Raw genomic sequence first — 125,900 nt, 5'->3', positions numbered from 1 at the left:
AAACAACTTACCATACCACAATATTCAACATTTTTGGAAGTCAGTTCTTATAAAGTTGTACTGACAACAAATACTCACATCTCTAGTAGCCTTTAGGGTTTTTTTTCTTAATGAAGTGACTTCATAAGAGGTGAAGCAGAGTTGAGCCAATGCAGTGTTGAATGGTGTTATTTTATTAATCCAAAAGGTCACTCCCTGACTTCTGGATTAACTTGAGATTCTAAGCCAGTTGAGAGTCTGACTGATGACACCATGACGTGCATTGTTAAAAATTGCCAGCTGAACGTTGTGTCCTTACTTGAATCAAAACACTTGTTGGCCAAAATACATAGACAAAGCTCCCAACAGCTGACAGAAAAGTGAGAATCACGGCCAAAAACACAGTCAAATGTTTTCCAGGAAGCAAGATGTTTGTCAGGGATTTAAGCTGCAGTGTTAAAATGAAGTCAGCTGGTATTTTTGCCTGTTGAAGTTGCCCGAAATGTTGCCCTGATTATGAGGCAACACAAGTTATTTTATCCAAAGAAAGAATACAGAGTTTGGATTGTTTTTTTCAGAGCACCCTAGCTGTTAAGAGTGGGGTGTGGATTTCTCATTGTCTGTCCCTAATTAGATTTCCCATATTGTTTTGTGCCTTTCAATCTCCTGGTTGTGCCTTTACACTGTAAAAAATAAACAATTTGAGAAAACTCTAAGGTAACCATCTACCACCGAGATATTTTTTCTTAGACTATTTAACTTAATGCCTTTGAGTTTGTCCAACTTCCGCTTACGTTATAAGCAGCTGCAGTACCACTCATTGTTTCATTGACCAAACTTTGTCAATCTACGGCTCTGGACCCAACCCTCCATATTTGACATTCACTGTAACCATATTTCTAACAAAGTATTGATTCAGGTTATATAGCAAACCAACTAAACTTCTGTCTTTGTATGTCTTTGTTTACGAGTGTGTCACTCTTTGTACACCATTGTAAGTATATGTGTACAGTATGTATGTATATAAAATATATTATTCAAAGTTAATCACCAAAGGGAAAGCATTTTTGTGTTTGTAAATTTAACTGTGTTGTACTCTGTCCAAATGTACTGTAGGATTTTGGTTATGGTTTTTATGTCATGAGTTCTTTTGTATAGTGACTCTAATGACTTTTCTGTAGACACCTTTACAGTTATTAACTCGTTTGTGACCCAGAACTAGATATCTATGTGTGCTGTGCCTTCCAGTCCTCCTCATTAAAGAGTAACTTAACACCAGGCTGAAAGAGAGTTTTTTACTGCCCTCTCTGGTTGAAATCAAACGTATTTCGCCTCTGACCACGGGCCACAGTGATGTCACAGTGTCTGAAGTACACTTGTACATCACTGCAGCAAGGTGAGACGTTAAACCACAGGAGGTCAGCAAAAATTAAAACATTTTCGGGTGGTGTTAAGCTCCTCTCAAAGTTTGTGTGTTGCTAACACCGTTGTTTTGCAATTGCTTTAAAGTAGAACAAAGATGAATGTCTCTGTTGGAGCGATATTTCACTTTAACACTTTTACTAAAATGTTTTCACAAGAGAGCGTGATTTTTTCACAGCCTCAAAAATGTTAAGTACAAACTCTGATACGGATATAAACTCTTGTTCCAAATGAAAATATTTCATCAATATTTCAACTTTTATTTGGGTCAAAATCAGCACCCAACCATCTGATGTGTAATTAGAATTAGATAGATTTAAATGTAATCTATTTTTATTTTGTCATTTTGTTTAACAAGGAGACAAAAAATAATCATTCTTAAGGGCAACACACACTGGCAGCATCTGATGCATGTAAAAACAACAGCACCCACTGTTTTCTATGCAAGTCCAGCAGTATCGACATGCCCATTATTATGCATGACAGTGTCCTTTTTCCTAGCATTAACGTGTCAGCTTTCCTGAAAAGCTAAAGTTTTATCACATTAGCTCCCCATATTAGCACATCTCGGCTATTGTACCCTGACTACTTCTTATTATGACTGAATGGTACATCCAGTGTTTGCTATGGGCTTCAGTTGATGTTACATGTCAAAGCCGGTGTGTGTTGCAATACCAAAAAATCCCAAATACATAGAATGATAATATGTACAGAATTAAGAGCACTAACTGCGATTTGTTCTTCCAAAGTGAAACATTGCTTCTTTTTTTTCAAATTTCAAAATTTTCCAAGCCTCAGATCTAACAAATCGTGTACCAGTGGTTTGTAGAAAGTAATCGTGACACAGACATAAATGTGATTTCCAAACTATCTATACTGTAATGCCAATATCAATGAATGTCCACCCAGAGTCATAGTGTTGATATCCCAGCAACAATAAAAAGATAAGAAAAGTCTGAATCATTGTGTTTTTCTGTTTTTATTTTTAACACCAAATGTGGCTTTTCTAAAATAAAGCAAAAATACTGTTATTTGATTATTGAACTTATGCTAAGAGTCTTACTTTATCTTACATGTTTAGCCTTGTTATTGTGGCTCCTCTCTGTTATCCACCAGTGTTTTTGTTCCTATGACATCCAAAAACACTCAGGGTCACTGACTGATAATGTATGCTTCAGGACTAGCAGATTTTTATGCTAGACCTAATAATGCATAGACCTTGAGACTTCACACATTTTAAACAACCTTGACTGTTATTAGATGACTTGACTGTTTGCTGTGTGTTCGTGCATTTGTTTAGAAGTGACAAAAAGCTTAGTAAAAATGTCTATGTCTATGTTTAGGTGTTATGTCTGGACTCTGATACAGTTGCCTGAGAACATTACAGTAGTTTACATTGAATTGAAACATTTGACTCCAAATTCAGTTTCAACATTGCTCCCTGTCTGCTGAATGTCACAAGTTGTCATTTTCTTACTTGATATGAGTATCCATGAGAACACACTAGAGAAACGAGAGTACAGGAAGAAGAGAGGAGAGAGGACCGCTGTGGTGGACAACAAATGATAACCCTCATCCCTAAAGTATTTTGATTTAGTTAATGTCTGCGTCTGTTTACCTAAATGAACTGAAACCAACACCACAACATGTTCTCAGTCCCAACTTCTCAAATACTGACGTACCACATGAAGTAACTTAAGTAATTACTTACGCAATGTACCTGACATAACTTAAGTATGTTAACTTACACTGTTTAATTGTTGACTTTTGGTTTTACATCGGACACAAACAGTGGCCTGTTGAGTCCTGTGTTTGTTTGACACATCCATCCAACCCACCACCTCCATATGCGGATTTTCTCGCTCTTTATTTATTACTGCGTCATCTGACTTCAGTGGCAGGCGTGTCCAGAAATGATACTAAAACTGTACCTACAGCATCCTATTTTAAAGCAGATGGCCTCTGACCAAGTGGTAGTAATTGATTACTTGGGACTAAGACCGGGTTGAACGCCGAGCTCAGTGCATGATTGACAACCCAGGAAGCACAGTTGAGTGTGAGACACTCAGGGAACAAGTGGAGCAGTGGCAGAGCCCACCTGGGTTTCAGGTAAGGCCTGCATTATTTTCTTGTTCACTGGCAACCAAGGCTTTTAGCATATGTGATGGCCTGGTAGTAGATGGTACAGCCATAAGTCTACAACAGTAGAGAAACATCCATCTCCCTACATTTATAATGATTTCACAATATTTTGTGAGGTTAGGCTACTTTATTATATCTTTATATAATGAACAGATGACCAGACCTACTACAGGTATGTGAGTATGTGAGATGTTTTTTGTGATAGAATATCACACTTTTCTGTCATTACAAAAAACAAACACAACAAGAAACAAAAGCTGACTCAATAATAAAACTGAAAGTCTGAAAGTATTCACTTTACATCGCAGAATGTGGACTGTGACATAAAGCAGACACTAAATGAAGTACTGCACTATACATGTGTGGGACCTTTAATGCTACCTAAGAATGGTCAGGGCCACTATGTGTTGTGTGTGACATGAATTAAGTACCGGTCCTGGCAGCAGTGGCCAAATGTTTTTATAGGAAAGAATGTTGTGTGTGTGTGTGTGTGTGTCTGCTATGTTTATTGTTCCACAGCTTTAGAGTCCTAGCCTCTGGTTGACTGATATATGTCTCCCTACTTCCTGTTGCTCCCTGAATGAGCCAATCAGAGCCAGTGAGGCCACACAGGAAGTTCCTCTGTGCTGTTGCTGAGTGAGGGGGATGTCACAGCTTCGTCACAATGTCAATATAGACACTTTCTGTGTTTCCCAGCATGGTTTGCTGACTGACAAATATGCCCCTCCGGTCAAATGTCCTACCGCATGTGCGGCAGATAAGTTGATTTGAATGGACAGAATCAGCATTCCTGTTGCCAGAAAACTCTATGATGCTTGGAAAAAGCAACGAGACATTTAAGGCTGAGCTGCTAACATGCCGAGACATCCAGGAATCACGGCACTTCTGTTGAAACATTCAGAAATTCCCACGAAACACAGCAAGCTTCCTCTGAAACATTATCAAATTTCTGTGCTGCGAAGACGTACTGAAGCAAAGGAGATTATCATGACAAAACAGGAAGTGATTTTTCATGGAAGAATAAATGTCTGGTCTTCAAACATTGAGAGCTGCTATTGCAAGTTGGCAGGAAGGTTTGAGAGTCGATTCAGACAAAGCTTTTGTTTGGGGAAGGGACACTCGGCTTTTTCACTATGAATAAGCGTTACTTCCCATTGTCTGCTGCTGGCTTTGTGATACATTTTAACTAAGACATTCCAGAAAAAGAGCAAATGGAGACAGGGAGAAGGAAGAGACTGCAGCTACAGATAAGAAAGGAAACAGTGCTGATGGAGAGGGTAGAAAAAAGACTGGAAGTGATTGGAAGGGTGATTGGAAGGGACAAACAGTGAGAGAAGATGGGAGAGGACAAACATGGAAAAACTGACAACTTGTCCATACTTCTGTCTTACACGTATTTGATGGAACGGATGCACTTCTATTTTTAATGAATCCAGCTGTCTAGTCCGGCTGTGCAACAGCTTGCATTTCATTCATGCTTAATGCTTCAAGTCTAGTCTCAAGTTTGTATGAGAGCTCTATCACACCATCGTTTATGAAGTTGAAGTTAATTCACACAGTGCTTTTGTGTAGTTTTTGGACTTTTGCAAGCTTTGACGTGTGTATGCTTGCTGATGACCAGCTGCAAACCAACTGAACATTGCTAATCTTTGAGGGAACAGAGAAACCTTGAGGGTCCAAAATGGGGGAATCTGTCGTGATCACCAAGCTGCTGCCACCACCACCCATGTGGCCAGAATGTGCACTTATTGCTATATACCACTGTGGATTTTATCATACTATTACTGTGGGCGCCAAAATCTGACATTTTCAAATGTTGCACATGGGAGTTTTAAAGGCCGATAGAGTGGCCAACACCCAATGACGGCACCCCTAACAAGAACAACTGCCACAACAAGCATGAGCAACATGGTCTATTTATTGCTTGCACACATCAGTCACTTCATTAGTTCAGAGAACTGAGTAGAATGCAATAATATTTTTGTGTTTTATAACATGCATGTGATGGAGTAAGTACCAGGACACAGCACATAGCAAACAAAAATGCAGAAGACAATGAGGAAAAGAAAGAAAATGAAAGGAAGAAATGAAACAGGAGTCACTATGGTGCAGACAGAGAAATCAGTAGGAGGTGAAAAGTGGAGGAAAAGAACACGTAGGAGTGAGGCAGTCTGAGCCACAGTTTAGATCAAGGAGAAGAGGGATGACCAGTCCAGGCCAAACTCCATGCTGCCTACTTTAAACAGTTTACAGTTTAATTGGCTCTGTAATGCAAAAAGATATTCACCGTAAAAATTACGCACATAGCACTGTATGGCAAAACTGTCCTTCTGCTTCAGCTCACCCCGCTGATCCCTCCTGTGGTGGGTCACAACACTGCAGCAGCCACATGGTAAAGTACTTGGTGCACTTTTTTTTGTGTGGGTGGGGTATAGGGGGCTGTTATGGAATATGTATTAGGGGAGGCTTGTGATTAAATAAACAGAAAGAGAGAGGCATTTAAAGCAGAGAACAGTTCAGGGTCAGAAATTCTTCTTACTTAATGACCAACATTTTCCATATTGAAATCTCCCATCACCTGCAGTGGTTCTTCATGCCTGTCTCTGCTCATGCCTCAGCCCCACTGTTTGTTTAAAAACTGGCCTTCAAATAATACATTGTGGAAGTTTTGGGGCACGTGTCATTTGCTGTGGGTATGTCTGTGGATGTGGGTTTTTTTTACTACTGTTGCACACTCTAACCATAAAGCCACACCGGAAAACAGTAGCTTAGGTGGAGCTGATGCCTCCCATTTATTTTCTATGAGGTGCAACAAATCACTCGTGCTGACACACCGGCCTCTCCATGCATCATTCCAAAACTTTGCACCAGTGAAATGATAAAATCTCAAATGATTTAAATGCACTATGCTTATTGTGTCCGCAGATGATGATTTTTAATGATTGTGAACATGTTGTAGTTGGCTGTAATGACATATTTTCCCAATGTACATAAGAAATATATAGATATCGAATAGAAAGCTTCTTAATGTTTACTGAGCATATTCAGACATGAAAACTTTCCCTGTTGGACACTCCAAGTGCCTTCTGCAGCTCCAGAATAAATGATAATTGGCAGAACATGACAGTATTAACATAACTGAGATTAATTAATTAATCTCAGTATAAAACAAGCCAAAAAGCCAGTTGTAGCTGGCTGGCAATTCCTGCTCCTAAATATGCTCTTTATTGTCAGTGACTAAATCACATTATTTACATCCAGATGTTTGTTTTCACTAGTACAGAAGGGTTTTGGTCAGGTAAGATGATTCAACACATGTTTCCTTGATACTTCCTAAATTTAAAACATCTATTACCAGGATAGGGGATGAATGTACAACATTGTGAAACAAAATACGATGTGGTATTGTCCAGATCTCAAATACAAATGTTTTTAATTATTATGTTTAATTGCAAGTGATACAAAGAAATATCATACTGAAAGGTCCAGAGTGTAGGATTTAGAGGCATCTAGCAGTGTAGTTGTTGCCTATACCCTAGCTTGACCCTCCCATTACAAGTGGGTAAGAGAAACTTTGGTGTTTGCAAAACTCAAGCCAGAGTTCAAGTGCAAAATCTTCATCATTATGTTACGTAACAAATGACAAAAACATAATGTCACACCATATTTAGGAAGAAATAAAACATCTCATTCATCTGAAAGGCGAGTCTCATTTGATATTAACCTCTTAATTAGATCAAACAAAACAAAAACTGCTTTGAGTAATCCACATGACAAAGAAGAGATGATTGTAATACTGTACTGAAATTGTGTAATAATATGACCCTAATTCAATTTAACACAGTTGAAATGAGACCAGAGCAAAGTTTGATCTGTAAGAGAGAGATCTTTGTCAGAACCAGTTAAACATCGACTCTTTCAGAATGAGGATATTTTTCAACATTGGGTACATTTTGTCCATTCTTCACTTGCTAAATAGTCTATTTAAGGTACGGGAATGAATTTAGTTAATGAATTTCTGCAAAATGATCATTTGAGAGAGTTGTAATAAATAATAAAGTGAGAGATTTATGGGCGATGACGCAAGTTGGAAAACCAATTTTTACCAATGCTGCTTTATTTTACTCATATCAAACTGTGTGTCAAACACTGTCAAAAAGTAAAATTAGCACACAAAAAAACAACAAAAATCAACAACATGATGAAAAAGAGAAAAAGTTAAACGAGAATGCCCAAAAATGGAATAGCAACTTCTATAAAAACAATCGACAGCAGTGGTTTAAAGTGATTGTGTGCCGCTGTGGAATTTGCTAGAGGTGACAATAACAAGACAGGTTTATATGTCAGAATTAGGTTTTAACTGTCATGTCCCATTCTCTTTCTATCACTAATGTTTAGTAGTCAGACCATTTGTAACAGCTTGTGCATCTGTATCTAAAATGGTTAGAGGGTATCTGCAGGGTTTGGGGCTTCAGGTAGGGGGATCAAGTTAAGGTAAGAGTCTGTTCATACATGCATTTAACATTTTTAATAAATAAAGCTGACCGTTCTGATGGATATGTGCTGGTAAATACATCAGGTCTGAAAACTCTATTTTTCCTTCAAAACAATTCCTGAACTGAAAAAAGCAAACTGAGCAAAACTAAAACATTACAGTTGCTTATGATAAAAATGTTTTTTGTATGTATTCTTTGGCTCATTTAAAGTGTGTTTTCAGGCACCAAATCACTAAATAAGTCTGATGTTTTTAATTTGTCAGAGGTTTCCCCCAATTAGCAGTCAGCCTCAGTGTCAGCATTGATGCTTAGTGTGTTCTGATGCATACGCTCCAGTATCCGATGTATACTACTGAAGCTGGGCCTATCTGATGGGTGTGTGCTCCAACAAAGCCTCATCAGATTATACAGCTCCAGAGGACAGTTCTCGGGACAGGAGAGGATGTGGCCATCCCTCACATAGTAAATAACCTCCTCATGACCCATACCGTAGTACGGCTGCATCCCATGGGAGAAAATCTCCCACAGCACTACGCCATAGGCCCACACGTCAGATTCAGTGGTGTAGCGGTTATAGAAAATAGACTCAGGGGGCATCCAGCGAATGGGTATGGCATCATTCTCATTGGCTTTGTAGTAATCAGCTGAGTAGATGTTTCTGGAGAGGCCGAAATCGGCAATCTTCACAACCATTTCCTCCCCGACCAGGCAGTTCCGGGTTGCAAGGTCACGATGGACGAACTTGCGCTCTGAGAGGTAGGCCATTCCTGCAGCGATCTGCTTGGAAATTGACAACTGCTCAGCACAGGAGAGAAGTCCCGCCTCCAGCTCAGAGGAAAAACTGCGACCCGACAGGCTGGCGCGGCTGAGGGTGCGCACCGATTGGGTTGGAGAACGGCGACGCAGGAACTCATTGAGGTCACCGTGGGCCATGTACTCGAACATCAGACACATGGGTTTACCCACTGCACACACACCTGGGGAAGAAAGCATACAGGCGATTTTATTTCATAATCTATGGCATACAGAATTTACAGTAGGCTTGTGGGTTGTGCATTTTCCCACCACAGAGGTTTGAGAGTACCAACACAAATACTCAACCACATTAAACACATTGGTGACATCATTAAACCGCACTAAATCAAGTGTATTTTTCCTTCTAGTGTACATCCTTCAATGAGTTCATTCACTGTAAAAGGTAAATAATATATAAATAGTCAGCCTAGACATAAACACAGACGAAACCATCTGTGATGTGTACATGCACACAAATAAACTCTCACGCATACTGGATGTACAGTCTTACATTAGTAGCCCTGTGATGTAAACATAGTATGTTTCTAAATTATCTGTGCTGTGGGGGAAATACGGGCAATTGGAGAGAATTTCTAAATCTGGCAGTGGTGTGATTGTGGCTGTCAATCTCAGATGTGATTAAAATAACTTAATTTAGCTTCCTGGAAACTCAAGATGTTGATGTGTGTATTTGGCAGCGAGGGCCTTCACTGCCTCTACAACCAAACTTGATCAACATCCTTGCTGTGGAAAAAAGTGTTTTGATATATTATCTAAAAAAATATTTCTTCCATAAAACATGGTGGAAAAACAACCTTTCTTAGCTTCAACTTGAACTGAGAAATCACAAAGGGATGTTTGCATGGTCAAGAAATCAATTTTCTTAGAATTTCAAGAACAGGAAGGACGTTTTTGGGTGTTAGCAGAATATTTTTGCGTGGGCAGAGGTTTGCGCCCTTCCCAATTAATTCTACTTTATTTACTACGTATTTACTTTACCTCTATAAAAGAGTGGCTGTCTGCTTGTTTGTCTATGCATTCCTACACATGCTTTTTGCAATGTGCACTGCTTAGAGGAATTAGAGCACACACTGTTAAGACTGTGCAGAGCCCCAACAGCCCTGCAGAAGTTGTAGATGTGCCATTCATGTAACCTGGCATCCACACAACCAGATTTTGAGTACTTTATGGCTCTGTGGAAAAAATCACGACAAATCACTAGGTTTGCCAACAAGAAAAGAAATACCCCCGCTGGAACCAGACCCTGGTTTCAGTTTCTCTTTCTACAGTCAATTTTAGTTTGAGGCCTTGCAGATCTTGCCTGTGTTCTTTCCAATTCAGACCAATATTGCTGCACTTTATGTGGTTAGTGCACTGAAATGCACTGAGTCATACTGGCCACAATCATAATTTTGATTTAGTGCACTTCACTGCTTCTGTTTCTGTGTGAAATATAAATTGGAACCTCGCTGACCTGCCAGTAGCCCGGTCATTTCAAACTCTCATTTGTTCAAACCCACAGGACAAAATTAAGTTTCCTAAAATACGACATATATACAGGCTGAATTTTGGCAGAAAAGACTGTATAATATGATGCAAAACAGGAGTGTTTGGCTTAAATATTCCACTGTGTAAACATAATAAAGTAAGTTAGCTGATATGCAATATACAGGAAGACATTGTGGAATTCCCAACTTTAAATCTACTTATAGGGTTAAGGAACATTCAGGGTGCCATATTGTAGTACTGGAAACAGGAGGATGCACATCCACTACTTCGGTTCTGGGTGTTTTTTTAAAAGTTTCCCTCCACTCAAAATTCTTATTCCTACAGTTGGAAGTTCAAGCTTCACTGTGCAGAAAATGTATGCGGAGAGTTTGACACTAGAAGGATGTTTTCACATTAATTTGTTGAAAGTGGAAATGTTTCTCTGTGCTCAATGAAAATCTGATTTGTGAAGTCAATCTTTGTATATGCAACTTATACAAGTGTGGTGTAGAGACTTAAAGCCACCAGTGAATTGTGATTGATTTTAATATTCATAGATTCTTGAATTTGTGGGGCAGAAAGAGCCTTTTTAAGGATTTTAATGTGAACTTTATTTATTTACTTAGCATAAAAAACATATCAGACACACATTATTATTTCAGGCAGACTATTTGTATATATGTCTTAATACATATATCCAAAAATATCCTCCACACATGTATTAAGGAACTATTTTGCCATCTAACTGTGACAATGTCCAAGTCAGCACAAGAATGGCTCACACAGAACTTTAGGCGAGAAGAAGAGAGCTTGGAGGTCATGCTCATTTAGTTCATGTCCTGTGGGTCACAGAACGGGACAGCTCCCCAGAGAACAAGCTCCCTGGGGTGTGTGTGTGTATCCGGGGTGTCCAAAAACAGGACTGCAGTTCAACAGTAGCAGCTTCAGCTCAAGGTCAGTAGCTGGATCAAAATGTTTTACTCCATCGCTAAATATACAGAGCACAGAGGCCCCATCCTGCACACGACCATGCAACAACATAATCTCATGCAGTCATATGGCATCTCTAATTTGAACACATGCATGTTATGGATGGTGCATGTATTTTTGCATATGATTTGCGGGGTATTATTAGTCTAGAGGGCAATCAGCGGTTAACTAGATAATTTAATCAACTCAGACTTCAGCATTAGAGTGTCAGCTCTCTACAGGAGACATCTAAAATGAATGTCACTCAAAACTAAACAGAAAACGATACTTTGATACACGTCTGAAAAATCCCAATTTTTTTTCTGCAGTGATGGATGTTGATTTAAAAATATTTCACAACCACTGGAGCCATAAAATGAACCAACCTAATCAAACATTTTCTGCACAGCCAAGGACCAATAGGTCTGTTTACTTACTGACTGTGCCAAGTAGAGTGTGTTGTATCGCTAAATGTCTTCCTGGAATGATATTTGGATGTGAGCTGTTTGTATTAGATTAGATAGGCTGAATTAGTATAGATAAACTTTAATAGAGAACATTTGTTTTACTCAGGCCAACAGAGGCACATTAGTTGTCAGGCAGCATTTGTTTACTGGCAAACAGTCCTATCTGTATCTCCAGCAGTTTATTAGTACTACAATGAAAAAGATCTGAGGAAAATGACTTCATTCAGGAGAATTACAGGATGTGAGGGTCTGAATTTATAAAGAACACTCTTAAAGAAGGAATGTACTAAGAGGGTTGTTGAGTGCAGTTCCCCCTTATTTTCACATGATTAGTTCACTTTGTTTTGTATGTACCACTGAGATAATCAAGTTTTTTACTATTTTCTCTTTGTCCAATTCAAACCTTTGTTAGGTTTGTCTTGGACTGCACTAAAGTATCCCATCACAGTGTGGGCATGTAAAAGGTATAGAAGAGCAGCCATACAGGTGACACAGATGATGGCTTAGTTACTGAATGATACACTAATCCAAAAGGATGGCTTGAAGTAGACTGAAAATTTATAAAACTGGTTTCTAAGCCAGTACTTCTGTTTGGCCCCTGATAAAGAAGAAAGCCAAAATATTGGGCTTTGATTCAGCAAAATGCTGTCTGAGTAAAAAGTCTGTGTGTGGTCCTTTTTCGAAATCACATTTCCCCCCCTAAGTTCTCCCTTAGTTGCCTAACCTTCACCAAAACCATCATGCTGTAGTTGCCAAGGCTGAATATTTTAGGGAAACGAAATAAAGATTTGACAGTGGAAATCTGTGATGAACTGCTCAATTTGCAAAAGTCAAGAAGGAAACCACTCCTCCAACACAGAGCACATAGTTAAAAGAGCATTGTCCTGACCACTGAACTCCTGTAACACTGCCGGACTCACGATAGACAAAAAATCTAAATCAAAAGCTGATGCAGCAGAACCAGAGATACTGTCTTTTGTAGTCCATGCATTCTTCTTCCTTTACAAAACCTGCCCTTACATTACCCACAGTGCCACTCATATATTAACCTTTGGGTCAGAGGTTCAGGTGTGTTAGACTAGTAGCGGAAGAAATCTGAGATACATATTGCAGTGGGTATTTATGGGGTATGACAAAGTGAAAAGAGCAAAAATAGTTGAATTTTTGGTATAATTGATCAAAAATAGAGAATAAAATCACACAGTTTGGAGGGTAAATGTGAGATGTTCATGTTGGACAAAAAAGAAGGAAGTGAGTTTGATGATGTATAGTCAGCGTTTTGCACGGGTAATAATAATAAATAAAATGATTGCAAGGTCATGCAGAATTCACAAGGATTGGTTGAATTTGCGTTAACTGTTTGCAACTTCCCAGAGGGACTGGCTGATGTGGCCTATAGCCTCAAGCAGAAATGAGGAGCAGGCTACAGATGTCTGGTAAGCTCACTTCTTTCTGATTCCGCACCCCCAGACCTTTTCATCTTTTAATTTAGACTCTTCAGTCCCACTTGAGGCAGTTCAGCTCATGTTTGTAGACATGTTTATCTCCTTTTCGGTCTTGTTCCTCCTGTTCTATGCCTGTTGTATAGTTTCTCTTGTTTCTTTCTTTCTGCGATTGCACTTTCCTTATCGCTAAAGCGAATACACCAATCCAGCAATGTAATGTAAGATATGTGAAATCAGCTGTGAGTGGCAGCCTCTTTGGAAATCTGGTTTTGGCCATCTCACTGACACACGCAAACGTACAAACACACTAACCTAGGAGTCGTACGATGTTTGGATGGTCAAACTGAGCCATTAGTGCTGCCTCTCTCTGGAAGTCATTCTGCATGTCAGCAGAGGCTTCCTCCTTCAGCATCTTCACAGCCACCATCGTGAACGACTCCATTGGCAGCAGGCCTGGCGCTCTGCAACAAACAGACATGCATAGAAATATTCAAGAACTTTAAAAGGAGCAGAGATCATTTAAGGATTGCTGATTAAAAGAGATTGCTTCTTCAGTAGCCGCCTTTTTTGTGCATGAAAGCATTCAAAAATATATGATTCACTATATAAATACACAATATTATGAATTTCCGTGTTGTGTTTTTACTTTGTAACTTTGTAATGCATTTACCAGATTTTTGTAACCAGGTGTTTTGAATGTGTCTTTTGAGTCTACTAACAAGAAGCTTAGCAAAACAGTGCATCTGTATTAGTGTAGTGCACTATAAATGTCAGTCACTTGGGGGAAACATGCATTAAACACACAGACATGCACTTCCTGTTTTGGCTCACCAGAGGGGCAAACAAAAGTCACATGTTGTTTCTCAGTGTAGATTTATATATAGCCTGCACACAAAACTACATGCACACACATGTATGGAAACAGTCACCAACACACGTACATTCACACACACGTTGGGAAACTACAGATTGAAGCCCATCTGTGAGGGAAGAAGAAATGTACTCCTGGGGTCTATTTAGGTCTCTGTGCGTGTGTATTTGTGCATGTCTGTCTGTGTTCATATACGCATGAAAATGCGCTACTATGCATGTATATATATATATATGTCATTGCTTATCTGTACTCTTGAGTGCATGAACGTACAGGAAAATGTCAACATTTGCACATGTTGCCTGTTTCTGGTCATACATTGTGTGAATGTGTGTGTGTGTGTGTGTGTGTGTGTGTGTGTGTGCCATTGTACTTCCATTTTACTCAGTAACCCTTCTTACAGGAGGCATTAAATTAGGGTTTTAGGTTGAGGTTTGGCATCTAGTTGTAATAGTCAAGATTATAGATTGACTAAAAACGTACACCAATGGCATTATATGCATAGTCATACAAATGTGTGTGTATAACTGTGTGTGTGTTATGTTCTCAGGGGTGTCCATATACTGCACCATTCCAGTTTTAATTAATGGTAATCCCACCAGATAGCCTGAAGGACATCTCTCAGATCTGAGTGGCTACAAGCAGGTGCTACTGTGAAAATGCCATCAACTACTATAATAAAGTGCTGACTGTACTATTGTGTGTTCTGTACCCTGATTTATCTGTGCTGTGCTCCACAAATTGGAATTAAAACTCTCTGTGCTGTCTGTGCAATATCATGAGCAGAAGGTCAAATTTCTTAATTGCAGTCTACGGCATGACGGACGGACCATAAATGAGTGTGTGTTGTTAGCAGCAGTCTAGTAGCAGCACACTATAGAGCCGAAAGCTGTAGGCCTAAACCCTCTTCACTCCACTTCTGACTGTGGCCATTTAGAAAAACTATAAACACGTTTGGTTTGATTGATGAATGTAGTTCTGTTTGACGCTTACTGTTTAACCTCCTATGTGTGAAAATGTGCAGTTTATTGTTTGTGTCAATTAAAGGCTGCCTACCAGTCGGGGACAACGCAGGGGGTGAGAGGGCTGTGGGACTTGCGTAGGAGGAGATAAAGTCTAATCATACCAAGTCTCATAAGGTTAGAAAAACTTTAATCTCTCCATTTTATCACTTCAGCTGCCCTGCATTCCTGTGTGAAACATTTTGATTAGCTGCAGTTGATTTCAGCCGTGGATGTTTAGGCTGTCAGTGACAGGTAGAAATCCTGTGACTGGAGATCACGTCACCACAAACCATTAGATTTGGAAACGACTCGTGTTTGATGTTAAACACACTTTGGGTAGATTTTGGTGTTGACAAAATTGCTGTTGACTGTATTTTATAATTAAATTCTCATATTGATTATTTGTATAAATGCATCTACTGTATGACCCAGGTCTGGTATTTAGTCTGATCACAGGGATTAGTCTGAGAAATTTGCGTCTTGCTGTGAATGGGGTCAGCGTGGAGGGAAAGTGACACCTGTAGCAGCTCTCCTTGTGACTTTGTGAATGACGCAGCAGTTCTCAGAATGGCCAGTGGCCTTGTTTAGCCACTCTACACCCCCCCTCTCTCTCTGTGAGTCCTGTCTGACCCCTTTCTCTTCCTCTGCCTGAGAAATATCCAGATCATCATGTTAGCCCCTGGCAGGGATTATGATGATAACATGGCCATATTAAATATTAGTCTGAGTAATATAATATTGCAAACAGATATCCCTCTACAGTCTCTCTCGCATTTGGGGTCCAAGGCTGCTTGACCTCTTCTTCTCTCTCTTTATCATCTTCTAACTCTATTCCTTCTTCTCTCCTTTCATTGCCTGATTGGATAGATATACAGTATAGTTTTTTATATAATTTCCCCTTTCCCCTTCATCTCCCCCTCTCACCTGGCTTGGAAAACCCGTCCAAAGGCTCCCTCTCCAATATCTCTAACATATTGGATATTATTTCGGGGATATTCGAGGGCCAGCAGCTTTGAGTTCAGCAGCAGGGGAACCCGCTGGTACATGGGGTTTGGGTGGAGTCGATCCAGCAGGAGCTCCGACGGCAGAGCACTGAGCGTCGGGGTCTCCATCGCTCTGCAGGGAGAGAAACAGGGGTTGAGGGATTGAAAGGTGAAACACACAGTCAAACAAAGACAGTCTTGTCTGTATCTTACCTCTTCCGGTTTCTCCACTGCTTCCTCCGTCTGCGGCAGGCAAGGATGATGATGGTGAGGAAGACTGTGGCTGCGAGAGCTGTCAGGATGATGACGATGACGGACATGGAGTAAGCTGGAGACGATACTGTGGTCGTGGGAGGGAGACGAGGAGTCTGACGAGGGCCTGGTGACTCTGGCTTCATCCCTAACAGACAGTTCAAATCAAGGTGCTGTGCTGCACTAGAACCAAGCATTTATTTCATTTTATTTATTTTTATATTAATACAGTGCGGAGCCCAGCAGGTACCATGGGAAAAACCAAAACCAACTGATTGAAAAATGTATTAGTAATTTGGGGCCTTGAACTACTTAATTTTATTAGGTGTCAGAGTTGCAAAGTCTGACCACAACCCAATTATGTTAGATTGACCATGACTTTCACATTTGATTCTGCGCTGTATTATGCTAAATGCACACAGCAAGAAAAGGTGGTTTAGCTAAAACAACATCCAATACTGCATTACGGCAACATGAAAAACTGATGATGGGACAATGTCCAGAGTAGATGTCAGGACTTGGAAACCACTGAAAATAGAACAAGGGACAGAAGATAGAGGGCAGTACCTGATACCATGCTAGTCTCCCCACACTGCAGCACAGCGCAGTACTCCCAGCGTATGTTGTGATTTGAGGTGTAACACCAGGGCTTTTCGCTGATTCCTCCTGGGTTCCTACAGTAGTTATCTGAATTCTTCAACTCTGGAATCACATCCACAGAGAGGCGGTGCTGGTGGGGAACCTACAGGGCAAGGAGGTGAAAGGAGGAGAAAAACAACGAGGAAAACCATTAATAAGCAGTGTATAACCAGCTGTGAGAGGCACAGGAGAAGTTGAGTGCTCTTAAGAATTGTAGCATTTTGGACAGGAGCTCTTTACTTCATGTCCTGTCAGAAGTTTGAGTAAATGTGGGATCCAGTCTGTGCCTCCAGAAGTGTTTTTGAGTTAAACATTATCTGTTGCTGACCCTATGCTCTGGAGAGGGATGAAGAGGAAACAGACTTGTCTTGAGGGATCAGTAAAGTTTAATCATTTGGATGGACAGAGGTTTTACTTTTCCAAGAAATCTCTGACGAAAAGAAAAAACTAAGACATTATTTTTTTTTTAATTTAATAAATTTCTCAAGTTGTTTACGGACCACGGTAAGGTTACACTTTAATAGCTGCAGAGGGTGTAAAATGTACTATAGTGAGGGACATTAGGGGTTGTACGGTTGGTTCTGCAATAAAGAGTGCCAACTCAAACACTAAACATCTGGTGTCTTCATGTGTCATGAGCTTTAGTCATCAAAAGAGCAATGGTCCAAACTATCCCGAGAGATGTGAAGTTATGAGCTGAAATGGCTGGGTCCAACACATGAGCTGCTGTAGCTGAATGCGTGAGGCAAACTGCTCACACGGTGGATTTCCCACTGGTGCCAAAACAGTGCCAAAACAACAAGTGCTCAGACCAAAACGACAACATGGGTAATTTGTCATTGCCTTCCAAAATAATCCTCTGAGCATTTCCTGATCCAGCACACCTGTCTGCAGGATGACATAATTTTTCGATGTTGCCGCAGTGGTTCACAATTCAAAAACTACTTGGTTAACTAAAACCACTTTAAGTTAAGAAAAGACTGTGGTCGTAGTCAAAAGAAAAGAAAAAAAAACATTGTCACACCACTCGCTTACGAGGCGAGCTGTCATTACTCTAATGACCACAAGAGGTCACTTCACAGTAGCGTTGTGTATTGGCAAGAATCTGCTATACAATGTGCATCACAATACAACATAATGGGTTATATTATGGTTACTGTGAGACAGTATATTGCGATATTTTTTTGTCTAGTTTTAGGAAAACTCTCATAGTATAAAAACACACCACATGAATAATAATGAGTTGTTGTTTTCTAAAAAAGTGTAGTTTAGAATAGTGGGATCTGCATTTTTATTTATCACAGTCCCTGTAACATCTAATAGCATACTACTGTTTACATTTACAACACTGCTATCTAGTGGTTGGGGATTTAAACACAAAAATGGATACAGTGTTTTTGACAATTGAAAACAGAATTTGGCGATACAGTATGTTTCGATATTTCCCTACTTCTCAGGGAAAACAAAAATGACAGATGATTTTCTTTCTACGAACACTTCATAGCCCTTTTTATGACAAAAACAGAAGTTTTTAGTTTTTTTACTGAAATTAAAAAAATATAAGACTAAAAAATAATTAAAAAAGGACAAATTGATGTAATAACCTGCTTGACATTAACCAATATATATCATAGTAGGTGTGATAATAAATTAATAATAAATAATATCTTAACAGTGACTCAAATGGCATATGTTGCAAATATAACATTTCACGTTGACTAATAACTGGTGGTCACTTCTTTTATTATATTTTATGGACTTATTATGACATACAGCAGCTTTCCTACTGACTAATCAGACATATGTTTAATTCATTAATTATTATTCTTAACAGTCTCGGTGCATAAAGGCTGAATCAGAATTTGGCTGTAGTATCTCTCCATGACTCAGCACAAAATATGACACTACTCACACTGTGCACACAACATGTACAGTACATGTACATGTAACTCTACGGCATACATATGTGTTGAGTATGTGCTGGACATAAATGTGATTTTACTATGGAGAGTGACATGTGGGACATTAGAGTTGTGTGCTTTTTTCCTACAGGACTCATGCATGCAGAATGTTTTATATGCACTATAAAATACATTTGCTTAAAAACATCTGCTCTATAATGCAGAGGAGGTAAATGATGACTTTGGACCGAGCCATCGCTGAATGTTCTTGTGTTATAGATTTCAGAAAAACGACACTGACTGTGCAAAATATTAGGAACTACTGCGATTCTAATGGGCCAGGTAGGCAAGTGAAAGCTACACTCCACTTTCAATGTTAAACCTTCCATCAGTAATTATACAGAGTTTTCTCAGTCAGGAATGATTGATGTAAGAGAGAGCTCTTCAATTGAGCAGCTTTAAGTTGGTGGGATTCATTTCAAAGTTGTTCCTTCAGTTTCTTGGTACATTTCCAAACACAGGTTGCAGACACAGAGATTCACACACGTTTATGTTTTCTCTACCTTCAGCTTCATTTTGCACAAATAGATTATGTCTCATATTTTCAGACAAACATGCTCAGTCACAGATTAGTGGATGTTAACTCTTTTAACAATACCTCCAAACCCTAATTTGAAATAAATTAAGATATAACATGTAGCAAGTAGAATATTAATTTATCAAGTTTTTTATAATATGCTGACTAGTGCAAGTGAACAAAGTGGGAATTTGACATTTGGGAATTATTATAAGGCTTCTTTAAAATGTTGCTATGTTGAACTTTTAACTATTAATCAGTATTCGTGAAACACATATTCCCCAAATAGAAGGTTGATTTTAACCATCTAAATGAGGTCTACCTCATTTAGCTGAGTTCAGAATGAAAATGATGCAATCAGCTTCTCATTGCCCTCTAAGAAAACTGTTCCAGCAGATTACTTACAAAAGGAAATGAAAGCTTAGATGCTGGCCAGGAACTTAAGAATCATCAAAATAATCCCACAGCATTTAGCAGCCCTTTAACTTGTGTTTGGCGAGGACATCATATCACAAAATTACAGTCTCTCCCTGGAAGCAGCACATGCTACATTTTCCCTACCTGTAACTTCAGTGTAGGCCAGTGCCTCGCAGATTTCTTTTTTACAAAAGAAAGGAAATGGCACCCTGAGCCACCCAACCTATAGGGCTACTAATATCAAGTTAAATAACATAGGGCCATTCTCAATATAATATATAATGTGTTTGTGTGTGTGTGTGTGTGTGTGTGTGTGTGTGTGTGTGTGTGTGTGTGTGTGTGTGTGTGTGTGTGTGTGTTAGTGATGGAGTCTGTGCAGCATATGCGTGTGAAAGCTAATTGCTTCCAGAGGCAGGATGTGACATGATGAGCCCCTCCCTCTCTGCTGACCTGGCACACACACACACACACACACACACACACACACACACACACACACACACACACACACACACATACACACACACACACTGCTCAGGGGAGTAGTAACAGTTCACCCTAGCAGACCCTCTCACTGAGCAAAGCCATAAAAACATAAAGACGCTTTTGGGTCACAGGGAACGTGTGTTAGTGTGAGCCTGTGTGTGTGTGTTCTTGTGTTTGCACTTGTTAGCACTTTTGTGTATTTTTCTGTTTCTGGTTAGAGGTCAGGAACATTTGATATTAAACTGAACATCCACACACAATAATATCAGTTACACTTCGGTCATTTACTGGTGTAAATCTGCAGGAAACTTAGACACTTGGGTTTATGAATACAGGAATTAGTTGTGCTGGACCTAGAAATGTTGTCAACACTGTTCAGCCCTATATTCTTTTTCATACCTTTTTTTTTGGTGACTGGGACTCACAAGTCAGTATAAAGCCATTAACATGCAAAATTTCTCAAAAGACATATTTTGTTCCACTGCATGAGGACGTTCCCATAAGGAGATACTGCAATTATTAAACAAACCCTATTAACATGTAGTTATTTTGTATCTGCACTCCATATTTTAATTGTATTTATATTGTCCAGTGATGTGACATTGTGTGAACACACACACACATACACACAATCCACAATACCTGCTGACTCCATGACTGACACGGTATCCCAGACCTCGTCACATTTATGCTGCCTTGGTAGAAACGGCCTCTGTCATTGTAACATATTGCTGTTGATACCAAATAGAGTGTGAGATTAGATGACTGGACACAAATAGATTTATGCTGCATTTAAATGCTTTCACACTTACTTGTAATTTGATCTCTCTTTATGTCTGAAATGTAGAAAAGAACTGATTAAAATATGCTTAAATAGTCAGAGGAAGTACAGCTATTAAGTAATCTGAATACAAATATATGTCATGGAGAAAACAATATAGCACTGGAAGTCTATTCAGTATAGTTATGATGATATTACACAGCAAACATACACCTATGACTAGAGACTTCCGTCCAGCAAACACATGATTCACACACCTGCAGCTGTATATGTTGGCTCAGCTAGTTAGACCATCTTAATGACCTCATCAGTATCAGTATCATAATAATTTTTCATATGTAGGATCACTACATCAAGGCAATCATAGTTTTGTCGCTAACTAATATATCTGCATATATTTCAGGATGTTGTGCATCCCTTCAAACAAACAGAATGAGTGTAAACATAACTGTTCCGATAATATAGCTTGTCCAAAAAAAAGGTCTCGTGGCTCAATTTGCCCCGTGTATGGGGTAAGTTGAGCATAGGAGCGGGGTAAGTTGAGCCGCTTAACATTAACAGCTGTGTTTTTGGAATATACATTGTTTTTGGATACACTTATTGAGTGTATTTTGGCTGTAGCCACCGGCTCAACTTACCCCTGGCCAAATGGCTCAACTTACCCCAGAGCTACCATTCTGACTTTATTAGTCCCCACAGCTAAAATGGTGCACTTTTATGCTAAGTTTATGACCTCATGTTGTAGCTCATAGATACCACAATTGATGTAGCCTATAAAACAAAATTATCTATTTTGGTCTAAACACAATTCGCATGAAACTTATGATAGACTAAATTCACTTTCAAGAGTGAAAAATGATTTTTTGGAAATAAATATCAAACCACTTTACCCATGTGGTTCTTACATTCACAGACTCCATGAAATGATGCCTTCCTCCTAAATGTATGGTCACATGATCAATGTTTTTTTACCATTTCCTAGCAACAAGGGGTGGCTCAACGTACCCCACTCTCCCCTATGCTTGCTTATCATAGGAAGTAATAAGAAATGACTCTTTACATTAAGGTAGTAGCCTAGTGAGAACATGGTGTTGGGGGAATCACTTTTTTTTCTCTTTTTCATCAAACCGCAGTTTTTGCAAGTTCCCGCAAATTTTTGCAAGTTCATCGCATAAAATTGCATAAATAGCCTGCATATTCCATCGCATTTTTTAAGAAAACGTGCCACATAATCAAGGATTTTTGCCCGCAACAATCACAAAAAAACTCCTTTCTGCAGTATTGAATTAACTAATCGTAGATTTAACAGATACCAGAAAGATTCATTTGTTGGTTGCAACACTGTATACTGTAAGAAGCAGTGGCGGACTGGCCCGCTCCGTGTTTGCCGATGGTCGGGACCAAAGGCTCGGTTCGGGTCGCGCTTGATTTTAATAATTTTAATAAACAATCCGCCGTGCGGCTCATTGGGGTATCTGCAACGTTGGGCACGAACACACCCCCTCCTCTCTTTTTCTGAGGTGTTGGTCTGTCAGCACTGCAGGCACACACACAAGGTGCGCCCCCTCCTCCCTCACCTGTAGTTCTACATGCTTGAAAAATGGAGTGAAATCGACAGCCCAAGAGGAAAGGTGGAGCAGAGAGGGAGAGGCTTAAAAAGCTAAAAGCACTGGCCACAGATTCAGCGAAGTGTTATAAAATAACTGACATGTTTGTCAGTAAGGGAGCAGGTGAGACATTAAACACTAGTGGTGACAACAATCGCACAACCATAGCCTATCCAGCACCACTAGCTTAATGAGGAGGTTAGTTCCACTTTGTGGAAGCTGATGGGGCTAAAAATGACTTAATAAAACAAATGTTTTTAAGTTGTAACAAAGGATATTGCAAATTTCTTTCTGTGAGTGTAAGTTTCCTTGTTTACTGTAACAGAGAATAAACCTACACATCTGCAGTGCGCCACTTGTCTCACAGTGGTCAAATTTAGAACTAGTCTGGTACCTGTTACATTAAAAATAGGATTGGTCTCAAGTTTAGGTGGATGATGGTGTAACCTATTTTATTTCATCTACTACTACACTTTTAATGTGCAGCCTGCACATTTAAAGTGTAGTAGTTAATGAAATAGAATAGAAATTATGTGATTTGAGTACAGGTTATTGCAGCACACAACAGAAACATTTATTCTGTAGGGAAAAGAAACAGAAAAAGCTGTGTGTGGGCGCATGTTATTTTACACTCTTAAATCCGTAGGCGCCCAACCTAACTCACTCTTGGTGTTTTGTATTAATCGGGTGGTGGTGGCCTGGGATGGTATCAAATTCCCACCTGAATTATTGTCCCAGTCTGTCCCTGGTAAGAAGTATACAAACTCACGCATATAAACCATTTGCCAACTAACTCCTAGGAGGAGTCCATGAAAGTTTGACAAACCAGCATGAAAATAGCAGGACCTGTGCGTGGGAGATAGAAGAAACTTTACATTTTGTGGTATAGTCTGCTTGTTTTATGAAACACCACTCAAAACTGTCTCAATTAGGGATATCCTACCTACAAAAGGGACATGTGTGCAAGCATCAGGGTCTGTGCGAAGACTTGGTAAGGCCTGACAGTTGGGCAGCAGTGAAGTGGGAGTGTGGGACCCAGTGACAGAGCTGAAGAGGCCAGGCTGGACTAAACTGCTGCCCTCTAGTACCAACCACTCCTTATGGCAGTACAGCTCCTTCACTGCCAGGCAGTGTTCCCTGTTTTGTAAAGGAAAGAAATAGATGATGATGCTCACATTCATTCATATACATTACGAAGTGAAAAAGTGAAACAAAGAGACACATTTAGTTACCTGCAGACAGGTTTGGGTGCCGGTCCTAACCCTGATGGGTTGCAGGCAGGGAAGGAGGAGTGGCACAGCAATGAGCGGACTGCGGGGCTACACAGCATACTGAGTCCTTCCAGCTCCGTCCACCAACTCTGAACCAGGTACTCCTGCATGTCCTCTGGGTCCGAGAGGGAGGAGTTAAAGAAAACCAGCAAATCGTCTTGCAGGATGGAGCGGCACACGTCTCCACGATATGCACTGCAGTAGCCTGCAATGCCCTTGTAAAGCCTGTGGAAAGAAGACACGCATATGCATCCATACACATACAACTATAAGATTTGAATGCCTGAAAGGGAGTTCAAAATGTGCATGTATCTTTAATTCTTTACATTTTGTATTAGTTTCTGCTATATATTGTCAGGCTACAGCAGTAGCTTTATGAAGTGTCCCATATGGCTTATATTGGGGTTGATGGCTGTTTTCTGAGGTGTTGAAGGTGTGAAGACATTTAGTAAGGAAAAACACTACTAGTCTTGTCTGGCAATACTTTTTCTTATTTATCTGTGTGGAGAATAAGCAGGTATGACAGTCTTTTTATAAGTGACACAGGTTCTTCCATCCATTACCTAAAACCCCTTATCCATTGCAGTTACAATGTATCTAAACTAGATCTGATATAATATAAATATATTCCACTTACTATGTGTAGACCTCACGGGCAAGGAAATATGAGTGGGTTATGACTTTATTAACTAGACCAGTTATTGCCTATATAATTACATAGGTGTATTTGAAATGGCGACTTTTAGCAATGGACAGGTACCCCTCAACACACAGGGAAGAAAGTTAGCCAAGGCACTGCCCTTCATCTGTAATAATATTGGCTGTACCTATTTGCAATTTCAGTGGTTGTGTATTTTACATAAAAGAAAGAAAAACTGTGAGAAATAGATGCTTATTATAGGTCCCCAGAGCAATCGGTCTTTTACAGCTTTGTGTGGTGTGTGCACTAAAAAAAGTCTACTGAAATATCCTCTTTAAAATGATCCAGATGTGAATCATGAGACAGGTTGTAGAAGATTCATATGAGATTAAACTCTGTCTGCCTGCCTGTTGGACCTCCATGCTGCCTCTAGATTGAACATAATCCTGCCTATCTGTTTCCCACTCCGTCCTCCCTCTTGTTTTCCAGCTCTCGCGTCTGTTCGTCTTCCAGCATGGACACGCTCCACATTTCATTCTGTCTGCCTCACATCCATGGTCTTTCTGCCTGCCTGTCTGTCTGACAGCCTTCACTCCACGTCTCGCTCTTTCTGCTGTATACTGCAACACTTACAAAATCCAGATGTCGCCTCTTAGGGAGGTTGGTTGCTTCAGCAGAGTTCAAGTCAAACCACCAAACTTAAATCTGACCTGTAAATCTATCAACCCCCATCATCCAGCTTCTCTTTACTTTCTCTCTATGACTCTCTCTCTGCTTCAGGCCCAGATGTTTGAATTTAATGTATGATTGAACCATTAAGCCTGATCCTGTTTTCTGTCTACAACATGTTTCTTTCTTCATATTTACCTCAGAAATTCTGGAATCCCAAGGCCAACGTTTTCTCTTTCTCTTATACCTTTCTCTCCCTCTCACTATCTCTCTGTCCTTCTGCAGTTACGTGGTCCAGATGTGGTGACTGGGGTTGTGTTGTGGTTCAGCAAAGTTCAAATTCAACTCACACCATATGGGTGACTAAGAGACTGGCTCCCTCTTGGTTTTGCAGGTTTACTGACAGAGCCAAAATGCATAATTGTCTTCAGCAGACCCAAAGGAAGCAATAGCACTTAGTCACTTCAAATACATATGGTTATGGTGCGAATATAAAATTTAGTGACATGCAAAAGGGGGTTCTACAGTGCTAAACACTAAGGCACAGAGTATTTCTCTTACCTCCACTCTATGGGGAAGTGGCAATATCCAGAAGACGTTGGTTGAAGAAGCACAAGAAGGAGAAAAGGGGACAAAAGAGGAGGAAATAAGACAAAAATCAGTCTCAGTAGGAAGAGAAAAGCAACCATGGTGCTTCTCTCACCAACTCATAGATAGCTGTGAGGGACAACCAGGTGGAGGGACAGTGTGTGTGGTCAGGGAGGAGGGGATGTGTGTGTTTTTTTAGGTGACTATGGTCATGGGGTGTGAGGGGCGGTGTGGTTGAGGTGTCAACCAAATGGGGGGTACAACAAACAGCTGAAGCCACACAAAACACTACTTATATAACTGACAGCTACCTCGAGACAATGTGACTCCCTAACACACACAGTCGTAAGCACTATCAGCGATTTTGTAATGTGTGATATCTTAGCGTTGAATGGAAATGAAAATGTGTCACTACCTGCGACAGTGACTCTAGCAGTTGCCTTGACAGTGTTGGCTCCGGCACTGTGTCTGTTGGAGGCCAGACATGTATACAGAGCCGGCTTGTTCACTGTCACTTTAAGAACGGACAGGATCACCTCTCCCACCAAAGTGTCTTCGACCGATGCACCTGAGATCTGGAGAAAAATAAATGACACTTAAAAATATATTATATATATATTATAAGATGAAAAATATGCCCCCTTTCAATAAAGATAGATTTGTTTTTGTCCACTGGGAGGCAGCAGAACCACCTAAAAACACAACACTGACACACTGTATTATATTATAAAGTTGTCATGGCAAATGTGTTAACAATTTAAACATCCAAGAGACGCAAAGCAACATCAGCATTCATTTGGAGTTGTATTTCCATTCTTATAGCTCTGGATTGGACCAACTTCTGAGGGAAATATCTGGCTCTTTAGCCAATAGCTCTGTTATGTTCACCAGCTAGCTGCTGACTTTCATCGTTTGGTGCTGGGTGGGCAGTGTATAGTGGGTTTTCAGAGAGACTGCTATGACTGAATCCAAACATTGGAGCGTAAAACCAAATGCTCCATAGAGCTGAGTGGTGCTGCAGAAATGACTCTGTCCTCTGGCAAAAGGTAGCATGTATGTCCCAGGATGATTATGTGTTGGGCAGATGATGGCAATAACGCAAAATTGAGTTTAGTACTTTAAGATATCGTGGTTGTGTGAAAGCATTTGGTAGCAGAATGAGTAGAACAGATGATGAAAAAAAGGACAATTTGTCCTACCTCATGAAATTAAATCATGTTCTCCGTCTCTGTCCCAAGATTTAATATGTAAAGTGTTAATACACTGTTTATAATATAGTCTCATGGGTGTTGAGTTGATAAAACTAAGCTCCCGGCAATAATATAACCACTTGTAATATATAAGAAGTTTTAAAAATGCCCTGGTATTCACACGGGGCAGAAGTAGCCCGATAAAATGTGTTTGTTGTTTTAGGTTCCTGTATTCACACTAACATATATATATAAATGATATATGTGAGGGTCTCTGGGTGTGTGTGTGTGTGTGTGTGTGTGTGTCAAGGTGCTGATGTGAGACATGTCTATATTTGAAGTTGTGTCTGACACCGCCTGTTTTTAGGACGAGCTTGATCCAGTCGCGCTGAAATTAATGACCTCAACAAGCTGCCAGAAAAGCAGCTCACACAGTCATTTTAATCAGCATAACACACACACACACACACACACACACACACACACACACACAGACATACTATTTACAAGCATTATGGGCCTGTAATCACTTTGTAGCTAGCACCCAAGACCATTAAATAGCCAGACATTATGTGGTGTATGTCTGCCCGCAGTGGCACGCAGAAAAAAATGTCTGCTGCCTGGTTGAAACATAGTCCTGTTTAACATTGTATTAGGTACTAGTTGGTATAATTTTTAACAGGTTTCAAGCAGGATCGAAGGCACATACATTACAGAGTGGGTGGTCTTAATTATGACACAAATCAAAAACAACAGCAGTGATCTTTAAAGAAAAGACCATACAAGTGCATGACAAAATGTACTTCTAAGATTTTAATTTTACCTCACCAGCTAAAATCTAAATAGATCATTGTTCCTTTTAGGTTTGATATGTTAACTTCTCTCCTGAGTCTACAGGACGTGGAAAACTCCTGGTGTTTTACATACTTGGGCTTTTGCAAAGAAAAAGAAAATTATGCATTTGGTACAAGGTGGATAATGTCTTCTCCTGCTGTCCTAAAAAAGAAAAACATTGCATGTTACAACTACAAAGGTGATTAAAACCAAACTGTCACAATGACTCCTATGTCAGAGCATAAGAATAAGATTATTAGACTTATCGTAGCAGTTGGAGACTTGACATTCTTGGTCACAAAGTGTATCTCAGTTATGTTAAAATATTCACCAGTGTGTACCTTTTTTATGTAACAGAATATTTCCCTTGCATGGCTGGGCTGTTGGAACATCTAGTCAGAGTCTTTAGATCACAAATCAGCAGTTAACAAAAACCATTCAGCACTGTAAGACTTTAAGAACCTTTGTGCTCACTCCCTTAAAAAAAATCCAATCCAATTAAAGCTGATAACACTGTGTATCATTGGCTAAATGGAAGGCAATCTCTTAGACCTGTTTAATATATGAGTTTTAGTTTGTGTGTTGTGTGTGTGTGTGTGTGTGTGTGTGTGTGTGTGTGTGTGTGTGTGTGTGTGTGTGTGTGTGTGTGTGTGTGTGAGGGAGAGAGAGAGACAGAAAGACAGAAAAGGAAAGAAGAAAAAAAAGAAAAAAAAGTGGGTTGTTTCTGTTTTTGTGTGGGTCTGTGTTCGTAGTGTCCTGGTTTCCTTATGTACCCTTGCTCATTAATTGTTTTATCGCTCGAGCCACGTGGACAGCAGATAGACAACATATCAATAACACCACTGTTGTCATGCAGTGCCGTATACAGTGACAGGTGTTTTGAAAGAGAAGAACATAATTGAAACCACTTAAGACACGTGTTGCTTACATAGACCAAAGCAAATGAGACACTATTACTATCGGGGATGTGCAGCTTTGTCAGCAATGCAGATACTGTATGTCTGCCACCAAATAAGAGACTTATGGAAGACCACTGCTGATCAAGTAATTTATTGCTTCCAAGTATTGTACATCACTGCAGTTAACTTTTGTATAATTAGCCCTTTGTCTGTCCTTTGGATTTGCCAGTTTCCCACCAATTTAAGTAGACAATGCTAATGTGCAGGTTGCAGGCATTAGCATTAGTCTACTAACTTTATTAGTTAGTACAATTGTATTCTTTAGAGAACTTCAGTATAGTTTACCCTAGTACCTCAGAGCTATGCTACAGTATGTGAAGTAGTATTATAGTATTATTACTATTATTATTATTATTATTGTTATTATTATTATTATTATTATTATTATTATTATTATTATTATTATTATATATTACAACTATTATTATTATTATTATATACCAATATGATATTATCTATTGTATGTATATCTTCTTGTATAGTCATGTATCTATTATACATATGCTATATATCATATCATATCTTGTGTATATATATATGTGTACATATTAGATATATTGTGTATTTATATTACATTATGTATGTATGCACACCTTGCACAGGCTGAATATATGACACATGGTTACATTATATCAATATTAATGTATAATATCTATGTGTATACATGTAACATCTGTTCAGTCATCATATTATATATACATATTGTTATTATATTATTATAAATATTATTAATATTATCGTTATATACTGTTATTATTATATATTATTAACAATAACACTACCATCATGTCATCAGTACTATTACCACCATCTTGCAACTACAACTCTTAGCACCTTACCTACCTATTTATCTTTTTTTTTAAATATTTTTTTATCTTTTCTATCTAAGTATTTTATTCTATTGTTGTATTTTATTCTATTGTATTTTATTGTATTTTAATGTACCTGGCTGCTATGACGACCCAATTTCCCTCCGGGGATTAATAAAGTCTACCTATCTATCTATCTATCTATCTATCTATGTTGGCTTTCATGGATATCTGCTCTGTTATTGTCACAGCTTTCCCATTATGTAAGGCTCCACGACTGACAATGTGTCACAATGTCAGCTACGTGATAATATTTCTCTAATGCTGGCTGTGTTGAGTGACATTTGAGCCAAACTCAACTACTGCAAAGGAGACAAAAATATTCCTGGAGAGATCACAAGAATTTATGAGAGACCTGGGGGACCGGCATGGATATGGATAGATAGATGGATGGATGGATGGATGGATGGATGGATAGATAGATAGATGGATGGATAGAGCACGGAGCTACAGCCATAAACAACACACCATAAACTTTGGATGCAAAGATAAAGTGGAGACCAGGATCATTTAGAAACCCATATTGGTCAAATTCTTTCACACACACACTGAAACCTGAGCACTCACGGTATTGCCATTTTCCAGCCAGGTGATGGTAGGGATTGGATTTCCCGTGGCGTTACACTCCAGGGAAATCTGGCTGCCATACGCTACCCTCTTCTCCTTAGGAACCCGCAGGATTCGTGCTGGTGCTGAACACACATACACAGACAGCGTAGACACATAAACTCACATTTACTGCAACCAAACAATTATATTCCACTTAAACCTTTTAAGAGAATATGTACAAGCCAAGCATGGGTTGAAGTGAAACCACATTTAAATACATACCTTGTACCTCTATGGTGACAGGCTTTGAAAAGGCCAAACCAAAGCTATTCCTGGCCACACAGCGATACTGGCCTGCATCCTCTTTCTGTATGTTATGGATCTTGAGTGCACCATAGTCGAGAATGGTAACACGGTCAGTGATCTGGGAGAGATGAGATGATTTGTTTCTCCCCTTTTAAAGACTGAATGTTTAAACATTATTACGACATTGTTTTTATCTAATACTGTGGGACACTTGAAACGAGAAAAATTTACAGTCTGGATACCTTTCCCATTTGCACCATTGCTCTACTGATTAGACCAATGCTGCATTAGTCTCAGTAAATGATTATCTTACTCAGTTTAAAAAAAATGAACATGTAAATCGTCTAACAACTTCCTGTTTTTTGTATGTGTAAAAAAATAAAAATTAAAAGCATACTTTGATAAGCTCATCGTCTTTGAGCCAGGTGACATCTGGTTTGGGGTTGCCGAGGGTAACACAGGGCAACACTGCTTTGGATTCTACCAGGAGGGTTACATTGGTAGGATGACGTTTGATCTGTGGCTCTGATTGAGGGACAGACAAGACGGGAGAGAGATAATCTATCTCAATACTACTGTGAGTGTGTTGTTCTTAATGGAAATGTACCATGTACAAATTCTTAAAAAGAAATGGGTTAGAGTTAGATCAAGATCAAGATTGACTAGACTCCAGCCCTACATCCTTGAAAGGAAGCAGACATACTCATCTTTAGCTGTAGTGCTCCACAGCTCTTGGCCGGCTCTCCGATGCCGTTACTGGCGATGCAGCAGTACTCGCCGTTGTCTGACTCTCTTACATGAGGGATGATTAGCATCTGTCCCTGTTCCCTGGTAATGTACCGGGGGTCATAATACCTGATTGGACAAAAGGGAGGGTGCAAAGCAAGAGTTACATTGTGAGCAGAAGGGACAAATTGACTTTTTAAAAATGATATTTAACTTTTCAATTGTCTTGAGCTTTAGAAATATTCTCTTTCTACTAACATTTTACCAATTTTAATGTTAGCCTTGCAATTTGCTACTGTTGCCAATAGTAGCTAATGTTGACGTCACTAATATTCAAAATTGCTTTATTGTTAGCCTTTTGATTGCCAAAATAAGCAGCATATTTCACCAACTTGTAATTGCCTAAGCTAGAAGCTAAGATAAACTAATGGTACATACAGATCTTACATAGTTTTTTTGCCATTGTTATGGCCATAATATTGCTAACAATGTATCATATCATTTTAATGTTTTCCTTGTAATTACAGATATTTAATCTTTTTTTCCCCCTTTTTTAGCCAATAGTAGTTAACGGTGATGTTACTAACATTTCTTTTAAATGCCTGAATGTTAACCTTTAACCTTTCGATATTCAAAATAAGCAGCTTATGTCAGTGGTTAGCCCTGTGACGTCATACAGTACTTAACAACTATTGTTACTGACTTAGGTTTCAGAGGGCAACATTTTAAGGCTATTTTAATGAAAGGATTACCCAAAACAATTTGACTGTTTTTGTATGTATAATATTACCTTATTGGAAAAGAGAATTATTTCAATTATTTCACAGGTTAGCATTTGAAACTTTGTATATATCTTAATGAACCTGCAGTACATCCTATAGATGCTGAATGCTGTAAGAGGTGAAGGTGTTTAACTCACATGATTGGATGGTTATTCTTGGTCCAAGTGATTTCAGCGGGGGGACGGGACTCCACCTCACAGATGAAGGTGGCATTGTGATCTAGCAGTACATCCACTGTCTCTAATAAGGTGATGATTCGAGGCGCTAAGCGATGAAGATAGGAAGAAAACATGAAGACATTCGTCACAAAGCAAAAAAGTCCACTGCAGTATTTGAAAAAAGGGACATGTGGAAAAAGAAATGAACATGCCAGAATGATGATCTTAGACTTTATGAACAGGGAATATCCTGCAAACCTACAAAATGTCATCTCTAATGCACATATTTTTGTAGCATGGGAGATAGGGTTGAAAATGTAGCATCCTGTGTCTTTATAACACATACCAGTCTCACTCAACAGCTGCATCTTTTCAGCCAAATTATTTGACATTCTTGGCATTCCTATTTTAGATAGACTCATCTGTTTCAGTCACTCAGTGACCAGCTATGACCGCTGACTACTGGGACCAGATCAGAGGTTTTGAGGTTGTTGTTTTTTTTACAGCTTTGACCTGAGAAGGATGACCTCCAGGAGAAGAGAAATCTGTTTAAATGTGAAATTATATCTGAAGGAATTTGGGATTTTGCAACGTGATATAAAGTATTGAGAAATAGGAAAGAAGAAAAGTATTAGATGGAAAAGAGGATGACACAGAAGTAAAGACATAGTGTTGAACTCGACTTGAGGTTTGTTAGAGCTTTTTTTTCCTTTTTCTTATTCAAACAGAAGTTGAAGCAAGGACATTTTAATTTAAGGTTCAAGGATACGCTCCATCCCCTGTGCACGCACTGTTCTCTACTATCTTGTTTCAACAGATGGTCTCTGTTAAAATTAAAGTGGGTAAGTTACCAATTCTGTATACACTGAATAACAAATTATTAGAACCACCTGTACTTTTTCATGATATGAATCAGGTGAATCCACAGTGAAGATGTGATCAATATTTATTTCATCTATTTAGCCTGCTTTAATCGTGAAAGGCAGAAAAGGAGAAGAGGGATTACTTTCAGACAAGTGAGACAGGGGAAAAGGAAAAAGCACCTCAGTATTAGTAAGGTAGTCTTATGTTTATTTTTTTACTCTGGGTGAATATGTTGAGGAGGAGAAAATAAGAGGGGGAGTAAAAACAAAGAAAAGACATGTTGAAAGGGAAAAGGAGATGGTAGAAGATAGTTGTAACACTGGGGTGAGGCAGCAACTGTTTATGTGTGGATTCAGATCAGAGACATCAGGGTTGCTTTAAACTTTGTATGAACTAAGGAGAGGAAGAGGCAAAATAGAAAACAGAGGAGAAAAGAAAAGGAAAGAACAGAGGAGGGAGAAAAATAAAGGAGAAGAAAGAAAAGGATTATTATGCTTGTTTTGTCTCTTGAGAAACAAAAATTTCTCAATAACATTGCTGGAAGGACCAGCCCACATCCACAACCCCAACCCCAGGTCACTGCTGCTGTTTGACTCATTAATGGGCGATGGAAAGAGGGCTACTGTAAATCAAACTGAAACCATGACATGAGGTTAAACCTTGGTTTAAAACAGTGGGATGCATTTTCAGCCAAGGTCAAAGAAAGGAAAAATATCTCACCACTACGTGCTTTGTTAAGTTATTTCATGTATGCAGTTTAAAATCGTATTTTTAGCCATGCTGGTGACATGGCTGTATGGTTGACAACATTGATCTGTTTGTTGTTCAGTCAGTCCATCATTTTACCTAAATATCTCAACAACTATTGGATGGATTGCAATGATTTTGTACAGACATTCATTGCCCCCAGAGGAGAAATCCCGGTGACTTTGGTGATCCATTTTTTTTTTTGGTGAAATGTCTGGAGACAAAGTGGATGCATTGCTATGAAGTTTAGAACAGATATCCATGGTCCCCAGAGGATGCATTTACATTTGTGGGTTTTTTCTGTGAAATGTGTCAACAACTATTGGATAAATTCTAATTTATGTTCCCCTCAAGATGAATTTTAATAACCTTGGTGACCCTCTGACTTTTCATGTAGTGGCATCATCATAGCAAAATCTGACACTTTGGTTTATGACCAAATACAATAATGACATCTACATCAGCCTCAAAAGCACCACTGTGCTTATATACAGTCTCACAGAGCCACTAGTATGGCTGTAGAGTCTTTGTGTCGTGTTTAATGAAACATTTTTAAAATGTGGCACAATTCAATATTTGCAGATACTTACTGTACTTACTGAAAGCCAGAAAATTCTTCTCTTTCAAAAAGAAAATTCAATTGTGTTGATTGCAGGACGTTATAGTAGTACCTTGGTTCTTGAGTGGGTTTGTTGCTGAATGTGTGTTTTTTTTCCTCACCATGTAACTGCCAAAATTACGTCTGAACAGATGGACAACATCTGAAGACTAAAGGTTTCTCTGTGGCTGTTGTTTAACCACATGACTCATTATTTAGAGCACACGAGAGCCTCACCAGATTTGACCCTTCGGGAGAGGTGCTTGTTATGAAATGCCGCTTGGACAGCAGAAATGATACAGTGTTGTTAAGGCCTTCAGTGAGGGCCGGTCACATCTGGCCTCTACTGTATGTATTACAAAAACCTACTTGATCCAAACCAAGTGTCTCTCATTATCACGCTTTGTGTGTGTCCACACCAGAGCATAAAATCATAAAGCTGCTAGCGTGCAGGATAGAGCTGAAAAACATCATTTTTGCTAGTTTGCTGCACTTAACCAATGTGTGTAGAGCTAGAAATGTATTTTCTTGTAAAATCCTCAGATATTAAAGCCATTTTGTCAAAGCTATCATTGTGTGGTTACCTATTAGCTCCACCAATTTTGCTCATTCAAATGTCTATTACAACATATGCCATTTATGTCTGTTTTGCTTTCTCTGTAATGACTCAGTTTTTATTCCATCTTATGTTTTATTTCCTTCAGTTTCCATTAGATCTTTGTCAACTCCATTTCTTTCATATAATAGGGACCTTCTTTAGAGCCTGTAACTTATAACATCCGTTGGTTCCTCTGGTGTTTGCTTTGATTTGCAGTTTAGTCCTCTAGGTTTTTTCCGTACTTTGAGTCGAATTGTTAACAGTATACTCTCTCACTCTATCATGCAGACCAGATACATATTTTTTTTAAACTTGATACTTTCATTGTGGTCGAACGAGAACAAACACAAAAATAGTATTGTTCTCGTGGCATGTCATGGGATCAGAAGTCTGCAAGGGAGTCATCCATTGTTTGTAGTGGTTTAGTTCAAACAGGCATGCTGTGCAAGATTTAAAAACACCCTCTTTAATGTATCATGCTGCCTGCGTAAGTGAATGCATAAGTGATCTAGATTCATCCTGCATATTTGACAGTTGAGTAAGTCCAAAAGAAATTGTTCTTTTGAAAAAATGAATGTATTCAACGTCTGCATGAGGTGTTATATTGTTTTGGTTTATGCTGTCACCAGTTAATCGACATCCATCATTTGTTTGCTCACACTAATTTCAAATGAAATCCAGCACAGCTAATGAAAGCAAGCTCAGCTCAGCCCAGCCGAACACATGAAAGTGAATCCTTTTGTGACATCCATCTCAGCTTTGCTCAACTGACCCACGCCTCAAAACCACAACACAGAGGCAATAATAAATACAAATAATAATATAATGCATTTTTACAGCACTTGTCAATCCACAGTTGCTAAACATTTCATTTGCAGCCACAGCTTGTAAAACTGTGCTCAATCAAGTCATGGGCAATTAAAGATAATCTTAAAAAGGCAAACCAAACTCATGTTTGGCCGCTTCATTTAAGTTCAGTCTCACAAATCTTAAAAACCAACTCAGTGCATTTGATGTTGAAATAATAGTTTAACATTATCTCATTCTCACATCTCATCTCTGTGGGGAACAAATAGTACTGTTCTGTCAAAAGTTAAAAACTACTGCTGACAAATGAACACATAACCTGTTTGTATTGCCAATACATTAAAATGAATACAAAAACGTGACCTTGTGGTTTTTTAGGGCAGACTTTCATCCTAAGCACATAGGGACTCAATCTGGATATTAACTGATTCATGGCACTAAGTAAGATTTCCTTCCAGTTTAGTTTAGCAAAGTATCAGGTATTTTCAAGGTCAAAAAGCTCAAGTCCAAATGAAGTCACGAGTCACTGGTGTTAAAGTCCAAGCAAGTCTTTTTTGTCATGTCGAGTCAAAAGTTATGAAATTTGTGACTCTCATCTGTGTAATGTCATTTACGTCCACACCTCTGGCTCTGGTACTGAGGATATTGTGGATGTTCTTCTAGCTTTGACAGTATCTTGAGATAATGAAACATCCTCCGTGTTAAAGAGTTTTTGGTAGAATTTCCATTTACTAATAACATTATAGACAGTTAAATCATTGTTCTTACTCTATCTAAGTTTTAGGTAACAGGATGCCTTTAGTGACTTGGACCAACAAGAAAGATGCCAAGTCTAACCCTACACCTCATCAGCCCAACCTAGCTCACCAGCTACAGTATGTACCCTGGCAGAATGTGACAGCATCTACACCACCTGTCTCTCTGAGCCGATCGGCTGCATGCACTGTATATCTGCGCTTATAAAACATGTATTGTATGTCAATGATCTGCTCTGCAGGCCTGTGCATGTGACCCTAAAAGTGTGCCAGCATTTGATATGGTACCCATCTCACATGTCCTGAAATCCAGAGGCAATGGGTGAACTTGCTTTAGTCAAAAGTCTTTAACTTAATAAGATGTCCATTTTTCATCATTTCTGGACCTGTTTTCTTTTGATTACCAATACTGTCATATGGCAAGTGTAGAATATACGGGAGATTAGCTACAGCCATTGAAGTTGATGAAAGATTCAGATTTATAGAACTCACAGGCTTTAAAAAAAAGTACAGAAATAATTGTCTCTTGGTGCCCACTTTCTGATCATGTAGGCACAGTACGGCAGTGGTGGAGATGAATCATATGGAAATCTGGTGTATTAGATACAGTGCAGGGAATAGCCAGCTCCTTACCACCTTTACAACACCCTGCAGAGAGGATATGCCAGAGTGTAGGAAGGATATAGATTTAGTCACATTTACACTGTGTAGTCCTATAAACACCTTCTCCTTTTCCCTACAGGATGGGATGGAAAACAGGTGATGTCCGTGCAATGTACTGTATGTAGGGAAATATTCTCTTTAGGAAAAGCTTTTACATAAGAAGAAATGATGCTCTCCATTATTTATTTTTTCCTTACATGTACCTATCCATTGTTGACTGTTGATCTTTAGCCCATATATTTACTCATGCACACATTATGTGTAATGCACATTATAAATATAGGGCTATATTGTAAAATTTTCCTTTTTCCTTCTTCTGTTTTTTGTATCTTCTGTTTACATTTTGTGATGATAACTGTTATTATGTAATTAATGAAATTATTTTACACAAGACAGTTTTTACATTTCTATGAATTAAATGAGCTATACAGAATTCACACTGTTTTACTGTACAATACCTGAATGTTGCTCGAGACACTTTTGGCAACCTATACTGAAAAACACACTCTTAAAAGCTCTTTGAGTGCAAGCATATGGAAACGTCACATACCTCTCTGTATCCCGTAACTTGAGGTGACCAGAGCCAGCAGGAAGACTGAAATGGCTTCCACAATCTTCATCCTGGCTTTATGATCCGCCTCGATAAAGCTTTTTGACAGGTTCACTATAAGCTGGCTGTTAGATTCCCATTGCAGGTAAGAAGACGTTCTTGTTGGTTGTCACTTTGGGTGTTCCTTCACTGTGTGCGTCTGCGTGTGTTGTAGCCAGGGACAGCCATGAGCTCTGTGCTCAACAAGGACCAGCTCAGTCACTCTGTGTGTGTGTGTGTGTGTGTGTGTGTGTGTGTGTGTGTGTGTGTGTGTGTGTGTGTGTGTGTGTGTGTGTGTGTGTGTGTTTGGTGACGGACAGTGGCAGCTGCCAGCTGTCCTCATGTATAGTCACTCAGGTTTTGGAGCCACACTGAAAGCTCCAAAGGCTCCAGTGCTGGAGAGTCATCCTCATTCACTGTAATCAACAACAGTGTCAGTCCACTGTTTATTTATCGAACGACACAAGCTGCATCCAAGGTTCTGCTTTGTAGTGCCATGTGAGTTGAAATAAATAATTTGTGTCAGTAAAGCTACAACAGAAACAGAAATCAAAGCATAGAAACAGCAAAAATTGTCACAAGTTGTGACAGATACTATAACATAAAACGTATATATACATAGGACACAAAGAGGACAAACATTAAAGCCACTGAGAAAAGTCACATTACCCATTAAAAGGAGACAAGAGGAGTTACCAGATAAGAGACCTTTCTATTTTCAGAAAGAGCAGAGTGTCAGGACAGCAGGTCACAATATACTGTATCAATATACTGTGTGTCTGTATCTTCTCAACATGCAGTCGTATATGCAGATAAACAACATTAACAATACATGTAAAGCATGTAACACATACTGTAGAATATCCGTACACATTATACGTTTTACTATACAAACAAATGTACACAGGCACATTCCAACTCGCCACATACTGTTACATTTTCACACACACACACACACACACACACACACACACACACACACACACACACACACACACACACAGTCCAGGAGGCAGCCTTTGTGTCCACCTGTTGCCTGCCAGCCTGTATGTCCTGTTTTATTTTAGGAAAGGAATGGCATTTCAGTTTGTTTGCTCCTTATCCATTCTGCTTTGGATGGCGTCAACTATTGTATTCCCCCAGCAGGCACGGTTAGCTGTACACATTGTTGTTGTTGTTTTTTTTAATTAACCGTGGCCTTCACAGAGGTAAAAGCGATGAGGTTGTTAATGCAGTTTTGTGCAACAGTATTAGGCTTCAGTTTCATACGATGGACAATACCGTCACTTGTGATGGTGAGGCTGCCATGAGTGATGCCGTTGTCTTTAGTCTGGTCATGTAACAAAGGTAGAAGGTGTAGTTTATTAACTATTTTAATGTCCCTTTCTCTTTATCACATTTACATTGAGCCCCTCCATCTTCACAACTTAGATAAAACAACACACATCACCACTAGGTGATGCTGTCAATCAGGGTAATTTGTACAGCATGGCAGAATATGGTATCATTGTTTGGTTATGTTGTTTTTTTTAAGTTAAGGTAATACAATACTGATATATCTCAAACACATCCACGGAACCAATACCAGAACAAAAGGAAAAGCATTACATTGTACTTTGCCAAGGACCACCTAATAAGCAGTATAATTCTGGACAGCTCTGGACAACAGTACTGATACTGTGACTCCCTCTGCTGACACAGAAATGAAGTGCATCTGAACTTGAATCACAACAGTAAACAAAACCATGTGTAAACATGATTTATTTATTTATTTGAGGGACTGGAAAGTGAAATAAGTTTTTTTTTGGTTTTTTTTTCAAATACTGGATACAGCCTGTGTTGCTGTCCTGGATTACCATGGATCCAACTGTTGGCACGGAGCTTACAGCAAAATGTAACTGCACCAGGCTTAACCCCAATGTGTTTGCATTACATGAATCCATTTATCCTGTAAGTAAACAGATGTTTTCTTTTGAGAGAGTGTAAACACTTAGGCATGTTTACACTTAAAAGTCCCATGTGACCCTAGTAATCTTAATAACATCAGGACAAGCTTTGGTTAATAACAAATGTTTGTGCAAATAAAAATCTGTTGTTCATCCTGCCTTCTTTCAAAGCTCCTGCTTCAGGGAGGAGGTGTGCAAAAAACGAAATGTACTCTCTGGTTAGATACATATTGGGACACCCGATCAAGAATCTGAAGCCCCATTTGTTTCATTGGAGCTGCTCTGTAACCCACATTTTTGTTCATGTGGGGAAAGAAAGATTATCACAAAAAAATAATAAAATCAACAAATGTATAGAGCAACAAAATACAAATATTTCAAAATATAAATAAAATTAGGAACAATTTAACAGATGAAAATTCTATCAGACGAACTTCAACAAAGGGGAAATTCTTTTTTCACTCTTACTTTACACACAGGCTTGAAAATCAACCATGCAGGTGAAGTGATGGTCTGCCATGTGCTCAAGGGCACCTCACCACTGCACAGGAGGTGGGACTAACCTCCAGTTACACTTACCAAGCTTTGACTAAGTTTGGGCTGCCCAAAGATTTGAGGTAAACACTTGTTCCCATACCGGGAGTTGAACCCGGGCCACCTGGGTGAAAACCAGGAATCCTAACCGCTAGACCATATGGGAATAGATACAACTCAGAACAAGGAACCATAGAGAAATTCTTAATAAAGTCAGTCGGGAGACGGGAAAGGCATCCAGTGTCGTTTTTTGCTCTTCTTTCAATTAAGTATACCCTCCAGTTCTGATATAACTGATGCTACCCCCATCTACACTAACCTAGCCACAATTGTTGTTTAACAAACACTGTCTTCTTCCTACTTTCCTGAAAGGATGCTCATTGTTCTGGTAACACTATATCGGCCACAAACGAATAGATTGAACCCTGGCAAGATCTTGTCATTATGTGATCCTGCGAGTCTAGCTGCCTCACAAGGTTAACTCCATGTCATGGTGATCCTCTCAGATTCATCACCAGTGGCAACAACATAGCCCCTGCCTGGAGATATGATATGAACCAACTGACTGAATGAAACGTTTTATAGATGTCTAACACAAAATTGCAATCCACATATTATTCTTACATTCTCTTCAGCTTGAGGAGCTTTCAATGAGGACAAAGCTTGAAAGTTGGCTAACAGGAAACTGTCACTCCACTGGTTATCTCTCTCTCTCTCCCTCTCTCTAGACACACACACACATACACACACAAAGCAGGAGTCATATCTGGTGTCAGTCAGCCCCTCCCTCTCAACGTTGTCTCAACGTGTTCTGCAATAATTAACCAGCTGCTGCAGTGTGCTACATAAGCTCCCCTCCTACCACATGCAATGTACTCTGGACCTATGAACACACACACACAGATACACACCGACACAAGCACACACACACATGCATACACGTACAAGGTACAAGAACTCAAACATGGAGCTTTAACAGCTTCTCAGCTTTATTTGTTTGGAGGTTGAAAGACTGGCCAGGTAGGAGTGAATTTATTCTTGATTTGATTTATTGTATGCTTCCTGTGAATGTAAAAGAACCAAACAGTGCTACTTTTTTTGAATAGCAGCATTCATTCATACAGAAGTTACCTGAATGCACCCACGGTCTAATATTTAATTAAAACTTATTCTAACTTTGACATACAATTACAATTTAATTCTGCTATGTTTTCATTTGTTAAGACATAACAGATATATTGCCTAAAAATACATGTAAAACATATGTCTATTGCTTTTTATTCAAATTAAACAGAACCAAACACAGGGGGCACTATACCAACACTACATATTTAAGTAAAATCTGTGCATGTAAGTTAGAAAGAACAAGTGTTCGAACCGTAGAAAGGGAGAAAGGAGTGGAGTAAGGGAGACCGTGAGGAAGAGTGAGGGGGAGTGACATACAGGAAGGTAATACAGGGAGAAACTGGGCGTGTCACAGTGTAACTTGGCTTTTTTCCTGCTGGCTATGTTTTTCCGGCTCATAGCTTTTACAATAAAAAAGCTTGCATACGTTGTACCCTCTATTCTGCCCTCCATATCAGTATGGTGTTTTGGCTTTGCCAGAGAAATGTATTATGACAACATTCATAGTTTTACATTGCTAAATTCTTATGTAGTGCCTCTCTGAATGTTGCGTTAATCCTACCGGCTTACAGTAGCCTTTATTTAAAGGTCCAGTGTGTAACATTTAGAAGGATCTATTGGCAGGAATCAAATTTGATATTCATAGGTATGCTTCATTTGTGGATAATCCCCTAAAAATAAGAATAATTTTTTCTGTCATATTGAACCACCATGTTTCTACAGTGTCCAGGAAAGGACCAACAGACAATGGCTCTAGATAGGGCCTTTTCTTTTCTTGTGAGTTACATGACAACCATAGTTTCTCTTATATAGGGATGTAGACTTTTGGTCTTGTTCATCATTACAACCAATTGGGTTGCTTTGATTCATGAATGTATTGACTTCTCCAGCAGCTCGGATTATTACCTTAAACTTGTGGCAATACCTCAATAGAAGTTAAATGGAACTCTCCCCCTACTGAATTAGGGGGAAGTGGCCATGACACATGACTGTAAAACTTCTGAACAAGGTGTTTTGTTTGGCACGGATGACATATTCATTTTCTTCTTTCACTTGTTCTGTGTGCTCCTTTGGCCTACGGGGCTTATGGCCGTTGGCTTCCTTTGAGCCAAGTTTAAAAGACTGCTGCTGCAGTGCCTTTGTTGGATTTATGAATTCTAACACATTATTGACTTTGCAATGCCGACCATTTATCACTAGTTCTCCTTTATTGTTGGCTTTGCTTTGACTTTTGACATGCATGTGAGTCATTAATCACACACACAAACGCACACAGTTTGGATGTATTTGCTTCAGGGAACCTTAAAATCTGCATGTTGAGGCTTGAAGGACACAGAGTGAAGTGCTCGCATTAGTTCAAGTTACAGATTAAAGCGAACTTCATGCACATGATGTACCAAAAAACAGAACAAAAATCCTCTCTATCACTGCTGTCTTCCATGCTTTCCTGTCTGTATTTATTCTGCCATGAGGAGTTTTTTTTTTTAAATCTTTATCTGCCCTTTTCCAGCAATAACCCATGTTATGTCTGTTCACACAAAAACATGCACTGTGTACAAACTTAATTTACAGATGAGCAAGTGAGCATCTCCGAAGCAGTAGATGTTAACTGAGTGTTGTGGTCTAGTCCTGCACCTTGCCAGGTTCCCATGGATCCCTGTTAAGAGCCAATGCAAGAAAGGCAGATTTAAGTATTTCTCAGGCATGCATCATGCACAGATTGGCCCCTCTTTATCAAAATGTTTCTAATTATTACACACAGAATTAAAATATAATGTCAATTGTACAGTAATTGCTGTCTGACACATCCATATAATACACACCCACCATGCGCAGGTAATTATGTGTATGTGTATACATATAAATATGTATTTTAAATGAATTATTATTATTCTTATTATTATTATTATCATTATTATTATTTTTATTTTTATTTTAAAACATCTAACATGTAACTGGCAGTCATGCTAGAAAGAAAATGTTCTCACTTAAACATGTTGTCCATTAAAATAAAAAGCACATATCAATTCATCATATGTAAACACAAGAGATCAGACTGACAATGTGGGATTTCCTGCATTTACCTATAAAAAAATGCATGAAAAGTTGCGTACTGCACCTTTAAATTTTGTTCTTGTTGGTGTAAAATGGTTGTCCCTTTGTACAAGAGTGAGCTGTCAGTCAGAATGAGGAGTGGTGGGGCGGCTGGGAGGACAGCTGCTGAATACCTGAGATATTTTGGCAAACAAGCTGAGACAGAAAGAGCAAAAGAAAGGAACAAAGCTGCTGCCTAAAGACTGCTGTGTTATCCACTGGAATTCAGGAGAATTAGAGACAAAGATAAAGATAGAAATGCAATAAAGTGAGAGAAAAGAAGAGAGAAGCCACGTGGATATTCCAACAATCTCTGTTCACAGGCACAGGCTTCAGTGCCTGAGACCAAAAAATAAACAAATGGCTGGGTCTACACTGTCATCACTGGTTACTGGGTGGAGTACTGTTATTAAATCTCTTGGAAACAAGCGCAAAATAAGAAAGTGAAAGAGTAAAGGCTCGGCTAGAGAGAGAGAAAAAGGGATAAATATAACACAAAAACCTTCAGAGAAAGAGAGAGAGAGAGAGAGAGAAAGGAAAGAGATATTTAAAGCACAGAAAGAAGAACGACAGAGAGACAAAGAAACAGAATCAAGAGGAGAGCTCTGATTTGTCATGTTAGAGAAGGTAAGACTCTAATTATATTGTTTACTTCTGGAAGGAGTGACTCTGTGTCGGTTGTACAAGTGCAGTGTTGTTCATTTTCTGTGCAATCCCTCGCTCAGTGTCAACACAATGCCAGTCAGTCAGGTGTCTTTGTTTAGGAACCTGGACAACACTAAAATGCACGCTGAAGTAGCATTCAAGTCTGAAACCTCTAGTGTTTGTCTCCTGCTTCAAGCTCAACAGCTAGCACAGCTATCACAAAAGCTGTTGCTATTCCTGATTTGTTTTGCTCTCTCTCTGCAGTAGTTGATACAACCAGAGATGAATAAAGCTGCTCGTCTCCAAGGGATCCAGGCAGGGGATGGGAGGACACTGTCCAGGTGGGTGTAAGCGAATGTGATTGTTGTCTTGTATACTGAAGAGATCAAATATAACATTTACAAAAACAGTACAGTTACACAACTTGCTTGGTGCTGCTCCTTGCTGTGCTGTGGTCTGCAGCATCGTGTATTTAGTCATTCACTGCTGTTGTGTTCATTTCCAGAGCAGAGTTTCTCTCACTGCTGAAAACCTACAACTGCTTCCTAAAGGACCAAACTCAACTTCACCTCGCTTACTCACAGGTATGGTATAATGATATTGTTAACATTTTTTGTTTTACGTAATTTTTCTCCCTGTCAGCCTTGTTATTGGCTTTAGACGTTTGTCATTACAGCACATGTGTATCACAGGACTTGCTTCAGGAAAAGTGTACATATAAGTAAAGTGGTATGTTAATTGTAAGTGTGGCTGTAGTTATACATCGTACAGGTGTCTCTGGGTCTGTCTCTGTAACAGGGTGCTGATGGAGAGGTGGTGGTGGAAGGCTTCCTGAATATCTCCTGGGGAGTGCGGAGACCCATCAGGCTGAAAATACAGGACGACAAGCAGATGCTTCCCTTTGCTCCTCTGATCTCACCTGACCCCACCAGTCCAGTCAGCCCGATCGGAAACAAGAGGTTGTTTTCAGCTTTGGTTTAATATTATTAGTATGGTCTATACATACGCTTTGGAGCCTTTGCATTCACAAGCCCAGACTTACCTGGCCAACAGCCTCCAACCTCTTTTAGCCAGGTGTTCTTATGCATTAGCAAAAGAAAGACTCTCATTCTCATTCTTTACCAGACATTATTATTCCAGTTTCCTCTCATAGAGAACCCAAGTATGAGCTTTGGGATTCATGAGATGGATATAGTTGTTGATTAACCACCTGTAAAGTGTAGTGAACAACCCTTGAGAACGAGAAAGTTCTTGCTGTTATAATTTAGTGTATTTGTCCTTCATTCAGTACACAATACATTGAGATTGTAAACAGATCAGTTGAATTTGAATTCAATGTTTTGTGCCAAGATATAGGTATGTTAAATTTAAGTCATATTCATTTCTGCATGCAGGTAATTAGGATAAGTTTGAGGTCTCTGAGATCATTTCCTCTCTTCCCTGCAGGGGTATGACACGATGGGGAGAATATGTTGACCTTCACCAGATAGATGAGATGGCTGAGACACCACAGGACACAGTAGTCACTGCTCCTTTACCAGGTTGTTTTTTTATTTTCACATATATCTCCATGATATTTTCACTACTTATCTTACAAGTCCTCACTTTTGTATAACTGTACATTGCAGCTGTTATTTCAAGGACAGAACATATGATTCAGTTCTTTGTTTCTGCAAACTCTAAAGGTCCAGTTGTTTATGAGACCACCACACTGCGTCCTGTGAGGCAGAAGAACTCAGAGCTGGAGGCGGAGTCCAACCTGTTTCGCTGCATGAGTGACGCCTCATTGGTTAAGAGGAGGAGGGGAAAGGGAAAGTCAGCAGCACAAAGAGAGAAAGAAAGACAACACCGCTTTTCTATCAATGGACACTTTTATAACTATAAGGTAGTGTTAAGCTCAACCCTCTCCTCCCCTTTCCATGTAACACATATGTCTCTCTATTTCTCTCACTCTCGTCTGCACTGTAGCTCATCAATCACCCATTGTCCCCCACAGACCTCTATCTTCACTCCATCCTTCGGTACGCCAACTAAAGTTCGTATCTCCAGCATGATGACCACGAACCAGGTCATTGAACAGTTACTAAACAAGTTCAAGGTGAGCTTTCGCACACTCTCCTCAAAATCATTGCAATGTATAAAAGGGTGCAAACATCATCAATTACAGTGATAAATCAATAGCAATAATCAAAAGTTACCCACTGGTACTGCATTATTTTATATTTAGGTTAAACTGATTACAATGGACTTTCTTATGAGTAGACATTCACAGGGTTGAATGCTGTAGTGTGTGATTATTTATTGATTGAAGGTATTGAGAGCTGATCATTTTTCCACAACAAGTTCTCACAGAGTTATTCAGTCAGGTCAGGTCAGGTCAGCAGTGGTGGAATGTAACTAAGTACATTTACTCAAGTACTGCACTGGAGTACAGATTTTAGTTACTTGTAGTTAACTTGAGTATTTCCATTTTATGCAACTTCATACTTCTACTCCACTACTACAGAATGAGTACTTTTACATTTGAAGTACATTTTGCTGAAAATGCTAACAAACTTTTAAAGGCTTTTCACTTCTAGTGGAGAGCTTTCGCAGGGTATTAGTATTTTACTTATGTAAACGATGTAAATGAAAAAAAAAGGTCATCCAATTGTTTATTCAATCTATTGTAGACTACACAGCTATGTACAAGAAATATGTATGATTTGGGGAAAAAATCTATTATGGAGAAAAAAATGCATGGTCTCACCACTTAATCCTATTATTAATCCTGTGTGTTCATCCTACAGATAGAGAATGATCCCCAGGAGTTTGCTCTTTACTGTATTCACCAGAGTGGAGGTATGCTTTGCTGTTATACTAGTTACACATTGAAGTTATTAGACAGTTATTAGACAATGTAGGACAGTTCAATTCTTCACTGACGTTGTGTGTGTGTGTGTGTGTGTGTGTGTGTGTGTGTGTGTGTGTGTGTGTGTGTGTGTGTGTGTGTGTGTGTGTGTGTGTTGTTCAGAAAAGAGAAAGCTCAACAACAGAGACCAGCCCCTATGGGAGCGCATACTACAGGGACCCTCTGACGACATCATGAGGATCTTTTTGATGGATATGGACGAAGAGGAAGTCAGCAATGATGTGAGTGTTGTAGCTCCGCCTCTAGAGGAATAAGTTAACAAGTTAAAAAAAAAACCACTTAGTGATATTTAGGGAAAATATGAACGTAGTAAAATAGACTGCATGCATGTATTCTTCGAATAGAATATCAATGATAGATCAATATGATCAATAACAGTTTTGTGTTTAAGTGGGAATCACTTCTGAGTATCTGGTCAATAATGACAGGGTACAATAGTAATATTTCTCAGTAACAATGGCAGGAATAACAGGATAGCAGTCTTGATATTGAAATGGAATAATTTGTATTATCATTTATTTTAGAGTTAAGATATATTCTCAAAAAAGTGCTTTGGGAAATTGCAGTGTAAACTTTTACACTAGAGTATTTATTAATATAGTTTGTTTCTAATGATTCTTTTTTACATTATTGTTGTTGCTGGGGAATGACAGAATATAAGCCTCATAGCCTGAGAAGAAGGGTTTGCCTTTATAGCTTTAGTTTTATAGCTTATGTTTATGCTCTTAAATACTAGGCTGTTAAATAATGTTCCATTGTTTTCCCCCTTTTCACTGTAATTGCAGTGTAGTTACAGGGCATGTTAAAGTTTATTTTTGTGTTTTTTGTGTGAGTAAGAGCCACATGTAGGTGAAGTCCTTTTTATGACATAGCTGTGCTGAGAGGACATATAGGATACGCCTGCTGGTGCCCTGTTTGTAATTATTCAGAATGGGTATTTTAGTTCTAGGTCTTCATGAATCTAAATTTGTCGCCCCCTTGTTTCCCACACTTCTTCATGTATAGCCTACCTATAGCTACCCTGTCAGTATTTCCTTACCCTGTATGTACCAAATATTTACACAATGACTTGTGGGCTATAATCTCAGCGTCAGTGAAGAGACTTACACATGCACAAATCTTTTTCAGATGGAGATTTAAATAAAAAAAAAACATATTTACATTTCTTTTATCATGCAAATACCAATGTCCTTCTGGCTCTGGATAAATATAATTATATGTTTATTATTTATGCAGATTTGCAGTCCATAAGACACAATTCAGTGTGAAAGCATAGATGCTAGTGTCCTGTTTGCAATTTTAGTCAAGTTTCTTCTGTTTCTTGTTTGCTAAGACTCTTTTCCACAATCTTAATACTTACCCTAGATTCAATTGATATTCTGTTGCTCCCTCCTCTCCTTTCCTCTCCTCTCCTCTCCTCTCCTGTTCCTTATTTTCTTCTCTTCTCAGGTAGCCCAGTATTTGAACTTGGAGCTTCCTATCCTGGAGCAGGTTCTACTGAAACTCAGAGAGGAGGAGAACAGAGAGATACAGAGGGTCATTGGCAAGTCAGTATAAGTGATCTTTTTGTATTTTTTTGTGTGTGAATAAGTGTTTCAATTTTTTTTTCACTTTTATTTATTTGCTTATTTGCTGCTTATTCATAGTATCTGTATATGTGTATGTTTGTGTGTGTGTGTGTGTGTGTGTGTGTGTGTGTGTGTGTGTGTGTGTGTGTGTGTGTGTGTGTGTGTGTCAGGTACCAACAGCAGCACAGACTCCTATCCCATATGCTGAACTGTAAGACGTCACATCACATTGAGACCAGCGTTTGATGACTGCTGATCTAAGTCACTGACCAATCATTCATCGCAGTACCACCATAAGGATGAACGAGTAACTGTGGATGAAACACTGTACATTTTTTTACAAGGTCTTTAACTTTATAAACAAGGTTAAAGTTGCAAAAAAAAAGTTGCTTAATTTTTTAAACTGTAAAATACGTACAAAATAAATGTGTAAGCTGATGTAAATAACTGTAAATCAGTGTTGTGTGTTCATAAATAAATAAAAGTTGTGGGACCATTATGAACTCTCATGTGTTGTGTGATGAATTAGTTAATCACTGAATTAATCTATACACATACACAAATGAACAAATTGATTAATACAATTTTAATGTAAATAACTTAACAGACTAACAACATGGATACTATCCTTCTAGTTCTCTGGTACCACGAAAAGGAATAAGTTTCCCTTTTGCACAAAGATAGATAAATATATAAATAATCAAAGAAAGAACGAAATGACACAATTGGTACAATTTTGAATAGAAAGAATATGGTTTATGATTCATGTTTCCTGTTTGAGTAGAGTGATTTTATCTCTAGGGTATTTATTGTATTGGTTTGTAGTACTCTGGACTCACACATCTTTACTGAAGGATCATAATGGAAATAAGCCCTGAACTTAACTGAGTCATCCTTGCCATCTGGAAATGTGTTTGATTTGTCAGAGGACAAAACCTCTTATTCCCTCCCTCCAGCCTCAGACATTCTCATTTTCCCCACACTCCTGCATTTTTATGGACCTTTCCAAACCTGCCTTTCCTTCTCTGTCTAGCAGCTGTCCCCAGTGTGTTCTCACCTTCACCACACCGATCTGCTCACCTACCCCTCATTACGTTATTAGTCTCTTATATAATAAGAATGTGATATTTCCAATCTAAAGCTACCTTAGGGGAAATAAAGGTGGTAAACTGGATGTTAAAAGATGTGTGTGTGTGTGTGTGTGTGTGTGTGTGTGTGTGTGTGTGTGTGTGTGTGTGTGTGTGTGTTTGTGACAGGAGACTACTGTGGAAAACACTGTCATAGCAGTTAAATAATGGTGTAGTGTAGAGTGAGCAATGCTGGGCTGTTCAGTGGCAAAGGCTTTATAAATGCTTGCCAGCCCACCAGACAGCCTCATATTACCCTGCAGTGTAATTTTACTCTGACATGATGACTGACCAAAATGAGAATAAATTGTAACTAGTTGTTTTATTGAAGGAGAGAGTTTCCATATGATGACTGCCAAGGAGCCCAATGGTATCCCTTTTTAGAAATGGAAAGAGAGTGTGGCATGGCATGACTTTGTAGCTGTGGCAGAGATCCACAGACATTGGTTTAGTGATCCCCATCTTAAAATCTTAATCTTAAAACTTATAGAAAGGCCCTCCGTAATGCCAGAGGAGCCTATTACTCAGCACTAATAGAAGAAAATAAGAATAACCCTAGGTTCCTCTTCAGCACTGTAGCCAGGCTGACAGAGAGTCACAACTCTATTGAGCCACATATCCCCATAAACTTAAGTAGCAATGACTTAATGAACTTCTTTTATAATAAAATTATTACTATTAGAGAGAAAATGAATCACCAACTGCCATCAACAGTTATCAGTGGCTCTCCAAGTTCAGGGACTTTTACTAATGTAAACTCAGATATATATTTAGACTGTTTTTCTGCCATCGATCTTCATCAGTTAACTTCAATAATTTCTTCATCGAAGCCATCAACCTGTCTATTAGACCCGATCCCAACTAGGCTGCTTAAAGAAGTTGTTCCCTTAATTGGCACTTCTTTACTGGATATGATTAATCTTTCTTTATTATCAGGATATGTACCACAGTCCTTTAAAGTAGCTGTAATTAAACCCCTTCTTAAAAAGCCCACTCTTGACGCAGGGGTTTTAGCCAACTATAGACTGATCTCTAACCTCCCCTTCCTCTCTAAGATTCTGGAGAAAGTAGTCGCCAAAGAGTTGTGTGACTTTCTACATAACAATAGTTTATTTGAGGATTTTCAGTGAGGATTTAGAGTTCATCATAGCACAGAGACAGCTCTGGTTAAAGTTAATAATGACCTTTTGATTGCTTCAGACAATGGACTTGTCTCTGTACTTGTATTATTAGATCTTAGTGCTGCATTTGACACCATTGACCATAATATTCTTTTACAGAGACTTGAGCATCAAATTGGCATTAAATAAACCGCACTAAGCTGGTTTAAGTCATATTTATCAGATTGTTCGCAGTTTGTACATGTTAACGACGAATCTTCAATAAATACTACAGTTAGTCATGGAGTTCCACAAGGTTCTGTACTTGGACCAATACTATTTACTTTATATATGCTCCCTTTAGGCAACATTATTAGGAATCACTCCATTAACTTTCACTGTTATGCAGATGATACGCAGTTATATCTATCAATCAAGCCCGATGAAATTAATCAATTATCTAAATTACAAACATGTCTTAAGGACATAAAATCCTGGATAAGCTGCAATTTTCTGATGTTAAACTCAGAAAAAAACAAAATTCTTGTTCTTGGCCCTAAAAACCTTAGAGACTCACTGTCTAAAGATGTAGTTACTCTAGACGGCATTACCTTGGCCTCTAGCACCACTGTCAGAAATCTTGGAGTTATCTTTGATCAGGATTTGTCTTTTAACTCCCACATAAAGCAGACCTCCAGGACTGCCTTCTTTCATTTACGTAATATTACAAAGATTAGACACATCCCATCACAGACAGATGCAGAAAAACGAATCCATGCATTTGTTACTTCAAGGCTGGATTACTGCAACTCTTTATTATCCAAGTCCATTAAAACGCTCCAATTAATTCAGAATGCTGCAGCACGAGTACTGACAGGAACTAGGAAAAGAGATCACATATCTCCTGTACTAGCTTCTCTGCACTGGCTCCCTGTAAAATGTAGAATAGAATTTAAAATCCTCCTCCTCACCTATAAAGCTCTTCATGGTCAGGCCCCTTCATATCTTAAAGAGCTCATAGTACCCTATTACCCCTCTAGAACACTATGTTCTCTGAATGCTGGGCTACTTGTGGTTACTATAGTCTCTAAAAGTAGAACAGGAGCCAGAGCCTTCAGTTACCAAGCTCCTCTCCTGTGGAACCAGCTTCCAGCTGTGGTTCGGGAGGCAGACACCCTCTCCACATTCAAGAGTAGGCTTAAGACATTCCTCTTTGATAAAGCTTATAGTTAGGGCTGGATCAGGTGAGTCCTGAACCATCCCTTAGTTATGCTGCTATAGGCCTAGACTATCGGGGGATTTCCCATGGTGCACTGAGCTCCTCTCTTCCTCTCTCTTTCTGCACTCTTTCATGTCCCATTAATGCATGTTACTAACTTCACTTCTTCCCCGGAGTTCTTGTGCTTTCTTGTCTCGCAGGTTCTTATCGATCCTGGTGGAGCCTCCTGCCATGGTCCTGCTAGATTGCCATTGCCAATACTGTTGTTGCTGTGCATCTGTCTGTCTGTCTGTCTGTCTGTCTCTCTCTCTCTCTCTCTCTCTCTCTCTCTCTCTCTGTCTCTCTTACCCCAACTGGTCGAGACAGACGACCACCCACCTAGAGCAGAAGGATCTGTCCTAGGTTTCTGCCTTTTAACAGGCAGTTTTTCCTTGCCCTTGTCGCCAAGTGCTTGCTCATGGTGGTACTGTTGGGTCTCTGTAAATAATGTTATAAAGAGTTCGGTCTAGACCTACTCTATTTGAAAAGTGTCCTGAGATAACTTCTGTTATGAATTGGCGCTATACAAATAAAACTGAATTGAATTGCATTGAATTAAAAGACAATTCTGTCTCTTTGCTTGCACATTAATTTTCCCTTTTACTGAAATACTTCAGATATCTCTGTACATTAGATCTCTTTTTGTCAAGTGGGCTTTAAAACTGAGAAAGGAGAATAAATTTTTTTCTGATATGAAAATGTTTTCTTTCCTAATTAACTTGTTAAGATGTGTATTTTGTATGTTCAGTGTAATAAAGGTAATTATTATGGGTAATTTAGAACCTTGGGAAACTGGTACTTTCTCTATACACTGAAAAAAGTTTATAACTTCCAACTTTTGCTTAATTCCCATCAGACAGGAGCTGTGAAAAGCTACATTTTCAATTAAATGACATTTTAAAGCTTTGGGTGTAGTCAGATGCGTGTAGATGAGTGCATTGTGATGTTTTTTGCTTTGTGGGTTCACAGTGGATTAGTTCTTCTTTTTAACTGGGTCAACATGTCAATCAAATGACTTTAGTAAAGAAGAGCAGCTTGTTCTTATAAGTACAATGCATTATCACTGCTCTCTGACAAAGAAATCCATCATATACACATGCTGTATGTATAATTGTATGTTTTCATTTCAGGCCTAGAGCTTTTTATCGTTAATTTGCTAAGTTTTCTCTGACAGCCACCTAAAAAGGTTCAGGGAGTTTCCCATAGGTGGTTATCCTTTCTTTAAAACCATTGTTTACGGGTCAGTGTATTGCCCTTACAGTAAGTCTGTTTACAATTCCATGTATAAAAGCGTTTCCACCCATAGAGTTTTCGATTTCACGTGAGGAAGATGGACCTGAGTCTTTTCTCTGCTGCCCTGGCCCTGGTGCTGGGCCTTTAAGCTCAAAATAATACCCTGGTAAGACATATGCCATGACAATTACATCACTCTATAACTGGTTTACTGGTTTAATTTTTTTAAATGATTGAATTGTATTATTTAAAAGAAAGGCAATAACAAGTGATACAATCTTGAGAAATTGCAGCCTGCTCCAAGCATACAGAGTTGTGAACTCAAGAAAAACAATGATCTCAACTCATTCTCAACTATTTTAAGAAAAACGTCCTAAATGGCCATGTATGGCTTTATGAGCCTGTAGACCCACTTCATTGATTCTAACAACAACAAGTGACTGACAATATGACATCTCTAAAAATATACTTATAGCAAGGTGTGTTATTTAAATGAACACACATCCATTTTAAAATGATATGTTGGCAGGAACGGGAAAAAGACATAAGATATTGGCAAACAAATCTCACAATGAGCAAATGATAAAAGTAACATGATTAATGATATGTGATATTGGGCTATTTAAAAGAACTGACATAATACAACAAATATATGAGGGGATACAAAGAATATATACCAGGGCATTAAATAAACATATAAAAGTAAAAAAATTAACTTGCGTTAATATTTACTGATTATGTCCTTATGTAACCTACTTTGTTTCTCTGTAGGTGCATGGGATCATTCAGCACTTTCATGTACTTTTCAAATATTTATCATTTTTTATCTTTTATATAAAACGCTTGTAGTAAAATAAAAAGTACTTGTATTATCTCTATCATAATGTTGCTGGAGTTTTCTTAGACTATTTCCTTTCTAAATGCACACTGGAAGTAGATGAGGCTGTACCAGAAATTCCTACTGAAAGTGCTGAAAGAGGCTAAAAAGCTCTATACAGCTGAGGGGATCTGTAGTTGGGTGATAATGCTCTGTGGAATAATCACTATAAATGACACCTTTCATGTTGCACTTAATTTATTCCATTGGTTATATACAAATACTGAATAGTGGAGCTTTAATTTTTAATTTCTAGCCATGCATGGGTTTTGCAGCACATTTTCTTTTTGGCATTATAGAGGGAAAAAGGTGTAAAGATCCTGAAGCTAAATTACAATAGTTTAGTAGAATGTTTATGTGCGCATTTTAGAAGTTTTTGGCCTGACACTGAAAAAGTCGAGCACTTTTATGGATGAGGACAATTTTCCATAATATATAAAAAAAATTTTCCCCTTTCTTTTTTTCTCTAGGACTGCCTTCACATCAGTGCATGGAGCAGACATCATTACTCACATTCCAGATTCCTCTGTGCCAGTTGGACAATGGGATGATATGTCTGATTTTTATATCCTCAGGATCAATAGGTTATATGAATGCAGTGAGTACATCCTTCAGACTAAACTTGAGAACAGATTAATTATTTGAAGTCGCAAAGCAGGATAAACAAAGCCTGGGTACTTTGTGGTGACAGATCTTTCTTTTTAGACATTTGAAAGAAAATGAAGCCAACTCTGCTTCACAAGATCCTATGATTCATTAATATCATTCATATTATGGTAACAAAAATCAACATCTGCTCTTGGTCACCTTTCCCAAATTATTTTTATTGAGACCACATTTTGTCATTGTTATAAGTTGTCCATCATATTGTCGATCATGCCACACATCCACCAATTAAAATCAGCTGCAAAACATTTAAAAACTTCAACATTGTATCAAAATGCAATAAGGTAGTCAAAGCTGTAGAGCTAAACTATAAAAAGTTAAGCCTATTAAAAGTTAGACCTTCTTCAGTTTATTGCAGTTGTGTGTCTTCAGCTTGTGTTCGTTGTTGCGGGGGTCAAATGCCACCACAAAATGGCATTTCACATGCTGCGGAGGGGGAAACAACAAATACTATTATATAGAAATTGGGAAATCTCTGAAATCTAACTTACTGTAAAAGGCAATAGGTTATTTTTAGCCTTTTAACTAAATACAAGACAGAAAAGCTTGAATGTAAATGTTGAGTGGAAAAAATGGAGCTAAGGCTGGATGTGTTGCTTTACATTATCTTTAAAACATTGTGAAAAAGAATTGTTGAGTTAAACATACCTTTATAAACACATACAAACACATAAAAAAAAACAGATTTACCTTTTTCTCAAGACTGCAGCTGTTCAAGTCGTGGTTTTCAGACTTGAGACATTTGGTTTTTGCCAGTACTGCATCGATCTTAAAGTTGATCACATTGGTCACCTGATAAGAAGAGCAGACGGAGAGAAGAGCTATTAGATGTTGTGACATTATAATACGATTGCTGGTGACGTGGTGTGTTGTATGTGCGTTGTTTTTGAAAGAGGAATCTAACCTGACTCTGCACGGCAGTAACGGAGACCAGCTTGAACATCTTCTTGGCCTTGGAGTGTGTGTTGAACATGTTCACAGCATATTGGACTGCACTCTGAACGTCAGTTGACTCTGGATTCCTCTCAGACCAGCCACCCAGGAGAGGCACTTTTCCTGTGAGGAAAATTAAAGACAGACACAAGGTAAATTTCACATAATTACATAATGGCTACTGGTGGGACAACAGTGATTGAGTAACACTCCTAGTAATGCTCTCTGTCAAATGTGGCACAGTACAAGACACTAAAATGCATTCATTCATACACATAAAGAAGTTGAGCAGTTAACTACTCATACTTATATCAATGCACAAACCCAGTGTTATGATTGTGTTTATTCTGTTTGGGGTTTTTATGCTCGTTCATCCTGAAAATTTTGTTACAGTCCAGAACATCAATCAAGGACTTGGAAACTGTAAGACCACCAAATATTTTACACTGCCAAACCATCTTCACTACTCTGCCAAACCAAGCCTCAATCCCCAGGCCAAGAATAGAAAGGTTTTCCCAAGGAAAGAGAAGCAGAATTTATAGTTGCGGCTTGTGTACACTGGGTGTCCCAGCCAATCAAAACGATGCAAAAACTAAACAGTTTTTAGCCACACCAATATGGTATCGCACTAATCCGTTCCACCACTTTGGTCCAGACTGAAATATCTCAACAACTATTGAATGGATGCAAAATTAAGACATGGTATTATACCAGCTAAATATAAACATTATAGTAAGTAAGCACTGGTTAAAAATCCTGTTTTTCCTGTATCCTGCATGTTCCATCCCCATGCTATCAAGTACAGACGTTCATTTTGTATTATTGTCCGACAATACATTCAGACAGATGACTGACTGTGGTCAGTACAACAAAGCTTTTCTTCCATATAGGACTTAACATGGAGTTGCTCTTTAAAGACACATTATGTAGAATCCAATGCACTACATCATTATATGTAAAAGAAAGATCAACACAGTCATGAAAAGACAAAAACCAAGCAGACTTTACTTCTTTACTTTCATTTCTGCCTAAATTATGTGATGTTACACTGTGGATTCTACTTTACCTACAGCAACCTGCTCTCTTACATAATTTAATTTAAACCAAAACAAACCCAGTTTTAACCATCAGACAAAGTATGAGACATATGACATATACAAAAACTCCATTGAGAGCAACCTTAGTGAACTTCTTTTGGATAGCAGCTTCTATCAGTTGCACTTTTTGATAAAGCAACAGTAAATATAATTTTTTCTTTGTAAATATACTTTATGTACACTAACCGTGTATACTCTCAATCAAATCTATGAATTGCTACTTTTCTGATTTTACAGTTTACAGTATGCCATGTAGGAATCTGAACCAACCAGAATGTCCCAGTGAAATTTCACTAACAGAAGCCACTGGTGTTGGATAAATTTGGTGAATGGGTACTGAGTGGCCATGATTGATTATTTTTCATTCCAAAACACTCCCAAGCCAAACTCCACTCTGCCAAACTAAATAGCCTGTGACGAATGATGACTTTCTCTGTCTGCTGGTTCAGCCAAAGGTTTCCAGACAGCAGTAGAGTCACTGTCTACAGACTGAGTACATGCATGCACAACTTCTTTTGCCATTGAGTCATACAGGCACAAAATGTAAATGTCCATACAATAAATGTATTTTTAATTATTTAAAATCATTTAAGGTTCAATCACTATATTACTTAACTTGACACTATTAATAGCCAATTAACTACTGCTGCATGTTTTCCAGTATTACATGTACTTGTGTTTTTCCTGTTTGACTGCCTTCTCAGTAATCAGAAGGGAGTATACCAGCTGACTAATAAGCTGACTTCCTTGTCATTACCTCGAGTTGTTGCCTAAATTTGTTATGTTTATATGTCTTTTATTTAATGTGTAGTATTCTATTTCTATTTTTTCTTTTGGGGTTCACCTGTAGTAAAGTGCTGTAAAAACGCATTGATTATTTGTTTCATTTCAACGCACAAAGTTAAACTGGCAGTGATACAAATGTTTTGTTTGTCTGGTTTCTAGATTGTTAGTCATGATTCTGACACGGGTGCCAACGTTGTTGTCATTGTTTCATCTTGCAGGTCCTGTTCTATTTTTATTTCCTCATACAAAAGAGTGTGTACACTGTAGAAAGAAAAACTTAGTTTGACTAGAATTAAATTATGTTTTCTTTTATCCACATCAACTCATCAGAATTCAAAAGATAAATCAGGGAAGGACTTGTTGTCCCCACAATAGATTAAAACTAAGCACAAAATAGTCCACTGGACCGGTAGGAGATTATAAAGTTATGAGCAAGCAGAAAGTGTTAACATTCAAGGGTGTACTTCCCTGTTCCTAACATTTTATGGATGATTCACTTCCTAACATTAATATAGTAGAGTAAATATCAGGATAATGACATCAGGACAGTATTATAAGGAGCTTTAAAGATACATGTCCTTTCAAGCTTTAAATTTGTTTTAATCATCATTTTGTTTATCTGCCCATTAATTGACCAGATATATGACATGTGTGTTTGTCTTGAGTCTGTCTCCTGTTTCAATTTCAATTTCTTGAAAATTATATCAAGCTACAAAGTCTGTTCTCCCAAAGAAAGATAACACAACACAACACTAGTTTATTCTCCGTCTTATGATATTATTTTAAATGTCTCGCCTCTGTAACTCCCCATGTCTTATGTGATATGTTCTTATATCAGCACTTACTTGTTGTGATGACTTCCTCCACAGGCTGATCTCCCATACACAGCTGGACAACAAGGCATATCAGCACTGACAACAGGACCGACATTTTTACTTAATGACCACCACAAAGCAGTGTGTGAAGGATGAATCTCCAGAAAAAGGCTTCAGATGATCAGGACACTTTACTGGAGCTGAACCACTTGCAGCAAACTGATGGTGAAAAAGCAGCAAAAAAAAAAAAAACAGGAGAGACATTAAAAGACTTAAAATAATGCAATAGATAATGACAGAGAAAAGGCTACACAGAGAAACTACATTAAATTACAAATCTTTACCTTTCTGATGTTGAAAAAAACAGGACTTCACCAAGTGAATGGTGGAGCAACAGTGAGAGAAATAATGTGAGTGAGGAAGAGAGAAAGAGGGAGGGCGTTATTAGTGAATGGCAGTGGCTGTTCAGCATTTAAGCTCTGGTATGTTTAACAAGCCAGCGAAGACCACACCCACCCGCTGCCTGGCAATGACGGCATGTAGGGATTTAACAACCATCAGCGGCTTTGGCGCGCGAGTGACAGAGAGTGAGCCATTGTGTGTGTGTGTGTGCGTGCTGGTGTTTCTGTGCTCTTTGTGCGTTTGCAGTCATGTGTGTTATGTGGGTGTGTAGCCTGCCAATGTGACGTGTCAATGTGAATATTGTTGCTTTCTTTAGATGAGTGGACGAGGCACTTTTCTGACTCAATCCCAGCTGGTTTTATCTGTTGTGAGTCAATGTGCAAACTACAGCATGCAGCAGAACCACATTACAGTTCTACTGTAGGTACATCAACATCCTGTCCAGAACATTTGTTATCATGTGATAAACGGTTTGAACTATACTGATAGCATTGAATAACTGCACAAACATCAGCGGGTGGAACTGAGTGGAATAGTGCACTGGATGTCCTCAGCTGTTGACTGACAGACAGGAAGAGTGATAGGATGCCTCTCACTCAACTTTAACAGAGTGATGGTTAACAGCAATGTGTTGATAATGTAATACCCTTATGCATGGTGCTTTCAGGTGTACCAGCCTTATTCAGATTCTAAATGCTGATTGTCTGCAAGAAAATTAGAGAGGTCCACTCCATTAACTTTCACCCAGAAAACACTGGTTCATTGCCTGCTAAAAAAAGTGATTGCTTGGGCCATGAGGGGGCACAACACCTCCACAACAAGCTGACAGACATGCAGCCCTGACTCAAGATTGGTTTGTGAAGTTTTTAAGGCTACCATGTTGGCAAACATTTGCCTATTCTTACATTCAGAGGCAACATTAACATTAATGTGAAGATGTCTTTCTGGCCCCATGACTAATTTAGGTCCAATAGTCACTTTCCTTTTAGCTCTGTTTTAGTCTGTGAAATGTATCTGGCTCTTTATCTTGGTGTTACTCTGTCTTCATCAGTCTGTCTGCTGTTTGATGCTGGACAGATAGTGTACATTTGGTTTATTGGAGCTTTTTCTTTGCTGAAAACAGCTTCCTCCCGATGCTGGAAATGAAGTTCATGAAAGAGGTGAGACTGAACCAAACCAAGACAATGAGCTGAAAGAGGCTGAAAAGCTTTGTCAGAGTTGAGTGAAAATGCTGTGTGGGTTTGTTACTGTGAGCAACTCCTTCACAGTCCTTTACTGAGGTAATTAGGTGTCTTATTAGCCTAATTAAACAGGCTCAAGCTGCATATAAACCTACGTACACTTAAATATAACCATACAGGTACAAAATAATCACATACCTGATAGATAAGGTTAGTGGTAAAATAAGATGTTTTTATGAAGTTTCTGGTGTGCGTGTACTGATAGTATATGCAAACCACTGACTATAGACTCACGGATGCAAACTACCTCTGCTGACAGACTCCTGTAATGAGTCAGAGTGCACAGCAGGGGGAAGCAGCACCATATCACATAATGCAACAGGTGGTTGAAGAGGCTAAATTACTGCATTGTCATTCAAGAGTTGTGTTTGATAACAGAGAAACTTGAATACAATAAGTGCACTTTATGAGCAATTTCAAAGTCTAAAAGCGCAGTAGCCTGGTGAATAGAGATAAGAGAGCCATACACATAAGTTCATTCTCCTCAATACTCACTGCACCTTTCATCAGTATTAGTCCTTAATAAGGTGGTTACTCCTGACTGTTCAGTTGCTGCATGTAATAGACCCTTTTTCACAGTCATTCTGACATGAAATAGGAGACACAGGTGCTACCAGTGATCCTAATTAAGGCTTTGTTCCATTTAGGTCAAACAGAGTGCTGTTATTGTGCATGTTGGTTCACTGGAAAGGCTTTGCTACTCTAACTGGAATGAAACCGTAATTAGTATCATTGGTAGCACCTGCGTTCACCCTACTATTTCATGTCAAAATGGTTGCTGTGGAAAAAGGTCTATTTATCATTGTTCAAGAAATGTCAAAAACTGGAATTTTAAGCAGGGGTACAGTACAAACTTTCGTCAGACAGTAAAACAAGATCATCATACAGTATGTAATTATAAATCCACATTTATTTTACAGTTTCTATCATAAACAGCCATCAAAAAATGTTACAATACAAAATCTTAAAGAGGAAGATGATTTACTGTCTGTTATAAATACAATATGCATAATAAAAAAGGAACCATAAAAAAATCATAGCTGCTAAAATTAAGCCTAGAATGATGCACATGAATATGTACGATAAGAGAGGTGTTAGATAAGTTAGAAAAAAAGGCAACATAAACAGAGATAGCTAAATGATATACAAAAAAACACTGACAGCTCTGACAGAGGAAGTGTAGATAAAGACAGGTGAGACAAAAGATAGGCAGATGGGAACAGACTGACAGGTGCACTGATTCATACAGTACAGCAGATGGACAGGCGGATAAACTCAGAGCCAGATAAAAAGAAAGAAAAGATGGACAAGCTGTCAGGAAACAAGAAGCACCAACAACAACAACACAAACTACAGCCTAAAATGTTAAAAAAGATTTGAATGTACACCATTGTACACCAGCAAAATTCTCTTTAAAGGCCTGGTCCTGGTTCATTGCTCTCCTGTTCCTAATGAGACTGTAAGTCTTCCAACTGACAGGTCAGGGTCAGCATGGGGGTGGCTGGATTTGTTCAAATTGGAATTCCCCATTTTCCTCGGAATAATTGATGTCTGTGTTGTTTGCCTGATGAGTGGACGGGATACCAACTGCCACAGTTTTCATCCAGATTGTTTTTGTCCAGTTTGTCCAGGTCAAAGGTCAAAGTTGATTCACAAATAAACAGCCCAAAATAGAGCATATGGCTTCTACTACTGTGTACTGTTGTAACTGTTAAGAAAAAAAATACATAGATACTGAACCTAAAATGAACAGTAAAATCTTGAATGTGGTCTGTATGAGATGTGTCATAATCATGCAAGACCAAAGACATTACAGTATAGAGTTACCTGTTTATTATGCACCCCTGTACAATGAAATGCAATCTGATATGACACCCCTGCAATGAATCTTATGTTTGTTTAGAATAACCCTTCAGTTTCTGTTGACAGTATCAGAGAGGTGTTGATTCTTCCCTACGGTCATTTCGAGGCTGTGTATGAGACTGCATTACATTGACAGATGTGTTTTCCCACCCCCATTTACATTAACGAGGGAGAACAAAAGGTCAGTACTTCGGATAATGAGATGTTACTATCATCCAATGTATTGCATAGAGCACTGGGACCATTAATGGATTTAATGTGTTTCTGTACTCATCACATAACAGGTAAGCTCATGAAGCAGGTTTTCACAATCTGGCTGGATAACTGTGTAAAATCTGGAAAAGTTTGTTTTTCCTTCCAGGCCCAGGGTTTTACTAAGCATAGATGTATTATTCAAAGATTTGTATTACCGGCCCCATCTCCTGAGTGATGCTACTTGTTGTTGTGTAAATGGGAAACTATTTGACAGCCAATCGTGATCAGTTGATGGTTGAACTGATTTAATGAGCTGGCTGAAAAGAGCATTTGTGGACTATACTGCTATATTCAACGCCTTTGGACACATATGTGTACAATTAGTGGGAGACAACACAGTTTACACAAATGTCCCTCATGTCCTACTTGTTCTTACCACTAATTGAGATAATTCATGTTATTTCAATGTATTTATATTGGCACACATTTTCACCATTTTTCCCACTCGTTTAAACCAGGAGTCTCAAACTGCCAGCCCGGGTGCCATTTCCTGACAAATTTTCTTTTTTGCTAAGTATGATTTTAGTAATGGAAATATTTTCAGAATATTACACTTTCTTACCAGAAGCTTCTCCAAGCTTTGAGTTTGAGACCCCTGACTTAAACCAATGCAAAAGCTCATCATAAAAAAAAATGTTTTTTATAGTTTGATTATTTGAAAATTAACCTCGATCCAAATAAAGATTACATCAATGCATTAAAATAAATACATTATCAATTACATTTAAAAAAATATATTATTAAGTAATATTTTTTTTTATTATCACTGGCTTTTATAGATATATTTATACAAAGCCACTGCATAAATAGTTTGGTTATTTGCATTAATTAAAATTAAAAATGAATACAATTTTAAATACCACCTTACAACGCCTGTTGGATGTGTTTTTCCAATACACATTCCTAAGACCTCCGACCTGGGATCAGTGCTGATATCTCAGCCACCATAATCCCTTTACAGTTAGGATCCGCCCACACAGCCAGGATGATTGACAGCCGACTCCTCCAACCAGGTGGCGGCCGACTTGCCTGGCCTCCTTTCTCCCCTCCTCCTCCTCCTCCTAGTCCGACTTTGTTGCTCTCCTGCCCCGCTAGCCCGTCTCCAGTCTCTCCGGGGAGCCGAAGAACAACTCGAAAAACTCCCAACCATGGAAGAAGACAATATAATAATGCCTGTTTGACTCGGGGGGGACATTTTCCAAGGTAAGTTTGGTGATTTAAAGTGTTCAAACCGGGCGGGTGGGAATTAGCGGCTATGAAGCTGCGCGTGTGGGGGGCGAAAAGTTTATCCGCCTCACTCCACGGGACAGGAGGGAACAGGAGGGAACAGAGGGGAAATTCACTCCAATGTTATTCACAGTGGGGATGTGTCATGTTGCTAGCTTACATGTTGGTCCCTCTTTAGCTTGTATTGCACTCCGAACCCTTGCTATATATAACATGTCTTTTAATTAAATGCCGTATAATTGTGCCTCATACACACATAAATGAATGGCGTTACTCTATCATGTATTGTAACTTTATGTCTGATAATTGTTAGATAAACTGAACACGGGCTTCACTGTTGGTGAAACATGTTGCTGGGGTTCAATTTTAAGTTAGACTTGTTACTGGTGAAAGTTGTAGCAGCACACAGATATCATTGAAGAAATTTGGCTTGATTTAAAATGTAATATACTGTTAAAATTAATGAACTTCAATAGACTCATAGCCTATGTGGTATTTTTGTGGCAAGTGTGGGTTGTAAGCTGTGTCCACTGTATATATTTTATTGGTAAATAATATTTAAAAAACACCGTTTGTGCATTGGCTTTCATTTACTTGTTTTGCTTCTTGCTCTCAAATTCAGCCACAGGAACACTATTGACAGTGTTTTAGATGAAGCGTTGAAATTGTGAGTCATTCAAAAGCACTTGTTGATGTGATAAACAACATTAGTCTTCATCCTGCTCTCTCTCTTTTTTGTATATTTACATGCACAAGTATAGTTCCGGGGCAGCAGTAAAGGTTAATGCACCAAGTCGGCAATTGGAAACAAATACTTTACACGCATGCAGACAGTCAGACAGACAGACAGACAGACAGACAGAGAGAGAAAGGCAAGAGACAGTGGGACGGGGTCTCTGTACAGATGTGCATTCCTCCAGCCAGTGGAGTAATCAAGCCTTTAAATAGAGCTCAACTGGAATGCAAACACACCAAGCAGAAAGATGAAGCCTGGGGGCGTCTCAGGAGTAGGAGAGGGAAAGGTAGATGGCAGAAGAAGGGCAGAGAGATTTGGCTGCCAGCTCTTTTGCTCCAAATTAACTCAATTTGTTGGTCTTTCTCAGATGTCTCCCCATTTTAGGCGACATGTGGGTCAAAGTTCATTGTTCAAAGGGAGACAGCACTCTTCTGCTTGAATCCACTGAGAAAGTCAAACTTGTTTAGGAGGAAGATTAAAATGTTGGATCTGTGTTGTTGCATCGCTATGTAACATTGCACATTGCATATCGGTGGCAGAATTTGAACCTTACCCACAAATCCTGAAACATGACGTCAGTGTACGCTCGTGTTTATCAAGCAGGCCGGTCTGCGATGCTTCAAAGAGATGATGCAGTGAAAATATGTAATGTTGTACAGAGCACATGTTGTGGGCACTGAGGGAGATTTACATTCATGTATTGAAACTATTAGTATTTCAGCGGGGGTCATTGAGTTGGTTTGGTTGTTTTTGGTTGAAGTTTTCTGTTTTTTCAAATCATATAGAAAATCACACATTTGAGATGAATCGGGGAGTCAGGATGTATGAATGTAAATAACAAGCTAGTGATTACCCTGCACTGTGTGTGGCTAGATCCATCCATGTATAACATACAAGTTTTTCATCTTATTTATATTTGTAGAACCTTTTTTCAGAAACTTTTGCCAGGCAATTGTGGCTCTTACACCATTACTCCTTGCTGCTTTAAATGTTGACAAAGGATGGAATTTTGGTTTTCATTAAGGATTTTAGTCTTTTGTAATAAGCTCAGAATTTGTTCAAGGTGTTCAGTACAGAGGAGCCATGCATGATCGGTTGTAGGGTGGTCAGAGTTTGGTGTGTGTTTCCTTCTTTAAGGGCAAAGTTGTCCTCATCACAATTGGCGATATTGACCAATTTAGGACTCTCCCCCTCTTTTGTAGACAAGTGGTTTGTCACTTTTGGTTACTTGAGACATGGAAGGGAAGGCTTTACACTCATAGACTGCAGTTTGTTGGCCGTCTGTTGACCAATTGGAGGCAATTTTCCCCCTGCACTCCCATGTGGCAGTAAAACTGAACGACAGAATCGCTTCAGCCAGTCTTGTTTGCCAGGTTTTCAATGGTTTCCAGTTTGATCACTGCTTATTTCTTTGCTTTAAAACCTATTCAAAACCCTGCAGTATCTCTGTCAGTTACCACAGTGTTTGCTATTAATGGATTTTTTGCTTCACAGACTGGGTGGCCTGATCAAGAAGATGTTCCTCAGTTTTAATTTCACAGTACATTAAAGAAAGCTGGCTTTGATACTGTCTAGCAGAACCTCAGCTCTTCCACTCTTGTGACCACTTCACCACATTGAAACTACTGTAAATGTGCACAGTGTAAGAAAAACTAGACACAAGGCACCTTGCTGTTTACCTCTGGGAAGTTAGCCTGCCCATGGAGTCCCAGGTCTTCTGTCTCTATAAAAGGAAAACTGGAGTGTATTTTTGGTTTACAAACATTGCGACCAAAAGAAATCTGTTAAAAGATTATTCAGAAATACACTCAGTGAGCAAATGGGCTCTTTGGACTCGGGGGGCTACAGGGTTATCCAAAGAAATAAGGGAAATCCAAGGGGCTTGGATATCTGAGAATAGTGTAAAACCTTATTTCAAACATGGCAGACATCTACACATTTTGAAGCCTGTCAGGGCGTAAGAAATAATGTTAATGAAAATCCTAAAAGTTAAGGCAACATACACAATACATTCAGTTTGGTTTGTGAAGGAGGGAAGTGAAAGTAAAAAGTTACTTGCTTTATCAAGAGGAATTACCTCTAATTAGTTAACATTGGGAGTAACTTCTAAGAGTAGCTCTTAATGTATCACGCAATTAATCCCATGGATGCTCAGAGTGGAAGAACCAATCAGAGACAGGGATTTAACCTACACCTGCCCCATTGTTCCAAAATCAAAATCCTTACATAAGTCTAAGATTTCTCTTTTTGCAGTTTACTGACCTACAGAGATCTAACTTAATCTATTTTAGTTCAGTTTTAGTACAGTTCGGTTCACTTAAACTCACTTCCAAACTCCTCATTCTAGTTTGAAAAAGGTACTGTTTTTCAGTTTGCCTTCTGCTTCGCCTGATTCCCTGCAGACAGCTCCCACTGGCAGTCCAATCTCTGCACTAGCCTCGGCCAAAAACCACATACACACACACACACACACACACACACACACACACACACACACACACACACACAAAAACACACACACACACACACACACACACACACGTATGCACAGGCTCCACTTAGAACTTCACACAGACTCATGCATGCACATATACATGCATAGGCACAAATTCAGACTATCCAGTACTTCACATAATCACCAGCACACAGACCTAAACTCGGTCCAAGCCTCCCTACTCTCTTCTCCACACTCATATTTCACTAGTCACACACACAGGGCCCACGGCAATCAACTTTAAATTAGAGAGAAAGCTGCTCCAAGAACTTGAGTGCTGCTTGCCAGGTCTGAGGCCATACTGTTCTTGGTGTGCGCGTGTGTGTGTGTGTGTGTGTGTGTGTGTGTGTGTGTGTGTGTGTGTGTGTGTGTGTGTGTGCGTGTGTGTGTGTATGAGAGACAGAACGAGCCAGTTCTTGATATTAAACCAACTTTGAGGGGCCTAGAATGGGGTATTTCTCCTCCTCTGTGCTGCTGTCCGTGCACTTTATCCCCACTCATACTTACCAGAAGCTCTGCTCAATTGTTTTCTGCATTTGAAGAGTTTGTCTGCGAGAAAGAGTTGTAAGTTGTTTGATCCCAACCTGGCTTGTTCATTTCTTGTTTTACTACGATTGTCTACATTTGCTTCAGTTCCCACAGTTCCAAGCCACAAGGTCAAGCCACTGGATCTTGTGGCTCAGAGTTGTGGTTCTCTTGAGGTCAACTGACCAATAACGAGAGTGATAGTGTGGTGATAGTGAAAGTATATTTGCAGTATGGGTATTTCTTTCTAAGAAACAGTGGTATGCTCCTTGCACAACTCAAGCAGTTGCCTGTTCTACAAAAAACTCCCAGTATGATGGGTGACTGATTGAATACATAATGGCAGCTCTGCAAAGAAACCCTATACTCACTCTTTGGTATATGGTATCTGATGCCAAACATCTGAAGTTTGCTGCATCTGTTTCATATTGAAGAACTTATTTTTGCCAACTGACTCCATTTTTGACTCTGGAATTATTTCAACATCATGTGGCACATCCATCTTCATTTAGCCTGTTATCATAATATAAGAGTATAATGGGTAACTCCTGTATATAAGACTATTAAAGAACAAACAAGATATACAATAAATTGAAGCTAAATTCAACATACGAATGTTTAATTGTGAAGTGTAATTGTGAAAAAGTTATTTCACATTAATATTTAAAACAGTGGCAAAGCATAATAGATCTCTATTGCAAGCATGCAAAAGAATAGAAAACAGCCCAATATGGATTTATGATTATTGTTTCTATGACCAGGGAAGTCACCATCTCCTTTCTATCACTCTTGTAAAAGCTATTTCCCTACCTGTTGGCTGCAGGAATATTGTCTTTGGCAGCACAGTTGACAGCCAAATTAGGGGCATCATATTTGTTACATATTAGCCTAGGTGGAGACTGTATGATTATGGGTATTTTTGTTACCTTTTTTACATGTGTATTTAACTTGACGTGCCATCACAGAAGCTGCAGGAGGTTGAAGTTTCAAGATGCTCTTAGGTAATGGATCAATTTCTAAACAGGATGAGCTCAAAGTGGAAAGAAGCGTATTGTGCCCACTAAAAGCCATCATCTTTTTGTTTAATTAATCTTCATACATAGTAGTAGTATATTCTCTAGTACCGTCTATTTACATTATCTCACCAAGCACACATCTCAATTTTTAAAAACTGTGGAGGGAAGGTGGGTATTAGTTTACACAAGAGTAGACATAAGATACAGTGTTATACAGTAACTAAAGTGTACACAGCAATACCTTTTAAGAGTAGTCTTCAATTATAAAGGGTTCACCAGCAATAGACATTGGCCATTAACCCAAACTGGCACCCTATCATTGTTATTCTTTGTCATTCTTTATCCGGAAATGGTTTTTTAATGGGTTTAAGGGTCAGTTTCCTTCATGAAAGGTACGCTCTTTTTTTAGAGAGGCAACCTTGTGGCTGGATGAAGGTTGCAAGAAAAAACTAATCCTGAAAACTAAATGGTATATGCTTACTGTCAAGACAAAAAAAAAGACATGTAATAAAATAAAAATGACAAGTCAGATTTATTTATATAGCCCAAAATCAAGAATCATAATTTGCCTGAGGGGGTTTTACAATCTGTACAACTGGTTATACCCTTTGTCCCTAGACCCTCAATTTGGGTAAGGAAAAACTCCCCCAAAAAACCTTTTGAAGTACTTTTGAAAAGAATGCAGGCTAGAGGCCGGTCTGTAGTTATTGGGAGACCCTGGATCAAGGAGTGGTTTTAAGTTTTGGTTTAACCACAGCAGTCATAAAGCTAGAATATTCAGCATTGTAACTACTAGAGATGGCCAGAGATCCTTAAAAAGGTTGGCGGGGGTCCAGAAGGACAGGGCAGCAGGCAGGGCACACTTATAGTTCAAAACACTCTCACACCATGCCAGGTTGAAAATGCCAGTTTTGTTCGATAATTTGAAGAAAGAGAAAGGCACTCACACACTTCCACAATGGCCCACAGCAGATGACTGGTTTATGCTGAGAGCTCCACTCTATGCTTATCACTTGTTGGGGTGAATGACAGCGAAGCTTGGCTGTCCTAAAAAACTGCATGCTCAGAAAGTTCCAGGAAAGATAAAAGTTAAAGAATGTGTTTCCTTCCCATGCAAATGTGCTTTATGATCCTCTGGACCTCTACATAACATGTTTATCTATTGGCTGCAGAGAAATATAAACCCAAAATTCACTGCATTTTTTTTTTTTTTTTTTTACCATTTAATTTAAGGAGAAGATATTGTGTTTGGTTTGTATATGTGACGCAGATACCAATATCTCAAGTGTTGTGTATGAAATGAGTATGAAATCTGCTGGGCACTTTTGACATATTGCTGCAGTCTGGCCAGTGAAAGCAACAACTGTTACATTAGCCATATATTCTGTAACTACCATGTCTAGTGCAGTGTTGACTGTGAAAATACAGCTGACTGTGGAGATTATTAGAGCTTGGCAGAAGATTAGCCTGTGCTGGAAAAACACTCTATTGATTGCTCTGGTATAAAATCCTACCTCCAAATCATGAGCGGTTACTTGCCAAACCAGCATGAAGAATACTGTGGATTGATTTACAACCTTCTGTGGCAAAAAAAATGTACCAGCATTCTGGCTGCTTGGTGTTGACTCCCACCCTGCAGGTGTTCATATTTACCGTCACTGCCGCCCTGAAAATGCTCTGTTTGTGAACCTGGTGTCTGACATGAAATTAAAGCAGTTTTTCAGCTGAGCACATAGATCCACCATCTTGTTATTTGAAGAGGTTCATTAATGCAGACTCACTTTGCCGTCTCAGTGGGGTTCATTTTCAGAGCTAAAGCGAAAGAAGAGGAGTGCAGGTCTTATTTTTGCTTTTGTTCAGTGTAAATACTGGTTTCATTCCTGTCTCCATTACAAGCTGCGTAGGTAGAGAGCTCGAAATGGCACGTTGTGTTCACATTTTGTAGGGAAAAACCACAAAGCCACAGTTTAGAGTTTAATAATTATATTTTTGACAGATATAGGGATTTTGGAAAGGGCATATCAGTGGTAATTAGTACCAAAACATCTACTTCCTCAATACTGAAGACACATTGTTTTAGAAACAGCAAACACTAATCCCTAAAGTGTGGCTTGTAGGCAGCTTTTGCCAAGTTTGGACAGACTGAATAACATGTGTTCAGGCTCTCAAGACATTGGCAATGCTGGGTTTGAGCCATTATGGCTACAGCATGGTTAAACCTTAGCCAGTGTGAATCATTCAGAGGTTTTAAGAGATAATGTTAAAAGACGGAGCTAAGGCTTTAAGTTGGCAGGTTCTGATTACACAAACAGTAAGACACTGCTATCAACTGTTGGACCAATCCCAAACTGAGGCATATGTAGTTGAAGTTTGAAAAGAGACATCCCCTGGTGGTATCTGTATCTGTTTGTTCATTTGAAGTGCACTCCTCGACTGTGTGCGCAATCATTTTGCATGAGTAAATAAATCTTACAAAAGCCTTTTGTTAAGAAGGGAAGAATCCTTTTTGAATATTTAGGCCTAGGCAGACCATATTATTTATTTATTTGTATTATTATTTGCATGGGATGGAAATTATTGTTGCTTCTATCCTTTGTAGACAAAAGGGTGTTTCTAGAATAGAGCTAAAACAATTAACTGATTAGTTGATCAATAGAATGAATCAGCAACTATTTTCATAATGATTAATGGTTTCAATAAAGCACATATTGTCACCTGTGGTATGTATTTTTGGACTTTAGACTGTTGGTCGAACATGTATTAACTTTGTAATGGACATTTTTCACTCTCACTATTTATTGAGAAAATAAACAGCAGATTAATCGATAATGAAAATGATTGTTAGTTGCAGCCCTTCTCCAGAAGACTTATCCAGAAGTGATTTATGAATGTTAGTTTATTCATTATTTCTTTTTTTTAAAATACAATGTCAGTGTCTTTTAGAGTTATGGCCTCTCTACTACTGGCTTGAGTGTATATATTTAAAATAACATTGTAAATTTAAAGTCTCTCAAAAATGTGTTTTGCTTGTTGTTGCTTAACCTGGATGAGTTTCACTGTGCAGAATGAGGTATGTGCACAGTTTGTTTTCATGTTCATGTTCTGTGCTTACCTTTAATCTCAGTTTTAATACCTGGAAGTACCAGCAGGACTTTGTGACATCATTAGTATGCAGTTACACACGTGTGATGTGGAAACTTGAATCCCCCAGTGCACGTAGACTGAGTACCTGAAGCGAAAACACACCGAACAATCACTAAAAGAGACACTAGTCTACAGCTTGTTTTTCATCCTGTACAGGGCTTCATTGAAAAGATAAAAACAAGCCCTGATACTTTCAGTTGTGCAGGCACTAAAAGGATGAATCTGAAGGAGAGGAGAGAGGAGTTTAGATGGTGGGCACAAACTAAAAACACCCCTATTAACTCTTTTACGTCGCTCTAGACAAGAGTTTCAGCTACATGGCTGAAGCGTAACAGTGGGTGGTCTACATACACAGAGGCCACCCTTTGTTTGAAAATGTCACCACTTATCACTTCAGGTACAAGTCCAATTTATGTAAATAAAGTGAGATGTACCAAAGAGAGAGCAGTAATTGATGTAGTTGAGTAGATGTGTTTTTTTAATGGTCCACATTGTGTTCATGTGTTTCTGCTGCAACAAGGCCACTATTTTTACTGCACTGTCATACATAATTGATAGACGTGTCTGTTGGAATTATGTGACAGTCAGTTATGATGTAGCAAAAAAGTCTCTTGGGTAGCGGAAGTGTGTGTGTGTGTGTGTGTGTGTGTGTGTGTGTGTGTGTGTGTGTGTGACTGACTGATGACATAATTGTATTGGAATGTCTATGAAAGATAATTATGAACCTCCTTTAACACACATCTTCTTTATTTTCCACCTTTCTCTCCTCTCAGTTTTGTTTCTCCCTCGCTCACTCTTAACCTTTCTCTACCTCTTCCTCCTTGTTTGTTTTTTGCCCTTTTATTGTTTTATTTGCTCTCTGTCCATCTGTCTGCCACCATCGCTCCCTCCCTCCCTCCCTGCATCCGCCTATGTTTGTTGTCTTCATGGAGCGTTAGCAGTCTTGAAGGAGGATAAATGGGTGTTATCGAGCATGGTGATCATATCTGATTTGGCAGGCAGGTGACAGAAACAAATGAGGATGAAGCCATGACCACACTAGCAATGCTTCTCAGACGAGTGCATGTTCACACTGGAGAGGAAAGCGAACCAAATCCTCACTTTTTGTTTGTCTTTTTCCCTTGTTATCAATGTATGAATTAATTAATAAAACTAACCAACATTCTCCATTTGTGGCACCGGCACACAATCATATGTCATATAGGAACACTCATGGCGGAATGTGTAGGTACAATCTGACAAACTATATGTTGAATACCAGATGTTAACAGGGCCTGTGTGCCTGTGGTTAGCCAGTCCACGTCCTTGTCATAGATTGTTAGTTGTTTGGACCTGCTTGGAGGCTAAATTAAGTACTTTTTTTGTCTTTTCGAATTCATTACTGTCACAATGAATTACTTATTCATAGGTTTGAAGAATTGCTGGAAAATTGTAGCTGATTACAATTGGTCTGAATCATGTTTGAGTTCTGAGCTCATCAGATTTACCTTGAATAAACAGTAGATCAGATTTGGCTAAATATGGCATTGTCTGCCGGCTACAGTTTGTAGGAATTGTTCTGCTAAACTGAATGTTCTTCTGAAGACAGCTTTATTGCCGGTGTTAAGGTTGGTTGCAATGAGTCAAGATAAAATTACAGAGCTATCTTACCTTGAATATCTGTAAGTGCGTTTTCATCCACCTGCTTTTATACACATTTCAATTAAAAGGTCTTAAATGAAAAGCCGGAAAGCCGGAAATGAAAATAAAAAGTCCAAATATTGCAAAACAAATTTTACACTTGGCGGAGATGGAAAAGTTATTGATTAAAAAGAAGATGTGACAAAGTGCAATGGAAACAGTCTTCGCAAATAAATGATGTACATGAAGCATGTGCCTGAAAAGTGCACTGCAGCTCCTGCTTCACTTAAGAGAAAAATGCTTCTGTGTGGAGACTGTAACCTTCCTCACATGAATTAATGAAACAAACATGTCATATTTCTTTCACATTTTCCACATGGCTTCCCATCGTTTGAGGTTTGACTCTGCGCCCTCTTCTTCTGCAGTGCTTCAGTCACCGGACTGGTGAATTAGCACAACTGTTGATCTCAATGAGCTCGACTGCTAACATTCACTTAACAGCAGTGGATGGAAATCCTCAGTGCTCCAACTGATCTCAACAAAAAAGAAGCAAAGAAGGCCGAATGCATAGTTAGACTAACGTCTACCATTTTGCTATTAATGACTAATTCCTTCTTAACATTGACTTGAGTTTATTGCCCACTCCTTTTAATTTATGTACTTTAAAACTGAACAGCTACTCATCACCTTACTAAACTTGCAAAGTTATAATCATATGGTGTATGTTCTAGTAACATGTATTTAGCAGAAGTTGTCAGTAACTTATGCCTAAGCTAGTGAGATCATGTAGAGCTTTTTCTGGTTTGACAGATTTTAACTCTGAAAACCTCCCTCCCTCTGATACTGCCTTTGATCCTAAAATGGCTTCTTAATCTGTCTCCTGGATCACTCAAGATACACACACACACACACACACACACACACACACACACACACACACACACACACACACACACACATAAACACAGAGTGTCTCAAAATCAACAAACTTTGAAACCAAATCATGGTGGTACACTGTAAATCAGCCTCCTATCTGCTTTGCTATCTCAAGCAAACTGGTTGGATTGTGGGCTGTTTGTGAGCCAGGTCTGTGCACCGCGCCGTAGAGCCAAACAGTCTGATGAGGGCTTTCTCTTTATTTGTCACTCGTTTATTCTGAAAGAAACTTTGTTAGAGTTTGTGTTACATCCTGCTTCCTGCAAATAATTCAGACACTAATGAGGCTGCAGATGATTTCTTCTTGCAGATGCCTTTCTGTTGATTAAAATCTAACCTGCTTAGTCTGCTGTATTACTTCATGTGAAATATATTATCTCTACTGTCTGGTTTTGTCTGAATAGTCACACTGTAGATCCTGCAGTGAACAGTGCAGATGAGCTTGTTGAGAACTCGCTTCAGCCTGACATATATAGGGTCTGTTTGCCCCACTGTCTGCCCTGACTGAATAGTCCCACTGTAGATTGTACAGTGTACCCTGCAGCTCAACTCTACGCGTGCATGTGTTTGGCCTCTGCCTGGCGTACAGTGTATGGGGGCTGTTTGCTTTACTGCGTGATCTTTTTGCCTGATCCAGTCATAGAAGCGTTTGATTCAGGTTGGCATAAAAACCAAGCCACCAAAAGTGTTTTTCTTTTTTTTCTGTTTTTAATGGTGGTTTACAGTTGATGTTCGGAATGATTTGTGGTAGCCCACCAGTGCTAGCTTGTGTAACACAGTTTTTTCAAATGCACAGGTCTGCATCTGAGTTAGTTTGAGATTTATTGTGCCACAAAAATGTAGAAAGCAATGAAAATACTTAATTGAGTTAATGCAGTTTGTGACCCTACTGGTCTGTTCACTATTTATGTCCCATTTACAATTTCCTTCTCTTTCTCGTGAGTCAGGTATCCTTATCCTTTTATGATGATCGGTGCTGTACAAGCGCTTTCATTCAGTGCATCCTGCTTTATAATGTTTACCTCTTCAGGGTTGTCTCTTTTTCCTCCTCCTCCTTCTGTCTGCCCCACTCCTCTCCTTCCCTGTCCTCCTTTCATTATTGCTCCCTCTTTCCTTGGTCTCCTCTTCTATTCCCCTTCCCTCTCAATTTCAATTCTATTGCTCAATCTGCAATGAATTCAATATAAGCAACTCCCAAATGATGTGTAGAATTTAGAAAGAGCAAATCACATGGAAGGATTTACTGTTGGTGGTAAAATAATGCGAGTTCATCATGCTTATAACTAACACAGTTTCAAAGGAAACACGTGACATACCCTAACTATAAACATGGCTACTTAAATAGATGTAGGCTACCAAACAGTGTAATCCTGAGGATTTCTTCTTTTTGGTCGTTTATTTTTATTTGATTTTCTTTCTTTGTTTCCATTTGGTTGTAATTTGCGTCCTTTGGTGCGAAGAGCTCATTAGTTTTTTTGTCTCCATTGTTGGTGTGAAAGCTCATTGTTCTGGTAGTTTTCCAACATACTTCCCACTGCGTATTGAACCAGGTACTGACCACAATGTGTCTGTAGCTTTATGACAGCAAACTGTCAAGAACAGGTCAGATTCCTAATCTTTACTTTGATCAATATGCTAATTTTAGACAGTTTTATTTAGGCAAGGGTCTTGAGCAGCTGCTTCTGCTCAAACAAAATCCTTTAAGAATTTTGGCGTCTTTCGTTAAATAAAAAGAGGTTTTGTAGCGATCAATGTTCACTCTGCAGTTATTCTAAACACGTCGGACATATAAAATCTCTTCCTTGCCTGCCCTACAAAGTGTTTAGTTTAAAAATGATTTAAATTCCTCTAAACACTGTTGTGTTTATATAGGTTTGTGACTAAATAGACAGGCATTTACTTATATGAAAGATTACTCTGTACTTCGGTGTCTCTCTTTCTTCGTCTCGTTTCCAGCAGCATTTTTGAACAGACAGTCAGACAGTAGTAATCAAGAAAGCATGGCTCCTTTTTATGCTGTATGCTATTGTTTTTTCCTCTGGTTTGGAGTTTGCTATGACTGGAAGTTAAACTTACTCTTTCACTGTGCCCTTGTGTATTGTTGAACAACCGCTGAGGTACATTAAACAGTTGATTTCACCCTGTCTGTTTTCTGTCACTGTTTCTCCCCCAAATGACACAAACTTTTGCTCCATTTCTTACTTGTCTCACTCTCCCTGTTTTGTTTTGTTTTGTTTTTTATCTTAGAAAGTTTCTACCTCTTTTTTTCTCTTTTACCCCTTTCTCTTCTCTCCATTCTGTTACCTGGTAAACTCTCCACCTCTCTCTCTCTCAGCATGTTAGGACAGTCAGTCAGTCAGTCGGTAGTAATGGGGAAAGCATGGAGTTCCCAGCAGAGTGACTCACTGCTCCAGCGAATAAGGTTGTGTGTGTGTGGGTGTAGGACGGTCAAAGTGTGCGTGTGTGTGTTTGTGTAGGGGGTGGGTTTTGTATGCTGTGTGTGTGTGTGTGTGTGTGTGTGTGTGTGTGTGTGTGTGTGTGTGTGTGTGTGTGTGTGTGTGTGTGTGTGCGCTCTCTAACATGTTTGTGTAATTTGGGGGTGTTTGTTACCCATGTTTTTCCTTCCTTCTGAACACAGGGTAAAAGCTCTTTGCCGGCTGTGTTAAAGGTCATCTGTCGGTGAAAGTCAAACACACATAAATTAAACACGCTCGCACCCAGTATGGTGCCATTAAGATTTTTTCTTTAGTTCCTTAAATTAATGTTATTCCTCTATCTTTTTCAATATTTCCCACATAACTGATCAATTTTTAGATTTTTTTTTGTGCCACATATTGTTGTTTTCTAAATTAGTCAGGCTACTCGTAAATGCCATTATTTTGTGAGTGTAACTGTACATGCTCAAAGGCAGTTCTTATCTAAAAAAAACAAGTTTATGCAACTTTAAATTGTTTAACTTTTTAGCCTGTGTATCTATAAATATGTAGATAGATAGATGACAACTTCAGTGTTCCAGGGATGTAAGAACTATGTTGCTATAAACTGTATATGGATATTATTTGTGTTCGTAATGTCAAGAACTATATCGACACAAAAAAGCAACTTTATATGGATTTTTCACATGAAGAGGATCAGAGTTTTTCCCACTATAGTTTGGGCAACGTAAACAGGAAGCGTGAGTGTGATACTGAAGAAAAAGTCTAAACAGAATGATTATGAGGGGAGTCAAAGGGAAGTATATTTATTCTTGTATGACGTCTGTGTGTTCTGATTTGACTGAGTTATGACACTGAGGAGGAGTGAGATTTTTGACAATCAAAGTTTAAAGGGATAGTTATGTGTTTTGAATTATTTCAGCTGTGTTTTTTTTGTCACTTGATAGTTTTTTGGAACATGACAGGCGCTATCTTAGCCTCCAGGATGCTTTGTGTTTTAATTCATTTGTCTTATTGTAATGACATAGTGTCAATGGGAAGTATTCCAACCAACCTAGTTTATCATATTTTTGTGTATATGCATGGACGTGTGTGTTTCTCATTGTTGCATAAAACAGCAATCTTCAACTATCTGCTTCATGTCTTTATAATTGCTCCCAGCAGTAGCATGGCGCCAGTCAAATGTACATGGACGTGCATATACACACACACACACACACACACACACACACACACACACACACACACACAGAAATACACAAACTTGCTGCTCACACAGCAGATCATCAGAGGAGTGCGGCAAAGCAAAACTGGGCACAGTTAGTTGGCTGGCCAACCTGCTGGCTTATTGACTTGGACCGGGTTTGGTACAGCTATCATCAGCAGCATATGCGTGCGAATATTTGTGTGTGTGTGTTCATGTATTTGATTTTTGCTTTTCTTTTAGTCATCAACTGACACATGGCTGATCTATCTATTGTGGTTAGAATTGAGCTATTTGTTTGGTTAGTCTTAGTAATAGAATCACAGTTTCTAACCAAAAATCTTATTTAAGTGTCGTAAAAAACGTCTCTTCCATGTCCTTCTCCATCTTTTGGTCTCTGCCTGTTTGTGTCGATGTTTTTTTGTTTCTCTTTCTGTCTCTGATGATGGGTTGGCTGTGCAGGGCTGGTAATTGATCACACAGCAAAGATTTGTGTGTCTCTGTGTATGCGCCTGTGGCTGTGTCTGTCTGTGTGTAAAGCCTTGTTGGATAACATAGAGCAGATGTGGGTGGGTAGGTGGGTGTATGTTTAAAGGGCTTGTCATTGGCTCATACAGAGCAGATGTTTGTTGGGCCATCATCTGCCTCTGGCTACCAGCAGTACTGATTTGGACCGTTGTACTACATTTCAGGTACTGAACTAAACAGCATAAATTACAGTCGCGATCCAGGAACATACAACAGCACATAAAGGCAGTCACACACTCTTAGGCTGCGTGATTCGTCAGAGCACCGATGTAGAGCCATGGACAGATGTTTAGGTCAGTATACAGATGACTGGGAGTCTTAACTAGGACACTATCGCTATGGAATTTTCCAAACCACAGTAATAAAGTGCTGCGGTTTACGGTAATATTCTGGTACTGCCAGCTGACTCCAGTTGAACGTAGTCCAAACAGTTAAGCATAGTTAAACACAGCCAAACATGTTGAGAGGTGAGATCACATCCACAGTTGACTTTGTTTATGGAAAAGATCCTTTGTCACCTTTTTGTACTTAATTTAGGTTTACTTTGTACATTTACAAGAACACCAGAGCCTTTAAACAGATTTTACCAGAACTTTTACTTTTCAGTAGCTGTTTGCTTGACATTGTAGTTCCTAATTATCTGTACCTCAGTCTTTTTGACGGAGCATGAGATGCAGTTGTTAACTGTCAATCAACCCATGCTTGTCTAAATAATCCCAATGTGAAAGGAGAGTTTTAAGAGCCTCCAATATTGTCTACATCTTCTATTCGGAAGCTTTATAGTTTTCCACACTGGCAGATGCATTACCATTTAAATCTATCAGTCTCTCCTAGAAGGCTTTCATAGTATTACACGCAAAGTGCCATAAATAGTTGTGTAACAAATAAAAAGGAGAGCTTGAAAGAGTTCAAATCCATCTCAAATTCTCACCTCCACACAGCTGGCTATTCAGGGTATGAAGTGGGTGTGAATGTCAGATTGCCAATTTGGAAGAGACACGGCAACCCCTAATCCAACCTCAGAAAAGTGTGGGCGGAGGGGGTTTCTGAAGCTATTTGACCGTGCAACAAGCCCTAGTACCTTAAATCTCTGAGAATAGCAAAGGTTTACCTTTGTGACAGTGTCACCTACCTTAAAACTGAAGTTATGCTGAAACAGACTAATGATGGTTCCCTAAAACGCAAGCATGCAGAGTTTGCAGAAAGAGGGAAGTATATTATTTAAAACATTGAAATACAAACATATGAATGATTTTCCAACCTGTTATCACTTTACATAACTCCTAAACTCTGTTTAGCATAATAGCCTGACTCTGCACAATGTTTCATTTGTGTGTTTGGTGTGAAAGGTTGAGGTGCAAGACATTCATCTCAGAGCAGTGATCCCAAAGCGTGACTGTGATACCAACTGAACTGTGGATTTTGCGCTCTGTTACACCTCTAGAGGAAGGTTTGCCATGGCTCATGTTGGCAGCCATGAGTTGTCCATGGGGACATCTGTTTGGTCACTCTCTTTGTGGTGCTTTGGCTCTCTTGCAGGAGAGCATGAGGACCTCTGAGATGGAACAAAATGCCTTGGCTTATATAAGTGACTTTAAATGCAGATGTTATGAAGCTAAAGAAAAGTTGGATATCTCACTGGAAAGAAGAAACCCCTTCTCTTTAGGTCACAGAGGTGACATCAGTGCTGGAGATCAAACCGTGTTCTGTAATCTGTGAAAGAAACAGATTTTTTAAATTTCCACTACGTTGTATAGAACCGTAAAGATGACTCACGATTCGGGTCGTCATCTGAACTGAGCTGCTTCAGCTAATTCACAAAGTGGCATTGTTAATGTTGGCAGAGTTCATGAACACCACCAGATGATTTATAAGGTCAGTTGAAGGATTAGAATTCCTTTACAATTTGGATTTGATATTTGTCAGATGTTGTCAGAGTTTTCTTTGCATACAAACTTGCCTTTGTGATTAGTATAGCTCTAGCACTTCATTCAGTAGTAAGTCAGCTTTTTTGGTCTTACAGTAATATGTTTCTCCTGCCAGCAAACAGTTTGCTATTTTCTCAGGAGGTTAGGGCACTGACATTGCCAGTCTTTTACTGTCTTTGAGCTCCCAGAGCTGCTTCAGATCCTCCCATTCAGTACTGTGGCCCTGTATACAGGAGTCAGAATATTGAAATCCTGGCTGTGGTATGCATTAGCTCATGGTGGTGTTTACTATGGCACTGTCTGGCAGCATAGAGTGTTATTTTTTTAAGATCCCTCCTGAGCGGTGTGATATAAACACCTCACAGGAGGATGAAAGGTTGTCTGTGGTAGGGATTGATTAGTTGTCATCTAGTACAGCTCACACTCTTCGATAATTCATTAACTGCAGAATTTAATAAGTCACCACATGTCCACACATTCCCTACAGAGGAAAGAGGAACTGCCAGAGAAATTCAGCAGATGCATGCGTGATCAACAGGCTTTTTTTTATTTCTTTTTTTTACTTTTTTTATCGGTCATTAACAGGCAATCAGATTTCCATACTTCCTTGCCAAAACAGTGGCTCAACATGGCAAGTGCCAGATGGATTTCACTATATTATTGATGGTTGAATAAGTTATATTCTTGGATAAAAGTTGCATTCTCTTTAGAAATTGTTATTTCCTTCTGAGGATGTAGCCTAAAACAATTCATTTTAGAAAATAAAAAAAAATCTTCAAATAGTTTTTCATGTGAGATAAGATAAGGTATTCAATTTGCAATGATATAAAACTGAGACTTAACTACACTGGATTATTATTCTTATTATTCTTCTTCTTATTATTATTATATCATTGTGACCAAAGCTTTTATCACATTTTGCTATTTACTGTGTATTGCAGATCAATGAGTCATACACACAGACTAATTATTGAAAACAAAAAAAGCCAAAATAACACACGTCATCAAATGTATGGAAGTGAATCATTTATACAAATACTAATACACAAAAGAAATAAATGGGTTGGCATTATTCTTAAGGATTTATGTTTATTGCTATATGTAAGGTTTACCACTTAGTTACTACTTTTTTCATCAAATTAGAAAAGCTTTGGTGAACCCAGCAGGGTATCCGTGGCATAACAAAACTCAAAACAGGACAAAATCAGAAGTTCATGTGAATTTAGTGTATTTGGATAACTGCATTCTGGTGTGTGTGGCATGATATGCTCTGCGTAGTGTGTCCATTGGTTTACAGTCTTTCATACACATGCACATGTACAATCACAAAAACAAATGTACCCAGACACATCCATGTGCGTGTAACTTACAGGCCAAGGGATGTGTGTGTGTGTTTTTAGTTCAGTCTTCACCCCCTTATGCATTTCAGCGTGTTTATACGTGAGGTTGGCTTCAGTATTACAAACTTGTATGCTAGCTGGATTGCGGTCTTCATTCAAGTGTGTGTGTGTGTGTGTGTGTGTGTGTGTGTGTGCTGTGTGTACTGTGTGTACTGTGTGTATGTGTGTGTGTGTGTGTGTGTGTGTGTGTGTGTGTGTGTTTGCCTGTGTGTGAATAGCTGGCATATGGTAGCCATCTTGCCCTGGCGACAGAGCTGGAGAAAATTCCAGCGTTGTAGAGCTAAGGCCAAGATACTGCTGCCGTGCACTCACGCACGCGCACACACATGCACGCACACACACGCACGCACACACACACACACACACATATACCAAACCCTTACACAAAGTAATATTTTAACTTTTGAAAGGGCTAACAAGGAAAATTACGAGCCCAAATGAGTTTTGTATTTTCTGATTGCCCAACATATAATTACTTCAATAATATTCTCACTCTGTCTCACTCACATACATACACACCCAGAGCTTGGTCTGTGGATTGGCTGGGTGCTATCTCTGTACACACATGGCACCCATTACTCCTTGTGTGTTTAGGCTTTAGCAAAAGTTGGACATGAGCCTGGCAGCTCGACCAGCAGCCCGACCGCTCGATAGTACTGGCAAGGTTTAGATTCTGTAGGGTTTGTTTCTCTGTTTTCAGTGTCAGTGTTATGGCTTAAGGTATTTCTATAGGGTTGTTTATCTTCCATGTGGCATGCTTGGAGCCATTGCAGAAGTCCAGCTTTATGTATTTATCCTCGCATTGCTTGTGGGGGTGGCCAGTATCCTCCATTATGCGTCTAATCAGCATTATTCCTGCAATAGCCCTTCTCAATATTTTAGATCTTTTCTATTTGTAAAATATACAGAATGTATTATTCTTCTTCTTCTTATTATTATTATTATTGTTAAATTACAAGAATCAATAGAAAGCTGAATAAAAATGAAGTTAAAACTACATTATTTGAAGCCTTAAATGTGGCACCTGTAGGCCAAAAAATCAAAGCCCTGCAAGTGTGTTTAACATGTTCTACATCTCTTCTTCCTTTCTTTCTTTCTTTCTGACCTGTGTCTATATCTCTGGCCAGATATTTCCAGGACTGCTTTGGACTTCCTTGGTAACAGATTTCCTATGCTTATCGTCTTTTCTTATCCTCCTCAGGAGCATGACCTCTCATTTTTCCACTTCAGCTGTTTCTTTATCTCATGTGCACCCAAGACTTTAGATGGTTTTGATTTCAAAGCCTGACTGAACCTTTCTCTGTCTCAGCATTGTACTGGATACTAATAACATTTATCTTTCTCTCTGTGTCTCTGTTATCTCTGTCTTCTGTGATTTTCTTCCTCTTTGATTTAAACTCTCATTAGCTGTTGCTAGGCTCCCTCTCAAATTAGGACCTCCCGAATGGTAAATTTTACGTTGCCCTACACTGCATGTGCCTGGTCCAACCAAATGCTCCAGTTGATCCTCTTAGTGCCAAAGACTGTAGTGGATACTGTAGTCTGACCAACCATTAGGCTGAAAATTGTTTCCCCTCAACCGGACAGTTCATCAGATTATCCAACATGGATACGTCAGCCTTTTTTCATGTTTATTTTTTCCTCTGGGGCTTATGTAGTTAAGTGGGGAAAGGAAAATACAATGAAGAAGAAGATGCTTTTACCTCCAAAAAAGTAAATATTTTACGTTACCAGAATAAATTTTCTGAGAAATAAAAAAAAAAAACCTTGTGTATTATTAAGCAAATTTGGACACCTTTTTGACAGTGAACTCTCCCAGATAAATGGAAAAAAAATGCATTATATAACAGAGAAAGTCAGATATTGTGTGATCTCTTTTCTTTTTTTTCTTGCGTGTGGCGTCCCATCTTTGCTCCATTTCTCATGTGACACCTTTCTGATGAGATGATAAGCATGCAGTCAAGAGCAGGCACTCAGGCTTGTATGAGCCAAAGTAAAATATATCAATGAGGCAAGGGGGGGAGAGGGACAAAGGGCAAACAGAATTAAAAAGGCAGCTAAAAAAGCATAATGTAATTGGCAACAGTAAAATGGATATTCACTGTCATCGGGGTAACAAAGACAGAAAATGCTGTGAGCTATTTTCATTTATACTATATAATTAAGGCTTGTGGTTTTTAGCTTTTTCAGACTTTATGATTTATTTACACAGAATGCTTAAAGTATTAAAAAGTAAAAACGGAGAAAACTGAAAAAGCCTGTATGCTATTGCTAAAATCTCATTTTACAAATTACAATTTTTTTGAATGATATTTTTTCCTCTCCTGATTTTATTTAGCATTTTCATCTGGTTTTGGTGAGTAAGACTAAACATCACTATATTCCTGAATATTGGTTTAGCCATATGGGGGCTGTCTTATTTGGGATGGAATCGGTTGAATCTTCACACTCAAAGTATCTTTCGAAAGAGCAAAAGACAGTTGAAGATCCCAATATGATCACAACAGTTGCTAATGTTGAGATTTTGAGGAAAGTATATACACATAAATGGTAAAATTAGAAAGGGCTTGGATACGAAAAGGTGGTTCTTTTTATAATAATAACTAAAACAAGTAACCTAAGGCCCATATATAATATATAGTTTCTATAGTGCACAAAAGCAGTTTTCTAGACAGCTTGTCTCCCGTCTTCACTTGTTCCACTGATGTGCTCACATTTAAACCCTGCATGCGGCTCTGCGTCACACTAACATACACACATGGAGAAAGACACGTATGCCCACAAATACTGAGAGCTCAGCTTCTACTGAGGAGCTTCACATATGGAAATACAACACAAACACACACATGTCTGTCAGCAGTGGTGTTATCGCCTGGAAAGGTCAGACAGACAGGGGTGTGCAGTGGTTGCCATAGTGACCTGAGTAAACACCAGAGCCATTGTAGTCTGTCCCCACCATCTTGGCTTGACCTCCTTATGTTGTAGGTTTAGTGCGCACGCACGCACGCATGCACGCACGCACGCACGCACGCACACACACACACACACACACACACACACACACACACACACACACACACACACACACACACACACACACCCATACTTAGTCTAGAGCACAGGTACCAACATCGAGACGCACAAATGCACACATACACATGCATACACACTGATGACCAAACTGTGCAGGCAGTAGGCTAAATTAAACATCAGTCTTTGTTAATCTTTAATTTATGACATAAATTCTAATGACCTGTCCTCATGAACAGGACATCCTGCAATAATTTGTCATGTCACCGGACAGCAAAACAGTGTGTGTGAAAAAGTGTGTATGTGTGTGTACAGAAAACATTAAAGAGACCAGTCTGACTGAATAGGCTTTAATCTGACTTCGGAGATGTTTGCGCATATTTCTATTAGCCTGTTTTTTCTGAATTTAGCCTTTACATTCCCGCCCATCTGTTCCTTTTGTATTTAAGCTCTTCTGCTCTTCCTCCCTCTCTCCTCCCCTGTTTTGTTCCCTTTTCTCTCTTTCTTCCCTCCCACTGTCTTGCCTCTTCTCTTGTAAAGCTGACTGAATGTGCAGTGGCATGCCAGAGTGTGAGTGAGTCACCATGTGGGATTGTGCTGCCACAGAAAGGACTGGCTAAGAGAGAGGGCCGTTTCAGATTGGATTACTCATTGTCAGCGTGCACACACCTCATTTAACTATGAAGTCCTTTATATCGTCAACTCCGGATTTTTACTTGACAAAATAAATCCATTCTCCTTCTGTCTTTCCTCAGCACTCCTGTTTCTGATTTATCTGTTCCCATTGCTTCTAGGCACAGCTATTGTTTGACTTTTGTCAGGATTTGTTGGCTTTCACCCTTGACCTTGTTATTACTGTTGGCTTGGAAAGAATGTGTTTCACCCAGGAATTTCTGCTTCTGCAATTATTTTAATCACTCTGGTTGTGGCTCTGGTGCGCATTTGCTAAGTCTACAAAAATAAGCGCAGTTTTTTTTTCAAGAACAAATTGTGTACTATTTGGCTGTTGTTTTGTATCTCTTTGCATGTGGGAATACTTGCATTATGGGTGCATCCTTGCGACAGTATCCATGGCTGCATTCCCCTGTCTATTCTGGTTCTTGCTGGAAGAGTTACAATAGAAAGGTAACTGGATGGGGGTGAGTCACAGAATAGGCTTGCGATTACATACACATACACTCACACACAACTTATGGAAAGAAAGAGAGTTTAAAACTGAGAAGCTCATTGCGCCCCTTGACATGTTAGTCTACTATTGGAAGTTATAATGCCTAACATGGCGACTATTTTGCATTGTGCATTCTTTTTCAGTAGCTAGTAGGCTAAGTGAAGATAAGAATTTAACTCCTAACCACCCTGCAGGTACCAAGGTACCTTAGGTCTCATAGCCCACTGTGGATGTGTTTACACTGGATGGCAGCGGGGTTTTCACATTTCACTTCAGAAAGGCCTCCTCCAGCTGCTGAGGAAAGTGGTTTGTGGTAATATCAGGCTTGAAGAGGTTCCAGTAGCTGTGTGGCTTCCAGAGGGAGTTTCGGTGTATCATTGATGATGCTGAGGAGTGAGCTCACCTGCGCCTTCACTGGTTTCACTGAGCTGTCATGAGTTAGTTGTCCCATGTGCATTCTCAGGAATTAGATAAGACTTACGCTTCAGGAGTTAAAAGAAAGCTCTCTTTTGTTCTTGTTTTTCTCTCCTCCTCCTTTTCTCTCCTCAGTTGTGTCGATAGATCAAACCAAAGGAGTAGCACTCCTGCAACCTGCTGCACCAGCATTCAAACATAGTCACGGTAAAGCTATTAAAAAAAAAAGAAAAAACACTCATGCAGTCAACTGACACATGAGCAGGAACATATTGCCTAGAGGCGAGAGAACAGATTAGCACTTTGCTCTCAGGGAACAGCATTGTTCTCAAGGGAAGGAGAATGAGAAACCTTTGTGTAAATATGTTTACTGGACCTTGTACGGTCTGGCATTAGAGGTGGAAAATAAAGAGCGCCTATGCAGGAAAACACAGTTAGGGAGGGAGAAAATAGACCTCTGAAGATGGTGAGGGGGAGGTAGAGATAAGAGAGAGCAAATGGGAATTGATAGAATGGAAAAATTACATGGGAGTGAAGGAAAGGTACAGGGAGGTACAGGGAGATGCAGCCTGCATTTTCTGATCTCTAGTTACTCTGGGGAAAGCAGGAAAGGGAAGAGGGTAAGCCATTATAAAGTATGACATAAATATGTTTACTGAACCTTGAACGTTCTGGCATTAGAGGGATGGAAACAGTAGTCAAGGACGGACTGCAGTGCACAGTGGGGGAAAAAAAAGTGTGTCTCAAGGTCTAAAAAAGTAAGACTGAAAGTGGTGGATAGCAAAAAAAGTGTCCATGGGATTTACCATCAGGCTAGGCTTTGCAGACAAGCATCTAAATCAATATTCCCTTACCCCATTTAAGCCCATCAACAAATATTTACTGCTTATTCACTAGAGGAATTTATAGAGGAGGCAAAAAAATAACCTCTAACTTATTTATTTTCACAGATACAAGAGCCACTTCACATTCACAGTAAAGTCCCAGCAGTGATACATTAAGATACCATACTGTAGCTGTTACACTGCCATTTTAGGTGGACACACTGAGGTATGTTAACATGTGTTTCTATTAAAGTCCCCCTCCACTCAAAAATATGTGTTTCTTCTTGTTCCTACAGTGTGATGTTTAAGCTTCACTGTGCATTAAAATGTATATGCATGTGAAGAGTTTGACACTAGAAGGATGTTTTCACATTCATCTACTTTAAGTGGAAAGTTTCTCTGTGCTCATTGAAAATCAGATTTTAGTCAATCCTGGTCCAGCATGCAGTCTATACAAGTGTAATGTAGAAACTTGAACCCACCAGTGCACATCCACTGAGAATGGACTTTACAGTGAAGTAGGAGAAAAAAAGATCAGGCGAATATTATTGTTCTAAGCACACCATTTGTGTTTATGTCTTAAACATGTCTGAAGGGATCTTTTAAAGGAATACTCCAACCAAAATCTATGTTCTGGGTATCAACACTCTCCAACAGTAGGCTTAAAAGGTGGCCTAAAACACTCTCGACAGCTAGTTTTCTGTAGTTCACGAAAACATGTGAAACCTTTCAGACCGCTCCCAGAGCACAATCCACTTGTCCGCTGTTGATCCATGTGTCCCAAACACATCATTTCTCCACAGCAGAGCTGCTAAATATTCTGCTTTGATATTACTCAATTGCCTCCTCTAGCTCCAAAGCTAGAGGAATTCAAGGCATTATTGGAGAGGTGGATTTGGAGACATGGATTATGCTTCACATGCAGTTTGAAAAGTTTCTGTGGACACTTTGTTGTTGTTTTTTCTTGCCTTGGCTCTTCATTGATTGCTTTGGAGCCCATTATAACAGCAAGCTACAAACTTTTTTCAAGACACTTTTCAAGCTGACGGGGTGAGTATTCGATGCTCAAAAGATACTCCTTTAGTGATGTGCACAAGATAAATACAATGTATCGTGTGTTTTGCGTTTGTAATCTCACTTGGCACTTTCACTGGGGCATAGGGGTATTGTTCAAAGTCCTGTGCCCATGTAAATAAAGAGTTGACCAGTCTACCAGCTGGGTTGCAGGTACAGAATGTACTGAATGTAAAGAGGCTTAAGAAAGCATAGAGGGAGGGATGGAGTGAGAAAGAGGAATGTAAGCAAGTGAGGTAGACAGGAGTCAGTCCGATTTTGAATTTGCTGAGTGCGCTGTGTGAAGTTGCAGTGTCGTAGTGGTGAATTTAACACTGCCCTGCTACATCATAAGACACAGTGGAAATACAGGTTATCTCTGCTGCCCTATAAAGTTTTCAAGAAGAAGATTTTGTGAGTCACTGTGGGTCTTTGTCTCAACTGCACAGTTTTCTTCATCTGTTTTTTGGCAGATGCACATGCAGCTCTTGACTGGAAAAGGAGGTGATGAAATCCACTATCCATTGATCGATTTCTATTTAGTGTTGTGCCACATGTGCATTTTGCATTACAAATGCTAAAATATGTTTTGGAAGCCTGGCCAAGGTGATTTAGATTTGACAAACGGTGTGAAAATAAATGGGCCATGATACTTTTCCCACAGTGGTTAAGTTGTTAATGGTGTGTTTCATTTAGCGGGGTCAAACTTTTTAACCATGACCTGAACTAGTGTGAGAATTAATAGAAAACATAACTGAATAAACCAAGGTAGTGAGTGGATGAAAGCAGTTTGAAAATAATCTAAAGAAAGTGGTTTAAATACTTATATATACTACCACTCCTTAAAAAAACATTTTAACTTATGATAATCTCACCTAACTCCAAACAGAACAGATGCTGTGCTCGATACACTGCTGCACGTAGTGTCAATTTGCTGTAATACACACACTGACAGAAAAAGTAGTGAGGGTACCACAGCCAGGATTTGCCAATACATTAAGTGAATGTGATTTAAAAAAATAATAAAAAATTGCAGCTCTTCTGTGGAGTTGACGCGTATTGATGCGTATTGATGCTGGTTAATGCTGACACCATACCCCGGCCTGTGTGTGCGCTTACATAGAAAACAAAACATGCAGGTGTTAACACCATTGTACACTGCTCACTTTCCTTTTGTTTGATAGTGCCCCGTTTGCTGAAGCCAAAAGGCATCATCCCATTTATTCCATTCACAACAACACTGTTAATCAGAATCTAAAATGTACCCGAAGCACTGTTAATCAGTGTCTAAACACACTGTCGCCATTGTTTAGACACATGAGCCAAACATTACACCTTGCTCTCCTGATGATTATATTTATTTTATGGTTTAAACAAACAGATTATCTTTTTGGCAGCATGACAACGATCCCAATAACCAGGTTACAGGTTCCATCTCACAGCCAAAGTGGAAATTTTAATGTGGCTTTTAGCTATATATTTAAAGTTCAGTGTATTTGTCTCACCCAATATCACACACAGCAAGGAAGGAAGCAATCTGTAATGTAGTTGTTAAAAAACACAGAACAGTGTATGGTTTTGGTGCAGGTATTTTCCCTAGTGTCCAGGAAGTAAAACCGGTTAAAAGGGTTTTCCATTCATGTATTTTTGCAGTGAGTAAAACTGAAGAAGCAACCTTAGTGTTTATTTACCCAATATATTGTGGTAGAAGACACCTTGTTTCCATCCTTTGTATAGCTGTCTTTCTCTGAGTTGTGACATACAAGGTCCAGTTGTAGTCTTAACTAATGATACTTTGCAAGCTCTCTGTGACCACCGCACAATATATAAAGCAGTAAAGTGCTACATGACTTGCTGTCGGTCTTTACCATTAACTGTTGTTGCGCTGGTGATGTAGGATGACAAGTCTCCAAAAAAGTCAGAAAACGAGTTTCCTGTCTGTACATGTTCATTTTGTGTACAAATCTGGCATCACTTGTAAGACATCAGAGTGAACCAACATGGACTAGAACTAAAGGTAAAGGCAAATCTGTAGTTTTTTGGTCTGAACTAGGGGAACCAAACTACAGGTGTAAAGCAACATTAGAAGGCAAGCCCTAAATGTTTGCATGTATGCAAAAAAAAAAAGGAAAGTCTTGGAAAAGGAAATTCTAATCCCTCAAGCCCCTTGCTGTGGATGGTTACACACATGCACATTTGGTATAATGAATTCAAATGTAATTTTAAATGTGTAAAGAATCAGCATGTGTAGCTTCAAGAAAGTAAACCTATAAGTCAAAGCATCTGTTGATTAGGAATCAAGGAAATGTTTTTATCATTATTCAACGCAAGGTTGTGTAAAAAAAAAAAGTTTGCAGTCCCCTAATGTTATTTCTAGAATAACAGAAAATCAATAAAAAGAAAACAATATATATACAGTTTTTTTTACATAAACATATACATACATGAATACACCCAGGAAATAATTCTGCACTGCATTTTTTAAATTTGCATTTCAGCAACAGCAGCAACAAATTAGTGATGATATCCATCCTCTCTGACTGTGTTTGAGCACCGAACATCATCGATGTAGACAGAGTCCGCCTCCTCTCCTCCTGCACTCCTTGTCTGAAACAGCACAAATACTCAAATAAGACATACTGTCTCAAAATGCTTTTACATCGATTTGTAATTGAATCTGAAAGCATCATTTTGGCCTTGTGTGGGCTTTCCCAGTTCAGTGTGTCATAGTGGGCAACATCAAAGACAATATAAACCTCTACTGAAGTTGAGAGAGATTCATTCATCCAACACTCACTTTGCCTACTCTCCTCTCTGTAAGACTCCAAACCACAGTCAGTAAATATATAAAAGAAACTATTATGTAAGCCGCACTGTGATTCTCTGCGTCCTAACTCATCCCCCATTTTGCTCTTTGTGAAGCGAGGCTCTGTTTGACCTTGAAAAAAAATAATGTTTCTACGAAATAAAAGCAGTGAGCTCTGTCTGCTTTGTGTCGACTTCATCAGAATATTAGTCAACCTTGTACTGTCTCTGTAGAAACTTGGTATTAAACATTTGAAAAGGTGAAGGAGGATGACGAACCATCTCAGAGAACACATTTCAAAGCACTTTCAAGAAAATAGTGCCTCATGCACTATTTTCTTTGAAAAGCTGTGTGATAGCTGTTAGCTTAAAAACTGCTTTTCAGTTTCATCTTTTCAAGCTTGATTTCAGCTTAATCAACACACTTTGAATTTAGTCAACAGGTGATATGACAAACACACACAATGCTTTAATACAAGTTGGAGCATTAGCTATGCATCACTTCTCTTCTTTTTTTTTCCGCTTATTTCTTACATTTATTTCTTGCATATTTTACATTGTAGAATTCTCATTTTCCAGTCTTTTCTGTCTTTCCTGTCCAGTCTTTCCTCTGTGTATAATAAACCTAATCCACTTTTGGTATCCCATTCTGCCATCTTCTGAAAATTTATGTGATCACACATAAGAGCTTCAAAGTCCCATTTAAAACCTACAATAAAACTACAGTTTAAAATGGTCCGCCACTTTGTCTCTCTGTGTCTTCTTTTTCATTTATATATATTATAACACACTCCCTAGTTGATCTAATCTTATCTCTATTACACATGTATTTAATCTGTGTTTGGAGACTGTAGATATTTTTATACAAATTCTAAAAAAAAAATTAGGTTCTTTAACTATTTGGTTGTTTGAAATCCTCACTACACAATAATGTATGTGGAGCTTGTGATCATATAATTTCAATCTCCTATATATAACTAATCCTAAATAACAAGGAAGCCTGATGAAGCACAAAAATAAATTGCTCACTCTAGAGTTTTGGTGTACAAGCCGCTTCAATTCATTTGTCTTTCGCATTGCTTGTGTTTCACCAGCATTTGATCGAGCTAGTCTGTATTTTCTATCGATCAGTGACTGTTATGACCCCAGATTCAACAACATCCTATTTGAACAGGAAATCCATCAGACTGTGGATGTAACAAAGCCATTTTTATGGGCCTTTAATTACCCTCTGCCTCTATGGAGCTGCAGTTAAAAGTGTTGAAAGGTTTCTCATGAGGATATCTCACATGCAGCTCTATAAAGAGAAGTGGCACCAGAGATAAGATAAGTGTGTTTGGCAACAGGTGTGTGACTTTGGGCTTAGCAGCTCACAAACACATACAGTGTTTCACTTTTTATCACAGTCAGAGACCCTTTTTTAGTCTCTCTCGTACACAAACACACACACTCAAATGTAGACACACTGAGGAGCTTACAGTGTCAGGAAATCAGTTGTCATTGTTATGTTTTGTGCTTTAATTGGGTTAGCTTGAGGGTACATTAATAGCTGATGGGATACGGAAACAAAGTGTCTGTGTGTGTGTGTGTGTGTGTGCGTGTGTGTGTGCGTGTGCGTGTGTGTGTGTGTGTGTGTGTGTGTGACCCTGAGCACACACAAATGCTGTAATCCAGCTGTCTGTTGTAAATGTCCCTTGAGGATAAAAATATCAGCAGCATCACATTACACTCCCATAACAGTCCATCACACTGTTCATGACAGAAAGAGGGAAAGTATAGATCATTTCTTTATTTGTATATGCTGTAGTTTAGATTTTACTCTGCCAAACAGTTTTCTGTTAATTCATTTCCTGCTCTAAGTAGTCAGAAATAGTGTATTTAGTAATTTAATGGTTTCATGACAGCTCCTTGTCTGTACATATAACGGTCAAAATGCCAGTGTTTCTCTGTCTACATAGAGAAATTCTTAAAGATCCCATCCAGACATGAATTAAGACATTGATGCATATAATCTGCTTGGAACAATAAGGAGTATCTGATATGTTTTGGGTTTTTTTCCCACAAAAAAGTATAATTTCCACATTAAAATCCTTAAAAGGGTTTCTGCTCCTTCTACCTAATTAAAATATTCCAGAATCTATGACTATGTAAATTTAGTTCATTTTCTAAAGTTTTCCCTTAGTAACATGTCTCCTACTTTACTGTAAACCATTCTCAGTGAATGTGCACTGGTGGCTTCAAATTTCCACATCACAGTTTTGCAATTTGCAAATTGGATCAGAATTGACTTCCAAACTATTTGTGATGTCACAAATCATGCTTGTAGGCCCCGCCCCTTAAAATCTGATTTTCATTCAGCACAGAGAAACTTTCCACTTTCAGGAGATGAATGTGAAAACATCCTTCTAGTGTCAGACTATGCACATACATCATTATGCACATTGAAGTAGTATTTGTGTGTGGAGGGGGACTTTAAAGGAATGCATGTTAGCATTGTCAAAGTGAGCATGTTAGCATGCTGATCACCATTTAGCTCAAAGCACCACTGTGCCTAAATACAGCCTCACAGAGCTGCTCACATGGCTTCAGACACATCAAGTTTAGCTTTATTTTGTCTGTGTCATGTTCCACACACGTCCTGTTCAACATAGCACCACCACCATTATAGCGTAATTGTAAAAAAAAAAAAAAAACACTTTTAAACTGTATCTACTCGACTGGCCTCTACTCTTTACAATGTGCACATCTTGGTTAGATTATATAGGAAATGTGTTCAGTTGATTTACGGTACGAAACTGGAAGATGGATCTGTTCTGCAGCACAAGTGGAACTAAAACTTTTACTTCTCCCAGTTTTTCTGGGAAAGTAAAGCCAATGGAAACAAAAAAACATTTCCAACATATTTTCCCTCTATTTTTTATGGGAAATGTGTTTTTAATTTTGAAAGACTCACACTAACAATCCCACCAGTGAGAGATAGAGGCTACCAGTTGTCTTGACCATTGTTTTTGCATTTGTGGACTGAATGCAACAGAATTTGCAGTACTAAAACAAAAAAGATTGCCTGCAACATGTTGTTACAAAGCAATTTTTACATTGGTGTGCCGTTGTTATAGTGAAGGAAATTACCAAAAACAGAAAAATTCAGGTTGTTTTCCCAAACATTTTTCTTTTCATGGCAATTTACTTGTACAAAATGGACTCAAAATGATGATGATGCTGGTGTTGTTCAATACTTACTGCCAGATCCTTTAGGCTTAAAAATAACTCTTAATCATTTTTCTTTTATCCCCCCTCCAACTCTCTCTCTCTCTTTCTCTCTCTCTCTCTCTCTGTCTTTTCTAGATGCCAGGCCCTTTGTCCAGTCCTGTGTGTTTGACAGTCATCTGGTTTTTATCTTGGTCGCTGCGTCCCAGTCGTGCTCAGATTCGGACCGATGAAGGTAACACTGGCACACGTATGCATGCACACCATGCAGAAGAGAGTACATGTTTAAAACGCACACATAGAAACATACATTCTGTTAAGGATCACAGTGAACTATTTTGGGCGCTCTTGGCTTAAAGTATTTATGGGATACTACTACTGCAGAAGAAAAGAGGGAGGAAACGTCCAAAATTTAGATTAAAAACTGGTTTAAGCCAAATTATGATCAGAGAACTTATTTTCTTGTTGAAACACATCATTGTTAATTTTTATTGTTCTCTGTCTGTCCACTTTTGAATGTGCAACTTCAGTTTTTTTTTATAGTTGAATTGGAATTCATGTTTTTTTGGATTAGCGCTCCACAAACAAGAATTCTATTGTTTAAGCATATTTTTTTTTGCCTTACACAGCACTGCAGGGATCTGTCTGACATTAAGAAATTGACTCTTGTTTCTTCCCTTGAAAAACCGTTCTTCCCTTTATTTCGCTCTCTTTCTACCTCTCTTTATTACTGTAGCTCTTTATAAAATCGGCCAAATTAATCACTCCAACAATAGGAGCACTCAACCTTAGCCTTTCAGGTGAAACTGTCAAAGTTTTCCCCTTCCATTAATTTTACCCTACTGCAGCTCCAGAGTCCTTTTTTCATTGTTTGGAAAGTACTGAGTTTCATCCAGCTTGCAATTTCTGTGTCCACTCTGCCATCTGATTTCAATGTCAGGAGAAACTTGCTGCCTTCCTGTGTGCATTAATGTGTGTGTGGATAAGTGTTCTTAAATGCATGTTTGTGTGTTCATATGTGTGTTCATATGTGTGTGGTTTTGTGTGTGCGTGCGTGTGTGTGCGTGTGCGTGTGTGTGTGTATGCACGTGCACGTGTCTTGGCGCTCTTGCCAAAAGGCAGAATCAGATATGAGTGGAACGCTGCGGGTTTGGGGAATAATGTACTTCACTGCCAATAAAACATGAATACACACATTCAGACCAGCCAAATCTTTGCACTGCACCAAGGCCCCAGGTAACACACACACACACACACACACACACACACACACACAGAAACAGAGCGAGGGGTGTGTGTGTGTGTGTGTGTGTGTGTGTGTGTGTGTGTGTGTGTGTGTGTGTGTGTGTGTGTGTGTGTGTGTGTGTGTGTGTGTGTGTGTGTGTTTAGTGGTTAAAGGGGGGGGAATCAGGTTAAAACTGCGAGAGACACTGAATAAAAAGATTGAGATAGAAGGAAAGATTGGCACAAAAGGAGAAATACTAACAAACGAAGTTAGGGAATATTTTAATAATATATGAATTAATGATGAATTAAATTTAAAGGAAATTCCATTTTTTAGAGCTTTGACCTACTTTAGCTACCTGGTTATATGGACATAGTTTTTGTGAATTCCTGCAGTTTGGCCATTTCTTTTTCACACGTAGCTATTTCTATAAGCCGGGTCATGAACAGTCGGTAACATTATTGATCCATCATTCAGCTTGAACCTTTGTTACTAGCCCGTTATTAGCCCTTGTTACACCGTAGCAGTCCATAGTAAAACTCAAACACAAATTGACATCCATTAAATAGTCTATTAAGCCATTCCATTATTAAAACAGAACTATAATATTATTTTCAGACCAGCAATTTTTTACGACCAATTACATTTTGGTCGGACGTGACCATATCGACCAAACAATCGACCAGCCGACATTATTACTGATATTATATGTAAGTTAAGACTAGAAGTGGACTTTTCACTGACTGACTGTTTAGAAAAGAAAGACCCTGCATTGTATCTGCTTAAGATAAATTTGTGGCATGGTATCATGGTATGCTTGGCACAATCATATCTTTTTTAACACTATGTAGACACAAATACACACCTTTAGTTTAATTTATAGAAAACACAACATACTCAACATAAATGGCAATCACAAATATTGGTCATGAAAACTAAATAAGTTGTGATATCTACACATATCTTTTGTCTTTCTACTGTTGCACAGCTTTGTTTACAGTGGCTCATGAATAACTGCTGTCTTGGTAGCTTGAATGTATTAACCATGTCTTGTGTTGCATGATACATTGTTTCCTATACACACCACAACAGAATGAACAGGCTTCCATTTGATTATTTATTTTTTAAAAAAGTCTCAGTAGGTTTCATTGTCCTCCTTTCTGTGCGCTTTTGTCTCCACCGCTCAAAAACATAAATGCAACCACAAAATCACTGTGGAGCACTTTGCTGCTCGTTTCCCCAGCTGTTTCATTTTGCACAGCCACTAAAACAACAGCAGAAAGGCCAGAAAAGCGAGCTTTAGGTGTCAGTGAAAACCAAGTATTGAAAAGGCCCTCAGTAAAGCCTTTAGTATGTGTAAGGTTTCATTTAGGATTAATTTACTTGGCCCCTGAAGGGCATATGAGGTTATTGCAGCTGGGAAAACTAATATAAATATACCAATACAGCAGATTAAGTAATAACATCCTCAAAATGCTTCCCCTCCTCGACCTGCCTGGACCCCTCGGGCCTGTTGTAAACAACAAAGTCACATTTCCAAGATCAAGCAAATGGTTGTTATCCATCATGATAGCACTTTAATACCAGTCAAACTCGTAAGAAAAGAGCGTAAAGGATATTTGTATGAAAATGAAAAACAAAATACAGACCTGGGACAAATTGTTTGGTACCAAGGAGGAGATGCCAGCAGGGAGTGTGCATGCCTGAGTGATTGAGGTTGAGAATTAATGAAGGTCTGTGCGTGGCAGACTGGCATTCAAAGTGATGTTTTTCCACTCCAGATCTGTAAATGCCAGCTTTCATATAATGAGGCCAAGCTAAACATGCACATACATAACACTCACACGCAGCAGATATAATATCAACTCAGCAAATTACTGCAGTCACCACAAATATTTGCTCAGGTATACACTGCACTTAGTATCAGTTCAGATCTACACAACCTTTCAATTTTGTGTGATTGTAAGTCATGGTTTAATAGCTTTTATCTCATCTTTTAAGTTATTGATACAAATGGTTGTGCTATACCTATAGACCTAACCTTTTCTTTTTCGATTTTAGACACTTTAATTAATACACATGAGCAGTTGCGGGTAATAAACCTGTGACATTATGACTTCTACAACTACTTGTTGACTTGACTGAACACGGTAGTCTGTGTGTCTCAGTGATTACTTATTGTTCCAAAATCCATAACCTGCCAGCCACTTGTTCTCGTCACTTTGTCTTTGTGAAGTTAAGGCTGGAAGCACAGGGCAATGTCAAATTTTCTGTAGTCAGTGAATCAATCTTATGGACGGGGAAATCAAGACAGTGAGCAGGAAGCAGCCCAGTTTTGAGTAAATCAACTGATTTTTAGAGACCAGCGGCAGTAGTAGTTTTTCACATTAGAGGGGCTATGTTTTTGTAATGATAATATCAAAAAAGTTTCTAAATGAAGTTTCAGAGTAAAGTCTGTCTGTATTTTGTTATGTTCTTAAAATCCTTAACAGCTTCTCTGTCTATTGTGGAAGTGGATTCGCTGATACAGAGTAATATTATTTTGATTGTGATAATAAACTTTCAGAAAAATAAAACACTCTGTAGCAGCTTTATACTGTGTGCCAAAGTCTCCACAGCCTAGTGTCTGCAGGATCCCTGACCTTGTATGGTCATGTTATTGTGATACTGTTGACTCTACTGTAAATGGTGTCGCCTAAATCACATTAATCCAGACAGTGCAGACACACGGTATGTCAGGTTGTGCAGGGTGCAGATACTGTAAGCCAGACAACAGTGTGCTTTAATATTTTATGTGATGTCTGTGTTTGCAGTGTCAGGCGTGCAGTATGGGCGCTTGGGGTCGAATGTGACACTGGCATGCGGGAAGTCACAAACCGGGTAAGAGGAAAAACTATTGCCTGTGTAACTTGACATTTTTTTTCTTCTTCTATTGACAAAAAGAGAGCTCCAGTACAGTCATACAGTAGTTTGAAAGAGTTTTGTCAGTGATCTTAAACATCAGTATAGCAGCTACATTTATTACATTTGTACATTCATCATAAAAGTTTTCTTTTTGAAAGAAAATGTTTAATTAGGTTTTTTAAACCCCAGATCAAATCCGAGTCATTTAATATCGATTGCATCACGTTACTTAATGTTTTAATTTTTTACACAATAAAGTATATAACAGCTTAACAAACCCTCTGTAATGTTTTTGGTCTTGTTGCTGTCTGAAGGGAGTTTCTCTCTCCAGAGTTACCTGAATAAACTGTATTTAAAGTGTTTATTCCCATTGTCTCTACATCTTTTGCGCAGATTACATTAATTAATTACTCTTATTGGCTTTTTGTTCGCGTGGCATTTGTTGCACTTGCTGTGGCTGTGTCGGATTGCTACTGTGCTCTCCTTCGAGCAGAGGGGGTGGCTCCTGCTCTCTCTCACACACACACACACACACACACACACACACACACACACACACACACACACACACACACACACACACACACACAGAGCAGAATGGGGGAAAAGAGAGTTGACGAACAGCTGTGTGACAGCTGACGTAAAACAAAAGATTGGATCAGCTCAATAAAGCTCAATATAGCTAATACGATCAGTTAAAAAATGCCTTGATCAGATCGGGACATCCCTAGTTTTAATGATGGTTTGACATTTTTGCCCCATCAGTAGATAACTTATTGTGATACAAAGGGTCGAACAGTGCCTCAGTCAGTGTATTCCAAACACAGTTCAACTTTATTAGTACAGGAAGGGAACATCAGCTAACTATAAAAACAAATATGATGCTATATGTAAAATTGAAGTGTATTGTCAACAAATGAAAAGACAAACCCAACATATAACTGATCCTAATAATGGGTATTGTGTGTGTGTGTGTGTTGCCCAAGAGTGATATATCTTACTGTGCCATAACCTCCCATTGTTGGCCAAAACAATATGGGATTTATTGACCGTAAGCAAAATGAATAATGCCATACGTATCATTTAAATGAAAGTTGTGATAGAGCGAAGTCCTCCCCAGCATAATAACTAACCTCTAACATGTTCCTGACCAGGATACCTGTGGCGTGGCATCTCAACCACAGCTCAGCGTTGCCATGGCACAAAGTGACATCAGATGGGAGCTTAGTCCTGCTGCACGTCGACCACTCAGCACAGGGCAACTACAGCTGCTATGACAACCGGGGGCTCCTCCTCCACTCCGTCAAGCTCAGCCTGGGCTGTAAGTGTTGTTGTGATTTGTCCAGGCTCACAGCGCTTAATTTAGAAGTTATTATACTTTTAACAGCTCTGCCATACTTTTAGTCTCTCAACATGGGACTGCGGCTTTAAAAAAAGACTCTTTTGCAGCAGGAACATGCCCGTGTCCCCTGTGTTTTAGTCCCATCCATGCATCTCTATCCCTCACAGTTCAGCTCATTCTTTGGATAATTCATAATTGAGTTTCAACATATTTTCCTCTTTGTTTCTTTCTCATCTCTCTATTTCTGTCTCCCTTTTTTAATGAATGAGTTTCTTCTCTCTGAGTTATAACAAGACATCTTAGTACAACAATGATAATCAGAATAGCACTACTGGTCTTCAGAGGAAATGGGTCTTATCAGCTGTGACACAGACATAGCCCTTCACTTCCTGTAAATGTCTCAACCAGGAAGCGATCCCTAAGTGGGCTTCCTTCTGAGGGACAGGGAGTTTTCCATAGTACTGGCCAAGCCTCTCCAGAAATATTTTGGTTCATGTTAGGGACACCAGGCCACAGAGCTGTTCGTTTTAGACTCAAGGACAAGACAGAGACGCCTTGAAAATATTACATTTAATAGGGTCCGCACAAAAATCCTCCCTGTCTGTCATGTAAATAAATCTGTCTGACTCCTGTTCCCAGATCCCCCTGGGCTGCTGAGCATTTCCTGTCAAGTGCCCAATCACACACATGTTCGCTGCTCCTGGGTGGAATCGGTAAAGACATTCCTGCCAGCCAAGTACAATGCCTCCTTCAGGTAAGTTTGGGTTACTGCAAGTGAAACCGTAACGCCCAAGGTCACATACAGAATGGGCTATGAAGAAGCTAAATATAGTGCATGTGCCACAGAGTGACATTTTGAATGTAGTGTGTATACTGCGAGTCCGTATCCCAATGTGAACCGTGTCTATCCTTCCCTGCTTCCTCTCGGCACTGGAAACTTATAACCATAACACATTACAGCAGTGGTTCTCAAACTGCTCAAACTTTTCTGCAGTTCAGCAGCACACAATGAAGTTGTCTGTTACCCAACAGAATGCAACACTTGACCATGTTTTGTCTTGTTTTAAAGGGGGAATGGCCAGGACTGGAGGCCATGCGTCCTAAACGTCGCCCACAGGCACTGTGACATATATCACCCTGCTTTCTGGCAGCCCATCCATACCCTGAGAATCATCGAGACCAATGGCCTGGGGTCCGAGGCAACATATGTCCAGTTTAGGTTACATGTACTATGTAAGATCACATAAAAGTTATTAAAATATATTTTTTTCTTTTAGTGACACATTTGTATGATGATTGTATGTCTATAAATCACATTAGTGACATTTCTTGTTTCAAGTGTGCTCCACACCCAATACTGACACAGGCTATAACAAAAACTACTGTTGTGATTGGCTGGCAAAATTGCTGACGTTCTCTATTATTGTTTTTTTAAATCAAATCTTGCACTTCAGCAGTACTAGATCCATGCTTCAAAAGCACCTCCATTGTATGCTCTCATTCCTTTTTCTAAAATAATGTCCTTATAGAAAGAAGTAAAAGAAGCATTCACTTTTCCAAATTTCCATGTGCACACAGATTTTCACATGTACATGAATTTATTAGACACTCAACTCATCAATGAATGCACATGGAAGCTCAAATATGCAGACGTAAAGACACACACCCACAGATACACACACACACACACACACAATGTCATGATTTCTAAGAACATAATTCTTCCAGACTGCTGTTGTAACTGCCCTTTCGGTCCTCATATAATGACCTCAATTATCTTGTTTTGCTGCTTCTCTGTCCGCATGACGTTCTTGTCGCTCTTGAGCAGAGCCATTCATAGCATCCTTCAGAGCTATTGAATGTTTGTCACTTGTTTTTTTCAACCTCTGATTTCTTTTCACAGTGGTTATAAATGTGCTTAAAACATAGATAAAGAGAGATTCAGAGAATTAGTGGTTAGTGCTATTCACAGCAAGGTGATATATGCATAGAAAAATGGTAATTTAAGGAAGCTTGACTATATATGTGGCTACAGAAGGTGACTCATCAGATAAAAGACAGCACTAATAAAAAAAAAAAAAACACTCTATACGGTGTTCATTTTGCCAGCTATTTCAGATTTTTACCTTTACAAAGAATTCCCTTCAGATTGAAATCTCTTTCCCGAGGGAGACCTGGCCGAGACAGCAGACCAGTTACAATTTAAATAGAAATTAATCGACACACAGTTTGTAAAAAATGACTGTATGGACCAACAAATTTTGTTCACAAGATGTGAAGAATGGTGTGTGTGTGTGTGTGTGTGTGTGTGTGTGTGTGTGTGTGTGTGTGTGTGTGTGTGTGTGTGTGTGTGTGTGTGTGTGTGTGTGTGTGTGTGTGTGTGTGTGTGTGTGTGTGTGTGTGTGTGTGTGTGTGTAAAAACAGAGACAGTGTTGTAATGAAAGGTTACTGGTTTTCATATATTATTTAACTTGTTGGGAACAATTTGCCAGTTTTTTTTTTTAGACTAAATCTTCCCACTGCCACTACAAGAGAGCCCTGACATTTGTATATCATAATATATAAAGTTGGCAGGTCACTTACTTATTGGGGGAAAATATCCACTAATACCACTAATATTTTAGTCCCGTCCTGTCGTCTCGTCAAGGAAAACAAAACCTACGTTTACTCATGGTTATTATTGTCAAAGATCTATCTTTACCTCGTCATTGTCTCTTCCTCGTCATGGGAAAAAGGTTGTTGGCGAACTTTTTCATCATAGTTTTTGTTAACAAAATTAACTGATTCTAAAAGCAAGCCAGTTCAAGAAATTGAGCATTTACTCGTATATCTGAACAGGTGCTTTGGTTTTCTGTGTTACATTTCGTCCTCCCTTCCTTCTCTTCTCAATTGTGTCTTTTAAATAGTATGCTAACCATAGTGGAAATAATTGTGACTATATCTCACATTCTTTCTTGTCTTTCTTCTTTGCAGTGAAGCCAGACCCTCCACAGTCAGTGTTGGTGAAGGAGCTAGAAGGCTATTCAAAGAGGCTGATCGTCTCATGGAACATTCCCTCCTCCTGGCCGGTGCATGATGCTTTCCCCCTTGTGTTTCATATAAGATACAGGCCACTGGGCTCTATGTACTGGTCAGAGGTCAGTAAGCTAGGCTAAAGATTTCATTTCAGTGTTGATGGGGAGTGCAATACAACTGTAGTTTCCTACATTTTACGACAAACTGAATCATTTGTTTTTCTTACTGTGATTACAAGTCACACCTAAATAACACTGGTGGTTATTTTTGTAACCTAAGCCAATCAAAGCAAATATTACTAAAAGCAAGAAAGAACTAAAAATATGAGGTTGAAGCAAAAATCATCGGGTCAAATAATTTCTTTTTCTAATATTGAAGGACACTTTGGAGACATTGTCTCCACCAGAAACCATTCCTCATGAACATCATGAAGTACTTCATTTAAAGTGTGGTTTTGTTGAATCCTCAGTCAATATATTTCATCTGTTCTGTTGACTTCTCATCAAATAAAGTGAAGAAGTTTTTACTGGTCTTCAAATAAAGTCCCAACATAGGAAATAAAAAGCAATAAGAATGTCAGTAAACACAACAGTTGTGCTTTCCTTTTTAACGCAAATCTTGCATGTAGCAGATGAGTGGTCATCTAATTTCTGAAAAAAATGCAGTTCCACAGAGCTGTTTCCTTATTTGAACTTTCTTTACTCTTTCATACCACCATCACAACATCAGCTGTTCTGCCTGTTCACTGCTACTTTCCTGTGCTCTCATTCCCCTTCCTCTCTCTTTCTCCATCAATCAGATTTTCTCTCAGGAGAGTCCAGTCGTGATATTTGACGCACTGGCTGGCCACCTCCACCAGGTTCAGGTTCGAGCCCGAGACGAGTTGAACTCTGACAGCCAGTGGAGTGAATGGAGTCCCGTGCTTCTCGTCCAGCCCTGGGAAGGTCAGTACTTCAATTATTAGTCAAGCCACTTTATTTTTTGATTGGGGAGATAAAGGTGACTGACACCTACATAGAGAAAGTTGTCACTACTAAAATCATCAAATTCTTGCACACAGTGTACTGTATCTAGCACTATCACTTTAGATTAGTAGTAGCCTTTAACTTATTAAAAGACTTTGTGCTTTGTGCACAGTCACTGTTACTCACTTCTCTGTACATGTGTGTTTGTTTGTACTGCAGTGTACACCACCCCACAACCTGAAGAGGATCCAGAGGACTTTTTTGTTCCATTCAACACAAAACCTGAGACCTCCACGGCAAAGTCACACAGTAAGACTCCTATGTATCTTCAAATGATAATCACTTTGTGATTGTATTCAGGAGCTGTATGTGTATGTTGTAGCTCAGCAGTACAATAACAATCGTTACTGTTACTATGATTCTGATACTTCTTCCACTGTTCTTACTGCTCCAATTACCAAAGCTGCTGCTGTTACAATTACTACTAATCCTAAACATATAGACACTCTACTACTGTTATTACTGCAATTATTACTGCTATGTTTAGTACATCCAACTACATTGCTATTATTGAGAGTATCACTATTACCACAACTAATAATTTTACTTCTGCTAGCATTAGAGCATGTCAGTCCCTGAAATGAACTGCTTCAGAGTCACCCACTAAAGCATGTCATTATATTCAAAACCAAAACATCCATTATCTCATTGAGGTGATATTATTAACACAGTCAAGTTGATCAAAGGTTAAATCAGTTGTGAGACGAGACAGTTCTTTGCTTGTTTACAACCATGGCAGTGTATATCCTTAGTCTCGGTTTGAGCCTGATAAAGTGGACTATGTGAATCATAGCTAATCAAACAGTAGGACAAGTGTATTTTGACACCATTTTGGCATCAACAAGAGGCCACATCAGTTGTCGATGCAGCAATAAAGCATTATTTAACGTTATTATAGTCTTGATAGAACAGTGCAAGTACCTCGTGCTTGGCTTCATCACCAAATTACATATAACTGCAGTAAATTGTACCTGCAGGGTGTTACGTTTTCTACAGTCTGTTCCTGGATGAAAAGTTAAGTACATAGCAGCTCTCATATACATGGGCAAAAACACAAGAAGAAGCAGTCTGCAGTTGCAAGCATGCACATCTAAACTATGCACATGCAAGATGCACTCACACATACACTTGTAAACATGCACACAGGGAGACAAATACACACAGTTTTGGCAGTAGAGTAGAAGCTGAAAGACGCTGTGACTGACGCCGTCAAATTTCTTTTAGCTCGTCTGCTGTGAACCAGATGTCTCTCTCTGTCTCTGTCTCTCTCTCTGTGTGTGTGTGTGTGTGTGTGTGTGTGTGTGTGTGTGTGTGTGTGTGTGTGTGTGTGTGTGTGTGTGTGTGTGTGTGTGTGTGTGTGTGTGTCATTTGCAGATGTGCCCATAAATCGTTTTTTACTGAATACCAAGTGTTTTTTTGCATTTTATTGTCGGTGTGGGCGTGTGTACGTTTTTGCTTTCAAAGAGAGTTGTTTACTCCTCTCAGTATGATAAATGCATGTTTGTGTGAAAGCTGTAATGACTGATGTAAAATTAACATCTCACCAGAGAGTAATTAAATCAGAGAACACACACATACCACTATTTTTTTCATTTATTTTTTTTTGTCTGATGCACACAAAGATGTTAAACAAGAAAAATATGAAATGCATCTTTTTTTCTTTTGTTGATGAGTTACTACAAGACATCTTCCTTAACCGTATTTATTTTGGGTTTACAACTTTTAACATCTGTCTCTTCTATCATTCATCTGTTCCTCCATTTCCCGCTCGATCTTACAATCATCTGTGATTCAACTCTCCTCTCTGTTGCTTTAACTCTCTCTCTCTCTCTCTCTCTCTCTCTCTCTCTCTGTAGCTCCCCCCTGCTTGTTTTGTTGACCCCCCCTGTTGTTTTCTCCCTCTCTCTTCCCATTCAGATCCTGTACTTGATGATGAAGGTAATTTGGGTTTGGTGATCCTGCTGGTTTTGTTCTCCGTGGTCATCCTCACCACCGTCCTTTCCCTCATCTTTGTCGTGTGGTAAGACACACACACACACACACACACACACACACGTATCCCACATCCACAGGCCACAGCTGCGTGGCCTGTCTCTCTTTCTTACTCTTTGAGTAAGACTTTTCTCAAAGAGCTTTGGCATTTTTGACATTTTTGTTGGTGTTTATGTGTTGTTTTATATTTGCAGGGTAAGGCAGAGGCGGCGTGATCATGTGACCAAACAGGAACTCAACTCTATGGTCAAGATGAAGTCCATGCCAATCTAATGTGAGACACACGTATACGCAGACATTGTTTCATCTTGAGCATTTTTTAGTTTTGTTTTGAGTTTTGAGTCGGTTGAAAACTTCTTCTCGCGTTTTGTCTCGTTGCACATGTGTTACGAACTATGTTGAGTTCTCACTGATGGCCACACGTGTTTGTGTTCTTAGTTTAGCTTGTTTGGCAGATAGTTTTAGACCTCTGGATGGTGAACAGCCTCTGTGGCGTAGCTAATTAAAATCCTTATTAAGTGTCACTTGTTTCAGATTTATAACACTGCCACAAAATGCCCTCAAATGGGAGCAAAGCCAGTGAGAAGAACATGGCAAAACGCTGCCTTAGTAAGAACTGAAATGGTTCAAAGTGGTGCTATAAACAACACACTGACAACCCTTCAGATAGCCAGCCAACTTGTGATTATAAGCTTAACATACACACACACACACACACACACACACACACACACACACACAGATTATATATGCCTGCGTATCTCTCATCCAGCTCTGTTATTTAAATCTGAGCTTTTAAGGCAGTGCTCAATTACATTATGATTTATTCATGTTTATAAAGTGGCCTTGATGTCCTCTCTTCTTTTCCCTAACCTCTCTGCTCAACTTATTTTCTGTTCTTCCTCCTCTTCTCTTCTCCCCTCTCTTTGTCTCTCAGGTTGATTTCAAGCATTGTCTCCTCATCAGCCCGTTCTAGGGCTCCTCCCAAGAGTCAGCCCCTGCCTTTACCACTGTAGAATGCTGGCCGTCCGTATTTAACTACACTAACCAGAATGCATCCAGAAACCAGGACAACAGGGACTATACAAGGAACTTTGTGGAGTAGGATAAAGTTACCTAGTGTATAAAAGCTGACTGAAGGGTACGTTTTGCAAGATGTCCCTGGACATATTCAGTGGTCACATCTAACTGCACTACCCATAATGCAGCAGCAGACTCCGCCTACTGTCGTCTGGGACAGGGAAAACAGACCCTACTCTGTTACTTTACGTTCACTTCAGCAACTTCACTGCAGTTCACTCCCTGAAGGAGCGACACTGCGTCTGGACATTTCAACCAATGCTGCTTCAGGTGGGCTGACTCCTCAGCCTGTATGGAGAGGAATGACCTTGTTTATTTTGAACTTTTGAGTAACAAGTAAGGAAGTGCAGCTGCCAATCAGGAGAACATAGGCTTTTCTGGGACAACTTGCCTCTCTTCTCCCACCCAGAACTCCTCATGTTGTTTTATTTGAATTTTTTTTTTAGATTCATTGTGAGAAGTCTGTTATTACATCGACTGACCGACCGACTCAATGCTGTGAAGGAAGCATAACTTTTGCCAGTCTCTCTGTGTGCGTCTGATGCCAAAGCAGCAACTACGGGCATTATGGTCTCAGCTGAGGGGCAACCGGTTACTGGCTCTTGAAATGAGGGATGGGCATGGAGAATAAGGTCCAGGGTGGGTGGGTTGGGTTAGACTTTATTTCCTTTATGCCATGTGATTCTGTGTCGCATGATATACTTGTTTTGTTGTACATGTGTTTATTTTGCTATACCTCTTTCTATCCATCCACTGTTCCTGAATGTGTGTGAAGGAAAAGCACACATGCGGAGAAAGAGAGAGATAAGTAAAGAGATTCTGGCCTTTCACAAACCACCAGCATTAAGACATTACATAGATACTTAACTCACTAGAGAATATTAAATATTAGTATTAATTAATATTATTCAGCTGTCCTGTCTAGACTCCATAGAACCCCCAATAACTTCCTTTTCAGGTCACTTTTGATGGTTATACGATATCCTTACTTTAGGTTAAACCTTGATTGTTATCTGAGGGATGACAATTACATTTCCTTTTTAAAATCCACACAGACAACCTTTAGAAAGGAACTTAACACTGGGCTGAAAAGCAGGGTTCTGCTGCCCTCTCTGGTTGAAAGTGCTGGGTGTGGTTGGGTGTAGTCAGAAGTATGCTTTGTTGCACCGGTAACCACACCCAACAGTGATGTCACAGGGTCCTGGAGTACACCGTTCCATCAATGGAACAAGGTGAGAAGTTGAACCATTGGAGGTCAGCAAGAGTGAGACTTTCAAGGGGTGTTAAGTTACTCCAAAATCAGGATGGCACAGATAGTTGAATAATGTTTTAGGATCTCTCTTAGCATTTACAGTATAGTGTTTGTTTTGCATTTAAAATGCATGTTTAATAGGAAAGTGTCCACTATAGGACTGGAACTAACAACTATAGCCATTATCAATTAATCTGTGGATTATTTTATTCTATATCCGAAGACAGAGAAAAATTCCAGGTCAAAATTGAAGGTTTAGGTGACTTCCTCAAATTACTAAGGCCAAGGATATTTAATTTACAATGATATAAAACTGAGCAGCAAATCCTCACATTTGACAAGCTGTAACTGACAAATATTTGGCACTTGCTTGATAAAAGATGAAACAATCATTTAACTTGAAGACTTGCATGTAAATTGATAGTTTGGGGTTGGCCAGTGAATCTCTGGAACAACAAGGCAATAGGAGGCATATTTAACTAGACCCAGAAGTTTATTAATGTTTGCCAATGTTAGTCAAATGTTCAGGCTATAATGTGTTAAATTAGAAATCAGTTGCACAAAAAAGTAATGTTACTGATGAAATGGGAAAAGAGGTTCTAGATTTAAAGGTAGAAATGCATGATAACAAGATGGTTTATTTATATTGGGGGGTAAGGTTAGCTAACTAAAATAAAAAGATATAAGCACTTTGCTGTCAATGCAAGTAATATGACGAATAATCATCCTAAAAGTCCTTTGGGAAACTAGTCTCAGACATTGTGGGTGTCTCGTAGAAAGCGCTACTGTGTGTCAGATGGGAGTGAAAGTGGATGCAGAAAGTGCTGCAGGGTCACTAATGCAGCACACAATAACTTTGACATGGGGTTCTTTTCACATGGTGAGTGGGCTCACTGCTACCGTCACCACTTCCTCAGAAAACAGGGACAGAAATGAAATGTTTTGTAGGCAGTTACTATGGCAACATTCAGTAGCATCACTTCTTGTACACCACATTACATAACAGAGAAACAGTATGCCCCAGTAAGCTTACACTACAGTCAGTTAGAATGAATGTTGAGTAGTTTTGGTGTGGTGGCGATATTTAATGTTTTGTGAGGGAAACGGTCAAGTTCAGGAGGACACTGGGTGATTGACACAAATCGGTAGCTATGGACGGCGGCAGCAGAGTGTTGGTGTAGCTGAGCATCGACTGTCTCCATGATCAGCAGGCTGTTGGTTTACTGTGACAGCGAGTTTATGTAGCCGAATCGGAGCATGTTGTCGGTTGGTGGGTGCGTACATGAGAGTAGCACAAACTCAGCGGATCAACAAGAGTGACTCTCGCTCACTGTCTCGTGTCTCATGTCCCACCGACTCATTGAAAATGAATGATTTCTGGGCGGCCAGTGCTAACCGTATGAAAAGCCCCAAATACCTCTAGTTCAGTATATCTGCTTTAGTTTTGCTTTTTACAGCTGCACCTACAAACGTTGTGTCCTGGCTAATTTTCTGCAACAGATGGAAGTGAGAGGCTCTACTGTTTGAGTGGGCCGCTCGCATTAAATATATATATATATTTCTTTCTTTCTTTCTTTCTTTCTTTCTTTCTTTCTTTCTTTCTGTTGGTCTGGTGGTTATATTCTGTTGATCCAAAGCTGTGTAGTTATCAACCGATTGATTGATTGATTGATTGATTGATTGATTGATTGATTGACTGTGTAGTTGGTATTAGAAACACAAGGTGCATCCACGTCAAGCTTTTTCAGCTTTGACAACTGTATGTTCTCTCAAGCTAGCTCCACATATTATGCATGAATCCAGTTGAAGCTTTTTTGTATATTATTGTATATCACACAAAAAAATACATTTCATGTATGTCATTATAAGTGATGTTTATATGTAGAGAATTTTTTTTTTTTCTTTGGGATAGTTTCGCAGACATGGTTTAACTCTTGTGTTAATTTGTAATAACTAGACAAATTAGCAGTTTTACAGTTCATTTGATTCAATTGGACAATCAGATGTTTCTTACAAGGAATCTAGGAGCAAATGGTAATAGATATTCAGTCACTAGTCAGATTATATTGTTATTTGAGGTTTGTGTAGAATCAGTTATTCCAGATAGAATTTGTAAAATCCCAAAAGTGAGTGAAGGGAGATTCCCACAGAAAAGTGTTAGTGATCGAGGATAATCCATGTCTGGAGAACCTTCCCAGCATTTGTGTATTTGTCTTTCTACCCAGTTATATGAAGCTGTGTTACTGTACGATTACTGTATGGACAATGTGTTTACTGAATTCATCTTCATCCTACTTGCTTAACTTTCATCATCACTTCATTTCTTTGCAGTCAGATAACTTTTTTTTTTTTTCAACTCTTCCTGTGACAACATTCACAAAGAGAGTGAAACTGTTTCATTTTCAAATATTTGACAGAGAACTGATATTTTACTTTCTGTTTGAATTGCAGAGGAATGTGTGTAGCTAGATATCAGATGGGTGTGAGCTAGAAAAAGGATATCAGAACTTTTAGAGCTTGTGTAAACTAAATGGTCTGTTAACAAAACCTAAACAGTCGAAATTACACCCGTTATTCATTCTTTTTAACTGGATTTTAAAGTTGTTGCCTAGCAATGGATGGGCCAGTAATGAATGAATGTAAGTATGTGGTTTTTTTAATCATAATATTACCTCCAAATATTAAGTCACAGATAATTTCTTTCAATGCTCGTCCGTTCTTTCAAAAACCTGTACGTTTTCGTTACGTGACTTTAAACAAGATAAAGAGCCGGCTACCTGCTCACTCACCGTAAATACTACACAAATAATGGTAGTCATTTACAAAGAAAGTACTTTAACTGACACGTGGAGAGACATTTTGTCATAAAGGCTGGGTTTCACAGGCAACAAAGTTCATATTTTTCTGGTCCAAACAGCAAAATAAAAATTCATTTTTGTGATTTATTTTTCAAAGACATTGCTAGTTCACGTTTTCTAAACCATGAGACTGAGTTAATGTGGGTCTTGTGCAGTATCAGTGACTGTTTTCCATCCTGTGTTTGAGGTTCAAAGTGATCTGTTGTTTTTCTGTGTAGTGTGGAACTATCAATTGCCACCGTTCTCTTTCACTCTGTGGTGTTTCCTGTTTTTGTGGACACGCTTGTGGTATTCTCAGTCTTTCTATGTTCCTCTGCAGTATGTGATGGCAGATGGAGCCTGTTGTTTTAAGTTCTTATAACTCCAATTACACTCAGGCATCCATTCTCAGATGTATATAGTCCTTTTTTTTAATTTTGCTTAATGTGTACGACAGATATCACCATAAGCTGTTTTTGTTTCTTCCTGTCCTTGTATGTCTGTGAAATAAATACTATTTTATCACACTTTCTATCTCCTCATGGTTCACCAAGCCTCTCTTCCACATCTTCAGTTCTTCTACTAAAACCACACCTGTTCCTTCTCTGTCTATTGGTTGCTTAAAGCGTCTGACCGTTTAGTCTGTGGTTGGTTGTAATGTTGCTGATAAATGCCAACTATCTAACATTTCAAAAACGGTACAAATGAGCCACGGCTGTTTCTTTCTCTCGCCGTTGGTATTGTTTGCACGTGATCAACCAAAAATGAACCAAATTTCCCCTAAATTCTGTTGCTTCCTGTTACAGTCTATTTTAGAAAGTTTCCATTATCTGATTTCTGACTGTGTCTTATGATTCTCAATAGCTCAAGCCTGCTTTTGTTGTCTTGTGAAAGGGTCTTTTAAGATGTACAATTGGAGGGAAATTGGCTTGGTATTACGGCACCACTCGCCATTCTGCAAACGTGTCGTCATGCAGGCCTTACCATCTTCCAGTCCAAGTTTCTAAATTACAGGAGAATATTCTTAATTGTTCTCCTGGTTGTCACTGATGTGAGGTGGATCGCTTTTATGTCTTTGTAGATGAGGAAAACCTAAGGGATTCTTTTGCTGTTTTTCATAATAACCAGTCCAGCGGTGTACAAAGTAAGTTTTAACCCTGAGAACAATGGAGGAGAATATGAAAAGGGTCATTTTCTGTAACTTGTATTCAGTGGAATTCCTGCTGTGTTCAGGATATTCCCAGTTGGCGGCATCAGCTCAACACAATGCCTCTGAGAGACCCAAGACCAGCACACAGCAGCTGAACGACAGTACAGTAGCTGATAAGAATATGTAATGATAACAAGTGGCAATAACAGGATAAGTACCCCCCATCGATTTCCATATCAATTTCTTCAGTAACAAATTAAGATTCATTTTAGTCAGTTTAAGATGTCGTCATAACGTGAGTGTAACGAGGCAAACAATAAATGTTTATATATATATATATATATCCTAAGGTGAGTGGAACAGGATGTGGTATTTATTTTTTTCCACTTGAACCCACCCCCACCCCTACCATTGACCCTGACCCGCCCTACTCTCTCAGGTCATGACTTTGCCACCATCAAATGCCAGATCATTGGCAAACACTAAGGTATGTAATCCTGTTTGTTATTGTCTTCATGAAATTCAGCCCTACACAATTTATCATTGTCGCTAAAATCCCAAGTTAAATCCTGATGAGAATTGCTGTTGGTGCTGGATGGTTTTCCTGTAGCTCCAGAGAACGACTGATCTCAAGGAAAGAACAGTCCCCGCTACTCAATATGCGTTTTCCCTTTGATAATACTGTAATATTTGGTGAGAAGAAGAAAGGGGCCAGATGTCAAACTAAATGTGTTTGTGCTCAGGATGCTGTCAGTGTAGAAATTAGCATCTCTGCCCTTTCTACAGTGGATTCTTTGTACTGACATTAAGCAACGGGGCAGATTGCCTAATGTCAGTTTATGAGTCATTCTTTTTCTGTTCTTTATCTAATCGCTCCCTGCACTTCTTCTTGATACAGTATACTGTACAGTTTACCCAAGCAAATATACAGCATGTACTGATGGACAAATACTGAATATATACACAGGATATATTTTATTGAGATAAAAAGAACACTACAGTAAAACTATCTTGATACTATCTATACTTTCTTACTATTAAAACCAAAACTGCCATAAAACATATTCAACAAATAATACAAAACAGAATTCAAACTAAAATGTGCAAAATTCAACATAATATTGCATTAATGAAGGTCACATTGTAAACATAAGCAGCAGTAAAAGAAGTTTCACTGAGAATGACAACTAAAATGGGACGGCAGCCACTGTGTTACCTTCTCTTTCAGTGAAGTAGGTGTTAAGTGGGTGTAGTACAGTGTTCCCAGTCCTTTCTTTGTACCATACAAGAGATACAAGGGAAATATTTCCTAAATAAATATAACACATATGATTGTGCAATAGTAGAGAAAATACACCCAAACAAATAAAAATATATAATTAAATACATATGTACCAGGACTTTTTCCCCCTATGACTCACTGTGCAATTGTCAAACTTTAGGAGCTGATTAGTAAGAATCCAATAGCTCACTGCAGCAACCTAGTGGACAACAAGCATCACTACAACCTCCATCACCAGCGGCTTCACAAGAACAAAATACAAACAATTCAAATATTTGTTGTGGCTGATGTTTGGGAAAATTGTGATTAAACCCAAATCTGCCCCAGCTCAAAAGGACTGAAATCAGACTGTTACCATCCCTTTTAAACCCAAACCATGTCAATTACATTCAAATAACAATAAGTTCCTAAAACCTATTACACCCACTATCCACTCTATTACAACATATTAGTATGCATTGTTTCAAATATATAATAAACAATACTGTTATGGAATGAATGGGAGTGATTTGTCTACAGTGCGATGACTTCCTCCTTCCTGCCTCTAAATGTTCTGTGTCTCAGTGGATGATTATATTCAGGTATGATAAATAGTTCCAATAAACAGTCCACGTCCTTCTGCAAGTCATGGTTCCACCACTGAGAGACCAACTGGACTGCACTGAATCAGTCATCTAATTACAGTAACATGAAAAAAAAAGTAGTTGAACAATTAACAGCAAGTTAATGCAACAATTACATTTTCCCCCCATTTTATATTTCTGTAAATATCAACAGGTAATGTGAAGATATTACTGGCAATGGACACACTGTGGAACAAAACATTCCCTTGAATGTTTAAAACTTCCAGTTCCCAGAGGTCACCTGGGACACCATACGCCTACGGCTGACTGTTTACATGCACACTAATTTACACTCTTATTCCAAATATGACAATATTCTGCATTTGGGTATTCCTAATTAGGCCTTATTCCAAATGTATTTTTGAGTAAGACATGTGGGATATGCCCACATTATTCAGGTTTTAGGAAAATGCTTTGGACATTTATACAGTGCATTCAGAATATGCCAGTTTGCAACACTGTTTACAGTCCGCTCTGTGTAAACATAACAACTAGCCAGCAGTTTGAAAGGCTGGAGCAGAGATGCATGCACAAAAGAAAAGCCCACATCTGTGGTCAGAAGGATGAACACACCTGCTTTTAAACATTATGAAAGACTTGGATATCAGCAAGATGGCTGATACGCGCAAATGTTGAGGGAAAGAGTGAAAGAGGGAGGCAAATACTGGAATATTTTGTGCATGTAAACATAGTCAGTGTCAATAAAATTCAACATCACCTGCCATTTTCTCAATTTTTTTTCTTAAACTACTGAGAAAAATCTGTAAATGTAAATAACACTCGTATGTGGACTGTAAAAAATAAAAGCAGTTCATTGGTACTGTACAACAGCAGGAAGCCTGAAAACACTCAGTTCAGCATCTTCAGCTCAGTGCTTCTGAAAAGTGAAATACCTCCGAGGTTGATTCATGCACACAGTAGAAGAGCCTTTTCACCTTTTTACAACCAACAGAAGGTACTTTGATTACACAGACATCTGAGCAACATTTAACACTTCAACCAGGCTTTAGTGGAGGCTCAATGGTGCCACTGCTTTAGGAATAATGAATGTGTTTTACTGTGTTTCAGCTAAATCCAACAATACCAATGCTGCGTCAACAGCAAGCAAGAAATTCCACCAGGTTACACAGCCACAACATCCTGTTCCATAACCTTGGCTGACATGGCTGGCACTAAAAACTGCCTTCTATAGGAAAGTTATTTTTGACTGGACAGAAAGGCTCATCCAAGCAGCAAAAAGAGAGTCTGCTGAAGTGGCAGAAAGCTGACAGCTGGGTAAGATCTTTTTTTTTTTTTTTGTTTAGTGGTGAATAATAGTGGATCTGTCATTGGAATGTGGCAGTGACTTAAACTCACTCTACAATGAACATGTAATACATTAAATGTCACTATGGCAGATGGAGCGATTTTAAAAGCACAGTAGAATAAAAGTGGTACCACACTGCTGGGTGCACTGAGGGTGAGGGTGATACTGCGTCATACAGCCTGTGGTTGACCTTTGGTTGACTTTTCCTTGAGTGTTCTTAGGATGAGGACAGATAGTGATAGTTCCGGGGGAGAGACGAACACTTCTGGGATTGGTGGAGGTCAGGTCTCGGATCTCTTTATCAGGGTTTGGGTAGATGAACACAGAGCAGGCAAGCCTCTGCAAAACGATATGTCAAAGCTTTAAAAACGGTCACTCCCTAAACACCGAAGACAGTTATTCAGGAAAAGAATCACTCTCCAGATAAGAGAACAGGATTCTGAAGCACTTCCAGAATACCGGAAAAAAAATCATCCAGGATTGGCACATTCCTCTTTGAAAGGCTAACCTGTTATTGTACAGGATGTCTCCATCCATGGCAACCCAAGTTTTAATTGTACATGTTTTCCTTTATCATATAAGGAGTTACCTCATCCTTCTTAGCCAACCCTTCTCTTCACCTAAACTGAAAAAGAAAAAAAAAGCGCCATACTGCTCTAGTGTTTTTCTCCCGTAATTTCAAGTATCTAAAAGTTGATTCAAACAGCTAAGAACGTTGTTTCCAGACCGGATCAGCGTTAGACGCCGTTGGTAAGTCAGTGACGTCTAAACATCGATGGCCACCCCGTGTTTGGTGGAGATCACATCCCTCGTTCCCGTCAGATACATGAGCACTGAACACAGGTGAGGAAGTGTCGCCGTGGTGCTGACGTACAGCCAGTAGGGGAGCGGTGCCGTGTTGCCGAATGGGCACACCCACAGGCCGTGGCGCACCGCGTCCCGGACGTGGTGTGTCGCCATGGAAATGAAGAGCATCCACGGCAAGGAGCACCAGGCATCTTTGAGGCGTCCGATCCACATGAGGAAGCGGAGGGAGAGGCATAGGATGGGGATGAGAGAGGAACAGTGTAGAGGAGGACGCTGGGGGAGTGAGACAGCAGCCTGGAAGGGAAGACAGAATTACTACTAGTACGTAAATCATTTTGCAAGATTACTGTAAGCCCTGTGCTGCACGATTCTAAAGAACTGTGGGTCATTTCTCTCACTACTGATAAGCACTTGGCTAATTTTTAAAAGGCACTGCTTACCAGGCAGTGAACAATACCACATGTAACCAGTGTATACTAGTTAGTATCAATGTTTGTAGCCTATCATTAAAGGGCTACCTTCATCTGCAGCTTGTACAGCTTCATTTTCTTTCAGATATCAGTTCTATATTCACACATCAAAGTTTTGTTGGAAAGGAAAAAACTCTTTTTGCTGCGACCTTGTTGAGATTTTCTTTGATGTAACAAAAGTGGCCCAAAGGTCATTTAACACATGTCAAAAAATGCACAGTATGTAAAGGTGGTCCAAGTCTGTGAGACATGACAGGAATGTAGCTTTTGACACTGCCTTTTGATGAAGAAAGAAATTGGTTAAAATAATACATCCTCCAAAAAACTGGAGAGTGCTTAACTGATACTGGATGTTTGATTTCAGAATCCATCTACACTCTGTTGTTTCCTTATCCTTGAGAAGCTCCTTCCAGAAATGAACCATATCTTTAACAAAGCCACACACATGAATGAACTGATTAAAGGATGACGTTCGTTCAGGTTTCGGTATCTGCCTGTGCTAAGGAGGGTTATAAGGCGTTCGGTCTAGACCTGCTCCATTTGAAAAGTGGATTGCTGGTGCCAGACAAACACATCATTAGGCAACTGCCAGCAAACTTGCTCATTGCAAACATGGACTGCGGAGAAGTAAGACTCATCACGATTACAGAGCAGAAAGTCATGATCCTTTTTATTTTCATGTTTAATCTGCTTCAGCCTCGCACACAAATCTGCCCACACAAAGACCCGTTCATCTTCTTCTCCTCGCTCATTCTCCAGATTCAGTATGAATTAGTCATACACTGTTTGCAAACTCTGCACATCTGTCATGTTCAGTACATTTCTAGACATATTAAATATACATGAGAACCCTCAGTGAGGGTGCAGGTCTTACCTTGAGTGACAGGGATCCAGCCATATAGAAGTGGTCCAGGTCTATGATTGATGCAAGAAGACCGGCCAGCAGCACCTCATACAGATCACTCTTTTTCCTCAGTCCAATGACAACTGCCCATGACCACAGCCCCACCAATCCGTGCGTGGCGTTGTCCAAGGCGGCACGCAGCCACAGGTGGTTCTGGATGACCGACAGCTGGAGGGCGTGGTCCGCCACCACGCAGAACATCCCGAGCCCCGCCGACGCCAGCAGAGAGGCAGAGCTGAATGTCTGTAGGAGGGCCTGAGCTTTCTCCGTCTCCACTGCCAGGCTGAGGGGTACGGGAGCGCCTTCTCGCCCAATGCCCACCCCCATTAGCGGGGATGAGGAGGGGGAAGAGTCGAGCTTGGAGTAGAATCCTTGCATGTTGACAGATGGCTGTGGGGGCCAATCGCCACTAAAGGTCAGCAAGAGTCAGGTAGACTGGAGAGGAAAGGAAGGAGAGAAAAGAAATGATTGTTTTGTTATCGCTCAATAAATGTACCTCCCAGGAGGTTCTGAATATCCTCCGCCACAGTGCATCAAGAAAAGAATGAAATCAATTTCATTCATCTGTTTTTTAGGTTAGGCCCCACTGAGGTACAAGATCTCTTTTTCCAGGGAGTCCTGGGATAAAAATAAAAAAGAATGAAATGTGTCCTCGTCCCAGAAATAGACAAAAAACATGACACAGCGAAGACAACACAGCACAGCAATGCACAGGAACTAATACATGATTAAACAGCCAAAGAGCCGTTTCTTCATCATACTAACTGCTTGGTATGAACATACACACAATGTATGCAAGAGGCTCTTTATGTATTTGTTTCAATTATTTGTGCATAAGCATGGCAGACATCGCCCTCCACAGTCATACAATCACAATCATAACATTGTGATATCTCTAGGTTTTTATCTTTAAACTGTTCTACTGTCCATGTGCTCTCTCAGATCAAAAAGAATAAATACAACAAATGTAAATAAGATTTCACTGAAGCGTTGCAGTCATCAGCTGACAACAGAAGACACCTGGCTGAATCCTAACTTATGCAAATGGTAACCAGACTGCATGTGTTCACAGAAAGACACTGCCACATGAACAATGAAGACAAAGAGCATGAGACAACATCACTACAGCTCCTCAGTCCTCGGCCACACACACACACACACACACACACACACACACACACACACAGCCTGTTCACTTGTTAGTGGAGTCTTTGAAAGCCGGAGGGAAAATAAAAATAGGTCTGTGTCTCTCATGCGACTGAGTGAAATGTAGGACAGACTCAGCTGGCGGTGTACCGGAGAGTGTCTCTCTCATTGCTACCAGCTGCTGCTGTAACGACACTCTTTTGCTTGTGACAAAAAAAAGAAATCGTTGTGCTCTTCGATGTGAATTATTAATGAGCTAACAGTTAGTTATTTGTGTCACCTGCTGACAGCTCCGGGTTAGCTGTTGTAACGTCAGCAAGGCTAACTACTGTCATTACTGTCCGCCTGCTTAACCTCGGGCCCTTCAAAAACACAGACATACCTCACCACCTTGTCTTCTCCTGCTACATTACTGACGGGGACAGCTAACAGCTAACAGCTAACAGTGACAGGGAGAGATGCTGCTTTGTGTAGGCGGACAGCAGCTGTCGCGATTAGCTAGGACAAAACTAGAGCGAATTGCACAACGTGAAACGCTTCGCCTGCTATTAAAACGAGTAATTTCATTTTACAGTGCTAATTCAAATGTTTTAATGTCCTTTTTGATCAACTGGTCGGTAAATATGAGGATACTCACCCCATTTCCCTGCATTAGTTATCCATCCGCCAGGTTAGCCACTTCTTCTGGTGTTGGAGTTGTGGTCGTATTGGTGGTCTGCGGCACTTTGCTGCCCCCCGCAGGTCAGAGCCGGCACAGCCATACCTCACCCAAAGGCACGTCCTTGTCTTAAAAGTGGGTTCTTGTTTGTTCCCAGGAGATTAGGTACAGTTTTATTTCTCAATCATTTAACAAAGGATTTAGCACGATTCATTTAATCCCAAACTGCAGCCTAAATATTCCTAACATGTCTTAATGACCACATTCTTAAAACAGCACACTAACTTCAGTATTATTTAAGAATCCAACCATTGACTTGTATAAATCTTGTGATAATGGGTTAGTGCTTCTTCTTTATTTAAATGTAATTTCAGTAAATGCAGAGGTCGGGTTGTAAAGCCTTTCTGTGTTTGAGAGACTCCATATAGCACACTCAATTATTGAAATGTGCAGTTTTTTCTTTTTCAACTCCAATCAATCTTACATTAAATATTTACATCAATTATTTTATGCCCATTCAGAATTTAGTCCAACATCAATAGTGTAATACATTTGGAAAGAGACTTTGTCTAATGCAATTAATCACATAGGTCTCCACTGTGGTTGTGTTTTAGGGAATCACTCTTGAATTTTGGAGTTGTGAATAAAGAGGTTGAGGTGATAACCAAATGAGAGGTGAAGGCAACAGTGGTTTAAAGATCCAATTAAAAGTGATGTTGGAAATGTTTCAATCTATAATTTACACAGGATGGACTGCATACTGAGTAAAAAAGAAGTACAGCTTTATCATTCATTTTAACTAATGGTGGAAGACAAAGTCAAACATCATGGCTAAGGCAAAGCAACCTCTTTTGATCCAAGCATTTACTGAAGATAGGGGCAGCTCTAACTGTTAGTCGCTGCAGTTTCTCTGATGACCACTAGAGGGCGAAATAGTCTACAGAATGAAAACTTGACTGCACAAAATCACTGTAACTAACTACATGCTGTAAAAATTAATAACATGCAGTGAGTATTGTTAAGTGGCTGACACTGTCTACAGCATCTTAAAAGGTATAAACTGAATTCTCTAACAATAATTCACACTGATGTTTCAGGGTCCAAAGTGTGTTTGAGACTAATATAATAAACAGAGCAGTAAATGCCAAGCCAATAGATTAAAAAATGTCATCTTGCAAATAAATGTTGATTTCGGTTTTGCTAAAATACAATGTTTTTATGGATGTGACAGGCAGACTAATCCTAATGTTTAACACTAACTGTCAGATGATATTGGCTTCCGTATTTCAGATTAGGAAAACCTGCTGAGTGGACGGTTTTTAAATAGGTATGTCAGTTCAAATGCTCAGACTGGCTATGTAATAAATTTTAATTTCCCCACTAATATAAAATCCAATTTGAATAATGTCTCTATTAAAGATTCAAGATCATATCAGTAAAGACAAGTTTAATCCCTTTTAATGGGATGTCTTTAATGAGCCTGGTTCTGCTCCTCAGTAGGTAGTCATTTTAAATGTCTAATTCAATCTGTGGTTTGGTTTTTCTTCATATTAAGTGATCTTATGCAAGCGTGTTCCTCATTGTCCCACCAGGCTCCATGTTTGCTCATTTATTTATTTTCCATTTCTGTGTTTTGCTTTGCAATTTGAAGAGAAACACTATAAAGCCTCCTATCTTGTAAATGCTCATGATCATGTTGTTCAGCTTCACAATGAGCTGTGTGTCTTTGAGGGGAGGAATATATAAAGACAGCTGAACTTTTTTAGATCCAGAGCGGTTTGGTGAAGGGAATAGTCATGTCTGGATTTATTTGTTTGAGTAAAATAAGCCTCAGCTGTTGAACAGACAAGATCAATCTAATCATGAGAATCACCACAATTTGGAGAATGAATCTGTGCTGACTAACATTTCTGTGCGATAGATAGATAGATAGATAGATAGATAGATAGATAGATAGATAGATAGATAGATAGATAGATAGATAGATAGATAGATAGATAGATAGATAGATAGATAGATAGATAGATAGATATGTTCTGGCAGTAATTGTGGTGAATGGCTGCATGACCTCTCATTTTGTGGCACTACTGATTCCAGTACTTCATAGACGTCAGTGCAGGCAAGTGTGTTATGTTAAAAGCTATTGGTGGAACAGTCCTCTGATTGGTTGATTTGAGAGGCAGACGTCATCAGGATTCAAGCAAGACTTTCAGAGCTCGCTACAAAAATCCTTTCAAGTCACATTTATTGTGCTGTGAGACAGGAGTCATTGAGTTAGCAGTCTCTAAACATCTAACATTTTCTTTTAATTCAAAAGGCCAAAGAAGAAAATGACATTTTTGCCTTTCATCTACCTAAATACGTAAATGTTGACTAATGGTGAAAAGGGTACAATAATGGGAACTGGACTGTTTGCCATGATGGTGGACTTGGAGGCACAGACACAGAGACTGCATTTGAATGTTTCAGCACCATAGACAGCGCACAGTGAAGGAGGTTGACTGTGCTGCCCTCTAGTGGCCAAATTTTATTTTCAAATTTTCCTCCAATAGTGTAAAATCTATCAAAAAGATCATTTGAAGCAACAAAGTTTTACATTTGGCAGCTTAAAGTTGAAATAATTTAAAAACAAGTGGGTTGTGTTGGGTGCTTTTTTGCTTTATTAGTTAAACAAATATGTTATGTTTACACTCCCTGGCAACTCTAATGCAATCCAGTACAACAGCGCAGTTTTCTGTGAGGTGTTTAATTGACTGTTTTTATATTTATTACTGAGGTCTGAGTTAGTGGTGGACAGCATTACACTGAAACTGATTATTTCTCCCACTCATATTTCTAAATGGGATGGACAAAGAAACACTGATTCCACTTTATTTGGATAGTCTGTCTACAGATAGTTTACTATCTGTAACATTTCAACAGCTTATTAGATGGGATTTGTTCATGAATTGTTACATCTGTAGGCAGTCTATACAAAGTGTTACTGGAACACCCTTCAATATAATGTAGCCCAGTTCAACACCACTGCAAACTACAACCTCTATAACAAACATATAGTTAGATGAATACAGTGCCAATCAAAACTTAAAATTAAAATTATTGTCTTTGTAAAGGTAGAATTTGTGTTACAATCCAAACAAAGGTAGCGTAAAAACTGGAGGAATCACAACACTTTGAACATATTTTAGGAAAAGTAATCAACACATCGCTGCCAAGAGCAAAAGCACAGTTGCACTCAACAAGCCACGTTTGGATGTATTCAGTGGATTCGTGGCTTCAACACAGTTTGAAAAATAAACCGGTGAAAGCTAAAATACTGTGCAAGACTCTGTTTTACAACATGAATTGTAAAACAGAGATAGGAAGAGGAAGCAAGTTAAGTGTCTGAAGAGGCAAGAGCCAGAAGCCAGGGCAGAAGTGAGAGGGAAGGAGAGATCGTGTCATTCATCCAGTTATCAGTGAAAGGTCAAACTAGTCATTAGAGCAGAGCAACTGACAGGAGCTGGATGGCGTACCCACACACACACACACACACACACACACACACACACACACACACACACACACACACACACTGACTGAACATTTCAATTGCCATTTAAATAAAAGCTTGGTTGAAATATAAGGTGAAATGTTAAATAATGCTATTTATTAACTTTTATTTATCAACTGCTAGAGAAAAAAAAAAAAATCTGACTATTCACAGCACAAAGAACAACAGAGAGAACAGAAGAATCGTCCTCACCAGTCTTATGCTGTGGACTCTTTACCCTCCTCATTCACTTCATTCGCTGTCATTGCAAATATTAATCGGGTTCTCATCGACAGCCCCATTTAATAAAGAAAGGACGAGCCAGTATGAGCAGGGGAAGAAGGGAGGAAGGAAAGAGTAATGAATGCAATACCCTATCCACGACAGCAGCAGACAATCTTGTCTGCGCGCACACACGCACACGCACACACACAGAGGACACCAGCTGACAGCTGTTAGATGGTGTATTGATTTGTCTTCGGCCTCCAGATCGGCCTGCCAGAACTTGTCAGAATATTGAAAGAAAGCGAGCTTGAGAGAGAGAAGAGAGGCAGAGAGACAGATTAAAGGGAGAGAAAGAGGCACAGAGAGTGAGAGCTAAAGGTCAAGAAGGAAATTTTGACCAACCATATCTCCTTTGTTCATATTCCCTTGTTGAATGACTTAGGCTGTAAGCTGATTTTTATCTGAGACATGTTCACCGGTCACACCTTCTTATTGGCCGTTCCTCCAATGTGTGTAAGGCTGAAGGATTATTATATATATACAACTTGAATCTTATTTTCGGCTATCCTTTCCATCAGGTGCTTTATAATGACGTTGCATTGACAGTTAACTGATGAGATCTGAACAAGAAACAGCAGTTAGATCATACAGGTTTTAAACAAAATCCCCCTTTAGCCAAACATATTTGGTAGAGAGAATAAAAAGGTAAGGTTGTTGCAAACATTTACAGTTTAAAACCTGTCTGATAATCTGAATGCTTATGGCCCATCAGACTTCATTGTGGCAATGTCACAGTGTTCCCAGATCTCAGCATTTACTGTTGTGAGTCACCTGTTATCACAACTTCTCGAAATGATGGTTAGGGATCATTCCATTCCAAGAGGTGCACGCATTTCCACAGGTGTTTTGCAGCTCTCGGGTAACAAACATTAGAACTGTAATGCTGCTGTCAAATTTTTCTTTTTTTAAGGAAGCATGACTGACAAGGTTTTGGTGTTCCTCAAGTGAAGAATCTATTAAGTGACTCTCTTTGTAGCGACGTGTGAACCAGGACAATGAGGAGAGCTGCTGTTAGTGGGAGCAGCATAACCCTTCGATATTAGAGAGAGTGATTCAAGTCCTTGTGGGGTTTTTTTTAGATTCTCAAAGGTTCCATTGATAAAGACTGAGGAAGTGGCTTCATTTCTTCCTTTAATAAATGCACTTCTTGAACAACAATGTAAAATAGTCAGACAGGGAGAAATACACGAGCAGTAAGATGATCAAACAGGCGTCTGTCTATTGAGTCAGTCAATCTCTAGCCATGCTAGCGGCCAGCTCTAAGGATGGTAATGCCGGTCTGTCGGTCCACACTGACATGACTCAAAAACTATTGGATGGACAGCCATGGATTTTGTACAGATGTTTTTTCCCCTCAGAGGATGGGTCCTAATGACTTTTGCTCTAGCGCCACCAGCTGGTTGAAATTTTTGGTTGTTACTGAAAAACTCTCAACAACTATTTGATGGACTGACGTAAAATTTGGCACAGAGCGGACAAATGACTTCTACTCCTGTGTCCACGCAGCGTCCTTCTTAGTTAGCGTGTGTGCATGCATCTGACATGTTTAATGTCAAATGGTTGAAGCATAATGGAATCAGTGAAATAATGATGGACACAAATTCCCTGTTGACATACCCACTGAGCATACACTGAGGGAAGAATGATGTATCACACCCAAACAACACTACAGTCAAAAAGAATCAGCCTTCACCGATCCCCCGTGCAATGCTAATAAAGCTCAGTTGAATCTGTAAATGTAACTCTCTCATCGAACCAAAAGGAGGAAAACATTCTCAGCAAGGTCACAAGTATTGATTTGGAAATGAAGCAGTGTTTGTTTATGGAAGAACGTGGGAAGTGAGATTTCAGTTATTAGATTCAATAGTTATTGCACCTTTGTCTTCAGGGCAGTTTAGAAAAGAATGCCTCTCCACTGACACCTCACCTCCATCTTGTTTTTTTTTTTGTTTGTTTTAGGAGAAAAATAAAATCAGGATTACCCAGTCAGAGAGGGAGGAATAGATGGTTCTGTATCACATCGAAAGGCAAAATGAGGCCAGCATGTCATCATTCATTGTGAAATGGTCACATTTAATGGTTGAAACCTGTCATTGTATATACATCTATAAAAAAGACCCCAGGTACAGGTTACGACATTCTACTGCTAATACATACATTATTATTATTATTATTATTAAATAATAAACTTTTTGTTCAATGTTAAAGTTACATATCATAGTTTACAAAATAGGATCAAGGAGAATTAAGCCATTATGAATGTCTGAAAAAAAACTAAAATCCTCTATGTGTGTTTTTTATTATTTGTCCATAAAATAAAAAAAAGAATACAATAAAACACATCGATATTCCTTTGAATAACATAATATTAACTGGTGATATTGGCTATTGAAATGTAAACTGCAAAAAGACATTTTTTTTTATGTTTTTAAAGGCGTCAGAAAGCAAACTGTTTTGTGTTATTGTATTTTACAGCACAGAGCAGAATGGAAACCCAACATAGCTCGTATCAATAACCAACCCTGTCGTCATCAAAGTCGAACCAAAACAAATGGGTGGGCAAAGAATTGTTCAGTCTCAAATCCACTTTATTGTTTTTTTTGTTTTGTTTTGTTTTTTACAATCCAGGTCCTCTTTGCCAGTCGCTGAAAGCAGAGTGTAAAGCTAACTGTCTAAATAAGCCAGACTACCGTTACTGAATTCTTCAAAGTGTTAGTCTTCATATCGAAAAACGACTCGCTCCGTCTATTGGATTCAGCACTCCGAGTTGAGAGATTCAGAGTCTGATTGGGTATTTTTGTGGCTTCTTTGTTAAATGGTTGGTTTTCACAAACAGGAGCTGCGGGGGTTCCTCAGTTTCATTCATGTACCGTTTGAGTTGCTCTCAAATCGGGTGTTGTGCAAAAAAACACACCCGCACGCACACATCTCTCTGGGGTTGCGAACCCATGACAAAGGCAGACACAGGCTTCAGGAAGCTCAGTGAATTGTTTGGGAACCGTTTTTGTTAGG

At 39.1% G+C, this 125,900-nt stretch overlaps 6 protein-coding genes and 1 non-coding gene across 13 annotated transcripts in view; 2 read left to right on the top strand and 5 right to left on the bottom strand.

Moving 5' to 3' along the window:
* Positions 1-6,959: 6,959 nt before the first annotated feature.
* Positions 6,960-38,194, bottom strand: musk (muscle, skeletal, receptor tyrosine kinase). The gene is made up of 17 exons (XM_051413385.1): positions 37,845-38,194; positions 32,242-32,368; positions 31,300-31,451; positions 30,994-31,121; positions 30,573-30,714; positions 30,309-30,433; positions 26,305-26,464; positions 25,863-25,869; positions 23,954-24,217; positions 23,665-23,858; positions 21,146-21,169; positions 20,976-21,064; positions 16,881-17,055; positions 16,275-16,461; positions 16,003-16,194; positions 13,516-13,664; positions 6,960-9,016 (listed from the first exon to the last, which is right to left on the bottom strand). The coding sequence occupies exons 1-17, from the start codon at positions 37,912-37,914 to the stop codon at positions 8,316-8,318; spliced, it is 2,886 nt and encodes a 961-aa protein (XP_051269345.1). The 5' UTR covers positions 37,915-38,194; the 3' UTR covers positions 6,960-8,315.
* Positions 38,195-40,457: 2,263 nt separating this feature from the next.
* trnae-uuc (transfer RNA glutamic acid (anticodon UUC)) lies at positions 40,458-40,529 on the bottom strand. Its single transcript has one exon. It is a non-coding gene; the product is annotated as a tRNA-Glu (tRNA).
* Positions 40,530-41,216: 687 nt separating this feature from the next.
* Positions 41,217-49,205, top strand: rassf6 (Ras association domain family member 6). 4 transcript variants are annotated; one of them, XM_051413084.1, is made up of 11 exons: positions 41,217-41,383; positions 44,492-44,568; positions 44,738-44,811; positions 45,026-45,186; positions 45,674-45,768; positions 45,913-46,112; positions 46,224-46,325; positions 47,017-47,068; positions 47,241-47,359; positions 48,588-48,685; positions 48,877-49,205. In XM_051413084.1, the coding sequence occupies exons 2-11, from the start codon at positions 44,550-44,552 to the stop codon at positions 48,950-48,952; spliced, it is 996 nt and encodes a 331-aa protein (XP_051269044.1). In that variant the 5' UTR covers positions 41,217-41,383; positions 44,492-44,549; the 3' UTR covers positions 48,953-49,205. The 4 variants fall into 4 exon arrangements, with proteins under 4 accessions (XP_051269044.1, XP_051269042.1, XP_051269045.1 ...); XM_051413082.1 differs by having other exon boundaries at positions 44,733-44,811; XM_051413085.1 differs by lacking the exon at positions 41,217-41,383 and adding an exon at positions 43,672-44,209.
* Positions 49,206-55,104: 5,899 nt separating this feature from the next.
* On the bottom strand, positions 55,105-59,093 carry si:busm1-57f23.1 (uncharacterized protein LOC368621 homolog). Its single transcript, XM_051413090.1, has 5 exons — positions 58,943-59,093; positions 58,629-58,817; positions 55,872-56,023; positions 55,658-55,759; positions 55,105-55,393 (listed from the first exon to the last, which is right to left on the bottom strand). The coding sequence occupies exons 2-5, from the start codon at positions 58,711-58,713 to the stop codon at positions 55,301-55,303; spliced, it is 432 nt and encodes a 143-aa protein (XP_051269050.1). The 5' UTR covers positions 58,714-58,817; positions 58,943-59,093; the 3' UTR covers positions 55,105-55,300.
* A 4,307-nt stretch (positions 59,094-63,400) lies between these two features.
* On the top strand, positions 63,401-111,252 carry il11ra (interleukin 11 receptor, alpha). The gene is made up of 12 exons (XM_051413075.1): positions 63,401-63,562; positions 94,192-94,288; positions 98,092-98,158; positions 99,337-99,503; positions 100,164-100,278; positions 100,594-100,757; positions 102,498-102,661; positions 103,339-103,483; positions 103,724-103,813; positions 105,482-105,584; positions 105,751-105,830; positions 106,494-111,252. Exons 2-11 carry the CDS (start codon positions 94,192-94,194, stop codon positions 105,827-105,829), a joined length of 1,191 nt encoding a protein of 396 aa, XP_051269035.1. The 5' UTR covers positions 63,401-63,562; the 3' UTR covers position 105,830; positions 106,494-111,252.
* A 1,575-nt stretch (positions 111,253-112,827) lies between these two features.
* tmem267 (transmembrane protein 267) lies at positions 112,828-119,146 on the bottom strand. Its single transcript, XM_051413088.1, has 3 exons — positions 119,051-119,146; positions 117,238-117,702; positions 112,828-116,187 (listed from the first exon to the last, which is right to left on the bottom strand). Exons 2-3 carry the CDS (start codon positions 117,643-117,645, stop codon positions 115,852-115,854), a joined length of 744 nt encoding a protein of 247 aa, XP_051269048.1. The 5' UTR covers positions 117,646-117,702; positions 119,051-119,146; the 3' UTR covers positions 112,828-115,851.
* A 5,794-nt stretch (positions 119,147-124,940) lies between these two features.
* Positions 124,941-125,900, bottom strand: part of cntfr (ciliary neurotrophic factor receptor) — a 219,090-nt gene continuing 218,130 nt past the window's right edge. For all 4 annotated transcript variants that reach the window (XM_051413080.1, XM_051413078.1, XM_051413076.1 and 1 more), the window contains one exon: positions 124,941-125,900. This exon is cut by the window's right edge and continues 614 nt beyond it. The gene's annotated coding sequence lies outside the window, so the exon portion shown is untranslated.

Source organism: Dicentrarchus labrax, unplaced genomic scaffold (assembly GCF_905237075.1).
Source record: "Dicentrarchus labrax unplaced genomic scaffold, dlabrax2021, whole genome shotgun sequence".
Taxonomy (NCBI): Eukaryota; Metazoa; Chordata; class Actinopteri; family Moronidae; genus Dicentrarchus; species Dicentrarchus labrax.
Note: the sequence above shows the minus strand (reverse complement) of the source record. Positions and strands in the feature narration are given on the sequence as shown.

Coding starts and splice junctions, on each gene's coding strand:
- musk (XM_051413385.1), bottom strand. CDS start 37,914: ATGAAGATTGTGGAAGCCATTTCAGTCTTCCTGCTGGCTCTGGTCACC. Junction 30,434..30,572: donor TGTCACCATAGAGGTACAAG/GTATGTATTTAA, acceptor ATGTGTGTTCAG/CACCAGCACGAATCCTGCGG. Junction 13,665..16,002: donor GGACGGGTTTTCCAAGCCAG/GTGAGAGGGGGA, acceptor TGTTTGTTGCAG/AGCGCCAGGCCTGCTGCCAA.
- rassf6 (XM_051413082.1), top strand. CDS start 44,510: ATGAATAAAGCTGCTCGTCTCCAAGGGATCCAGGCAGGGGATGGGAGG. Junction 46,326..47,016: donor AGTTACTAAACAAGTTCAAG/GTGAGCTTTCGC, acceptor TTCATCCTACAG/ATAGAGAATGATCCCCAGGA. Junction 48,686..48,876: donor ATACAGAGGGTCATTGGCAA/GTCAGTATAAGT, acceptor TGTGTGTGTCAG/GTACCAACAGCAGCACAGAC.
- si:busm1-57f23.1 (XM_051413090.1), bottom strand. CDS start 58,713: ATGTCGGTCCTGTTGTCAGTGCTGATATGCCTTGTTGTCCAGCTGTGT. Junction 56,024..58,628: donor GGAGGAAGTCATCACAACAA/GTAAGTGCTGAT, acceptor TTTTCCTCACAG/GAAAAGTGCCTCTCCTGGGT. Junction 55,760..55,871: donor TTACTGCCGTGCAGAGTCAG/GTTAGATTCCTC, acceptor TCTTCTTATCAG/GTGACCAATGTGATCAACTT.
- il11ra (XM_051413075.1), top strand. CDS start 94,192: ATGCCAGGCCCTTTGTCCAGTCCTGTGTGTTTGACAGTCATCTGGTTT. Junction 100,279..100,593: donor AAGTACAATGCCTCCTTCAG/GTAAGTTTGGGT, acceptor CTTGTTTTAAAG/GGGGAATGGCCAGGACTGGA. Junction 100,758..102,497: donor GTTTAGGTTACATGTACTAT/GTAAGATCACAT, acceptor TCTTCTTTGCAG/TGAAGCCAGACCCTCCACAG.
- tmem267 (XM_051413088.1), bottom strand. CDS start 117,645: ATGCAAGGATTCTACTCCAAGCTCGACTCTTCCCCCTCCTCATCCCCG. Junction 116,188..117,237: donor CTGGATCCCTGTCACTCAAG/GTAAGACCTGCA, acceptor CTTCCCTTCCAG/GCTGCTGTCTCACTCCCCCA.